The sequence below is a fragment of the Amblyomma mixtum genome, chromosome 2 (assembly GCF_055824585.1).
Source record: "Amblyomma mixtum isolate Tamu chromosome 2, ASM5582458v1, whole genome shotgun sequence".
Lineage (NCBI taxonomy): Eukaryota > Metazoa > Arthropoda > Arachnida > Ixodida > Ixodidae > Amblyomma > Amblyomma mixtum.
In genome coordinates, this window is record NC_143013.1 from 150,175,677 (window position 1) to 150,319,855 (window position 144,179).

The 144,179-nt window shown below is 44.9% G+C and overlaps 6 protein-coding genes across 8 annotated transcripts; 3 read left to right on the top strand and 3 right to left on the bottom strand.

The window, feature by feature from the left end:
* The first annotated feature begins 1,038 nt into the window (after positions 1-1,038).
* Positions 1,039-4,243, top strand: LOC149361252 (uncharacterized). The gene is made up of 2 exons (XM_089569480.1): positions 1,039-1,050; positions 3,821-4,243. Exons 1-2 carry the CDS (start codon positions 1,039-1,041, stop codon positions 4,241-4,243), a joined length of 435 nt encoding a protein of 144 aa, XP_089425606.1.
* A 20,544-nt stretch (positions 4,244-24,787) lies between these two features.
* LOC149361253 (uncharacterized) lies at positions 24,788-26,752 on the top strand. 3 transcript variants are annotated; one of them, XM_089569484.1, is made up of 3 exons: positions 24,788-24,799; positions 26,273-26,354; positions 26,403-26,752. In XM_089569484.1, exons 1-3 carry the CDS (start codon positions 24,788-24,790, stop codon positions 26,750-26,752), a joined length of 444 nt encoding a protein of 147 aa, XP_089425610.1. The 3 variants fall into 3 exon arrangements, with proteins under 3 accessions (XP_089425610.1, XP_089425609.1, XP_089425608.1); XM_089569483.1 differs by having other exon boundaries at positions 26,273-26,327; positions 26,370-26,752; XM_089569482.1 differs by having other exon boundaries at positions 26,273-26,752.
* Positions 26,753-40,176: 13,424 nt separating this feature from the next.
* LOC149361254 (uncharacterized) lies at positions 40,177-57,532 on the top strand. The gene is made up of 5 exons (XM_089568035.1): positions 40,177-40,307; positions 45,004-45,158; positions 46,740-46,816; positions 47,427-47,504; positions 57,372-57,532. Exons 1-5 carry the CDS (start codon positions 40,188-40,190, stop codon positions 57,530-57,532), a joined length of 591 nt encoding a protein of 196 aa, XP_089424161.1. The 5' UTR covers positions 40,177-40,187.
* Positions 57,533-65,200: 7,668 nt separating this feature from the next.
* Positions 65,201-81,013, bottom strand: LOC149361255 (uncharacterized). Its single transcript, XM_089568036.1, has 5 exons — positions 80,939-81,013; positions 76,784-76,938; positions 73,510-73,586; positions 73,071-73,148; positions 65,201-65,343 (listed from the first exon to the last, which is right to left on the bottom strand). The coding sequence occupies exons 1-5, from the start codon at positions 81,011-81,013 to the stop codon at positions 65,201-65,203; spliced, it is 528 nt and encodes a 175-aa protein (XP_089424162.1).
* Positions 81,014-113,367: 32,354 nt separating this feature from the next.
* Positions 113,368-117,359, bottom strand: LOC149361256 (uncharacterized). Its single transcript, XM_089569485.1, has 2 exons — positions 117,342-117,359; positions 113,368-113,862 (listed from the first exon to the last, which is right to left on the bottom strand). The coding sequence occupies exons 1-2, from the start codon at positions 117,351-117,353 to the stop codon at positions 113,368-113,370; spliced, it is 507 nt and encodes a 168-aa protein (XP_089425611.1). The 5' UTR covers positions 117,354-117,359.
* Positions 117,360-127,024: 9,665 nt separating this feature from the next.
* Positions 127,025-129,692, bottom strand: LOC149361257 (uncharacterized). The gene is made up of 2 exons (XM_089569486.1): positions 129,663-129,692; positions 127,025-127,486 (listed from the first exon to the last, which is right to left on the bottom strand). The coding sequence occupies exons 1-2, from the start codon at positions 129,672-129,674 to the stop codon at positions 127,025-127,027; spliced, it is 474 nt and encodes a 157-aa protein (XP_089425612.1). The 5' UTR covers positions 129,675-129,692.
* Positions 129,693-144,179: the final 14,487 nt, after the last annotated feature.

Genomic DNA, 144,179 nt, shown 5'->3' on the forward strand with positions numbered 1-144,179 from the left:
GAAGGTCGGTGGTTTGAATCCCCAAATATGCCGACAATTTTTCATTTCTTTTTGTTTTGCTTTACTTTCTCTTTTTCCTTTTTTTCAGTAGTGATTCCAATATTTTTTTCGGGTTTTGCAAAGGCCGGTAAAACATGAGAGAGCCAAGAGCCAGTCATCAGAAAAGCATTTATTAGGAACACACTAGAACCACGGTGGCCGACTGGTTTTAGAAAGCCATTAGGAATTCATTAGGACAAGACACCAGAAATTCATGAGAAACGTGTAAGATCCTAGTGTCAAAAATCACTAGTGTTTCCGAAAAGATTCATTAGATATAAACTTTCGTATATGCTTTGCACTCGAGAAAAAGTTCTACAACTATAGGTTGATATGTCTGTAAATTGGTTCTGATAACTTTTCAGCGCAAGCAAATAGGATAATGCGAGTGCATCCCAAAGCAATTTTTAATATGATCATTGAATTAGTCCATGTAACAGGTGGTGGCATCTAGAGCTGAAGAAAACTTATTAGGAATAAACTTCACTAAGCCTCTAAACTTAATGTGTTTCTTGGACGACGGAGAACTGAGGGCTTCGAAGTTTTATTTTCTTTTGGGGCATTAGCGACCTCCGCCCTGGGCGCACCCACTTCTATGGCCATGAGTGGGGGCAACAGAAAAAGTGCGATAGCGCGTGCTTCATCTGCTGCGCGTTTCTCACTAGTGGCTTGCAGAAAGGAAGGACCCGGCCTGGAAATCAAGAGATGCCGGGCGATGGGCGCATTAATGCAGTACGCTTTGCGAACTCCTGTCGCTACTTTGTTTCCGCTTTCTTCGTATGCAGATTAGGGCTGGATCACGGAAGTAGCCCCCGTACGCATCTTCAAGCGTTTCTTTTTGCCACTGAGGGCCTAGCTCATCTGATATCGCTACCTACTACGTGACTCCATCGAACTAGAAGCTCTGACGCCTCGGTCAGTTTGCGTATATAAGAGGCATCGGAACTACGCTACCAGCCACACCGCTCTCGGAAAGTAGGAGCAGCAACAGCCGGAACCATGAACGCCTTGGTGAGCACGCCGAACAGCTAGGGACATTCAGGGTGTGGGCCAGAATATGGGCTCGTTTGAAGGGCTCCACAGCCAGTACGGCGACGCATTGGCTTACTGGGTGAGGGCGATCGAAAAGCGTCCATACGAGCAGTTTATGTTGTGGAAACAAGGAAGTGGAAAAGAACCACCTCCTGTAAGATATAGGCACCAGATATTGTTGGGACTCACATACTCTGTCAGAAAATGCTCGATGAAGAAACTCTATCTAAAAAGCATGTTAAAAGTCTTCCGCTCGAGCGCAAGCTTAGGCCATATTCCCGGCTCTCATATAGGAATTCAGAAAGCGGCGGCCAAGCGGCACTGTTCGATTCTCAACGACGCAGTGAAGAAAGGGTGGCAGGGACTGCAAGCATGGAGATGAACCTTTCACTGTGCGGCAGTGAGGTTGTATAAAAAGTTTTTAAAAGGAAAAATATGGAAAAAACTTCCTCGCAAAGCATATATTGCGAAATTTTCTCTCATCATTTGGATGTAAATATCCTCCTAGCCTTCCTGGCGGCTTTTTCTAAATAGTACGTAAATTGCGGGTTTTAACTCTAATGTGTGCAATGACTCGTGCAAAAGAAATATGGTGAGAAACTTTTTGAGTAAATCTGGAGGCTACGAATCGTTTTTACATTCTTTCGAAACTTACTGCCTCTATGGTAATAAACGAGTTTCACAAACGGCGACCAGAACAGAAGAGCACCATAAAGAAGAGATAATGCATGACTATGTTTTGGAGTAATGAGCGTAAAAAAATAATCCTGGTGATGGTAACAGACGACACGTCACAAAAAAAATTATTACTGCGAAAAACTTACGCTTGCTTAATATCGAATCTTACTATATACGGAGGCACAAGGAGCCTGCGGCGCAGCACAGTTTCCCATAGCTCTGCGGTAGTCTATATCTAGAAGTCTAGATAAAAATAAGACATATAGATTATTTGCAGCCCAAAAACAAAGAAAATAATGATTATCTTTATACTCATACCAAGAAATACCTGTTTAAGAAACACGAATCATTTCGTTGAGTACCATCGTAGTACGTATTTAATCCGTATAGAGCAATTTATAAACAACAATGATCATTTCTCGATGAAACCGTTCATTCCTAAACCAGTTGCAAGGTTTTCCATTTCTGTCCCTTTTTATGAACGAGTTTGTAAGCAAATACTATATCTCGTCGTTAGTACCACTGAAGCAAAATCTTAGGATGGAATAGTTACTAATAAACTCATTTTAAACTTTTTTTGCACAGTATAAGGCCAAGATAGCGCTAAGGAGTGCTCATAGGTGTTTTGAGTTATCAAGGAACCATGCAGCATTTCTTTTTTTGAGAGATGGCAGTCCTTGCTATTTGATCGATCGAGATATTCAAATATCTCTTGCATTTTTTCAGAAAGATATGTGGTGCTCAGTGCGAGATTATTTCATGTTTTCGTTTCATTCTGTTTCTAAAGAACGTGAAAGTGTCTGATCTTTTTATGCATGAAAAAATTTGAGCACTCTTCCCGCCGTTAGTACCTGCTCGGCGGCTCAGTGGGATTTGCATCCGCTGCGCTGATTCCGAGATCGTGGGTTCGGTCGGCGTTGTGCCGCCGCATTTCGATATGAGCGAAACACTAAAACTCCCGTATGCTGTGCACATGGTGTAAGTTATATGGAGCCCTGCCCAGCGCTGTCTCACCTTGGTTGTGTCTCGCTTGCAATTGCTAAACTCCAGAATTTATTCTCTCGCCGCCATTATAGCCGCTAATCCTAGTCACCAATAGGGAGCCTTGAATAGGGTGGGCGGCTCTTGTTGGTTTGTTGTTTCCAAATGGTTTTCTCATCGCAGCATAATCTGTGTGCTGGCGTTGATTGAAAAATTCACGACTTTTCATGTACAGCTGCTAAAGAAAGGGCCCTACATGCACTGAAATGCTTTTGTTCGATGATTTTAGGCCTGTTCGCAAAATTTCTTATTCAAGTTGTCGCCTTCCTTCGCTGATTTAGACAATTAGCCTCCATTGTTACGCATTATATTACGCAGAAGCTTATGGCTCCTGAAGTTTTATTAAAAGGCATATTTTGTTTAACAAAACACATTGGAAGTTCAATAACTGTTTATTTATTAGAGTAATCAATACGGTTCTGTACGCCTAAAGAGGGAAGAGCGTTTTTCTTGTCTATATGCAAAAAATACCACATGTAATTGGGAACAAGAGTTGTTGTTCTTTGCAGACTTCACTCAAATAATTCATGTCCAGTATTCCTACACACAGATGCGAAGGGCTCGTCCTGGTAGAAGGGTGTCCTTGAAAGAAATAGACATAGAAGCTGTGTTTTTTTAATTTTATCTTGATTATAAGAACGCGCCGAGATGTTAGAGCCACCTTTTTTGTGAACATGAAGTTTCAGAGGCATCCTTACTCTACAGAAGTATAGGCACTCTGAAAACACAGCCTTTCTTTAGTGCAAACGCCACATAAACGTAGCGGTGGCTCAGTGGTGGTGGTGCTCGGCTAGTGATCCGAAAGACGCGGGTTTGACCCAGGCCGTGGCTGTCGCATTTCAATGGAAGCGAAATGCCAGAGGCTCGTGTACTGTGCGACGTCAGTACACGTTAAACAACCACATGTGAACGAAATTATTCGGTGTCCTCTACCACACCGCGCCCTTCATAGACTGAGCCGCTTTGAGACTTTGAACCCATAAGAGAAACCAATCCAAGAGAAAATTTATGTCGCCATCATTGCACGCAGAACACCGCCGTCGTCCTCTGCGCCGCTCTGGCGACCGCAATGGCTGGTGGTCTCGGATACGGAGGATACGGTCTTGGCTACGGCGGAGGCCTTGGCTACGGCGGTGGCCTGGGCGTTGGCGGCCTGGGCGTTGGCGGCGTGGGCGTTGGTGGCCTCGGCGCTGGCGGCGTTGGCGTCGGTAGCAGCGTTGCCCTTTTGAGTGGAGGCCCGGCATTCTCTAAGGCTGTGGCTGGGCCTGCCTTCCTGGTGAGGTCGGTGCACCACGTAAACAAGGTCAGCAGTGGAGGCGCTCTCCTAGCCCACTCTGGCCTCGGCGGAGGATACGGCCTCGGCTACGGTGGCCTCGGCTACGGTGGTCTTGGTTACGGTGGACTTGGCTATGGTGGTGGCTACGGCTATGGTGGCTACGGCTACAAGGGGTGATTTCTTAACTTGAGTTTGTGCTGGCGCTTGGCGACATGCTGAAGACACAAGAAGAAAGAACTACCAAACGGGGGCTTTTTGGCTATGGCTGTACGAGCGCGTTCCGTAACCCTACAAGAACGACCTGAACCAGCCAGTGCCATTCTGCAGCTTTTGAAGCGAAAGCTCTGAAGGAAGCATTGAGGAAGATTAAAAGTGTGCACCATGGTGTTTCCTTCCTCTTCGTTCGTGCAGAAAAATAAAGCAACATTCTACCCCCCCAACCTCGATTGATCCCTAATAGAGGAAAAAAAAAATTGGTTTCTCTAGCGTCTTTGACTAAGCAGCTTCATTTAAATTATAGGTGTTCCTTGTAGAAGTTATCTTTCATGTGTGTCCTGTTCACGCCATTAGCCACGACACTAACGCTACGGCGAAGATCTCAATTTAAGATTTCTTGCCCCAAAAAGTACACACGGCTTCAAATCTCGGTTAACGTGATCTTTAGACAAACTTCACTTTTACTTCTGCAAGGGCGGGCACAATAATTTTAAAATAACGAGGAACCTCTGGAGGTATTTGGCATATTCATATTCAGTAATCAGTTTTTATTTACTACGAGCAAGAATAATCACGCGCCATTCTTATGTAAATTGTATTAAGTGACAGAAGCCAATCCGAGAACTAAATGCCAAAAAGAGGAAAGAAGTGACAGCAAAATGAGGTGTCATCGAGAAGTACGCATTATAAGTCATAACTCACAGGCTCACACGACACTAACAAGTTCCACAAAAGAATGATCACACACGGTGCAGTAAGTACTAAAACAGTCTATACAGGTATTCAAATTAATCATCTATAATCACATGGAATTAAATTAAAAGATCAGAAAATCACAAGAAAAACACAAAATTAAAGTAAGTCCAACAAGACAACTAAGGGTGATATATTGAAGCGTGGTAGTTAGATGTGATACAAATGAACTGCTCAGAATGAAACGGAGTGAACCGTAGATTTTAACGAAGACAGCGAAAACATCTGGATGTTGAAAATAAGGACTGAGCAATTTTGAAGCATCTGCAGAGACGAGTGCGTCTTGAGAAGGGCAGAAATAGGAAACAATGGGGACATCTTTGAAGTTTCAGTCTACATGCTAGCAGCTGAAGGCGCAGTATACTACTATGAAAGAGTTTCTACAAAAAAAAAAAAAAAAAGATGCTATTAGCCCGCTCCAAACAGCAGTTCAGATAACGCAAACAGAATGAGTTTTTCAGTCTTGAACGACAGGTGGCAGTCATGGAAAGAAAAAAGATGTCACAATATGCACAAAAATGCATTTTTCGAACCTCCTGATTTTGGCTTCAATTTTCAGGCAATATCCCAATTCACATTACCATGTTCAAGAAACGGCAATCTTAAGGACGCATACAACTTCCGGAAAGCAAACAGGGCACAGAGCTCTCTTGGAAGCCTGGAAACAGAACCAAGTATACGCATGGCCTGCGATGTGACGGGATTAGTACGAGAGGAGACGCTGACGCCACGATCGAAAAGTACGCCTAGGCCAGTATTCCGTCAACCCTGCACAAGTGTGCACTTTACATAATGAGTGTAATGAAGGATGTGCTTTCAACGCGTCGACGAGAAAACCTTGATTTTATAATAATACAGAGTAAGCCCATACTTTGAGCACAATGTTGAGAAGGGTCGGATTGCAGTAACAATCATCTCGAATATATTGGGTTATTTGAGAAATAATTTTGCCAGCATGAAAGATAAATGAGAATTGCTGGACCATACAGGAGACGGCGTGTAATGAAACAGAGGAGTCAAGGCGGAGGCCTTAGAAGCTTCTCTGGTTTCCTGTCCACGTGGGAGGTTAGTCCAGTGACGCTGACAAAACAGGAGCGACTAAAGATATTGAGGATTGGGAATGCAGCAATTTCAAATTCAACGTCAGGGCAGAAACTTTTCGAAAAGGAACAAGTGAGTAACACCGTTTTTTGAGATCAGAGTTCACAGCACATAAAATTATTTGTGCTTAAACGGCATACAGGAGATAAAACGTAGTACCCATCGTTGATTAACAAATGAAAGAATTTATTGCAGCAGAAGGAATATATAAAAAATTCTGCTTAACCAAATAATCTCTCCTTCTACAATGACCACTTTGATGCGTCTATAAATTTGTCCGTTGTGTGCCTACCGCCCTGTCTAATTCCCCTCTTAGTACACAGCGTCAACTTGACTTCTTTGAACGAGTGCAGTCTGCGCCATAAACACGATTAAATTAGCGGTAAAACAACGTGACACGAACGCCAAGCAAATCAAGTAGAATAACATGTTTAAGATGATAGAAAAACACTGCACGCAAAGCTTATTCTTAAAGCTTAAACGCTGCACACCGAGTGAAAATAAGACGCTGGTATGAAACTTTCCACTTACTGCCCGATGTAAAGACAGGAAAATAACATGTAATTATTTTACATGCGGGGAAATGCGTAACTCTTAGGAGCTTTTAAATATTGTCGTTGAAACAGGTAAGAAGATATTGCTGAAAACCATTATTATGGCAACACAAAAATCATCAGACCCAGGGAAAAATGCTGCTTTCCGCTCTTCAAACCATTATTTACCGCGTTGTCAATAAACACGACGGAGTTCGACGCATCATCTGAAAGCTATCCGTGACCACAGCGTGAATATTTGCAAGCAGTGGGAGGCAGGTATAGAAAACTGCCAGCAGTAAAGCAGATTTCCTCCTCGTGGGATTGACGTGACACTATTCGATTAATCCCTACATGTCAGAAAGGCCTTACAATTACTCGTTTTGAAATTACTAAATTAATACTTTATGAAGGCTGTGAACGTTTCCTCTACTTTTGCTTTAGTACCCAAGCTGGCAACTTTATTGGAGCTATATCATGTCCATGTTAGAAATGTGCAGTGTTGAATAATTTATTCTAAATTAAAGTTTAATTTTGGTTACACTCAAAGGCGAAGTTTTTTTGCTAGCCCGGTGCTATTAGAAGTTTACTTTGAGTTCTGATTACTATATGATCTGCTCTCAGTGAATGCGCCTTCTGATTCCGCGCATTTCTTTGCTTTATTGCTGGTGATTTTGCCTGATGTGCTTATGCTTTGCTTGTTTAGCTTGATTATAAATGTGTCCTTTCTTTACATATTCATCAAACCGTTCAGCTGGAAGACTTGCTCCCGCGGTCAATGCAGCCATATAGAGGGTAGCTGCCCGTCAAGCTGGTCAGAGAGGAACCTTTACCGCGGCGGCTCTTTTGGATAAACGAGAAAGAACTCACTATTACTGTATTAAAGATGAAGGGTTACATGATTTTTTCATGTTCTTTCTTTTTGTCTTCAAAAGAGGCCTACAGTGTGAGTAATCATGAAAATGAGATGAAAACAATAGTGCGCATCGTTAATTTATTACAAACGAATTTGTACACGCAGTTTCGGCCTCGGTCGGCGCCAGCGCGGAGGTGCCCTTGGCGCCACGGTCGACTGGCCGGCCTACCCTGCCAGACTCCTGCTGACATCGGCGTTTATTAAGCACAATGAGTACTGATTATTCTTCGAAAACATAGCGCAAAAAGGACACGAACGACACAGGACGGGACAGGACAGGCGCTAACTTGCAACTTTATTTTAGAAAAGCCACCTCGTGTAACATATAGGAGCCGACCACCACCATGAAGCGATGAGCATGCGCCAAGAAGAGCACAATCAAAATTACAGCGTGTAGAAAACAAGCGACTAAAAAAAATTACGATAAATTAAGAAAAAGGAAAAACACGGTGCAGGGGGAACAAACGAACAGAAAAGAGACATCGCGTACTGAAACTTAATTACTGCAAAAGTGCGCTTTTGAAGCTTGTCAAGATTTAGAGCCAAACAAATTACGCGGCAAAAATGAGGAGATAAAAATAGATCGAGTGAAAGATGAAGGGAGTGTACAAGTCTCCACACTAAGACAAACATGCGGTGAAGAAAGGCAGAGTGACAATGGGGAAATTACAAATTCATGAGCATGAGAAGTATAAAACACTAGTGTAGAGGGCTCCACGCTAAAACAACGATGGGGGAGGCGAAGTGACCATTGGTGAATGGGATATGCAAATATTAGAGATGTAAATAACAAATGACGTAAAAACTAATAAAACACCAAGGAATAGAAGCAAGAAAGCGCAAAAGAAAACGGAACCATTCCAATTTACGACAACAAGAAAGGGTGCTTACGGAAAGCAGTCTTGAGGGCATGGTTCATACCTACAGGTAGCCATCCAGGAATTCAACCTCACTTTCAAGTGAATGAATAGAAGGTGCGCCGACGCACTCTTTCCAAGCTTATCTTATGAAACACGGCTCCATGACTTCACGCTCTTTTTTTTCTTTAGGTGATGTTGAGAATTTTGTGTTATCTATTTTTGGATAGCATCCGTTCTCTTGCTCTGTTTCACATGGTTTGCAATGGTTGGCTAGGCTACTTCCTGATTTGTTACGTAAACATAATCTATGTTCTCTCGCCCTCTCATTGAAGCATCTTCCTGGCTGCCCAATGTAATGACAGCCACAGCTGATGAATCGGAAAAAGTGCTTCAATGAGAGGGCGAGAGAACATAGATTATGCTTACGTAACAAATCAGGAAGTAACCTTGCCGACCATTGCAAAGCTAGCGAAACAGAGCAAGAGAACGGATGCTGTCCACAAATAGATAACATCAGAATTCTTAACATCAGCTAAGTAAAAACAGAGCGTGAAGTCATCGTGGCGTATTATATAAGAAAAGCTGGGAAAAAGTGCGTCAGCTCACCTTCTATTCATTAATTTGACATTGAGGTTGAATTCCTGGAAGTATAAACCACGTACTCAAGACTGCTTTCCGTAAGCACCCTTTCTTCTTGTCGTGAACTGGAAAGGTTCCGTTTTCTTTTGCGTTTTGTTGCTTCTATTTCTTGGCGTTTTATTAGCTTTTACTTCATTTGTTATTTCCATCTCTCATATTCTCAAGACCCATTCACAAATGGTAATTTCGCCTCCCCCTATCGCTGTTTCAGCGTCGAGCCCTCTACACTCGTGTTTTATACTTCTTGTTTCATCATTTTCTGTTTCGTTCTTTATGTCTCTTTTGTCTTATACATATATTTTGTAGTTTCCTAGCTTTTAATTTTTTCATTTCACTATATATAGTTTCACAGCCTTTGCTTGTTTTCGGCCTAATTTTCTGTTACCTTTTACTTCCCGTGCCAAGCTCATTAAATGTAATTTCCCCCTTGTGACTGTGACTTTCTTCACCATATGTTTGTATTAGTGTGGAGCCTTTTACACTTCCTTCATCTTTCACTCCATCTATTTTTATCTCCTCATTTTTGCCGCGTTATTTCTTTGGCTCTAAATCTTGACAAGCTTGAAAAGCGCACTTTTGCAGTAATTAAGTTTCAGTAGCGATGTCTCTTTTCTGTTCGTTTGTTCCCCCAGCACCGTGTTTTTACTTTATTTTTATTTTGTCGTAATTTTTCTTATTTGTTTGTTTTCAGCACGCTGTAATCTTGATTGTGCTCTTCTTTGCTCATGCTCATCGCCTAATGGCGGTGATCGGCTCCTATATATTAACGTGGTGGCTTTCTGAAAATAAAATTGCAAGTTAGCGCCTGTCCCGTCCAATTCTGTGTCGTCCTTGTCCTTTTGAGCTATGTTTTCGAAGAACTGTTAACAACTAACCCAAACCAAGCTACTTATTATTCTTGTAAGCACCCACTAGGTACGCTAGAGGCTTAATAATTGGGGAAAGTGCACCTTGACATCACACGATGCGAGTGGAAAAGCACTGCGGCTCCTCGGGCAACATTCAAAGTCGTAATAAATAATCTTCCGCTCAGCGCCTGTGATTAAAACTTGCTAGAGCCCCGCCGCGGTGGCTCAGTGGTTACGGCGCTCTGCTGCTGGCCCGAAAGACGCGGGTTCGATCCCGGCCGCGGATACTGAATTTCGATGGAGGCGAAATTCTAGAGGCCCGTGTACTGTGCGATATCAGTGCACGTTAAAGAACCCCAGGTGGCCGAAATTTCCGGAGTCCTTCACTACGGCGTCCCCATAGGCTTAGTCGATTTGGGACATTAGACCCAAAAAAACAAACCAAAACTTGGTAGAAGATAAGAAAAACTTTATTTTCCATCCCAAAAGATGGAGGGAGACGGGGCTAAAAGCTGCAACCGCAGCTTGACTGGTCCCCGCCCCCTACATGGAAACGACAGGTAGCACTTGACAGCCAAACAGTAAAAAAGAAAAGTATATCAGAAGAACAGTAGTTTTGACACAGTAAAAAGTACAAATGCCTATGGTAACAATACATGGCAACAAAACATGATACTAAACAAATCTAAGGAAAGTAAATTTACGTCATCCCAAACAACGATGACTCACCATTCGATATAGCAGTGCACTTGAACATGGTTACCGAAAAAGGAATACATCAGATTTCAGGATTGACAACAACACATCTGTTAATGAACTATACAATATTAACTGCCGTTACATACAGTTTGCGTTTTATTGAAGAAAAATATTCTTAAACTGCCTAGAATTCAGCTCTAAAATGTCTACATCTTTAGACAAATAGGTGTTTAACACCGAAGGAATGCGGTGTTTTAGGGTTTGTCCAGCGTAATTTGTTCTGCAGGAATCAACTTTCCAGTATTCGGGTTTTCTTGTGAAGTGACGTGACGAACTTCTAACTGCTAGTTGTGCTAATTTTTTTAGGATACTGTTATTTTGCCTCCTTTCTCGAATTAATGCGAGGCAAGGGTTGTAATTATAAATTTCTTTAATGTGTAATAGGCCAAGCTTGTGGAATAATGGTTGTACATTAGAATCATGGGCGGAGTCTGTAATGATTCTAACTGCCTTACTCTGTAGTCTGCTAAGTTTCTGCATACCGATCAACCGGTCATTGTGGTCCTTTTCCACACGACTATGCTGTAATTTAAGTAAGACAGGAAAAGAGAGTTGTATAGAAGCATCATAACATTTTTCGGTAGGGAATATTGGTTTCTGTGGAGAATCCCAAATACACTCGCGATTTTTGAAGCTATATATTCTGTGTGCCTGTTCCAGGACATCGTTTCTGTAAAAATAACTCCTAGCGTTATAAATTCGTCGACGACATCTATCTCCAAACCATTTAATTTAAGTCTTAACTCAGACGGAACTAGTCTTGATTTCGCGCGGAAGTCTATCGCTTCTGATTTGGAGTTATTAATTATAAGTCCATTGTGTTTTGCCCAATCACTTACTTTAGCTAACACCGAGTTTGCGCAGCTAAACAATTCTCTACATTTACCAGAAGTACCAAAATTGCTAGTGTCATCGGCATAGATGACGAACTTATTCTTCTTATCCACGTTCATAATGTCACTTATGTATATATTAAATAAAAATGGCCCCAAGATACTTCCTTGCGGGACTCCTGATTTAGTACAAGTCACGACTGAAGAATAATCATTTAGCTCAACATATTGCACTCGATTTGAGAGGCATGATTTAATTAGCTTTAATGGTAGCCCGCGAACGCCGTAATTTTTTAATTTTCTGAAAAGGAGATTTCGGTTGAGATCGCCAAGTGCCTTTGTAAAATCCAGAAATACGCCTACTGCATACCTTTTACTATCTATGTTGCGGTCAAGCAAGGCAAGTTGTGTAGATCGAAAATTTCCGAACACCGTACTGGGAATCAGTTATAGTGTTCATTTTTTTTCAGAAAAGGTTTCAAAGCACCTTAGAATAAGCTTTTATAACCCTTTAGAAAACATGGGAATAATAGAAACTGGGCGATAGTTATTAACATTCTTATGATCACCATTCTTATGTATAGCCCTTACTTTTGTTATTTGCATGTCATTAGGAAACACTCCAGAGCTTATGCACAAATTAAAAATATATGACAGGATAGGTGATATAACATCGAGGACATACTGTACGGGCTTGATTTTTACATCATGGACATCAAAACTGGTTGAATTTTTTAGTTGCATCGTCGTTAAGTACACTTCGTTGGGGGTAACAGGATTCAGGAAAATACTGCTAGGATTTTCTTCATTGAGTGACTTTGCATGATCATGATTAGGTAATGCTGGTGCAGGTAAATTAGCGAAGTGGTCGCTGAATGCATCCGCTAAGGCATGGCCAGATATCATCGCACCATTGATCTTCAGCTCACTAACCGAGCCCGAGATAGGTGAACGGCCAAGAACATCGTTGAGTTTTCTCCAAGTATACTTGCAGTCATGCTTGACTGCGTTAAAAGAGTTTTCAAAATAAGCACATTTCGCTTTCTTGATTTCCTTATTAGGACAATTTCTGTATTGTTTAACTTCTTTCAGCTTAGCCGTATCTCGGGTCTGTATAAACCTATGGAACAAGTCATTATTAACTCGAATTTTACACAATAGGTTAACATTTATCGAAGGTTTCCTGATCTTCTTAGACACATTAATAGATCGGAAAGGAAAATGTTTTCTGTAAAGCTCACTGAACCTATCAATTCAACCTATCATTGAACCTCACGCACAGGAAACAAATCATACCACCTGTTTGCCTTTGAAATTTAGGGCACGTATTTCTTTAATACTGTATAAACAAATACGCTCGCCAGATTTATTCCAACGCTGAAGAAGGTATCGCCAGATTTCCGTAGGACGAATCGAGGAGGCCTTTTTGAAAGACTGAATGCGGAGGCAGTTGCAGAAGCCTTTTAGACGGTAATGTAAGCAGTGAAATTCCTGCACCCGTTACTAAGGTCAAAATATTTAACCTTGGAGTATTTCCCTTTAGAGTAAGTACCGGACACAGTACAAGAAAATGTGTTGCTTTTAAAGTAGCGAACACAGGGAGAGTATTGCTTTGACAATGTGTTTTAGGGCAAGCGGCTATCTATTGCGGCGTTATATGAAAATATTAAGATAAATTTGGCAGTTTTCTTCATTATTCGAAATATTTTACCTTCGCAGGTATGGCAAATGGCCTGAGAAGCCAATTTGGAGGCCTATTTCTGGAATACAAGGTGACAGCGAAAACATGACTAACGCCTTTGCTCCTATCATTTGACGGACAGCCTCAACTCGGACCCGATTAATAGCAAGCTGCTTATGCTGGTAGCGTCCAATTTAAAAGTAACAAAACGCATGTATCTACATATAGCTCATATACACATGTATCATCAATGTGTACTCTGTGAAACTTTTTCTGCGCATTTGCGCATTACTGATGAGAGGATACATAGGGGGCTCTTATGCGCGTTAATAAAAACCTGAAATAAACCAATTGATTCGTGGAAGTTCACTGCAATGCTTATAATGCACTTTGGAAGCCTTCATATTGCTGAGTCTTCCCCTCTACTGACGCAAATAATAACGCGCGGCGGAATTTTTGCCTAATGCCTGCGCGTATTTTGTTTTTCATTATACACATTTCCATGGCAGTCAACCAAATAGCACATGTGTTGGATTTAAGTTGGTTCACAAGAAAACACAGTCTTTAGAGAGATTTTGTCGAAAGCTGCAAAGATTGAATTCACAGTAGATCGTGCAGCAACTTTAGTTTGAGAGAAAAAATGGTCAGCCATCGAAGCTCAATTTGAGATATCAAACAATGTTACTCGAACGCGCACCGCTCTCTACTGCCACCCTCACCGTATATAGGCAGGGGCATTGCCCTTGATTCCTCAAAGGAACCTTTGCCATGACGGTAATACGACGATCCAGTTGGATTTCATCCGGCCGCTACTTCTGTATTTATTTATTTACTGAACCCTCAGTACGGAGGATATTAAAAAGTGGAGTGATCAGAAGACATAGTACAAATCACCAAATGCAATGAATGCTATCACAGAAAGGAGTTTGGATCATCTTGCTGCACACTGTTAACTTAGTGCGTTTCTAAAAGAAAGCAAAAAGGCAATAAAGACTGCAATATAAATATGCTGTTGCATGTATCCTTTACAACTTTGTGACTGTGATGAATGTGGTGTGGCACGTATCAGGGGGAAGTAATGAGGGCATCTTGTACCGTGAAAGTATGGTAGAGCTTACTAAATATGCTGAGACGAGTTATCTTCCGGCGGGACGCTGAGAGTGGTAAAGAAACATTCGCTTTCATAATTGTTACCCTCGCAGTACGGTTAAAGTGGAGAAGGTAAAACGAGCAGCTTTATTGTGAAGCAGCTCTGACGAGGTAATTAATTTTTCGTGGTGGGGATCCCATATGGCGGCAGTGTATGCAAATTTAGAAAGTATTACTGTTTTTAAAAGTAACGACTTCAGTGGAGATGTGGCTTTAGAAATGTTACGGAACACATATTCCAATTTGTGGTAAGCGCTGTTAGTAATATAATTTATATACAGCGTGCCAGGGAGATCGGAAGAGATGTGGACATTCTGGTATTTACATGTAGTGAGCGCTTCTAAGAGAATGTTGTTTAGGGAGTACACATGCGGGCTGTTAGCGCTTCTCTATACTCGCATAATGTTACACATTAGCGTTGACTTCCGTAAGCCTTCATTAGACAAAAGATAAATGTTAGAGAGGTGATGTTGACGAAAGCCAGCGCAGTCGAGTGATTTATTTTCACTGTAAAGAAAGCAGTGAAGAGCAAGCAGGTGAATCATACATTTAAAGGAAGGTGACTGACGTAAGGACAAAAGATGTTTATGAACTGACCCTGAGATGAAACTGAGTAAATTTCGCTAAAAGGTGAGGTATACTTGTAAGTGGAAATTAACTGCGGTCGGTTTAGAAGAAAGTATCCAATTACTTCAGCACGTTCTAGTGATTTTTGAGTTCAGTTAGCCTAAAAAATAATAAACGATGGCATACCTAGTCGAATGCTTTGGAGTAATTATGGAAAATGGAGTCAGCTTCAGATGCTTGATCTAACATATGACGAAGTTTATTGTGAAGCAGATATGTTGAGTGACGCAGGAAAACGATTTTCTAAAACCATGGTGCGTTGGTGTAATAAACTAATTAGATTCGAGAAACTTAACAACGCTTGTAATAGTTACGGGTTCAATTACTTTATAGCAAATGCTTTTAAATAAGGTGGGCTGCTAATTCAAAGGAGAGATTATAGTGTCTGACTTAAATCTGGAATCACCCTCCTGATTTTCCACGCTCTTGGGTGGATGGAACTGCCGAGTGTTTTCTGATGAATCTTGGCTGTTAATAAAAAGGCTCAGATAATTGTTTTTTTTAAAGCATGGCATTGATGCAGTGAAAACCAGGGCATGAATAGTATTTCTAAGGATCAATTGGAAGCAAAATTAGGTAAATATACTGGTGCGCCGCAGGTATGTTTGTGTTTCATGAGAATGAAACAGGCACGCAGGTACGTTTGTGCTTTATGAGAGAGGAGTTGGCATGACGTCCACAACGGATGGACAGCGGTGTGTATACGAAGTTTTCTACTGTGACTCCGTGGAGGCGTCGGGGCGAAATACGCACCATCGAGAAACACGCAATCTGGGGAGGGCTGCACATGATGTGTTTTACCAGTCAGGAAACAGATGCGAGCCCCTGAGGTTTGCATGCCTGGCAGCTTCTGGCAGGACATAGATCGACTTGCTCATGACGAGCTGCGCGAGTGCGCCGTGTAAACTTTTAATGCGAGTGCATTACCAGTACCATTACGATAAAAGCCGACGGCGTGTGTGTATGTACAGAGGGCAGAATAGGTGCCTAGAACTGGGCGTATTCCGAGCTGAACACGCGACTTCTAGCCAAACTTCTGGTTAAAGATGGTCTGAATGTGAGCATGTGCAGTTAAACTCATGGCATATCATCGTCATTTCTTGCCTTTCTGCTCGCAGCGGCTTTGGGTGCTGCTTAACACACAGTTAGGGCGTTCTAGACATGTGTTTTGCCCTCTGTACTGGCAGATGGCACGAAAAGCCCATCGCTTACAAGAAAAACAGGGTGACGTCATCAAACGGCCGTATCATTTACAAGACGTTCGCGTATAAATTCTGGCCACAGCACGACCTACATCTGGCGCCAATTTTCCCGACAGTTGTGCAAAAATTGTGGCGCTGCCATTCGTCGCACTGACTTCCGGGTGGTGTCATACGATTTCTAAGTGCATGTAGTTTACATGTGCTAGACAATTTGGTGGCTAGCTTGTGACATGGATTCGAACCGACCAGATATCAACTGCAATTCTAAGCCTTCGCCGACTTATCAAAATCGCGACTCAACCGTTCGTTGTACAGCTCTCCGGGTCGTATCATACGTCCCTGTTGTTGCGTGTGGGTGGTGTTGTACTTCGGAAAAAATTAGCCTCATCGCTTGAAATAAACTCAGCTCACAAACCGCAACCAAACGTCTCCGTCTTTGCGTCCAAGACCTTTTCGCATTCACGCCCGTAGATAGATCCGAGGGTATCAGCAGAATTTTTTATTAAGTTGTTTCTCAGTTCACTTTACCTACACTGCCGCTATACCGACGCTGCAGCGCTCCCTTACGCCACCATGTTGCGACTTGGTAACCTCCCATTGCACCTGTTCCCGCCAGTGTTTAGTTAATTGTGGGCACGTTCTTCAAGTGTCTTAGTGCCTAGGGCAGCGGCCACCTCGCTCCAAACTCGTAAAGTATCTTTCAATATTCTTGAAATAGTTGCGTTGAAAGCGATATTTTGTGGCTGAGGTCCGCTCTACAAGCCGGCCGCTGGGAGAATAATGCGAACTTTATTTTTTTTTCATCAACTTCCTCTGTCTGCTGTGCCCAACCGGCGGCTTAATATGATATATGAGAAGCACATACTAAGCCAATAACAGAAAGAGCCAGAGGCACGAGGTTCGTGCGACGGTCGCCCACAGTGGCGGGATTTGAAGGCGCTGGCTCTTTTTCTAAGCCATGCACCCAGAAAAGCCAAGCACTAGGTCGAGCCATGCCGAATACTCATTTCAAGAGACTTGTGGATTCCGGGTCATTAGAACACCGAAACAGTGGCCTAGTGGTCAGAGTATCCGCATACGGGAGGCGCTGTGTTCAGCCGCCACTGCCTCCGGCTAGCCATCGTTTCTAAGGAGTACAATGTTCCCATGGCCCAGTTCTCAGCTCTTCTGCGGCGAAGTATTAAGGGAAATGGTGTTGGATGAAAACACACACTCAGTGAAAAAAATCTAATACTGTTACCTCTCCACATAGAACAGAGGCTAGTCAGTTTTAAAACGTGTTTTAGAATAACTGCTTTGATATTCCTTCCGCATAGCAGTGGGTACTAGGGACAAGAAAAGTTCGCAGCTGAAAAAGATTTAAACTCTTGTTCCTTCCCAGTTGATATCGCAGACCAAGATCACTTTGTCGGTAGAGAACCCCAGGTGGTCGAAATTTCCGGAGCCCTTCACTACGGCGTCTCTCAAAGCCTGAGTCGCTTTGGGACGTTAAACCCCATAAACCTAACCAAACCATATGCTTTTTGGCGGATGGCCTTTCTGTGATCCTGATTTTGCTGTTCCAAAGTTGCACGCTTCTACAATAGAACTCCAAAAGCACCGAGTGTCCAACTTCAATCTAGTAACTTTGACTATGTAGAAAAAAAATATAAGTGGAAGAGAGGCAAGAATGAAAACACACACGCAGTAACGTGGCCAACATATATTTCCTTCTGATACTACACAACACTAAGGGACTCAATTCATTTTCTTGTCTATGCGTCCTGTTTGTCCTGGTTTCTTTCCCCAGAGCTGTTAGGGGTAGTGGTGGCTCTCGACAGAATTCTTCCTTCACGTGCCTTCTTGAGCTGTGTCACCGCCTTCGCACCTTGTGTTGGCGCCGAATGGTTGGGTGCCGTTGAAAGTAAGTTACTGCACTGTCTGAAAAAAACGGGGGGGGGGGGGGGGGGGGGGCGTGAGGTCCCTGTAGAGTGATCGTGTGATACTTCTCAGGACGAGAACTGCCGCAAGAGGCCGCGGGGACTCGGTTGTGGTAGGGACATGATCGCGCGCGATGCTTACTGCCGATGGTCTATTGTCGCACTGCCACGCAGGAAACTCTCCCGCTAATGCCATTGATTGCCATCAAGTTGAGGTTATAATGCGACAGCATCACTCACCTTACTTGGCTCACTGGGGGAATATCCCGACGTCATCAGAAACAGGTGGAAAGAACGCGGGCAGAAACGCGGCACGTGGACGACCTCATTATCGCTCCTAGAGCCGGCGTTCATCGGGTTGGTTCATTGGCATTGGCCTCCTTAGGTAATAGGCCGTGGGCGTTGATTGGGTTCATTGGCGTTGACGTTGACAACACTACCACAGGCCTACGCCTTATACGCCTAGTCAAGACTTCAACTACGACCCGTCGAGCTCGGAGACTGCTTCGGTGCCGAAGGAGAGATGTGCGCTGAGAATTCAGCGACATAACTCAGTGACAAGCAATGCTTTCCCATTTACGCATCATAAGGGTTGCTTAGCTTCCCCATAATTTTTTAAAGCTCTACCGTTGGTTACCAATTTTTTTTAAAATTAACTGATCACCAGTAAGCGACTGCAGGAAAATATAATTTAAATAACCGGAATGTTACCGTTTCAAAAAAATAAGCGGTTAATCAGAAAATTTCAAGATTTCAAGGTGACCAGATTTTACTTAATTATAACCTACAGAATGTTAGTTAATGGTGCGTTAAATGGGGGATGGAACTAAACGCTGACAAGACAGTATTCATGCGGGTTACTAATAAAAGAAACAGTCATTCCTTTTCATATATTCTTCCCACACGGCACCTTTCAGAAGTAAAAAATACGAGTACCTAGGAGTAACCCTAACGAATAATCTTAGTTGGAATAAACGTATTGAAACCATATGGTCTTCTTCGTTTCGCAATCTCTGTGTTCTTAGGCACAAGTTAAAACAAGCTCCCCCTAACGTTAAGCAATTGGCATATTACACCATGATTAGACCAAAACATGAGTATGCATGCACTGTTTAGGATCCTCACACAAAGACTAACATTAATGCCCTTGAAAGAATTCAGCGCCGAGCTGTTCGGTTTATATTTTCTAAATATCGCACCGCTGACTCACCATCTCCTCTGTTGCTTCAAAATAATATACGGTCCCTTGAAACTCGGCGTAGAATACTAAGTGTAAGACTTCTCTTTCTATTGAAAAATAACAAACTGTCAATGGCTCCCGATTTGTATCTCCACCCGATAACGTCCACGTCAACAAGAAATAGGCACACTGAATCGTTAAAACCTTACTTTGCCAGAACTAACATATTCAAATTTTCTTTTTTTCCCCGCACCATTACCGAGTGGAATCAGTTACCTCCATCATCAACAGTTGACATTGATGCCATTGAACAGGCCGTTCATTTAATTGTTTTTGTTTCATGACTTGCCTTGTACTTTTGTTTGTAGTTTTTGTATTGTGCTTATTGTGCCCCTCCTGCCAGTGCCCTTCACTGGGCCTAGAGTATGCTCTAAAAAAAATAAATTAATACAAGTAATCAGTCCCAACTGTAAGGCGTTATTTACAACTCCGCCTTGAACGGGGATCATTGGTGCGCAATGCTAACGGTGGCTCACAAAAAAGTCCTCAACAATAGCGAGGAATTTAGGATTAGATCAAAACAATACAAACGCTCTCCAATCCCTTGCGACCTCTCTCTCGCCTTCTAGTAGGCAAGCTTCTCCACGACCTTGCCTTTATTGTGATTCATTCATTTGAGCACTGTCGGCTGCCAGCGGCTGCCGATCGGCTTCAGATGCCACCTGGAGGGGCGCACTCGTAAACTGCGAGTGAGCCAGAATGCAAAGACTTACGTCATCGATACTCTTGTCGAACGCATCAAATCCAGACAAAGTGTAGCCTAAGTGTGCTGTCTGGAGCTTCTTCTTATCACGATAAGCCTGGTGCATAGGTTTTTGTATTGCTGAAGTCCGTCTGAAGAACCAACGTAACCAAGCTATGAAGAGGATCAGGAGGTGTCACATCTTGCTTGAACTTACGCCCAGCTGTTTTCGAAGCGTGTATAAAACGGGAATGTAGTCATGGCGCAGTTTAGAACAAAATTACAGCCGCTGTACCATGTACGGCGTTCGTCCTTCCGCGGGCGAAGCTTTCCCAGTTTTCAAAAAGCACTGTGTGTGTTCGCTTCTTGGAAAGCATACTTGCCAATTAGAAGAAACCAGGTGCTTGACTTTTTTTTTTTTATAATCTCTAAGGAAGCCTTTTTTTTTACGTGCCAAACGAGCACTGGAAGGCAGAGCTGTCCCGCTCAGATACGAAAAACCAGATTCGGAAGTAGAACCGGCAAGAGCGGCGGCAGAAGCCAATGAGCTCTTTGAATGTCTGCACATCGAACCAACCCCAGGCCGATTTCTAGCAATAAATGTCTTCAACAACACCAAGACGCAAAACCCGCCTCTTCTGCTGGCCGTTGAGTCAAGCTAGGCGGTGGTGGACTCGGGGCGCCGTTGTAATTGACTACGAACACCGCATAGAAGAACGGATCAGTATAATGGAAAAGGAGTCACCAGCTGGGCTGAAAGCTCTTCGAATAACTTGGAAATAGAGCTGGAAAGATGAAATGTCAGGAATCAAAATTTTTGTAAATTCTAACGCTAGCCTCGGTGGGTCGTTTGAAAGCGTTGAATTTTTCTATTGTTGCTTAAAATGTAGTCCCTAATGCCCACATATGCACAACTGATCTTTCTCCACTTTAAACTCATAGATCGCTGGGAATCCTCATACCACTCCCGGTGCAGTGCTGCAGCCATTAAATAAGTGCAACTCACTGAGCAGATAGGTCATTCGAATACAGCCACTGATGGTGCATGTAAGGCCCAGGTTTCTCTCCGCGAGCAACCCTTCACGACTACTCTTTGGTCTATGGTCTGTGGGTGTTTAACGTCAAAAGCAACTCGAGCTATGAGGGATGCCATAGAAGGGGTCCGGGAATTTCGACCGCCTGGGGTTCTCTGACGTTCATTGACATCACACAGTACACGGGCCCCCAGTACTTCGCCTCTATCGAAATTCAACCGCCGCGGCCGGGATCTAACCCGCGTCTCTCCGGTCAGCAACCGAGCACCATAACCACTAAGCCACCGCGGCGGCTTCCTCACGATTAGTCATTAATTTAAGTGCTACCATTCAAGATGGACAGTTTGCTCACAATCCGGTGGCCAGGGTACCGCCGGCCACGTCGGATAGGCTGCGATGATGTCACAAGGTTCCCACGCGTGACGGCGGTTGCCATTTCCGCTTGCACAAATGCCTGTAATACTAACGCAGTGAAAGTAACTGTAGAGTTATCACTTCGTAACGCGAGATTTAGCGACAGGTGTTAAGATATTTATATTTTACAATACGTTCAGGCGGATAACATGAGAGCGACTCTATATCTGCATATCTCTAAGGCGGTTTTACTTTCTCATGCACAGTCATTTTTCGAGTAATTCTCTTCTACATCCCACTGCTCTCGGCCCGCGGCACCAACAGTGAGCCACTCCTCGGGCGGCGCATTTTCCACCGTATGCCTCAGATGGACTGTGCGACATTCCTCCGCTCTATCCGTTCTCTCCCTCCGTTTTCCACAGTAAGCACCCTTCGGATAGTTTCAGCGGTAAACACCCTCTCGTTACCCATTCTTACGTTCTCAACGTACCGTCCTCCGTCCACGGTAACCCTACTCGGCCTCCTTCCAGGGAACAACCCGGCTGTAGCGCCTTACGCTCTCGCCATGCCCTCGTCTTTTCAGTGTAACCATCCTCCGCATGGGGGTAGCTTCTCTGTCGCCACAGTCTCCACCTTCAATAGGACACCCTCCGAGTGGTTCCCATGGCAACGATCTCATCGGCTACATCAACTTCTGTGACTTCTACGACTACAACGCAAAACACAGGAAGGGGCACGTAACAGCAGTCACCGCGATATTAACGTGAATCTACTCCGGCCCGACCAAATCTTGATTCAACGTCGGGTCGCACCATAGTGCTGGCCAAGTGGTTTGAATATCGCATGCCGGAAGAGCGGGGTTCGATCCCCCAATTTTTTTTTCGTTGCTCCTATAAAAGTATGAAATACAACACAACAGAAAGACCAGCAACGCTTTGCCATGCTTAAAGCCAGTTCAAGATAATTGCGACGGAGATAAAAGTCTGGTACCCGCCAGGGACACAATAGGCAAAAGCTTTCCCCTCTGCTGTTGCTCGGCTTTTCTGGGTCGAAACGTTTAGTAAAGTGGGTGCTTGACCCCACTTTGTGTCGACGGCAAAAAATTTGCACAACGGCGGCCTATGGCGGGTGTTTTCCTTGCTCAATAATAATAAAACATCATCATCATCTAACCGTGGTTGACCCTACTTCGGGCGAGACCGTAACAAGAACGACATCTTTGAGGCATATTGCGGCGACTATCCCAGTTAATAGATGTTCGTCAGGTACTAGCCTGACGTCCTCGGTACTACGTAATTTGCAGCGACATGCAACCCATGCGAATATCGGGTGTTAACCCGTACCAACATACTCGCGCCTTCACACATCGTGAAATTTGAAAACCATCGCCCTTCTCAAAGTGCTAGTTTTTATAGAGTTAAAAAAAAAAACGTGCCGATGTCGAGCGCATTTTAACACGTTGAACAATGGGCCCCTTTCACGACTTTTGTTTGCAGAAATTTTTCTGCACCTGGTAAATGTGTGCTGAATAAACGATAGTTATCCTTTGTCAAAATCAAAAGTTCTGTTGAGTATGTACAGTCTTTGTCAAAAGCTTACAGCCCAGATGTTCGCTTCTAAGCCTCGCAGTGGGAGTCCTGTATTATTTGTGGCAGTCCTACCCATTGGAGGAGGCAGGCCCAGAAATCTTCTTACCCTCAGAAAATTTGGAGCGCTGGAGATCCATTACGAATCATACAGTGCGCTTCAGAAGCAAACCCTTTGGGCTCCAAACTTTTTACAAAGGCTGTACCTAGTAAAGTGAAAATCTAATCATCTTTCTTTGTAAACTAGTTCATCGAACTTCCGCTAATTCTGATTTAAACTGATCAGCCCCGTAAGAGCAACTGTCAATACCTTTGAAGTCAACAGTGAAGAAATTGTAGTGCGAAAATGCAAAGAAGCAAAATTTTCTGGTGCCTTATTTAGAGCAACAGCTGCTTAGAATTACCAGGGGACTCCAGGTCCATAGATCTATGACATCATCAACTGTTCTCTCATGTCACCAACGGTTGTCTGATGTCACTGCCAGCCAACGCCACATGATTCCACCTCTCCGGCGACGCACGTCGTCACAACGCGGAGGAGCGGAGCTGCAACCGGCGGCAGCTGTTGCGGAGGCGCAAACCTACCACTCTAGAATTTTGACCTCTCCGCCGCTGATGCACACCGGCCTGCCGTCAAGTGCAAACAGACGCAGCTCACGCTCGATAGAATGCAAAACAACGAGGACTTGGCAAACCCCAGCGGGAGGAGGCAGAAGCCGCAGTAGCAGCGACCAATCAGCCAAAACCTCCTAAAGAAGGATTGCCACTTCACGTACATTCATTAACAAGTGTGACCAGGAGCTGCGAGAAAATTAGTTTGGCAACTGTACCGAAACTATAAAGATCTACTAAAGCGGTGCCATAGGGTACATCTCTTGCTGGAATAAAAACGTACGCAAAACAGGCCTTACCTTAGCCTGTCCTTTTGTTTTTATTATTACGCTCTGGAAATTAGCAGTAAGCGCGCTACATTCACCTTTGAGTTCAGACTAGAACCTTAGAGCAGTTAAATATGAGTAAATCCCAGCTGCTCTGCCACCGAGAGTTTGTTCGATTTATTGAAAAAAGCTTGCTAGCTGTTAAAAATGAGAGCCGTATATGGCCTGTAAGTGTATACCTCTCCTCAAAACTCCTTCTAGCACTGACGGCCTATCAAACTATAGCTTCCTTCTCCTGGTGCAGTCTGAGCATTCTAACGCTCCCCGTGTTTTCCTCGAGTCGTCTCCCAGCCTCCGCAAGACGGCAAGCTGTGTATTTCTCTTCAATGCTCAACGATAGTTTATTCTTGGAGGAAGTTTGAATGACCGATAATGACTAGACTATAAGGTTCCCGCATTTAAGTTTGCTAACTTGCATGCACACTTCCCTGTTTGACCCAGTAAGCGGTTCGCGATAGTGGCCGTGTCTGCCGCAGTGTAGGCATGGCCTTAACCAAGGAAGTCCCGCGGAAGCAGAGTCCGAAGATAACTGGGCCATAGACCCAGTGCTGCAGTTAGAAACGCGAGCTCGCTCGGATGCTTTGTTTCCGCCCTTTTGCGTATGCAGAGTGCAGAGATCGCGGAAGCGCCCAGGGTAACACGGTACTGTGACAGGCTTTTGGGTTTCCCGCTTAAATCGGTTCTGCCGTCCCGTTGGGCCGGCTGCATGTGATATCGCGCCGAATACGTGACCTCCGTCGTACTGGAAGCGCGGGTTCCTCTTGCAGTTCAAGGTATAAAAGCAGGCCCGGACGGAGCAGTCAGCCATCCGCCTTCGACACGCCACCGAGAAAGCAGGAGCAGCGAAAGCCATGAACGCCTTGGTAAGCACGGTCGTAAACTTGCCGCTGAAGGAGCTGAGCTGAAAGGCTGAACGACGACATCAAGCAGCGTAATGATAATTGCATAGGGGCAACTTGTTAGGGGATGGAAGGTTTGGCTTAGCATTTAGGCGTGCTCGTGCTTAGAATACCTGTGCAATAGCAAAGAAGAAATTAAAGTTAGAATTTAAAAGAATGGTAATTTCCGGCGCTATTAGTTTGGAAACAAACAAGCAGATGGTGTAATGTAACTGCTTCGAAATGGTTGACACAGTTGAGTTGTTCTACCTTAGTGCTTTAATCAGGAATACAAAATACATTTAGCTAGCCAACATAACATGCTCGATGTTTCAAACTTGAGCTTATGCCCGGTGCAGCTGCAGCACTTTTCAGCACCGGTGGAAGCATCAACTCGTATCTGAAGCGTGTGATCTAAGTTTGTTGCAAAACTTACACTCATCCTAGTTGATGCTGCGCTTATTACTGGTGATGTAGCCATAAGTAAAAAAGACATCACTTTAGGTAGCTCAAACTTCATTCGGAAAGCCGATTATGAATCATCGCAGAGAAAGCTGTTTTCAAGTGCAACTTCATGCCAATATAATATTAGTACACACGGTGTATAATATCCGGCTCAAAAGATGCATTTTTTATCACAGCTTTTTATCCCATCGAAAACTAGTTAGGTCCTGGCACTGTTTCTGTACAATAAAAAATTCATTGCTATTCATTAATTCAGGGTACCTCATTCCCAAATCACCCTCTAGTAAAATGTCATGCAGTAGCACGTTTGAGTTTAATTGGAAAGCCGAGTCAAGCATCCTGCCTATCATTGCTCACGGCTCCCGATGACATCTGTTGAAGAGTGTTAAACATATTGTTATTTGGCGCACTACAAAAAAACTACAACTCCTTTCTCAATTGTCAAGTGGCTGCTGCTAGATTTCGAAGCTTTAGGAAAAAACTGGTTCCTTGTCTGTGCTATTCTGTTGGTATCCGAAAGCTTAGTTTTGGAGGCGACAGGTAGCGTTGAATACAATACTATATCGATGCAGAAAAAAATACTGACCTGAGACTTACCCAGATGGCTGCGCATATCCGAGTGGCGCCGCATGTATCCATTTTCAAGCAGCAGTCTTGCAACCGCAAAGCCTTGAATCCTTCTAAAAGTTACTTTTTAGATGACAAAACCATAAACAGTTCCCTGAACAACCACAGCACGTTGGTAAAAGTTGCAATTTTAACGAATTCAACCCTCGAGCTCAAGCTTTATCATTTAGAGATACAGTTTCCATAACTCAGCAGCTGTGAAGAGACAAGGAAATGGAAATGAGGCTGGCAGTTGCCGCTCACAGACGCATAAAGTGCTCTCACGAAATAAAGTAGAAATGCAGAGTGTACCGCGAACATTCACTGTGGGCCATGTTTTATCACTCATGTAGAAAGGATGACACAACTTTGAAATTGCACCCGCAGGGCACCATCGTCGTCCTTTGCGCCACCCTGGCCACTGTCATTGCCGGTGGACTTGGTGGCGGCTATGGTCTTGGATACGGCGGTCTTGGCTATGGAGGTTATGGTGGTTATGGTTTGGGCTACGGCCTAGGCTATGGCGGCGGCTACGGCGGCGGCTTTGGCTACGGCGGCGGCTACGGCGGCGGCGTGGGCCTGGGCGTCGGTGGCGTGGGCATCGGCAGCAGCGTGGCCCTCCTAAGCGGAGGCCCCGGATTCGCTAAGGCTGTGGCTGGGCCTGCCTTCCTGGTGAAGACAGTGCACCATGTCAACAAGGTCAGCCCCGGAGGAGCCCTCCTCGCTCATTCTGGCCTCGGCGGAGGATATGGTTTGGGTTACGGCGGTGGTTTTGGATATGGTGGCTACGGGGGTGGCTTTGGATATGGTGGCTACGGCGGTGGCTTTGGATACGGCGGCTACGGCGGCTACGGCTACAAAGGCTGAATGACTTGTGTGAGTGATTGCTAGTTTGCTATTAGGCCTGCCTTTGAAAGAGACACTACGGAGGCCGTGCAAGGCGCTGTTAGCCGAGGTGCTATCAGTGGTTCCTTCCCAAAGGAAGACTCAAGGTGGACGACACAGTGTAGTGCCACGACCATAAAAGCTCCCCAGTTTGGAACCTGCTCCTCGAGTGCTTCAAGGAATCCTGACATCAGCCGCTTTACTGTGGAGTTCCTATGCTTCTGTGAAAAAAAAATAAAACTGCCTTGGAGTATGAGTACGGTTTCGCACAGCTCGTTATGTTTACAATTAAGGTAGCGTACCCCTACCCCACCTACCCCATAAAATGCGCATGTGCCTCAATATGGTTTCTTGAAAATTTGAATTATCAACATAAGTGCTTGTCACTGAAATATTTCCGCGATGCAGGTTAACTGTCTTTCACCATAGCTCTGAGTAGGGTTTATATTTCCTTCTCTTATAATATTTAATTCTCGGCGCTTTCTACTGATATGATATTATTGTTCGCTTAAAGCCATTAAAGCGCCACGAGAACTGAACCTAATCATAAGAATTCGGAGTACATAAAATGAATGGAAGCTAGGAAAAGGACTTGTGCTAGGGTTAAGTGCCTTGGCTGTAGAGAATGCCGAAGTTTGAAAGCAGCAGCAAGAGAATGAAATGATGCACTGCCGATTCGGAGACGAGGAAAATTTCAACTGGTTATATTGTTCTTCCCGAGTACAAATAGGCTAGACAGCCGATACAGCACTCACTGGTTAGTTTTTTGACCCTGTGTGACATTATTTTTGGTCCATTAATGAATGTCCGTAAATAATATGTGCACGAAATCACACGTTCAACGCTCTCGAAAGTGACTTGTCAGATCTTAACAAAGCCATTTATCCGTAGATTACATGAGCGTTGCACGAACATCAGAACTCACTCTTGAGGAAGAAGGCTTAAACTTATCGTACACTGGAACAGTGTACCACTTAGAATTCCTGCCTGCTTTGAAACTGTGGCTTGCAAGTTCGCTTATTTCTTACGGCGGCCTTAGTATAACTATCATATTGAGGTAGGAAAGGGGGACATCCCGCGGGCATGACTCTAGGCATGGGCATGTGACGCGCATGTGGCTGAGGGTGAACAATAAGGTGCGATATTGCTGACTACGCCGACACATCCTTTTAACGAGATAGCATTTAGGCTGTCGTCTCAGAAAAGAATTTCCGACTTCTGTGTAAGGCAGTTCTCTAATTCGTTCATTCCCTGATTACGTCATCATAGTCACTGACTCAATTAACCAATCAGAAACCACCGCGAGATATGAAAATCCGCACAAAATTTCTAGATTGGCCACTGTATGTAACACTAAGTTATGACTTCGTCACAACCTGCCCGCCGTGCAAGATAGCAACATTACGACCGAAATGTGAGCCGAACTACCTAAAATTTCAAACGCGACTGCCACGTGCACGCCGTGGCGCCCATGAGCCCTACGGGTGCCATGGGGGAGAGCAACTTTGGTCTCGCAAACTTCACCCATCGCTGTGTTTGAAAGAGCCAGCTGCAAGGGCAGTGCCGTATCCCTTGACCCCTGCAACACTGCACCAGTAAGGGAATGAGGAGTCCCTTCGATCTATGAGTGCAACTGAGAGAGTCGTGGCGTCATCAACGCCGTGTCATCACCGATGGACCAATCGAAAAGCAGCACCAAATTTAAAAGTGTGATGTTCCTAAATCCTCATAATTTTGGAAGTAGGCTCACCAGAGAAAATGAATGAGCTCATTAGTGTATAATGCCTTAGAAAAATCTATTGGACGTTGCTCGAACATTCTACTGGGTGATAACTGATGCATGCCATTTAAGGGCCATGGAGGTTGTTCCTAGCGGGGCTTTGCGGGAAAATCACAAGAAGCGGCTAATTGTTGACATAGAGCAGGCATCCTAAAAGCTGCGCATTTTCTTCTTTGGGAATGTTGTAAAGAAGGCTTTAAAGCTTTTTTCTTCAAACCAGGGTCAATACCTCATCTTCCGCACCGACCAATTGAACATTAATGTAAAGAACACTAATCAGCATCACGCGTAAAATGCACATTCACTGGCACAGCACAGGCGCTCGGAGGGTGGTATATAAACGCGCGCCTTTAAACTTGACCTTCTTTTTTTTTTAATTAGAAATATTATAGCGCAAACAAAGACACGGGCAAGAGAGACGAAACACACACACAAGCGCTAACTGTCAACTGAATTTATTCGTCGAAAGCCACAACTTTTATAGGCCGAAGGATCGTGAGAGAAAAAATGACAAAAAAACAAAAACAAGGGTTGTGTCAGAGCCATCAAATCGCGAGCGCATGCGCGGGTAGACAAGGGCATCACACGCGCATGCGCTCGCGATTTGATGGCTCTGACACAACCCTTGTTTTTGTTTTTTTGTCATTTTTTCTCACGCGATGCCACCCCACCTATGAATGCTGAAATTTACCGCTATCTATTTGATCCTGGAATTTGTGCCATCAGTACGTGATTCGTGTTGGTGCGTAGCATCCAGCGACTGCCGGTCGCAAAAAAAAAATCCATTGGAAGTGGTCACTCAACGGGACACAAGGCTAAATCGGTGTCCGAAATAATTAACAATTTCCCAAGACTACCAGAAACATCCTATGGATACCCATGTAGTGACCTGTTTTTGGAACCAGCGAGGTGTGTGTTCACATGGGTGCAGGCGCAATCGCCCACGTCGTCACAAAACCCTTGCGCGGTCGTGTACGACCGGAGTAGGGCTGCTAAGAATAAGACGCGCGAATCTTTCGTTCGAATGCTGCTTCAGCCTTATGTGTTCGGTGCAGTAGGGGTTTGTGCCTCACTCTTCGCCAAACTGTGGACTTTGTTCTTCAAAATGAACCATGAAAGTCTGGCCACCTGCGATCTCACATGAGGGAGAGCTACTCACAACGTATCGTAAATTTTAGAACCACTTGGTTTTTCTTATTCTAATTCCTTAACTAAAGAGCATAAACGAATTATTTCGCACAATTCTTGCATTCGACACGGTACATATGAAGCGCCATACTGAGACCAAACACAGAGAAACTGTTAAGAATTGAATATGCTCGAAATGTCGCACTTTGCGCCCACCGTTGGGACAATATGCGACAGTGCACAGTGCAAAATGAGACCCTTTTCGAAATTAGGTTGTTACGTAATCTTGCAGTGAAGTTGGTTCTGTCGACATCAACGCAATCTTTTGGAGCCTATCTACATGAAAAACATTGTGTTCTGAGAAAACCCGGAAGGCACTGTCTTTTTCAATGATCTGTCATCGACTAGGCAGTTCTCCAGCCAGGCTTTCCGTGTAGCCTGGTTCTGCAATTCTTCTGGTTATCCAGCATTCTTCGCCACTTTCGTCAGTTTTAGTTTTACGGTTATTACTCTCTCACCCATTCCATGTGGAATGGACACGCGATCTGTTTCGATTCGCAGCACATAAACACAACCTTCTGGAGATGGATTACATTTAGCGGGGTTTAAAGTCCCAAAGATACTCACGCTGTAAGGCGCCATAGTGGACGGCTCCGGGAATTTCGAGCGCCTAGTGTTCTTCAACGTGCATTGACATCGCATAGTACGCCGGCCTCTGGTATTTCGCCTCCACTGAAATGCGACCACCACGGCCGGGATCGAACCCGCGTGTTTCCGGTCAGCAGTCGGGCAATATAACCACTGAGCTGCCACGGCGGTGCTTCACAGATGTATGTGGAGCATACCGAACCCAGCTTATCCCATTGTCACTGTGCTGTACAAGTAGCAGTCCTCGCTTTCTCTAAAATGTACATGCTTAGGTTGGCAAATTGCTTGGGAAATTCCTTTTCCGACATATTCCTCGAAAATCTGCTATACAGGGTGTTTGACCTAACATGAACCAAGGATTTTAAGAAAGCGGCAAACCGCAGCCCGCTGAAACTACCGATACATTGTTAGCCGTCATGTGGCGCTCGTCAGAATATTTTTTATTGCGCTTAATTAGTTAATTAACTAAGACAAATTATACAAATCTTGAATTATTTATTTTAGTGCTAAGACCATTACGTTACATTGCAGAGGAGGTTTATAAACAACCGATTCAGTTTATTGTAACATCGTATCTCCTACGGGGTCCTTTTTTCCGGCATCTAAAGAAAGCCCGCGAAACATGCAAAAATACCACGTAACTACGCTCGTGCGCAACCGAATTGCAGCGCTCTCAACGGCGTTTCGAGCAAACGGAGTGTGCCCGCTGACCATGGCGAAGTGAACGGCCGCCGCTCTTAGCAGCGGCTTGACAGTGCGTCAGCACTTTCCGCAGCGGTGCGGGACGGACGGCGGTACGGACTCTTTACTTACTGGCGACCAACAATCCTGTGGCAGTCATGACTGAGGGCGGAGCTTTACTACAGACTTAAGTTGTATCGGAGAATAGGAGTACAATGCGTAATCTGGCGCCTTTAGACCACTTGATATTAAAGAAGGGGAAAGAAAAAGTGTGGCTGCCAAATTGAGTAAATCAGCAGAAAGACAACAGAACACAGCTACCGTCTCACTGTATAGTGATATATAGAACAGGATGTTTCTTATCGTTCTTTCCAGCATTCCAGGTAGGGAGAGCATCTCAAGGTGGCATTCAGTGATTTGCACAATTAATTTGAATGAGTTATTAAGTGAGGCGCGGTAAAAAACACGTACACTTATTTTGTTTCCTGGACTTCGTCAAGCTGCGTTAGCAGCTTTTATGCAGGACACCTTCCAGAAACGTCTGGTGAATAAATCGAATTGATTGAATTGAAATACGGCTGCTAACAATTATTCACTCTGTTTAACTTGTGTTGGGGTTGTGGCTTTGCTTTCAAGTTCAAAAGTTTTCGTCATGTTTGCTCAAGATTCTTTTGGGTGCTATCGCCCAAACACTCACAAATACGCGTGTGCGTGCGTGCGTGTGTGTGTGTGTGTGTGTGTGTGTGTGTGTGTGTGTGTGTGTGTGTGTGTGTGTGTGTGTGTGTGTGTGTGCCTGTGCTTGCAGGCGTTCGTGCACCCCAAAAAAAAGGGTTCAGCAAAACAAGCTTGTACACAACTTGTAATCGTCAGCAAAACCCTCCTCGGAAATCACACTTGGTGGTCGAGTTATATTCTTGTAAGAAAGGCACTTGTTTTTCAATTCAAATTTAACTATGATTTCAAGCTGAGAAAACTTGACAACAGCGGTCAGCGATAAAGGCGACGCTAAGCGCTGGTCAATGCACTGTTGACACGGAAGGTCGTGGCTGCGTTTATTTATTCCACAGCACCTGCATTACAAGGTGTCCAAGAATCCTGCATTTGTGCACGAAGGAAACTCAGTGGTTTCACAGGGCCGTCCGAGCTGCATTCTGCGCTTGGGCAAGAGCGTATTTAGAAGCCTGCTACTGGGACCAGCAAAAAAGAAGCGAGGGCCCCCGTGGCACCATCATGCTTTTGGTGAGCCTTCGGAACAATGCACCGACTCGGCTGAGACAGAAAAAGAAAGCATAGCAGCCGCCTAAAGAAGCAAACACCCAATGAAAGACGCAGAGCATGTTCGACCACGCTGCTCTTACGACGAGTCGAGGATCCTTCAACAGCGCAAAAAAGCCGCGCAACGCTGAGAGCATCGCCCGCCGCAGCTACGGGGAGCACCAATTATAGCGGCAATAAGAAAGTGCAGGCTGTTTCCGTCGCCGGAGAGCGGCACGTGACTGGACTGGCAAGCGCCCGGAGCATCTGGTGTCGAGCCGTCCCGCACACGGCAACTATGTCGCATCGCTACGCGGTGGCTTGCGCCGCATATCAATTTGCCTTTACCGATACTCATCTCTTCCCTCCAGGCCCCCCTTACCAGTGGTGGCGCGCTGACGATTTTTTTTTTGTTCGTGCGCGCCGGGAATGCCGCCGGAAGATGATCCCGCAGCTCTGTAAGGGAAAGCTCGATGTCGTTCGCTAAAAGAGTATCCGCACCTGGTAGGACGGCGTTATCGGTTGAAAACGTGATCTTCCGTGCAGTGTTCTGGGCAGCAGGTGCGCTTCATACGTGGGCGCTAAATCTAGCTGAGAGGCACGGAAAATGAAACGGTGCCGGGTCAGAGAGAGCCATTTCTCTCTTGCATATTCCTTTCTCTTGCATTGATTCTTCCTTTCCCTCTTCCTTCTCTACAAACACTTAGTTTTTTGGCTGTCGGTACCAGCTGAAAGTTATCTCCAACAAAAATTTGCAGGCGTTATCCAGGAACACGTGTTTCTTCCGTTTCCCAATTCCTTAATGGAGCGCTTTTTTGTGTACATGCTTTATGTGAGAATGCACCGCAGAGAGACTTCTTTCACAACATAAGGCTTCTTAGCAGCATAATATCGGTATACTGAAACAGGTTCTTGGGTCGCTGTGGTAACCTACTGTGACCTAAAATATTTAGTCACTAACGAGCCGAACGAATTAGGTTGCAGATAGTAAGCTGGTTCTCTACCCTTTTTGCAGCTATCGGTTGAGAGTGTGTACTTACGTAGTCTCTGCAGCGCTTTTGCTAACTGCCTCGGTGTAGCCTCAATCAAGGAGAGCCAGTTGCTACTATCATCATATTAATCGTCATCAGCTTGACTACGCCCACTGCAGGGCAAGGGCCTCTCCATGTGTCTCCAATTAACCCTGTCCTTTGCCAGCTGAGGCCACCCTATCCCCGTGAACTTCTTAACCTCATCCACCCACCTGCTACGTTTTCCTTCTGTTGGATTCTTGTCCGTTACCCTAAAGCATCTTCCCTTCGCACTACATGCCCAGCAAAGACTCCTCCTCTCTTCCCATTGATTTCGACCAGGATGTCATTAACCCGCGCTTAATCCCTGACCCACTTCGCCCGATTCCGGACTCTTAACGTTACACGTATCACTTTTCTTTCCATACCTCGCTGCGTTGTCTTTAACTTAAGCTTAACGCTTTTCGTTGGCCTCCCCGTTTCTGCCCCATACGTGAGCACCGGTAAGATAGAGTTGCTATGGCGATCCGTAACTGAGCGCTAGGAGACTTGACCGAACGCTACCGCGGCGCCGCATTTGGATGCAAACGTCGCCATAAATTTCAGAAATGTTGATGATCAAGAAATTAATGGTAGATATTTAGAAGCTATATAACCAAAAATATCGGAGCGCGTGGCCTCCGCGATTCGTCAAGCGCTCTTGGCGAGAGCCGATGAGAGCTGGCGGCCCCAGGGGCTTTTGCGCAAAGAGCAGCCGGCAGGGCGCACTGGGCACGCGTAATTTCCGCCGAATCTCGCTCACTATCAGTGACAGCACTCCGCAAAGTGCGGCAGCCACGAGCACACCTGTTCACTCTCCAACTGTTTCTTCATGTGCATTGAAAACGCGAGAGCAAAAGGAAATTGAGGCATGCCAACTGAACGAGTTTCAATATGCAGTACTAATTTACCTTTATGCAGTTGCAATAACGCTATTACAAGCTGCAGACAATATATTGTTTTGGAGCATGTTGTCTTCACTGTTTCAGTGTTTTTCTTACTTTTGTGTAATTTGGCTGTTAAGGTGTTATCGCACAAATCTCCAGTTTTACTGAAATATGTATGTGAAGTACATCGTTGTGGATTTTCTGCGATGCAAGCAGACGAAGGTTTTCTTTATTTGTGAGGAACGAAAACAGGACAAAACAGGCAGGTAGACAACATGACGAAGCACCACTTCCAACTAGTTTTTTTAAGCGCACGAAGAATACACAATAACTTTTACCGGCAAATGCTCAGAGAATAAAGAATGAGTGAACAGAAGAACAAGCATGAACAGCAACTTCTGTTAAGGCGGAGGTTAGCTGTGTTTGAAAAACTGCGGAAAGTTATCACACTACTGCGTCAGATTATATGTATATTTGCATTATATTAAATTTTTGTACAAATTTATGCCAACACTGCCTTGTCACAGTTTTCTGGCTCATGCCAATCTGTAATTTACAATTTTTCGGCGAAACCCTTCCCAATTACAGGTAAAATGAACTGAATTGAATTGGACGGGCGCACTTGCACCATTGTGGTTCTTATATCCCCGATGTAGAAGTGACGCCTCTCTCTCTCTCTGTGTGTGTGTGTGTGTGCGCGCGCGTGTGTGTGCGTGTGTGTGCGTGTGTGCGTGCGTGCGTGCGTGCGTGTGTGTGTGTGTGTGTGTGTGTGTGTGTGTGTGTGTGTGTGTGTGCAGAATGAAACGGTCACAATTGCTACGAATATCTCGGTTTATTTAACAGCGGTTTCGGTCGACGGGCTGTCCTTCGTCAGGGTCAAAGTTTAATGGTAAAGTAAAAATATATATATTATTTAACCGTAACAATGACAGCGACGACATTCATCGAGTGCCCTACCAAAGCCAACATCATAGAATAATAAAACGGACAAGCGAGAGCAAAAAAGTGGCTGCGGCTCAACTCAGCTCAGGTTTCATATACAGAGCGAAAGCTCTGTCAGGAAGCACTACAATTATATTAGCTAGAACAAATCGCGTGATGAATCCTCTGCCAGAAGTGCAAAAGCTAGCGTCCAGAGCGCCGGTCGGCGCAGAGGCGGACGTGAGCAGAAGAGTGAATTAGGTGACACGTCACACGCCCCAAATGGCGAGGAGGAGCGGCGGAGGAGTGGCCAAAACAGCGGCGGACGTGGCCACCACGCGCGCAGCTGTGGCGTCGGTGAGTCATATGACATGACGTCATAGCCGCATGTGGCGCTCCTGTCTTTAGTGGCCAAATCTATGAGCCGGTTGACCTTTCGACTCAGCATGGGATCAGTAAGCTTTTTGTTCTAAAAATGAACTCCCGCTCACCAAACAGCTCGCGCTCTCATAAAAATGGGAACAGGAAGCGAATAATCATTCGTATGTAAGGTAAGGTAAGGTAAGGTAAGGTAAGGAAACCTGTTTTTTTGTGCGTGTATCCACTCGCAGTCAGCTGGAATATAGTTTATATGTCTTTTGCTGTGGACCTATCGCTACCGGTGCAAGGCAAAAGGAACACTCATATTGCAACGCTTAAGAATAAATGAATAAAGGAGGAATATTGCTCCAAGATCAGTTTAAGGAATTCGCTGCATTGACATTTCCTTTTAGCTCTGATCTCCTCCACACTACTTGAAAGCTCGTCGCTATATTTTTCTTCTGTATCCGAAGTGCATAAACTAAAATAAATGAAAGCTGCCCACTCCACTGTGGTTATAAACTGGTGCGTTATATGTGGGATGTCGCCTGTGGGATGACGCTTGGCGAATTATTTCGAACTGTCACTTTTGGAAAGGTAACTTTGGCAATTCACTCCTCTTTGGAAGCCCAAAGCGAGAAACTAACTTGAAAGGGAGCGCTAGACACAACAAATACAAATAATTCGAGCAATCAAATATGCTCCAGCCTTTTATTACTGGTGACTGGCCGATAGCAGAGTATGCACATGGTTGGCAGTGTGACCACGCTGTGCCAAGTGTGATGGCGCATCGAACCCGGAAGCCAACCTTTATGCTCTCTGTACAAGCTGCATTAATATAATTTATGCATGAAAACACCTGTCTGAAGCTGCTCGATACCTGTGGCAAAAGGCATCCGCATTCACAAAGCACTGCCGTTTTCACAGAGCAGCCCTTGTCTCTGTGTCGTATTGAGCGGAAAATCGCGCTCCACAGAGCAGTCTCTCTCAAGGGTTGGAAGCACGAAGCGTGCACGGCTTGTCCCGAGGTGCGTACTGATGACCGTGGCGCAGGGCTTATTTCCCTGATTTTGAATGTCTCACGTCAATATTGTGAGCATTACTTTTGGTGCGGAAATGTTGCTTTTGCATGTCGTAGAGTGAATATTTAACAAGGATATTCTGTCGCGCTCAGTAGATGACTTGCGCAATGCAATGAGCGCTCGTTCGACGGCACTAAGGTGCGCATTGACAGATACCAAGTTGTGAAAATGATTTCCTAGAATGGTAAAATGGCGTCCGTCAAACGCTCGAGGCAGTTGGACGACATAGTTTGATTTATTTCCGTTACTACCTCCATTTCGCGAGCACATTGAGTATAAAAGTGACTGCCTATGGCGACGCAGTGGAGTCTGTTCACCTGTCATGCGTAAAAATAACACCTGAGAGGCTTGAAATACAAGTCAGGCAACTCCTTGAGAGAAAAAAACGCTTTCTTGCTCGTACAGAAACGCGAACAAGACCTCTCTATACGCGTACTTATAGCCGAGATCTGCTATGTAGTCTGCTTTCTTGGGATTCATTAATGTTCTAAAACCCTAATAAAATCCATGTGTTTTTTCTACCGTGCCTAATAGTACGGGCTTTAGTTATTTACTTGCTTCAACTCGCCTCTTCCCCCGCTACCCAAGCATACATATCGAGATTGATGGAATATGTATCAATTCTGCCCGTCCGATATAATCTTCGATAGATGCAGATAAGTGCTATTACTTAAGGAGAGAATTTTACAAGCTCTTACTGAAAATTCACGAGGAGGGCAGTATCTGTAATACTTGGGGCGCAATTCTTTGTATCAGGCGACTCACAAGCTAACTACGTGCATTGTCCGGATTAATCTTTGTAGCCTTGTTTTTTTTCATTTCATTTATTTACCTTAAAGGCCCCTTTCGGGGTATTACATAAGGGGTGGGTTAATCAAAAATTGGTACATTTTTCACGATGACATATGAAGTTCAATGTTGGCGTTGAAGAGTGACGGGCAGGTGATAGCAGCAGCGGAGTGGGAGAGGCCGTTCCAGTCTGACGCGGCTCGTGGAAAGAAGGAGGTGGAAAAGGTTACGGTACGGGCACGTGGACGAGTAACTTGAAGGGGGTGACCAGTGCGATGTGATATGCGCGGCGGAGGTGCGCAAATGTATGGTTCATGGCCGAGTGAGCTGTAATAAAATTTATGAAAAAGAGATAGGGTTGCGACGCGACGACGGCAAGAAAGACTTCGTAAGTTGGACAGTGATTTCAGGGATGACACACTGACTTCGTATGAATATTGGGAGTGAATGAGACGGGCGGCGCGATTTTGCACGGCTTCAAGTGCATCGATTAGATATGCTTGATGGGGGCTCCAAATGGGGGATGCGTATTCTAGTTTTGGTCTTACCAATGATGTGTAAGCGAGTAATTTTACCTCTTTTGTTGCGTGACGTAAATGGCGCTTCAGATATCCAAGGGTTCTGTTTGCAGATGAAATAACATTAGTAACATGTTCCCGCCAAGTTAGATCATGACAAACAGTGATACCTAAGTATTTATATGAATGAATGTGCTCTATTGGATTGTTAGAAATTCTATAGGAAAAGGACAACGGATTAAGCCTGCGGTGAAACGAAATAAGCTTGCATTTGTTAGGGTTAAGTGTCATTAGCCAATCATCGCACCATTTTTCAATGCGGTTAAGATCATCCTGAAGGGCTTTTTGGTCGGAAGTGTTAGTTATTGAGTGGTAGATAACGCAGTCGTCGGCGAATAAACGGATATTGTATGATAGATGTTCTGGCAAGTCATTTATGTATATTAAGAAGAAAAGAGGACCTAGGACCGAGCCCTGAGGTACGCCTGAGGTTACGGGGGCAGAAGGAGATGACTGGTTGTTAATAGCAACTGACTGAAAGCGACACGTTAGAAATGCTTCAATCCATTTTAAGATGTTAGGATGCAAGTTCAGCTGCGAAAGTTTTAGCATCAAACGTCGGTGGGAAACTTTGTCGAATGCTTTAGCAAAGTCTAAAAAAATTGCGTCAGTCTGGATATTCAAGTCGAGGTTCGCATGCAGATCGTGAAGAAAGAGTGCTAATTGTGTGTTACAGGAATAGTTTTTACGAAATCCATGTTGTGCAGGGTGAAAGAATTTGTTACCATCCTTATTACTTTTAATAACATATTTTGAATCATTGTGCTGTAATTACCTTCGATTCCTAATATAATTGTCCGCATTAATCTTTGTAGCCTTGTTTTTATTTCTTTTAATAAGATATTTTGAATCATTGTGCTGTAATTACCTTCGATTCCTAATATTAGGCTTTCTTCTTTCATGAGAGGCTCAGGCAATGAACTTAAAATATTTCGTAATTTCTATTGCCTCGTATCAAAAAATTGCCATAAATCGACTGCTTGTCACTAAGAAACAACGAATGGAAGATTGTGCCAAGCTGTGTTACCATGTTGCCAAAAGGGTGAATTTCTTTTGAATTTCAGACAACGTTGTATGGAAGTATGCGTATTAGCTCTTCAGCGAAAAACCCATCGTTGCGGGCGACGTCATCTTAGCGGGAGAAAGTTTCCCTCACAACACCTGATTTTTAGGTCTAACAAAAAAGTATAAGGTTGAAGGTTGATTTCCGCAACTAGGTGTTGCGAGGACAGCTAGTGAAAAAGCTGCATAGACAGCTTGAGAGGTCCTGGATTCATCTATATAGTTGAGGAGGTTACAAAATTCAGAGTAGCGGAGAAATGAACTAGGTGAAAACTTTGTCGAAAATTTATATACTTTACACAGTTTAGCAGCTTCAGTGTCTTAAACGTTTTCAGTTTTCTTGGTGAAGAAACATCATTTTCAGTGTCAGCCTGGGGTCATTTTCTTTGCACTGTTTTTAGAAACGGTCGCATACAATATGATGGTCTTATTTACCCCTTAGAAAATGCTTGAAATGTATTTTTGTCAGTGTGATAACCGGCAATAAGGATGATTCTAATTAGACAACTCGCAGAATTCTTGAAACCTTAGAGAATCTTTTTATTCCATAAACATTCTCGTACACAGGCTGCTTTTGCACTCTCCTCTCCATACGAAAAGGGAAAGCTGGACGAGTCAGTCACTTTCCATCACTATAGGACCTTTAAGGTATCGTCAGAATGATAGCCTTCACTATCTTTTTATTTATTGGTGTCAAGCAAGCTAGGAGTGCAGATGAGGAGAAGGCGCCATTGTATACTTTCGACCTACGCGCTATTTCAGAACAAGGTGGCCAACATCAGGGGTTCAAGCAGATTATGGGGCGCCTCTCCTTTTCGAGAGTAAGTTTGCTTTGGTTTGGATTACGTAGGTTTAATGTACCGAAGAGAATGAAGCTATGAGAGACGCCGTACTGAAGGGCTTCGGAAATTTCGACCTTCTGGGGCTCTTTAACGTGCAATGAATGGGAGGCAAGTACTTTCTCTCTGTTTGCAGATGAGGGGTTGCAAAAGAAGCCTGTGGGCGAGACTTTTTTACGCAGAAAAAATCTTTCTGGAGGCCAGGTTACTCACAATTCTGCAAGTTGTCATTCAACATCGGTGCCTGTACCGTTCTTCTCAAAACGCAATGTGCTTCAGACGGCCTTGTCGAAGAAAAAAATCAACGCAGCTGATATATATTGCAACTTGACGCTTTCAGGTGAGACCAGAGCAGAACAATGAGTCGCTGCTCATTCATCTCCATCCTCATTTTGGGATTCATTACGGCATCCTGCTACAGTGAAAGACGCTTGGAATCTCTGCCTCCTGATTTCAGTGTGTATCAGGACGCCGCAAAGGTGTGTCCTGTCTTGAAATATATGAACACATTTGTATGTATAGAAAGATCAACAATTGACGCTAACGTAGGTTGGTTAAAGAGCTGGTAGTCTTCTAGCTAAAAGCGAAGGCAAAAGATGTCACAAAATTTCTCTTCGAGCCAAATGCTGCATGAAGACTCTATATTTAAGTTGGAACATCTCTTATGCTTAACAGTTGATTGCTTGGCTTCTTTTTATTTTTGACGGTCGCTCTTCGAAGTGTGAACTGGACTTCTGTTGTGTCAGGTATATTTGGTTCCCATTATTTTAAGCCCAGCGTTGCCCGCGTCCCGCTGAAACATGCGCAATTTATTTCTATGTAAGGGGCCCAGGTAACTTTATCCATGGTTTAAAATATAAAAGAACTCAACACTAACAAGTAAACAGAACTTCTGGCTGTTCACTAATGTGTTTTGTGGGTCAGGAAATTTTTTATTGAATTTAATAAGCAAATAAATTGAACCAAATTTTACTGTTATCACGTTTCTAGAGAAAATTTCTGGGTTCTATGGCAAGGCACGTAAAAAACGTGTAATACATGAGTATTTCGATGTTTTCCACAAATTAGTCCTGTTCTGCATTAAAAAAAAGGTCTAGAAATAATAAAAAAATCCGGCATAACCATGAGCCCGCGCACCGCGACAGCACTGCTTTCGAAAGGGGGATTAGTGGGCATAGCCGCCCCGCTGGTGCATGGACATAAATCTGTGGCGGGGTCAAAACTAGGTTGGCTGGATAAGTATGCTCGCTGACGGGCAAATTAGAAAGCGTAATTCCGAACGCCTCCGCTTCATGATGACAAAAAAGGTCCAGCTGTTATGAGCCCGGCGCTCAAACGCGGGTCTTCCGCTCCCATCCGCGATTAAGTATTACATTTCGCTGACCTCAATTTTGACTACCAAAGTTACTCATTAAGGAAGCTTACAACGATCGAGACCAAGGAAAGCGGAATGGTTTTTTTTTAAATGTAGTGTATATGATATTCACGAATAATTTATATCAACTGAATTAACATTTTATCAACTGTAATAAATTTAAGCCCAAAAAAACGAAAACTGCTCTTCTTTTCAAACCAGAATCCATAAAGAAACCACGCAAATGCAAAAAAAGAGATGGAAACGAAACAAAAAGTACAGATCGTAGAATTTAAACTGAGGTTTACATCACACACGTTATATTTATACAAGCGCCGTAACCATGCCTGAAAGAATGACAGTCACGTTAATATGGCATGCTGGTGTGTGTGGTGAAGTCTACACCAAAATAGACGACTTGTTTTTTCGTTAGCAAGGCTCAGGCTTTGCTGACGCAGTCGCGAATTGCTTGCTATACAGAGTATGTTTCGTAAATTTCTGCATTGTGTCAAGACACAAAGCTTTTCGAGACCCGCGTGCACCGAAACCAAGGCGTGCATTACTGCAGCCAAAGTAGAGGGTTCCAGAGCCGCTGCCAAACTCAGTTCTCACTAGCGGCATATCGTTTTTTCTTTTATAATTTGTGATCAATTATCTTTCAGGCTTGTCATGGAAAGCAATCACTGTCATGTTTAATTTGCTTCAGTAATGTTTGCTTCATTGATAAGCATGTGATAAGGAGCCTCGCATACATGTGTTTCATGTAAGAATAAGGCTGCAATTCCTCGAGCATGGAAGTGCGGGGCGTGCGTCCATCTGCAAATGTATTGCGCCGTTGAAGTTGTTTTTCTGAAATAATTGGCTCTAAACGTACACAAACCAATTTTATTAATGTCCTCGAGAGCTGAGTTTGATGCGTGCCTGAAAGCGATAATGATTATTCAGCTTATTACATACAGTAGTCAAAAACATATGGTGCAAGTTGCTTTCACCTATAGCGCTTCACGCAAGACCTTAATCAGGGCTGTTCCCGTGTCCTTCCGGTTGTACGGAACTGCGCCATGCTCATGCGAGATTCTTATTTTACCATGCTTCTATTGGAGCCAATGGAAACAACACGCCGTATCACGCAGTACATGTAACCTTTTCTCTGAATTTATATTCAAGTTTGAACATCCACAGTGACCCAGTGCCTACGGTGTTCTCAAGCCTTGCAGCGGGTGTTGTGTTTGCTTGGGAATGTAGCGCTAAAATCTGATGATTAGAGCTGAAACCCTTGTGAAATGTTGTTTTACTGCATGCTAAATAACGCTAGATGAGGAAATTATTAGCAGGCCTTCAAATACAATGCCTGAGAGCGGATACTTCTGATTTAGTAAAAGGTCTACTTGCGTTTCAGCAGAGTAATTAATTAACCAACTTAGCTTCGCTCGTATAATAATCCTGCTGAATTAGATTATTCTTGTTTGGACTTGCGGGACCTTCCTGAGGTTACGAGAAGATAAAACAACTTGATGCAGTGCCCATTTCTGAAAAACATTAGAGGGCACTGCGGAAACTACATTGGAGTAATGAGAAAGCCCTGACGCCTCCTCTTTGCTTCTAGTAGCTCCCCTTTGCCTCCTCTGTGCCGATTGTGACGTCGCGTCTGACAATCGGATCACATAAATCCCCTTAAAACACAGTTAATGCACCTTACTCGATCATTTTTTTCGCATTTAATTCACGAAGAATTCATATCATTCACACTTAATTCACTATTTTGACACAATCATTCCACAATTAATCATTTCATTTACACTTATTCATTTATTTGGAATTAATTTATTTATTTCACATTGATTTCGCAGTTTGGAATTGATTTTCTTTAATTCTGCTTTAATTCCTTCTAATGTATCATTAAGTCACATTAAGTCACATCAATCCACCTTAATTTATAGTTAATTCTCCTTAATTCACTCTAATGCACCTTAATTCTTATTTACTAGTGGCGTTTCTATAATTAGTTATTACTGATTAGATATCGACTAGCTCCAAAGCCCTTATCGTTTCACCTCGAAATTCATTTCGGAATTTCAAATTCTGCTGCCCGCGTTGACTCCGCCCACCTTTCCGCTCACGTGGCCCAACCACGTGGTACGCCACGTGGGGGCGCACGTGCTACGACACTTCCGGCGATTCAAATTTCGTACCACTTCGACCCAACCACACCCACTTTTTCACGCTCTTCTGGCTCTAATAAATTATTAAAGATCCGATCGACACCAAATTTTTTGCCCTCCATCCTCACATGATCCCCCTTTGATTACCACCACTATTTAAACACTATCTTTTTATGCGAAGCATATTACTAGAGGTACACTACAGCCCTTCGCCGTGGTTACACGCCGTGCACACCACGTGGTACAGTGACGTCACACCACGTGACATACCACGTGTCACATGACGTCACGACAGAGGAAGACGGGGGTCCACCTCGCGCCGTCGCTGTGGTTGCACGCCGTGCAGACCACGTGGTACAGTGACGTCACACCACGTGACATACCACGTGACACATGACGTCACGATAGAGGAAGACGGGGGTCCACCTCGCGCCGTCGCTGTGGTTGCACGCCGTGCAGACCACGTGGTACAGTGACGTCACACCACGTGACATACCACGTGACACATGACGTCACGACAGATCGCCGTCACGCGCTGGGAGAGGGAGAACGATGCCATCGCACAGACGCCGGAATGTCCTCGAGCGGTATTCCCGCGCATTTCGAACGCGCGTTCACACTCGGTGTAGGTGAAACGCTCGCTCCACCGGGCAGGCAGACGCGGCTTCCGTGGCAATCCAGGCGCTCACCGAACGCGCGTCTCGGGGTTAGTCGGCGTCCCGCTGTAGCCATGCCGTTGTCTTCCTCCACGACGAAGGCTTCTAGTGGTTGTATTAAAATGACCAAGTATTCAACCAAGGAAAGCCATGTATTACCAAGCCTAGCCACCAATATGCTTCGCATCTGACTAGGCTTAACCTTAGCTAAGCCTCAGCCATTTTTTATAGTTCTCCACAAGTGCTGCCGACACGTTTTGAGGGCACCAACCCGCCGACGTAGCCTAGTAATGCTTTCGCATTAGTAAGCAGAAGGGAGTTTAGGATCTCTGGACAAAGCCAACCGTTCATTGTGCACTTCTTGATGCATTATCATCGCAAATATATGGCTGAAAATAAGCCTGTTGATAGTCATAGCGCACACAACCTCAACTGTAGTGCAACCTGCAATGTTGCCGCAACCGTGACGTGCTAATTCTGGACCTTATGCGTTGTACTAAACCCATGAATTTGGTTCGGATCCATTACGCTAAACTGGCCCACAGACAGGTCTGTTAAAAATGTGAATACAGTCAAACTAACATTTTAACTACTAGCAGGCAGTGAGAAGTGCTTTTTTTCTCTGCTGGCGCTTCACAGCGAGATAAACAAATCGCCTAGGCATTATGGTTTTACGTGTATAACGTTTTGCTGCGGTGCCGTGCCGAAGACATATTCGCTTCAGAGCCCCCTAGTACACAACAAATGGATTTTTATGTGAGTACACTCCGTGATCATGGATTACTCTAATTGCGCTGTGAATAATTATCAAGTTTTTGTGCTTTAATGGTGACATTGCGCAGCTCTTGAAAGAAATATCTTCCTCAAAAGCTCACCTGTATACACTTCCAGTGGTTCTGTAACCACTTTTAAATCAACGCGCATGTTTAACGGCATTTCGATGGCTTTGAAAAGTCGGTCAACCATGATTTTACTTTGTATTTACTGCTCTTGTCTTCTGCAGTGCGTCGAGCTCAACAAAGTGTGGTACCTGACCTATTCCTCGGTGCCCTTGATGGAGCTTCCAAGTGATGTGTCATGCATACGCTTTGCGCCCGTCACTCCGTTCAAGAACGGCGAGTCCATGTCCCAACTTCGGTTTGACCCTAACGGCACTGTGTAAGTTGATCCCACCTTGCGCAGCCCGTTTCCTAAGACGAAGAGTTATCGAAAGAAAAACTCAAGCAACGAAAAGTTGCGCGCGCATAAAAGGCAGCACTCTACGATCCTCATCATCAGCAGCAGCAGCGGCAGTAACGGCCTCATTTCGTCTACTGAGGACAAAGCATCGCCCGTTGACCTTGAGTTAACCGGATCCTGTGCCAGCTGCGATCACCTTATCAGCGCATTCATGCTAACGCCATTCTTACACCCTCTTCAGGACTATGGTAACACTATTCCGTGCGTATTTCAAAACCTCTGTTTAAAAACATCAGCTGAGGTTTACCTCTGGTTAGACCGGGCAAGTTGCGTAAGCATCGTGGAGCCTGGTGGAGCGCAGCTGAAACAGTTGCTATGGCAACGGCGCTTCATCTGTTTGACCTCGCTGCGGCTAAAGGTCAACCGTGGCCACCACCGGGAGCTACGCGACGGCTAGAAACCTGGCGCAGTATCGTTGTTTTTCTTCTTTTCTATTTTTCATATTGTGTTTTGTTTTAATTTTATTTTTACTCTGTTTCTTTTCTCATTTTTTATTTGTTTTTTGTTACTTTTCTTTTTATTTTTTGTTATTGCCATTTTCTTATTTCATTTATTCTATTTATGAGACCCTTGCATTCACTAGATGAGCCTTTATTCATGCTCAAGCCGTGAGCCTTCGTGGCCGACTGGTAGCGTCTCCGCCTCAAATGGCAAAGGCTCGGGTTCGATTCCCAGCCTCGACACAGTTTTTAAAGATGTAGCGGTCCTGCCGCCTGGTGGAGCGCGGCTGAAACGGTTGCTATGGCAACGGCGCTCCATATGGTTGACATCAGCCACCGCCGGGAGCTACACGACGGCTTGAAAGGTGGCGCAGGATTTCTTACGCAAAAAAAATAACAAGTGCGGGAAACGGGTCTATCAAAGGAACGACATCAGGATCATAACCCTTTCTCTCTGTCATATGCATTGAGGACGCTATGACAATCTCAAAACTACGGGTTTAACATATCTTCTTTGATTAAAGTTATGTGCTCCTGGCAGCAGAGACATAGTGCTACTATCTGCATGTCCAGGAAAGCCACCTAACACAAGGCGGTTATTCTGCTATCGTAAAACGCCTAAGCCCGAAACGCGATACAGTGCTATCTGATGACCGTGCTTTTAATTGAAAGTATCGAGCACACAGGAAGCTTTCGTGCATGAATGTAAGCGCATGACTACCGTTCTCAATCGCAGTTTACACAGCGAGAACGTGAATGAAGCTTACATATATCTTTTTACGCTTGCCTGCAGAATTCTGGTAACTGAACTTGCTTCGACACCATTCCGAAACGTGACTAATTTGGAAAGGTCCCATTCATTTTTGCATGAGCATTACTTCAACTCTTGACTTTTTCGTTTTTCTTCCACTGCTTTAAACGGACAGTGTGTTTGATTTAGATAACTTTAGATAGGTTTAGATAATTTTCCACATTAGGGCGGAAATGTACCTTTCTATATGTTTTATTTTCTCTGCTCACTGCCACGTTTTCTCACTACACGTTAAAACTGCTTTTTCAGGTACGTCAGAAGCATATACCATTCTGCACAAGGACAGGACTCAAAAAATGTTATTTACACATATCACCTGCCTGATGGTAAGCATACGTTACCAGTGACGTATGTTAAACTCATTCCGTAACCGACGTAGTTGTGAGTATTCAAGGCCGCCGCCTGGGCTCAGTGGTTAAGGCGCTAGGCTGCTTACCCGAAAGACGCGGGTTCGATCCCTGCAGCGGCGGTCGAATTTCGATGGAGGCGAATTCCTGGAGGCCACGTACCGTGTGATGTCAGTGCACTTTATAGAGCTCAATGTGGTAGAAATTTTCGGAGCCGTTCACTACGGCGCGTCTCATAGCCTGAGCCACTTTAAGACGTTAAACCTCCATAAACCAGAAGCAGCGTAAATGGTTGAGAAATGTGTTAAAGGAACAGAGAAAAAAAAACAAAAATTGTTCACGCGAGTTAGCAATCTTTAGCTACACTTCGCTTGATATCAACGGAAGGCAGTGCGGTCTTGAGGCTGAAGGCGCTAAACTACCACTCTGTGTTGCAGCTTATTTCACCGTAGGCATTTATACAGTAGTCAAATACTACCGCAATTCAAGTAATATCGCGTTTGTTAGCATTCCCCGGGACTGAGCCATGCAGAACATTTATGACATGTTCCTATTTTTGTTTTTACTCGTCCTTGGCTATGTGTTTCAGGAGGTTCCCACAAATTCTACGTCTTCTATAGTGACTGTGACGCCTGTAAAATATATGGCTTCGAGAACCTTAACAAAGGTAAGCGCTTTACTGCATATATATATATATATATATATATATATATATATATATATATATATATATATATATATATATATATATAACATGTTCCTACTGTGGGGTTTTCATTGGGGAGATAAACACGTTCTCCCCGTTTAACCGCGGCTGACCCAGTTCAAGACCGCGTGGACCCCACCCCGTGGTCGCGAGCGGTCGCCGACCACGGCGAGCGCCCGGTCCCAAGGAGAAGAGACCCGTCACCCCCCCGCACGCGCGCAGCAAAACGACATCCGGGGCGGTGTTGCTGCGACGCGAGCGCCCTCCCCTGTTAGCTAAAGTAACACAACTGAGGCGGGTGCCTTGCGGGGGAGCTAACCGCAGTTGAGGTGCATTGCGGGAAAGTGAACCACAGTGGGCGAGAGTGGCATATCAGTGTGCCAATGGAAAGTCAGTATGTTTCCTTTAACGAAGCGTATACTTCTATATATCCGCCCGCACGCACACACACACACGCGCGCGCGCGCACGCGTACACACGCACGCACACACACGCACACACACACACACACACATGCCACAACACTTAGCTGGCGTATTTATATTAATAATGGCGACGGCAGTTTGCCGTATGCGAAGGTTGAGGCAGTGTACGCGAAAGTGGTGCGGGAAACGAGAAGAAAATCACAGTGCAAGCACTCCTGCAAGAGCATGTTTTTCAAAAGCAGCGGCAACGTATTTTGGCCGAAGTTTTTAGGGCGGTCTTATGAGGAGCATGGAAAGGTGTGAACCATACTGGCTAGTATTTGATGCTTAGAGCGGCGTGAATGATAATTTATCGTGCACAAAAGGACTAGCCATTCTCACAATGAAGCTACTGACGCGCATGAGGTAACAAGCGGGAAAAAAAATAACCGACGATTTTGTTCGTAATACTAAAGGCGACGTAGGCGCGCTAGCACGATATGTACGTACTCTTCACATAAGTTAGTTATGATGCATATGCGGACAATGTAAGCGGCAATAGGGGTGACGAAGTCTCTTCCTCTCCACTTGGTAGCAGCGCTGCCGCGTAACCGGTTTTCCTCCAGCAGGCCGGAGGCGCGATACGCTGCGTTCCACGTGGCTGCAGCTGCTGGTGCGTACCGATGTCGTCCTTCCCACATGGCTGCAGCTGCCACGACTCTGGTTGTCCTCCTTCAACAGTTCACTGTGAGATTTCACCAGGACATGTGACAAATTTTTTGCTACACACCCACCCAGTATTTACGCACAGAAAGGAAAGCGGCATTTCCCTCTCCCCACTTTTCCATCCACTACCTGTCACACTCGGTTCATCTTCGCTCTCACACTAACATTTCCCCCTTTTATGAAAACTTGGGAAACAGATTGTTCACTCTTCTCCACTTTGCACCTGCCAACCATGGCAGCTGCCAGGTGCAGGCTAGCACTTTAAAGGCTCGCCAATGTTCATCGCACAAAGCAAATTATTTTTCGGTAACTTTCACCGGTGCAGATTGCCGTTTAGGCCGCAGTTATTGACCACGAAAAGAAAATTTTAGTTATCATTCATATGTTCAAAGCTTCTCGGGCCGTTTTTGATTAAACAGGGCAGTACATCGATTCTCAGACTCAAGGTGTTGATTGCATGTTGATTACTACACATCGCGGAACAACTGGACACAATATGAGCAGATTTAGTGCAGCGTCTAACCTATAATTGGTTTTTTAAAAGTTCGCCTTAACCGTGTGGTAGTTAGGCAACACTGGCACGCTCGGGATCCGTGACGAGATAAGCCGACAGTAACATGCCTGCTCGCGAATGAACTACCTGAAGTGAGCAAAGAGGAATGGATTGCTCGTTGTATAGGCTAGGAGTGCGGGTGGTTAAAGGAGGAAGTTGGTGGAGGCGCAGTTTAGAAAGGCCAGCGTTTTTCCTTTTAAAGCGAAAGCTTTACTACTTGCACTTTCAACCTTTGCCGTGGCGCGGCAGTGCCACCATTGACCTTTAGGTGACCTCTGTTTGACGTCATGTGTCACATCACGCCGAAGAGAAGGGCGACCGACTCGCGCCGTCGCAAGCCGCGGCGGTGCCTCCACCGGCGCCCAATTCCTGCGCTCTCCGCTAGGAGCGCAACAGGTGCTTTGTGACGTCGCGCCGAAGAGAAGGGCGACCGACTCGCGCCGTCGCAAGCCACTGCGGTGCCACTACCGGCGCCTAACTCCTGCGCTCTCCGCTAGGAGCGCAACAGGTGCTTTGTGACGTCCCGCCGAAGAGAAGGGCGACCGACTCGCGCCGTCGCAAGCCGCGGCGGTGCCACCACCGGCGCCTAACTCCTGCGCTCTCCGCTAGGAGCGCAATTGTGGCGTTACGCTGAAGAGGTTAGGCTCGACTCACGTCCCTACAAAGCAGTAGCTGTGCCAACCACCAGCGGCTTAACATTCCTTCGCGATCTCGCGCCGTCCGTGTGCGACGGCGGTGCACATGAACGGCGGCCTGACTGGACTGGATTGTACTGTACTGGATTGGATTGGATTGGATTGGATTAGATTAGATTACATTAGATTACATTGGATTGGATTACACTGGATTGGATTGTACAAAAGATGCATCGCCACAAGTCTAACCGCAAGCACCACCACCATCTACACTACCAGCTGAACCATGGCGTAGGTACGGATATTGCTTTCGCAATTACCGGGTTTAACCAAGCTAAGCTGCAGCGAATTTTTTCTCCCTAGCTTCTGCCCTGTCTCGGCGACTTCACCATATTGTCGAGCGGCCGGACTCAAGTAGGCGCGCTTTCTGCTCCGCACCGACCGTACGCGACAGCTTTGCAGCAGACGACGGTGCTATCGGGTTATGACATCATTCATCATGCTAAACATGGTCATCGCTTCCAGGGGAAGAAGCTTACAGCCGATAACTTCATATCACAATTTGTACCTCAGGCCGACCCGTTACACCCTGCTTCTTTTTAAAGTAGACATAGTAACGTCGTGGCTAGTACCCGCAACGTAAGAGCACACTTTATTGGTACACCGCATAATGACTCCTCTGAGCATTCCGACGCATACGGCACTGCGAAAGAACTACGTGGTTACAAATTAATGTATCTTCACCACGGTGGAAGATATACAGGTGAAGGCACAGCGGCCCGCGCCGATCTCAGATAAAGTCCCCTAGTGTCCAGAAGTGCCACGAGATGGCTGTTCGCTCAGCGGCCCGGGCCGTTGTGGTAGGCAATGCTTTTGATAGATAGATAGATAGATAGATAGATAGAACTTTTATTCACGTCAATTGCCAGACAACATAAATCAGGCCTACCAAAGCCTCAAAGGGCTTGAGTGGCAGCGCCTGGCAGACAGCTAACATTGGCAAAACAAAGGAAAATAGAGACGTTGCAATGAACTTTGCAAAAAAAGAAAATGGTCACCAAACAGAATGAAACAAATATATAACTATTACAACATCAAGAAAGATAACAGTGATTTGAAATTAATACAGTAAATAGCTGAAATAACTACGGGGCAGGAAGCAACACGGAGACATACCGCAAAGTTTTTTTCAGGGTGTATTTAGTTTTCATGCGGAGTACAGTAGGAGGCAAGCTATTGAAACAGGCAGGTACATAGTAATGACGTGTGCGCTTACCGTACCGGGTTGAGGAGCGAGGAATGCAGTAGCGGTATTTTGGTCTTAAATCCCGAGCAGGGACATATGGAACGGTGAACTGACTGTACCAGAAGTGTTTTAGCACAATAGTTTCTGTTAATAAAGAGTTAAAACTTGGAAGCTTTAGTCTTCTAAAAATATCAATGTCATTACCAATGGACAGGTCGTAAGCAATATTCTTTAGAAGCAAACGCAAAAGCGAATTCACCCTATGTTGCCAGCGAACCGTGCAGTGACCATAAACAGTAATTCCGTACCTAAGTACACTATAGGCTAGAGCATGTACAACACATTTACGGACAGAAAAAGGCATAAAATATCTAATGTTATACAGGACACACGATACAGCACGAAGCCTTTGGCAAACAAAAGAAAGGTGCGATTTCCAAGAGAGATCACTGTCGAAGGTCAGGCCAAGATATTTGACCGAATGCGCATATTCAACTGGTACACAGTTGCAATTAAGACAAGAGGAAGTATGCAAATAAACAAGGTCAGTTAATTCAACTTGTTTTAATGGGTTATGAAAACAGATCAGTTTTGTTTTAGAAGTATTAACATTAATAAGATTAAACTTAAACCAGTCCATGGCTTTAATAGCAGCTATCTGTAATGCTGTAACAGCATCAGTGTATTTCTTTGCACATGCAACAATAACAGTGTCATCAGCATACTGAAACAGCAAAGATGGCACACTGTTAGCAAGGTCGTTAACGTATAGATTGAATAATAAAGGACTTAATATAGAACCTTGCGGGACTCCAGAGGTAATTGCCGTGAAATCGCTATGGAATCTTGAAATCGACACATATTGGCGCCTATCTTGTAAAAAGTTAGTAAGCAGTTCCAAAAACGAACCTCGAAATCCCAGCGCAGAAAGTTTATCAAGCAAAAGAACGTGGCAGATGCTATCAAAAGCCTTGCTAACGTCCAGAAAAAGAGAACATGCGACTTGATTCTTATCAAAAGCTGAATTTAGCACGTCAGAGAATTCTTCAAGAAGAGCCGTTGTTCCTTTTCCTGCTATAAAGCCGTACTGACAAGGTGATAGAACACTGTGCGTATTCAAAAAATTCGTCATGGTGAGTAATAGATGCTTCTCAAAAATTTGGCCAATGCATGGTAGAATAGAGATAGGTCGGTAATTACTCATAATGTTTCTGGAGCCACCCTTGTACAAAGGTATAACTTTAGCAGTTTTCATTGAAGCAGGTATTATACCAGTAGAAATGATAGTGTTAAGGATAACTAGTAGAACACCTTTAATTACTTCAAAATTTCTGCACAATTCAGAAATCGTGAGGCCGTCATGACCAGGAGATTTGCTACGTTTAAGACTGAAAAGTATACACCTTAAATCACTTTCAGTAATATCAGGAAGGAAAGCAGATTCCATCACACTGAGAGGCATAGGACAGTCGGTAGGAGGGGTTCGAGATGCACCAGAGACCAGAGAAAAAAAATTGTTGAAGTCATTCGCAATGCTCTGTCCATCTTGATGAAAATGCGAGATGAAATATGTATCATTGTAGATAGCAGCGCTCCCTCCTTTCAGACTATTCACCAATGACCATGTTTTCTTGCTGTTAAAACGTGCGTCATTAAACTGAGACCTAAAGTGGTTGCGCTTGGCCAGACGGATCATGGCGTTGACACGGTTTCGTTCATGTTTAAACTGCAGTCGTAACTGAGAACAGTTTGGGGAACGTCTTGATCGAGCCCAGAGCAGATCCTTCTCTTTAATGGCTGCCAATATTGCGGGAGACATCCACTTATTGTCTAAATTTCGTTGTTTAACATTCACCATGCGGGAAGATTCTGCTTTGTGTGAACGAAAAACATCGACGAACCGATCATATAGGTCCGCAGGGGACACACTGTGTATAAAAGAATCCCAATCATGCTTTGCTATTCTTTCGTCAAGACGCTTATAATCAAGTACTGAGACCTTTTGCTGGCTGTGCATAGATGCAGGATGGCTGGAACTATCTGTTAACGAGCAACAAATGAAATAGTGGTCTGCAAGCTTGACCTCAACCACAGCAGACCGCACCGACAGGTTTTGAGAACGCACGTTGATGTGGTCGATGCAAGACGCGACCAGCTGCCCAGCTAAGTATTCCTCACGTGTAGGGCTGTGGATTGTAGTCGCTAGCCCCCACTTTGATAAAGTGTCCAGATAATCTGCGACCGTTGACACAGTGGGACGTAAAATATCGATATTCATATCACCGATAATGCACACGTGTTCTTCGCGGGAGAACGATGATAATGCAAAATCTAGCTCAGCTAAAAAGATTCGACCGTTATAACACGTAGGGCGGTAAATTGTGAGAAGAACCAGCGACAACCAAGGTGTACTGAGGCGGAGCGCAACTACTTCTGCTTGAGTGAAAGGAACACTAATTTCAGAAACGGACCAAGAATCCTTAACAAAAACTGCGATTCCTCCTCCCATTCTTTGTAAACGAGTGTAAGAATATAACTGGTAGCCTGGCAGCGAGAACTGTAGTAACACGTCTGACGAAGCGTTCACTTCCGTGAGAGCAATGACGTCAAAACTTAAGTGAAAAGGGGGAATTAACGCACAAAAATGGTCCCAGTGTTTCCGTATACTGCGAATATTAACATGAGTAAACTGAAATGAATTGCCTGTTTGATACTGAAAGAACTTCCGGACTTCAGAAAAATCGGAACACTTCACGAAACCTGTATCAGACATGGTTATGTTAGTTTCTCAAGATCCGAAAACTTGTTGATGCGAATGAGAGGTGCGCCTTCGGACCGCTTTGCAAGGACCTTCCCATTTTTGGTCCAGACGAACTCAAAACCCTTTTGTTTGCCCCGAGACCTTGCTAGTCGGAACAGCTCGCGATTAACCCGAGACAGGTTATCGTTAAAAAACAGCCGAGGAGACTGGTCGTCTTGCACCAAATCAGGAAGGCCCTTCCGAGCTCCGAGCCATCTCTGCTTAACAGAAACCGACTGAGTCTGTACTAGGATCGGTGGGATATAGTCGCCTCTGGACGGTAGCCGATGGACTGCTGAGATATCTGCTGGTTGAAAATCGGTAATGTTTAGTTTGCCTGCTAAGGTACTTAAGAAAGTGTGCAAGTTTTCATCAGATTTGACCGGAAGGCCGTGAATCTCGAAGTTACATCGTCTGCTGTATTGTTCGAGATCATTTATCTCTCCACTCATCCTGTCAATCACTTCTTTCTGGGAAACTACTGTTGAAGACATTGATTGAACTTGTGACCGAAGATCTGCAAGCTCAGCCTGATTAGTGGTCACTCCAGCAAGCACAGAGTCATACCGTGACGAAAGGAAGTCAATAGCTGACTGTATGTCCTCGACTGCTGAAGCAACCTTTTCACTAGCTTCCTTGACCAACAACAGTTCTTCCATTTTCCCCATCAGTGCTGATACAGTGGTAGTCAAAGTATCCAGCTTCACATTCAGAGCAGACAGTTGCTGCGAGAACGAACCACCATCGGGGTTGGATGCTACGTCAGGTTGCGCCACCGAATCATCCTTGCATGAAGGACACTTCCATGTTTCACGTGTTACCGTACTCATCTTCTTGTAGGCGTTATCAGTAACTGACGAGCAGTTTTTCCCCAAGTGAAATTCGCCCTCACAGGCACAGCAAGTCATAAATTTCCCATCTTTCGGTATGGCTTTTGAGCAAGAAGTACACAAAGAAGACATGGTGCAGTCAGCGGCAAAACACGAAAAGTGATGAATTACAACAGGTGTAACCAACACTCACCTGCCAAAAGCGAAGCAAACGTTTAGACCGGGACAAAGGTTTGCCGCTGACTGCAACGGTCCACGAAGTTGACGGTCTTTAAATAGTCGGTGATCGGCGCCAGGGGGACATCTTTGGCAGGTCCAGAGCGAATGAAGGCAAGGATGGCTTGCGATGTCGAAACAACAGCTTTCTTGAGCCGCATGCGCAGATCAGTCACCCGAAGCAGTTGCGAAGGTGATAGCCGTTGAAGATACGAGCCGCTTTCCGGCTGATACTGTCCCCTGGCTTGCAGAGCTCACCTGCCAAAAGCGAAGCAAACGTTTAGACCGGGACAAAGGTTTGCCGCTGACTGCAACGGTCCACGAAGTTGACGGTCTTTAAATAGTCGGTGATCGGCGCCAGGGGGACATCTTTGGCAGGTCCAGAGCGAATGAAGGCAAGGATGGCTTGCGATGTCGAAACAACAGCTTTCTTGAGCCGCATGCGCAGATCAGTCACCCGAAGCAGTTGCGAAGGTGATAGCCGTTGAAGATACGAGCCGCTTTCCGGCTGATACTGTCCCCTGGCTTGCAGAGCTCACCTGCCAAAAGCGAAGCAAACGTTTAGACCGGGACAAAGGTTTGCCGCTGACTGCCCAATGGGGAATGCGCGTTTTTTGAATGCCTTTTTCCTGAAACCTGTTGCCCATAATAAGAAGAAAACACTTTTGCCGCTTTGTTTCCGTACCACTTCGTTGCCAACTGCATTTTTATGAAGCAGCGGCTTCGCGTTGGTTTAGTTGAAGGCGAAGAAGGCGATGAGTTCTGGCGGGTTTTTTGAACCTGCTACAAGAATAATTGCCGGCGCCCTGATAACCGAGCATGTACCCATCGGTCGTCTTTTTTGTTCTCTTAAATTTGGCTCGTTGGTTTGTGCGTTGGTTGGCCCGTTCATTCCTTCGCCTGCTGCGCGCCCTGCTCGTTGTTTCACTAGTTAGCTCGTTGGTTCGTTCTTTAAATAATTGTAGCATTTGCTTTCGTGCGCGCCGCTCATTCGTACTTCCATGCATTTGCTTATTATATCATTCGTTTACTCAGTCGTTTGCTTCCTCTTGATTTATCCGCTCGTCTGGATGTGTTTTTTTCGACTTTCTCCCGATAGCTCATTCAAGCACGCACATGTTTTACGCTATGTTTTCAGCAGTCCACTTGCTTTAATTTGCGTGAACTAAAAGTACAACTATGTTTCCAGAGCACCTACTGTAAAATAACTATAACTCACTTGTGGGGTGACATGCTGCCCACTCCACCACATTGCAATATCAAGCGCACCATTAAACTTCTACTCGCTGCTCTGTAAGGCATAAGGAATGATTAACCTTAATAGTATTAACACGCTAATAACATATTATTTTGGTCTTCGCTTCTGCCACTAATGCAAGGGTGCTGTCAAACTTTTACTGTACCACAGTGTGCAGTAGAACGATGAATGTAATGAATTTTATTTACTTTTTGCTACACATTTCATTCGTACCATACTTTATTGCGCGCCACTGTTTCGTTACTGAATTTTGCTGGTCTTGCCTTTCCGACCCATGCCAGTAACTCGTCTCACTGCGCATAAATATTTTTTCTTATAATTACAAAGGCAATATTATCGCTCACATTTTACTGGGCGATGCTTGGGAACGGCAACCCCGAAATACTTTTTTTCGTAATCAGGAGGTATTGCTAACAATGTATGCGATCAGAACTGTTACATTGTGCAGTTTACCAAGGCGTTTGCTCATTAACGCTCGGTAGGTAACGGTTTCAGTGAATTTAAGCAAAACAATGAAAATAAAACACCGTGATTGCACTGAAAGCCACTTGCGGTTTTCAGCAAAGCACTTGCGGCCCATTGCTGCAGTTTACCGACTATTACCGTGCCGCTGCGGACGCACAGGCGTAAAACCGCACCGCCGTGGACCGCACTCAGGTTGCTTAAAGTGCCACGACGATGCTGCTGATGACAGCGCAGGGAACAGTTCATGCCATGCGAACGGCTTTTGTGACGTAAACGAGCCGTGCGATATCAGCATGGTTGCTATCGGAACAAGGTGTTTCATTTATGTTTTCTTTCTTGGGGCGATGTTTGCCCGCTTCATCGACACTGGCGCTGCGATCAGCGGCCCGGTTCGGATGACGCGGCTGGTACTTTATCTGGCCGCTTGCGGCCAGTGCGCCGCCCGCGCAGTGTCCTCACCTACATATCAATTACACCGTGATCTTGACTGATGTGTTATTTCATTGCTTATTATTACCATGTTCAATGATGCACACTATACTACCATTTTGCTAGTTATAATCCAAACCTTGATTTCGCTTTCGCAAGGATGGTTAGTCATCGTAAACCTAAGCCCTTAGAAAACTTCGCAATGTTTCTTTCCATTACCTAACTGTAGTCATCGCATTATGTCTGTCTCGCCCTTTCTTTTTCAGAAAAAGGCTGCCTTATGTATGTTACCGAAAGCGCCTTGGAAGAAGAAAACTCTTACTGCCATTACATTTTTGACCTCATCTGCGGCCCTTCGCCGAAGTACATAAGGTCAGATGCCAGCTGCCTCGCTCTACACAGACGGGAAACAGCAGGCGTGAAATAAAATGTGTTGCTGAGTGCCTTCAAGTTCTGAATGTATTTCACGTTATGATTTGCAGTGGCCCGAATAAGGTAATCGTTTCTTCTAATAGTTCGCAGCTAGGAAGCTTCCACTAAACTAATGACCTCATACTAGAGGGAACAAATTCGCCATCGCTTTTTAGATTTTAGCTTTTTTATCTCCGGTTCGTTCAGCTGATTGTTTGCGGCATCATATCATGCGATTCAAAAATAATTAACACCGAATGTTATGATGCAACTCCAGCCAAATCTCCTCAACGAAGCACCTGCAGATGTCTTTACCATGCGAAAAATGTTTTACCGTTAGGTGATTACATTAAAATTTTGCAACCTCTAATGTAGCGGTCGCGTTAACGCCTACTGAGATTAAAAGGGTATTTCATGTGATGTAGAAAAGGCTTTCTTTTAGAGCACAATGCAACTCAGTCAACAAGGCAGTGTTTGTTGAATAATTATTATTTAATTATCCGACCAAACCACGTCTGTCTTGTACAAAGCCAAAATGAGGAGATTTCCTACAAAGGCACGTCCCAATTTTCTGCATTTAATGATGAATAAAAGTAAATCTCACATTATTTGAAACAATTCCATAACCTGAATGTGAAATGTGATGTTCTAGCGTATGTATCTCGAATTAGCGCTCAAATATATTTATAGCCCACATTGGAACCGGCGTGCGCCTCTTCATGACATAGGTCTCTTTATGTACTGAGATGGCAAAAGGCTGAGAAAGCATTAACATAAAACTACTTGTTTTATGTTAATGGGACACTGAGAACAAATTGAAGGGCGCCTGGATCACAGGGTACCGCGTTTCAATGAAGAAAAGAGCACGTGCATCGCACACGGAGCTTTTATAAGCTAGAAACGATAAACAGCGAAAATATAGACGGTTTATTCTACGCTAAGGAAGACGCTCCAAATCCTTGGCATTTTGCATTTTGGTGAAAAAAATTGTATCAGTTAAGACATGTCCGCACATATGTGTAGCGGGCTTCTTTCAAGAAACAAAAATCTGTTCTCCAAAGTGTAAGAGATTTCATTAATATAGGCACTTTTAGAAAATTGTTATTCAGGAACCATTCCTTGCCGCAAAACGTTCTTCTCCGCATGGAGTCAGGTATTGAGATGCCTTGTCGTAGACCGAAAGGTACACAGTGGATTGCGCCAATTTGGTTCAGAATAGAAGCGCTTGACATGAGAAAAAATTCGACATTTTCACATTTGTTAATATCATACTAGAGTCCCAATTTTGTAAGAGAACATTTTTGGACTGTTGCTTTAAACCTTGTTAGAACATTGTACGGGTTAAAGTTGCAACTGCACTTGCATCGTTCTTTCTTTTAATTGCAAATATCTCGATTTCTGCACAAACATATGGATTGAGGGCAAGAAAACTGTCTGTGGGCAACTGCGCAGGACAAAATATAAACAGCCGTATGGTCAAGCCATTTACTTAGATTCGCATATCAAAAACTTGAAAGGTGCTTGACGGTGTTGGCGAAAAATTACTTTTGAAAATGAAGTCGCCTGTATGTGGTGACAGGCGTCTACCCTACGGTAACGCGCGGTGGCGCGCACTACTGGCGAATTAAACACGGTAATTTTATAGCATTCGGCCAACAGACGTTGTTTACAAGTTCATTGGTAATCAGAGGAAGTGTGATCATCGACCCGAATTTAAAAAGGAAAAGCTGCTCTAGCAGCCTGGGTCGTATAAACATTTTGAAGGTAAGCAAAATATTCTTCTTAACCAGTCGGCATTTTATTCTTCCCTTAATTTGGAACGCTGTTCAGCTCATGAATGAAAATTCGTCTGCAGGAATGCTGTTAAGTGTTTGTGGACTATATGTTCGTGAAAAGAAAAATGACACTATCGTACACGTATTCCGGCCTCACTTCAATATGTCTGTAGAAAGACTAACGGTGTGCATATACAGGATCTTCAATTTAACTCAATACAAATGATTTTTTGAAGATTACATTCGCTATGCACGACGGCTATGTACGTTGAATAGTTTTTTCATTCGGATGCCTCAATAAAGTGAAATGTAAATAATGAGTTCTTATCTATTAAAAACTTTCCGACTGCCTCTTTAAATTTCAGTAAAAACTAAATTGAATACACTGGCACGCCTTATATACTATTACCACTCCGTCCTAACATATTCTTTACGAATAGCTGAAATGATGAAATCGCTCCATTAGGCCGCCTTATCACAATACTGTAACGGAAGATAGGGCGGCAGGTCGCTAACGAGCAGAATACGGCAGCCAGCCAGCTCGAGACACTTCAACGTCTACCTTTTCCAAGCGCCGCCTGAGAACACCTGGGGGCAATATGTTATACGCTGGTGGCACCTACTAATGCTAAGAGTGAGTCTGGAAAGACCGGAAACGAAAAGCCGTGTTTCACCATACTGTAGCAGAATGGTGGCGCCACGTCGGTACGACCGAATTTTAAAACTTCATTTTTCTGCAACAACAATACCCACTTTTCCAATTTCTTGTCAGTCGTCATCACCCTTAGCCAGACCACACCCACTGCAGCCCTGTCAGCGCAATCTTTTACCAGATTTGAAAAAAAACTGCGTGTTGATGAAATTGCATAACTAGGCCTGGGGTGCGGCCTGACCTCGGCGACCAGAACCGACAAAGCACTCCCTCAACAGAGCAGGATTTGCAGCCTGGTGTAGTACTTGGCCACAACCTTCAATGACCAATACAATTAACTTTTTGATACGTTAAGTTTACACATATCAAGAAAGTACAAGCAATGTTTGGCAAAATAAATTGGAAAATAACTTTTTTCTAGTAAGAAAGACAGCGCAAACATGGAGAGACAGAAAAGGAACACAGGATGACGCTAGGCTGTCAACTGCTTTTATTTCAGGAACCGACACACACACACACACACATATATATATATATATATATATATATATATATATATATATATATATATATATATATATATATATATATATATATATATATATATATATATATTGTATTCAGTAGGGGTTCCAATGGCCCAGTTTACTAGTTTAGGTACAGTATTACGACAAACGCGACAGTTCTTTTAACGTTTATTTTGCCAACAGTTTCGAGAATGGTATTCCCTTCGTCCAGGAATACCAGGGAATACCATTCCCGAAACTGTTGGCAAAATAATCGTTAAAAGAACAGTCGCGTTTGTCGTAATACTGTACCTATATATATATATATATATATATATATATATATATATATATATAAGGAATAAGAAAATCTTCAAGGCAACTGACTAAATATATAATAAGTTGGGGAAGTCACATTGAAAAACTTGACAGATTTATTCAACGTTTCGACCAGGGACTGGTCTTTTTTAATATATATATATATATATATATATGACAATTTGCGCACACATGACAATTTGCAAGAAAAGATTTATTGGAGTATCGCAGATGACAATCCTTAAGAAAAAGAAAGTGTGAAGCAATGCCTTACTTGCACACACTTTCAGACAACATAATGAAGGTCGGGGGTAGGCACGGTGTTGATGCAGTTTCCTCAGCCCAGCGAAAATTGGCCAGATTCATCTCCGCATCCCCGCATTCATTCGGCATCTCCAGTTGCAGCTCCTTCAACGCAAACATGGTACGAAACTATGGAGAGGGAAAACGCGGTCACAGTTGTTTTCTATCTTCCCGTAGTGCAATAACTTAGGAACCTGGGGAAACAGTGTTGGGTTTTAACGAGGTTACACCGAGTAGACGTGCAAATGCATGTGTCTGGCATCTGCATGTGCACGCAAACGCGGTTTCTGCTCTTCATCTTCTCACCCTCTCTCCGCACGGCGGCAGCGGGCCCGGCGTCCTCTTTCCATTGGATACAGCCACGAATTTCCTCCGAACCAACCTGAGCTTACTGGAGTTACTTCTATGCTTCACACAACATTCTTGGCTCAATGATTATGGGGTTCGGCTGCTGACCCGTAAGACGCGGGCTCGATCCTGGCCGCGGCAGGTCGAATTTTCGAAGACACGGACAAGAGAACACGGACACGGTCGAAGACACGGACAAGAGAAACGAAACACGCACACAAGCGCTTTTCTCTTGTCCGTGTCTTTCTTTGCGCTATAACATATCTACTTCAAGATGAACTACCAACTCGCCCAACAGGAAGTTTTAACGAATTTTGATGGAGGCGAAATACTAGCGGCCCGTGTACTGTGCGATGTCAGTGCACATTAGTGAACCCCAGGTGGTCAAAATTTCCTTGGCCCTTCACTACAGCGTCTCTCATAGCCTGACTGCCTTTGGTACGTTAAATGCCATAAACGATAAAAAAACAGTGAACCGCACAGCACTCAGAGCGAGTGCAGCTCTGGTTCGAACACGGTTTGGGCATAAATTCTTTTAGGTGTGCAATCATTGTATTGAAATGGCCTTTAGCAGGAACAAATAACTCACAATGTAGGTCCACCATTCATGTTTTCCAAAAGCTGTGCGATCAAATGACAAATAACATCTATAAGGGCTCATCAACCAATGGCAGTGCAGTGAGATATTGTGCACGGTGCGGCGTCAACTTGCCTTCTTTTCAAAGTCTCTGCATGATGTCCCAGAACATTATTGCACTTTACAGTTCATGAAAAAACGCTCATTCTCTTCAGGAGCGTCATATATATGACATTTAACAGTGGAGACAAAAATGTCCGTTTTCTCCAGCCATTTTTTAATGGGCAATGTCTCAGTGCGGAACTTAAAAAAAATGTGTTTTTGAACATGGAGAGAGGGGAATTGTACCTGCTCCCTTCAGTACATGATATCCCAGTATACCAAAATACACAGAGCGATACAACAGCGCAGGGAAGTGGATACAAATTAAGTTGTTGTAAAACCGTTTCCTCGACACCCCCCCCCCCCCCCCAAAAAAAAAAGGAACCCAGGGGAAGTACGAGCAAGTATGAAACGAACAGCCAAATACACCTCATGCATGAATGCCCACAAACACTGACGATGAGAAACATTAGAGGACACAACCAGGCTCGGTGAAGCATAAACTAAATTTACTTGGAAGAACGCCTGCACTACTGGGTGCGTAGTGCCCCGGAAAACATGAAACGTGAAACCACCTGTCGGACACATAGGTGGACTAAACCAAGGCCGCCAGCGCTTACAGGCGGGAAACGGTTATCACGCCTCATTGATTAAAAACACGAATCCCACACAACAGTTGGGAAAACTCTTTAGAAACGCTGGATATAAAGTATTGTGCAGTGAATACTTTGCAGTGCGTAGTAAATTATAGTGGTGAGAAACAGATTGCATGTGGTCGCCCTGCCAAAAATCGAGATATCATGGGGCACATAAATCATAGCAGAGCACTGAAGGGCTGGCACGCGGTCTTTCCAGTGATGTGCACTGTGCTTATAGGCATCCAGAGGAACGCCACGATAATTTGATAGCGTACCTCTCCATTGCACACCAGCATACTCGGCAGGTGTCGTTCCCCACATACCAAACCAGGGACACTGAACCCATGTCTTCCGTTAAACTAATAACCTCATCGATGCCTGGCTTATAAGCGCAGAAAGACGTGAGGTAATCTGCAGAGGCCAATACCTAAAGTTCGTGACCTATCATACGAAAACTAGTAACGGTGGCACTTTTTACAAAACTTAGACAATGTGGCTCCAAGTATAATGCGAACAGGAGAGGAGACAGCGGGCAACCCTGTTTCACAGAGGACTGACTGCGTTCTGGTTGTGAAAGACAGCCATTAACAATCAAGCGCGTGTAGCAGTTTTTCTAACAAAGGCGTATCGCAACGGAGAGAATGGAACCAAGAGTGACGTGGTTTGGAAAAGAAAAAAGAAATGAACGGGACAGCCGATCCAACGCTTTTACCAGGTCAATTTGCAGAAGTGCTAATTGTTCCCTAGCGTCGCTGCAATACTGCAACGCCGCGCGTGCTACATGTACTTATACTGTACTAACCGACCCCTCAAGCCGAATCTTTAATGAGGTACAATCAAAGTAGACATTGCAAGTTGTAGCCGATTTGACAGGACTTAGCGAAGATCTTATAATCAACGTTAGCAAGCGTGATAAGTTTGTAGGCATCTAAAAATTGTAGCTTTCCCTTATATTCAGTTTTCGGTATTTAGAAAATTTGACTTTTGGTAAAGAGCTGTACAAAAATCCAACATCAATACTGGTCTAAAAAATTTGGAGTAGGACAGGGGATGACACTGATTTAAATATCTTGCAAAATTTCCCTGAGAGGCCATCAGGTGCGAGGGTTTTCGAAAGCTGTAATCCATCAACAACACTTTCCATTTCCCCCAGGTTATAGGACCACTTATTATCGCGCAGTCATCTCTAGAAAGCGGCGAATCATTAGACATCCAGCGCGCTACATGAACATAATCGTCAATGCTTGATGCGGAAGCAAAAAGAGAGGTGTAGTGTTTTGAAAACTCCGTTACTATTTTTTCTGTACTTGTGATCAGGGCGCCAGCGAAGTGGATCTACGACACGCGCGTGGCACTGACGTGGCGACACTCATCAAGCAAAGCCTGTCTAGTTGGCTCCTCTCAGTGCAAAGCACGATCGCAGCGGGATCACACACGGGCCGCCCGAAAGCGTTTTGCATCGAACCTTTGAAGGTGACACTTTACAGTTGCAATTTCCTGTGTGTGGAATCCTGCAGCCTTGCATTCACCTTCGCGCCAATTTTAAAGGATCTGAGCAGGCTTTAGAGCGTTAGGTCAAGCGTGTTACAGGTGCACGAATTGAACGAGTTTTGGTGTACATGATGGTAAAGTGTGTGGGGGATATGTACTGATGTTAGGCAACAACGACTTGAGAAAGGGAAGTAGCTGACGTCCTCCAGGATCACGTGAGAAGCGTCAGGTTACAACGATTACTTCCAGAAGAGTTGTTGACGTTAAAACGCAAATTCTTCCGCATTTCTCCAATGAAGCAGACTGTACTGCTCTCCACTTTGTTTACATTTTGCTTGATTAAAGCATCCGCCTCAAATTATCATTCAAAATCCTAAGCCGCGGTGCATAGCGAATGCAATGTTTTATAAATGATTAAATTGTGGGATGTCTGTGGGAGACACCTCTCATTTTTGGTTCGTATACATGGCGCATTGTTTGGTTTGAGAATTCAGATAATAGTTATACAAAAAGCACTGGCTTGGTACTCAATTTTTATTGTGCTTTATTAGAAACGCTTCTTGTTAAAACAGCATCACGAAAGTATTTAATTTCAGTAGGCCCTAACTCAACTGCAAAACTTTAGGTTGCAAATTTTTTAACGTAATGATCTGATTGTCTGCCAATTTCATACGGTAAATATTTCTGCACATGCCTGGCTGAGAGGATTTAGCTGCTGATCCTTGTTTCATAGTCCACATTAATTACTTTTTAAGCGCATTAGCTGATGGAAGCAAACAATGCGCACAACGAAGAGCAGATAAAAAGTAAAAACAAAGATGCATTGGGAAACACGTTCCCTCCAATACAAGATTGTTAATAAAGCTGTAGCTTCCTGCTAACTAAAACGTGATTCGGGCCACTACAAAACATCAGGTGAAAGAGAGCCAGAACTTTAAGGCACTGAACATCAAAGTTTATTTCAAGCCTGATATTTACTGCCTGTGTAGAGCCAGGCAGCTGGCATCAGATCTTATGTACTTCGGCGAAGGTCCGCAGATGAGGTCAAAAATAAAATGGCAGTAAGAGTTTTCTTCTTCCATGGCGCTTTCGGCAACATACATAAAGCAGCCTTTTTCTGAAAAGAAAGTGTTAATCTCAAATTTTGCTATAACCGCAGTTCAGAGATAGAAAAAAATTGCCGAGGATTACATTACTTCCTAATGCGAAATTTGAGCGCAGCTCATCAGCTGTTTCAGCTTTTCGACAGATTGAGGCAAAGAATTCTAGCAAGACATGTATGTACAGTTACAGACAACTTGTTATTTTTCACACATATTCCTTCTTCAAGAAACCCTCCACAGTTCTTGAATGTCATAAAGGAAGCTTTGAGGACGGAGAAATGGATATATGCTCGACTTGCTGCACCTATGCCTGGTTCTCAAAGGTGAGGTCTGCGCAAGTATTTCGCGAGGTTTTCACAGCTGTGGGAGCCGTTACGAGCGAGTGGAACGGGATTTTCTCCCGCATAAGTGGTAAGAAATTCCCACTTGTTTTTATATTTATATTAAAGCCCCTACCCACCATGCCACCCTGGCAGGTAGCAGAGTTTCTGGCACAATGTTGTAAACGTCAAAGCACGCCGCGCACATCTGACACTACCAACCCGTAGATTAAGGCACGATTGAGGTGTCCACTGTTCCAAGAGGGCAGTTATGCACCTTCCCTCTCGTTCAGGTGTCCAGCGCGATGTTAGACAGATACTGCGGAATTCCTTTCCTAAAAAAATACCGAATAAACTTTGGACATTAGATCTAAAGTGTTCTTGGCGAAAACCTCGTCAACCCACTGCTGCTTCCCCGAACCGCTTGTCGCGGAATTACTGCGCCGCTTCGGAGCCATGCGTCTCACTAACTTGACTGCAACGAGATGTCTGGCGAAGGCGCGGCGGTGTAGCTGCCACAGCCGACGCTCGCGCGCTCGTTCTGCCTCTACTGTGTGTCGTCACGGTTGGTGTGCACAGCTGTGCACCCACTGGCGCGTCGGTTGCTAAGGAGGGGAGGAGGTTGCGCTTTTACTTTCTCATTTGCAAGCTCCTGCTCCTCTGCTTTCGCAACTTAAAGGTGTCAACAGCTGGTTGCAACGGACAACGGCGACGGCGACGTCGCGAAACACAGAAACGGGCGCCTGAGAGCTGCGCTCTAAAGAAATGGCTAAACGTTCTACGTGCTTAGGTTTACGATGACGAACCCTCCTTGCGAAAGCAAAAGCAAGGTTTTAAAGGTCAATAGCAGAATGGAGGTATAGCCTGCATTAGTGAACATAGTAATAATAAGCAGTAAAGTAACGCATCAGTCAAGATACATTTATTTGTAAGCACGTACTTCTCTCGCACTGCACCCTGCGATGGAATTCCCAATTAAAATAACGTAAGGTCCTATCAATCTTGAGTACATGGATGGTAACTAAAATGTTCCTTTCGTGGTAAGTAACAATGCTCCAAACGGGATTCTGCCGTGGTGAAAATTACTAAACAAGATTTTATTTTCTACGAAGCGCAATGGCAAGCCTTTACAGTGCTCTATGGGTTGCGAGGACACTATATCTATCGTCGGACGATCTTCTCCGCAGCCTGCAATTTCGCAGATAACTTGCTTTATAGATGTTATTTTTGTTTAGTTTTGTTTTTCTTTTTCCTATATTAGAGAAAACAAAACTGTCTGCTAGTAAGCAATATTTCTTAACTTTTCTTGGCGTCTTTCACCTGCGATTACGTCAGAGGCACAAGTTGAATCACCTGAACTAATAAAACTATATTGGTTCTCAGTTAACAATCGCCTTGAATAAAGTTTGCTGGTATCCTAGGAAAGCTCTTGTTCTAACCATCCAAGAGCTTTGAAGCCTCCTGAAGTTATTGTGAAACTTCTAATCGATGAAGGTTTCCTGATTAGCAGTACTGTGTTTCAGATAGAATAATATGTTGGAACTTTGGAAATCGTGCTTTCAAGTCAAGATTTTCTTTTTTCAAGCCGTGCTCCCCACCATTACGAAACACGCACTTTCGTGAAGTGCCTCTCCGTTTGGCGTCACAAGGTGCCGATACTGCTAATATAAAACAAGCTCGTGAGTTTGGCGGCAGCTCTCTCATATCGTGCGCCGGAAGCTGGAACGCTTTGAATATAGCCGTATTTCTCAGGAGTTCGAAAGTAACGAGAGTTGCACAAGATAATTAAATGAATGACGTGCTTAGCGTCAGGCAACACAAATGTGAAATTGCGATACGAGAGTGGGCTCGCCGCACATGCTCTGGAGCTCTTTGCTGGAGCGAGGGCCCATACGAAAGAGGTAGCTGTCGCTTGCATAAGGATGCATACGGACTTTGTATTTCTTTCCATGCCCATAAGTATATGGAGATTAATAGACATATGGGCAATTTGGTATATGCTGTCATTTTCAATTTGCTATATGACCACATGGTCAATCAGAATGTTTCATCACAGCCCTTATTTATTACTGCCCAATAGCTCAGATAAGCAGCACAGATTGTTCCGGCATGAGTGCAGACAACGAATTTTTGTTCGTAATAAAAACACCCGCACTAGACGTGCTTCCGTGAACTGTTTCATGGGAAATATGCTGCTTGCAACTCCACTCAGCATTTTATATGCGCTGTAGAGTATTTCCTGTTGTGTCGATGCTGTGACGCAACACGATCAGGGGAGCGAATCCGCCATGCTTTTTCATCACGCTATACTGTATTTGATCAGCGGAAAACAGCGTGCGTAGAACTAGTCTCTACCTTCTTCACCCGCAACTACGTGTCAGTTTTGTATGCGCACTCTAAACAGAAATTAGCCGAATAGGGGTGTGTATGGCTACATTCCGTTTCTATATAAACTATCGCAAAATAATGCCACCGGCAGTAAGTGGTGAAAATAAGAAAATGCCCATTTTTTACTGCTCACACGCAATGAAAGACTAAAATAAAGCAGTTAAGTGATTTTACTACATTTCTAAACAGTAGTATGTAGACTAGAATACTCCTTCACCCTTTAAAAACTCCTTAGCGTATGCCCGCCACATAGTGGCAACTGCCGGTTCGCCGCTCTTGATGGTGACAACGCCGGCTCCCTCGTCGCTACTTACTCGCTTCTTGCCTGTGCTCTTGCTGCTTCACGCACGTTTGTGATGATATGAGACGCCGAACTTCAGCTGTCTTGCGCAGCAGTGTGCTGCACAGACTGCCTCTAAAGCCGGCAGCGTGTTTGTGGAACGCTTGGTGTTGCTTCGCCTGCGATTCTAGTCTGCGAGTCCGCCTTCCCTAATGGCTTTCTACCTTTATTGTGTTTTAAGAGCGCCTAGTGGTGCAAGCAAAGGAACCGATCTTATTCTTTTTAGTCATAGGCATAGGTCATGACGATTCCCTAGCACCCAAGGAGATTGCCTAAATTGTTACATTTTCCGGGGTGGTGGCGTCGAAACAGAGCAGCAATTTTAAGGCTGTGGATACGAGGTGGCAACCATACTGAGCGCTGCCTCTCTGTTTCATTAGGTGTTTAGTTCCAAAATGTGGTATCATGTAAGCTATTCGCACCTGAAAAATGTGAGGAATAGCAGTTTTCTCTTTGGTTCCAGTTTCTGAACACCTTATTGGTATTGGGGCTTCTCATTCAGAGCAATTGGAAAAAACCACGACACTATGGCTAAATTCACAGTCTATGTCCAGAAAACCATTCGTCTAATCAGTCGCATTGCTAATAAACATTGAGGCATGCGAGAGGCTGACCTCCGACGTCTTGTTCAGCCGTTTGTTATCAGTCACCTCACATATACCCTCCCTATTTGAAACTAAGTATTTGAAACTACAGTTTCAAATACTCTAATACACTCGAAAAAGGCTGGTCCTCGAGCCGAAACGTCGTGAATTAAAGCCTGTTATGTTTTTCAATTTCTGGTGACAGTATATTATCTTGATCAATCAGCTGCCATGAAATCATTTTGATATATATATATATATATATATATATATATATATATAAACTATTAGCCTATAATACTCTTGTAAGGCCAATACTTGAATACTCTAATACTGTCTGGTTTCCCTCTACTAAACAACATGTAAGTAAACTAGAACAAGTACAAAGGAAGGCAATCAGATTCATTTTTAATAAATATAGCCAAACTGACTCACCAACTGACCTACTCCATAAAGCTGGTAGGCTTACCTTGCAGAAGAGAGCCAAACTAGCACGTCTTAGATTCATGCACCAGTTGCTCAATAATCAGCTGCATATTGACACTTCCAAATATTTATCCTTTACAGATACCAGGCCCACACGCCATAAGCACTCTCATACTTTAAACGAGTACACTTTCCGGACCGACTGCTTTAAACACTCATTCTTCCCACTAACCATACGCGAATGGAATACCCTTGACCAAACCATCACAAGCTGCTCATCATTAAATACCTTTGTAGCCCTCGTCGAACACCAACTGGGTTCGGAATAAATGCTTGACGTACTTTTCATATGTACCCGCCTTCCAGTCAGGCACAAATCGTGTTCATTGTGTTTGCTTTCCTATATGTTCTTCCGTTGCATTACCTTCCATTTTGCCTATTATTTTTAAAATATTGATTCATTGGCTTCCAGTGTCTGTTCTGTTCCATGATTACTGTTTTCTGTTCCGTCCATTTGAAAGTATATACCCCTTTACTTCTATTCTTGAGTTTCTTGTTAAACATCTTACCCCCACAACGCTGTGTTTACCTTTGTATTATGCTTGCTTGCCTTATTGTGCTTTAGACTGTTCAACTTATGCCCTTCCTGTTATAATCCCATATGGGATTGACAGTATGTACCAATAAATAAATAAATAAATAAATAATATATATATATATATATATATATATATATATATATATATATATATATATATATATATATATATATAAGGGATAACAAAATCTTCAAGGCAACTGATTAAAAATATAATAAGTTGGGGAAGTCACATTGAAAAACTTAACAGATTTATTCAACGTTTCGACCAGGGACTGGTCTTTTTCAAGAATGATCATACAGTGCATGGAAGGGTCTTCTTATAGCAGTGAACATGGCACACACAGGGCTTGAAAAAGAAAAATGAGAAAAAATGAGAAAAAAATCAAAGGGGAAAGAGGAAGACAGCCAAGACACGAAACCCAAACGCCAAGGTGCGCCAGCAAAGGCGCCGCGGTGAAAGAGGTGAAAGAGGGTGGTGGGCCTGGGCGGGCACGCGACTAGTTAAGGAAAAAAAAAAAAAAGAGCATAGGGGTGGTTAACAAAAGAAGGCAAGTGCCTGCCAATTGTGTGCGTAAGTATCGCCTCTAGCCACCTCTGTGTGGCCCCGCGCTACTCCAGAAAAAAGCACGAGAACGCACAGGTTGCGGTTGAGCTAAGTGTCTCCACGGGTGGCACGCGGACACCCCAAAACCAGATGAGGTTGCATATGAAGACCATATGGAAAGCTCCTTCTTTACAGGAGTAGAAAAAAAGAATAAGTAAAGACAAAAATGGCACTGCGATGGCCGAAGGAAACAAAACCACATGAGGGTCGCACGTGAGAACCACATGGATAGGCTCCTTCTTTACAGGAGTGGGGAAAAAAAAAGTATAAAGACAGAAAATGGCACTGCGATGGTCGAAAGGAACAAAAACACACACACGCAGAGGCGACATGAATACACAGAATATACACAAAATTGTGTCACTTTTGTAGCATTCTTTAGCAGAGGATATGTGGGGAAATGCGTAAAAGCCCACAAATTAAGTTAAAGGCAGCGCCAGAGTGTTAGAAAGTGTACCAAAAAGGCAAATTTCATTACAGGAAACACCGCTTAGGAATAACACAACAACAATATTAGAATAAATACAAATGGCACGCGAGATAATACAGGCGCCCAAAATAATAGAGTTCAAGAGTGTGAAAAATTGTCCCAAGAAACAAAGTTTACCCAAACGCCGTGATGAGCACCAACAAAATGATAATAATGCGGTGAATACACATGAGAGAGAGCGTCACAGAATTCGTGCTTAACCACAACAAAGATAATGTCAGTACCTCGACTAGAAATGAAAGTGTTAAATACATAACAAATCGTTATGCAACTGTCATCATAGTAGATTTAAGAAACAATATTCTCGATGCAAAAGAGTTCACAAGGAAAAGAAAAACAAACAAACAAAACATTGCAGGAAGATTTAGCCAGAAAGGCAGGAGAGTTTGCCAGGGCTTTCATTAATTCCAGCCGACAAGGTGTTAAATTTAAATATTAGATATGATTCACAGGCTTCCCTGTCGTAATGTGTCTGGAAGCCAGATTGGAGTATGGTGGCCTTGAAGTTTCCAAATGAATGGCCTTTTGTCGTTACGTGTCTTGAAAGAGGCAGATCTGGCAGTGATCTTATGTGTGCTCTGTGGTTATTTACTCTCAATCGGAAAGGAGTTTCAGTTTGCCCGATATACTGAGCACGGCACATACCGCACTCGAGGAGGTAGACTACGTTGCTGGTGTCACAGTTGAAATCTCCTCGAATTTTGAATGAGAAAGACGACGCTGTGCTGCGAGCTTCTGTGACCTTATTCATCATTGGACAAAGTTTACAGCGCGGTTTATTGCAAGGTGCGTGTCAGAATCCTCTGCTTGCGCAACTGCTCAAAGCTTTGACACAGCGTGACGACTTCAGCAACGGTACGCAAGTCGCGCGCTAGAAGCATCTGAAAAGCGTCGTCATCGATGCCTTTCAAGATGTGTTGGATCTTGTCGGCTTCCGACATACGAGCGTTGACCCGCTTGCACAAGTCGACAACATCTTCAATGTAGCTAGTGAAGCTTTCACTAGCCTGCTGAGATCGTTCACGCAATCGCTGTTCGGCTCGGAGTTGCCTGACAGCCGGTCGACCAAATACGTCTGCAAATTTAGTCTTAAAGGTGGACCAGGTTTGAATATCTGCCTCATGGTTGCGATACCAGAGGTTAGCCACACCGGCGAGATAAAAGATGACGTTGTTTAGCTTCGTCACATCGTCCCATTTGTTGTATACGCTCACCCGCTCGTACGATGTGAGCCAATCTTCAACATCGTTCTCGTCAGTCCCGCTGAAAATGGTCGGGTCCCGTTGACGAAGGGAGCCGGCACAGATGACAGCCTGGCCCACTTGTACGGCCTGGTGTTGGACGTCCTCAGGCATCTTGCGCGTCGGGAGAGCACGACTACGGAGCTCCAGGGCCGATGGTTTTACCCCGCACCTCCACCAAATGTAACGGGGGGTTTGTTACGAGGTACTGGGGCGACGGGAACGGCAACGGCAGCAGTCTCGGATCAGGTCGGCAAAAGACGCACAAGCGTTGCGCTGGCAAAAACTCTCGAGAACACTGTCACCTCGTCTTCGTCTTTTCAAATCATCCGACGCATCTTCTTCTTTATCCTTACAATATATATATATATATATATATGTGTGTGTGTGTGTGTGTGTGTGTGTGTGTGTGTGTGTGTGTGTGTGTGTGTGTGTGTGTGTGTGTGTGTGTGTGTGTGTGTGTGTGTGTGTGTGTGTGTGTGTGTGCGCACTCCCCGTCAGAAGTATACAGCCCAAGGGGTTTGCTTGCGAGATCTGCAGCATGCCTCGTTATATACCCTCAGCGACCGTAATCTCACGGAAGATGAATGGCTTGCAGTCCTCAATTCTCCTAAGCTTTGGACTGCCTAATATGCTAGGGAGCCCCGTTAAACATCTCAGAAGCAAACCCCTTGGGCTCTATACTTTTGACGGGGGCTGTACATATATACATAAAGGCAGCCCGTGTCTCATGCTGTAAGCTCTTACCTTTCTTAGGGGTATCGAAGCCGTAGACCTTACAGGCGTAGCAGTCACTATAAAATACGTCGAATCTGTGTAGACGTCCTGAAACATGCAGCCAACGGAGAGTGAAACACACATAGGAACATCGCATAAATATTCTCCATGGCTAAGTCCTGAGGAGCTTTAATCAGCATGATATTGGTGGAATTGCAGGTAATGCTTTGTTTCTTTAAACATGTTCATGGAAATTTAACTACAACACTGAGTAGTATTTGATTGCCTTCAGCTTGAGGGACACACAGCATTTTTTTTATATACTGTGAACAAAAGCTCTAGTTTGCCAAGTGAAATGAATAAAATGTTTTTTTTTCTCTCTCTGAATCTGTAACATATTTCTTATTCATTCTAAACAACGCCGTTTATCCAATGAGTGAAATGTACGTAACTCGTAACTTATGCTCACCATCAGGCAGGTGAAGTGTGTAAATAACATTTTTTGCGTCTTGTCCTTCCGCAGAATGGTATCTGCTTCTGACGTATCTGCAAAAGGAGTTTGAACGGATAGTGAGAGCACGTGGCTATGTGCCGAGCAAATAAAAGAGCTGGAAAGGTACATCTGCATTTGAAAGACAAACATTCTCGACAAACGAACTAAAGTCAAAAGGAAACTATCCTGCGAATTTCTCAGTGAATGCGTTCTGTAAAAAAATATCTATGTCTCGAGACTCAGTACAATGGGTTGCACTGTTAAGGAGGAAATAAAAGAGACGTGTGACGATTTTATCAAACCGAATATGTTCTCCGTGAGATATCATTCGCTTTTGCATCACCTCGGTAAAGTTGGTTACAATGTTGTTGTAGGCTCAGCATTCACCCGTGTGATTATCCAAGAAGACATGGAAAGCTAATGAACCGCTGCGCTGCTGAAATTGTATTAGCATTCAAAAGTCTTCAATACCTTCCATCTTGATCACAGTCAGTTACACTGGCCGCTTTAGGCAGCGAAATAATAAGTCAAGAGTCAAAGTTTCAGTCATGAAAAAATTACTGGTACCTGCACAATTTAATCAGGGTTCTAGATGGCGTCCTAGGAGAGTCAGCACAATTATGCAGTCATGCGTAAGATAGTATAGTGGACGCTTCATTGAAAGTTTCCAACTCTAGACTGCCAGAGAGAACGGTTGTCATGCGGTTACTTTCATACATAGAAGCTGCTAGTGTGCTTGTTTTCTTTTAATAATATCGTTTCGAGTTTTAGGGTTTAGGTGTTTTACAATAACAGAACAAGCGCCCTGTCATGGACGGCTTTCCTGCACATTCAACGTGTAGCGTCGTCTCTTTCCCCACAGTAGCGAACAACACTCTACTCAAAGGCGATATTTTAAGGCGAAAGCTATTAATGGGTCATACTCGCGGTGATGACTCTGTCCGTCCGTCCGTTCATTACACCTGAAGTGAAAGTCGTTAACCTCTCATTACCAGTGATAAGTCATCACTGACTAGTCACTAACCAGGAAAAGAATCCTAAAAGCTTTAGCACAGCGACAATCGAACCACCATCCTTCTGTTCCAAAGCCGAGAATGGTAACCGCAATGCAACGCCGACTTCTTGCCAACGCATATGCAGTTCTCCTTGTCTAGCGTAAGGACGCCGCAGAGCGTTGCCGGGAAGGCCTTCGCCTCATAGCACTTTGGTTTACCAATGCGCACCCTCGAAATTTTTCAGCTTGTAATTATGAGATACCCAGACTGTGCTGAGAGAATCTGCGCCAAGGTCGTTAATATTGCGGCCGACACCTGCTATTCGCAGCAAAATCTGGCGCGTAGAACGGTTCCGGAGGTCACACATACTATTTCTGATGTCCTCAGAAAATCAATTTCATGTACAGAAAATTCGAATTTTGAGCGGTTATTTTGAGATGCTCAGCTCCACGCGGCTGATGGTGGCAGCAATGCAAACACTTGAAGCCTTTGTCCTGATTTCATAGGTTTCAGCCTACTTTGCGAAGTAGTACCTGAGCAATAAGCATGATAAAAAAAGCAACGCGCTATACCTAAATCACAATATACCTGTGGCGTCTAATTTGAAAGTACCCACGATAAATTACGTACGTTGCTGTCACGGTTAGCGCAAAATATTCAGTGCAGGCATTCAAGACTGTATGAGTAAATGTTTGTTTTCTCATTTAATTGTGTTTACATAGAGGATGTTTCCCCTAAACTATTAAACAAATTTTTAAAAATAGGTTTCTTGAGTTTGAGAAGTGCTTTTTACGCCATAGGTTATTAGCGGAGTCGTGCATAAGAATACAGCTAAGACGAGCTAGCGAGCTGGCTGGTTAACTAATACTTAATAGTTAATTTTTAACTACCGCTGTTAGGCTTCTTAATTTTTGAGATGCTTGAACCGCCGTAAGGAATATCTATAACAGTTGTTAGAATTTCGAAAACGCGGTTACGGTCGGCGCTGTGGCCCAAAAAATTTTGGGTATTTTCACCCGCTGCATGGACTGGAGAGGTTGCTTTGCCTGCGAGCTTTTTGAGAGTGCATGTATTTCGGTGCGATATAGAGAACATTTGTTAGGTCACAGAGCCGAGAGTAATCAAGTTTTTTTTTTCATAATTACAAAAACTGATGTGGATATTACTTACGGGGAGCTACATTCCTCTCACTAATTTTGGAGCCTAACAGTATTAGTTAAAAAGTTAACTTTTTAATAGTATTGAACTACTCTGCTAGTTAGCACATTTCAGCAGCATTCTGAGGTATTACACCGCTTACAATGTTATGCCAGAAAAGCGCTCGCCTATCTTAAAAAGACTAGTTTTAAATATTGTGTAAAGTCGCAGGTGAAACACCCAATATATAGAGCGTCCCAACCGTTTCTACCGGAACTCCGCATGAGAGACGAATGATGGAATTCAAAGGCGCACATGAAACAGAGAAAGGTGGGCTACTAGAAAACTTCAGTGAGTAATGGAACCGCGCAAGCGAAAACGAGCAACCAGGAAGGAAACAAACAGGACCGAGAGCGGAGGACCATCGGGATTGCCTTGGTGCTGTTTGGTCGCATCTATTCAAACTTTTGTTGGAGTGTCCTCTGTACGGGCAGCCTCACGGCAGGAAATAAAGAGAGAACCAGTCGCAAAAACTCCTAGGCTGAATGTTGCCCAGATGCTGAGACAGAACAAGAGCTTGTCGGATATAGACACAAGGTCACGGTCGAGTCAACAAATTGTCACTATAGTTCAGCTGCATGATATCTTGTTTGCGGATGGACTGCTGTATACCGCAAGCGGCTTCGTCAAATGCATGTGAAGTGCACAAAATATATGAGATTCGTTGTGACGTATATAAAACCAAATTTCCAGCACACTGATGTCGTTATTTTAAAGCAGATTTTTGTTATCGTTTTTAAAAATCGGCATTGAAACGACCGATAGAATTTGTTACCATAGTCCTGAAGAGGACGGCAGAGAGTGAGGTGTGCGGATGACGTTGCCTGACTGCGCGGATAAGGTGTTCGCTGCTTCCTCAACACCTGGTTACCGTTGTCAATGGTAGGTGCTTTGTCCTCAGTAGACTTAATCAGGCTGGTACTACTGCTCCTGGTGATGATGAGGATCGTAGAGTGCTGCCTTTTATCCGCGCGCAACTTTCTGTTGCTTGATTTTTCCTTTCGATAACTCTTCGCCTTAGTTAGGGTACGGGCTGCGAAAGGTGGGATAAAACTTACACAGTGCCGTTAGGGTCAAACCGAAGTTGGGATATTGACTCGCTGTTCTTGATTGGAGTGACGAGAGCAAAGCGTATGCATGTCGCGTCGCTCGGAAGCTCCATCAAGGGCACCGAGGAATAGGTCAGGTACCACACTTTGTTGAGCTCGACGCACTGCAAAAGACAAGAGCAGTAAATACGAAGTAAAATCATGGTTGACCGACTTTTCAAAACCATCGAAATGCCGTTAAACATGCACCTTTCGTTGAAAAGTGGTTCAAAAAAAACCACTGGATATATATATATACAGGTAAGATTTTCAGGAAGATACTCCTTCTAAGGGCTTTGAAAAGGCCAAATAATTCTTCACAGTACAATAAGTTATCATCTTTCATGGTGTGGACCTAAACTAAAAATGGCTGAGGCTTAACTTGGTTAAGCCTGGAGAATGCGAAGCATCATCGTGTCGCGTAATTTGGAGGCGCACAACCACAGCGACGGCGCGAGGTGGGCCCCCGTTTCTCTACTGTCGTGACGTCATCGTGTCACGTGGTGTGACGTCATGTATCACGTCATTTGGAGGCGCATAACCACGGTGAAGGGCTGAAGTGGCAGCTAAAGTAGTATGCTTCGCATAAAATCATTTCGCCTGGTCCGCCTGGGCACCGCCACCAGCACGCCACTGGACACCCACCGTGGAGTTTCCCACGGGAGTGTCATGGACCAGGGCAGTGTCATGGACCTCCTGCCCAGACTCCTCCCACAGGATCTCTGGCTGCTCGACCGCATAGCCATATATGAGGACGATATTGCCATCTGGTGCCGGGGCCCCCGAAGACAGAGGGTCCAAACCATTCGGAACGTCCAGCGGGCAATCAACATTCTTGCCACCTTCCTTGGAACAGCTGGCCTGAGCCTTTCCCCAAAAAAAGACGGAGGCCACGCTCCTTAACAAGAGGGTGGGCGCCCGCCCTGGCACCACCTTCCTCTCCTTGTGTGAGAAGGGGGGGGAGGGCGCACCCACTTCTAAGAAGGTCGGAGGTGAAGTACCCCGGCCTCAAAATCAGCAGCCGGCTCACTTGGCACCCTGCCGTCAAGCACTACGTCAGGCTGGCCTCCAGGGTTCACGGAGCCATTGGGTCACTCCTGTGCAGAGGCAGCGGCTTCACCACCATGCTGGCTCTCTGGCTCTTCTACTGCATGGCGGTGTCCCAGTTTCTGTATGCCCTACCACTGGACCAGCTCACTGAGGCCCAGCACCTGGCCATTGAGATGAAGCAGCGGGCCACCATCAGCCTCTGCCTCGGACTCCCCCACACCTCACCTTTGGCTGCCACCCTGGCGAAGGTCGGCTCCTGGACCATCGAACTCCTCTCATGTCGAGCTCCTCCATCATGTCGAGCTCCTCCATCACACTACAGATGGCCGTCCCCTCCTTGACCGCTTCCTCAGCAAGCCGCATTCCCGCATGGGCAGGTTCCCAGGAACTTCGAACAACTCGTAGGGGGACAGCCCGAGGCAGTACCCGTTACCCCCCCCCCCCCCACACACACACACCCTTGTCCTGACCAGGGCCACCTTTATAAGGTACCGGTCTCTCTCCCTGGGTCCCGTTTCAGTAACAACACCCAGCAGCCGGCCTTCGTCGAGAAGTGGCCGCCCTCCAGCACGACCATCCTGCCGGAGCAGTCCCTCTCTACACAGACGGATCTGTCACGCCTGGGACCTGCCCATCTGCCGCAGCAGCCTGCACTGCACCCTATCTCTGCAGCAATAGACAGTCCAGGCTGCCTTTCGTGGCTTCTTCCATAATAGCTGAACTGGCAGCCATTCACCTGGGTGCCGATATCCTGGAGGGCAGACATGACGTCCGTGTGGCAGCAGTCTGGTCGGACTTCAGAACAGCCCTGCAACTCTTCCAGAGATCATCCAGGGGATCACCCATCACGAAGAGGCTCGCAGCCAGGCTGGAAGCCATCGTCCGTACAGGGACCACCATCCACCTCTGCTGGGTCCGAGGCCACGCCGGAATTCCAGGCAACGAGGCAGCAGATACCCTTCGAAAGGAAGGGCACAGCCCCTCCACCCCTCTCAACGGCACTGTGTCCCCTGGACCTGGACAGATCCATCACCCACCACCACCCGGTCATTGACCACCCGGACACTATTGTTGCTCGGGGGCACCCACCGCAACCACTCCCTTCTTCTGGTTTCAGCTGCCAGGAGAGGAGCACCCTCCTGAAACTACGAGTGGGCAGTGCCAACACGGGATCCCGTCTTCACCGCCTGGGCCTCACCCCTTCTCCGGCCTGCAGCTACTGGTACAGTCCTGAGGAGACCCTGGAGCACCTTCTCTGTGCGTGCCCGGCCTTCTCTGCACACAGAAACCAATTAACGGCAGGCCTCCGCCTCCTGGGCCTACCCTGCTCCTCGCGGCAAGATATACTTTTTCCCAGTGGATACCATTCCACCAGAACTCTCTAGCTCCTCCTAACCTACATGGAGGTGACTGATCTCCACGGCCGTTTCCAGGTCTGAGGGGGTAGGAGTGTGTCAAACTACACTCTCTATGCGGCGAAGCGCTCCTCTTCTATCGTCTCCATACTTCCCCTCCCCTCACTACTCCTATAGGCATGCCGGTAGTGGGCGTGGTGGTTAGGCACCAGTAGACAAGCTCGTGCCTTCCCTTTGTCCTTTTCAGATCACTCACTCACTCGCACTCACACTTTTGTGGTTCAAAACATAATGCATAATGAAACTAGTGTCGCCACTGCTGTAATTACCGGCCACGGTTTCGCGACACATGAGTCTTGAAAGTGTGCGTCCTAACTCAGCACAGCAATTGACGAAAGGTGATGCGTAACAAAAGAAATTGGCAGTTGCGTCAGGAAAACATCAGCGTTGCTAACTAAAAATAAGTCGTTCATCTAGATGGAAACTTGCGCCACACACGCCAGCACGTCAGAGTAACGTGATGTATCCTTTGCCATTATTTCAGGTGTGACTACGACGAACGTGTAAATATGACGTTTCTTTGAAATAATACTCAGATGAAGTTCCGCGCTCCGTCCTGTTTGTTTTTTTCCCACGTCACTCTTTTTCATTTCAGCAGCTTCATTATGCATCACTGTTCGAAAGCATAGATAAACTGTTTTTGTCTTCTTTCAGGCATAAGTTTGTTGCACTACTACGTTTGATTTTATGTACACCAAATAACAAAAAAATTCCCTATCGTTTTCTGGTGTGGACCCCTGTCACCTTCTTTAATATGCAACAACGGCAGTCAAAATTGAAATTAGAGATAGGTAATACTCAAACGCTGTTGGGAGCTTCAGCTGCCATCCACAGCTTCCCTCTTCTTGTCCTCATGAAGCGGAGGTGCTCGGTGCTGCACATTGTCATTTGCCCGTCAGCGTACGTACTCATCCATCCAACCTAGTTTTGACCCCCCCAAAAATTTTATGCACAAGCCGGGTGGCTACGTTCACTCATCCCACTTTAGAGAGAACTGGTGTCGCGGTGCGCGAGCGTATGGCCACGCAAGATTTTTTTTTGTATTTCGCAGCCTCTGTTTTTATTGCGGAAGAGACTGATGTGTTGCAAACGTAATACTCCGGTATTGGGCGTTTTTTTCGGTGCTCTGCGTTTTGCGTTTCGAACGCGATAGCAAAAAATATTTTTTCTCAATTTATTTACTTCTTAAATTGAAAAAATGCAAAAATTCTCTGAATAAATAAATAAATAAATAAATCAGAGTAAGTTTAATTTGGCTTTGCTTGCCAGTAATATGTTGTTGGGCATTTTAAAACCATGGCTTAAGTGGCCTGTGGCACCTAGCTTAGGAATTAATGGTGCATGTTTCAGAGTGGCGTCGGCACGCTGGGCTTAAATACTGGTAACAAAATATCTATGACACTGCGAAAGTCCGGTTACTACTTCAAAAAGTAACCGCCAAAAACAAAAAATATAGCATGCAATAAGCTATTAAATACAAAAAAAATTTAATTTTGAATTATAATCTTACATCTCTTTGACGCGAAGGTAAAATATGAGACATCTTTCACCTTCACTTTTTGCTGCAAGACTACAAGCCATTGAATGAACCCGTGCTACTACCAATTGTTGATCATATTATATATAAAAATGTGCTCACATTTTCCAAAGCTGATCATACCTTTGCGGCGTCCTGATATACACTTAATTCGGGCGGCAGTGCTCCCAAGCGTCCTTCAATGTAGCAGGATACCATTATGAACGCCGAAATGATGAAGGAGATGACGGAGGAGTGACCCATTCTTCTGCTCTGGTTTCCACCTGAAGAACTCAAGTTTCCGTAAATATAAGCTGCGTAGATTTACTCGTTCCTAAGGGCTCCCGAAGGACATTGTTTTACAAGAGCGATACAGGCACCGCTGTTGCATGACAATTTGCAAAATTGCGGGGAACTTGGCTTCCAAAAAAAGCTTTTATGCGCAAGTCTCGCCCACAGGCTGGGTTTGCAGCCTCTCTGTAAACAGAGCGAATACACTTACCCTCCATTGCATTGTTCTTCGAGAAGGAAAAGCGCCCCACAATCTGCGTGAACCCCTGATGGTGGCAACCTTGTTCTCAAATAGCCCATAGATCTAAGCTCTCTGGAGGGTAGTTGTCGAAAGTATGCAAGGGTGCCTTCTCCTCACCAGTCCTCGTTTCTAGCTTGAAATCAATAAGTAAGAAGAAAGAAAGTGGAGGCTGTTCTTTTCGTGCGGCTTTCGAAGTCATATATGAATGGAAGACGACTGACTCGTCGCGGTATCCTTTTTGCGTGCAGCGGAGGCGGCTGAGAAGCAACCTGTGGTCGAGAGTTTACGTGGTGCGGGGAAAAAGTTTTCTGTAAGTCAGGTTTCCCAGAATTTGGTGGTTCTCCAATACGAATGATCCTGATTGCCTGTTTTCAGATTGGCAGAAATCTCTCGCTAGCTTATTCCAAGGGGTAAATAATTTTTCTTCAAGGAACCAGAGATATTAGGGACCGCAGTTAATCACGCTCTGGTACCACGATTGACATTAATAATGTAAAACAAAAACACTGCCATAAAGATTCATGCGAACCATGCACGTCATTAGCTAGTGAGCCTTCCGATAAACAGCAGAATCACACATGCTGCCCTTCGTCCGAATGTTCAGTAAAGCTGGCATAGCATTCCCCTGCGTCTTTCAAAGATGAGAGAATATGAGACAGGCGTTATTAGCAGAGGTGCCGCTGAGCTTGACATTTATCCTTCGCTGGCAGGCCTGTAGTGGAATGGAAGTAGGTTAGTAAAGCCAATATTCTTAGGCACAGCAGAAAGGTAAGGTATATTCTCCTGGGAGCATATTTCGAAGTAGAACAAAAATTAATTGCAAGAACGCAAAACCTACCTAGACGACCTTGATTGTAACGGATATGAAGCCCCTAGGGGGGGATCGTATTTGCTCTTTATGCTAACAAGGGAACTTTTTGCCTTCCCCCGTAGGTATTTACCTCGACTTTATTTTTCCAACCTTTCTCAGGGTATGTTTACTAAAGGTGAAGACACTCTATGGCGACGCCACAGCCCGATACCCACATTATTAATGCGCTCGCAGAATGGCAAATATGACGGAAAGAGACCAAACTGTGTCTGTCATCTAACTGTCTGTATCGTTTGACAGACGCCATTTTGCAATGCTAGGGAATAATTTTCAAAACTTGGCACTGTCAATGCCCACCTGAATAATCAAACGAGTGGCCTTTGCATTTCGCAGCGCACCGACATGTTATTCTTGTTGAGTATTTAGTGACATGCAAAAACAATGTTTCTTCACCACGAAGCAGTGCTCACGATATTGCCCTCAGACGTTGAGTATCTAGGGAAATAATACCTAAGCCATGTTGATGAGTACGTACCTCGGAGACAAGCCGTGCACGCTTCACCTTGTCAGCGCGTGACTGGGGCTTCCTTACAGAGCGCGAGTTTGCGTGCTAGACGAAGCCGGCAAATGGCGCTTCAGAAAAAGGTAATGTTCGAAGCTTCGGATGCCTTTCTACGCAGGCGTCGAGCAATTTTCCGACAGCTGTTTTCGTGTTTAGCAGTGCGCCGTCTGGGGAAACCAGAAACATTGGCTTCCGGGTTCGATGCGCCATCGCAGTTGTCACAGTGTGGCTACACCGCCAGCCATCTGCGTCCTCGGGATTCGCCAATCACCTGAACTAAATGTGTGGAACGTACTTGACTGCTCATTTGATTTGCATTCGTTGCGTCTCTGACCGCACCTCTGTATCGTGGTTTCAACGGTGGGTGGCTTCTGAGAAACCGACGCACCTGTGAATACTGGCGTCATTGAAGCGAATTTTACATGCTGGACTCGAAAGTGTGTGTCCTTAATTCCGTGCCAGCCTGCTTCACCTTCTGGCTGATGCACCCGGAGGTCTTCACTTCGCATAGAGACCCGCATATGAGATAGCAAACATGGAGAACGCACTCTCCATTTCGGGCTCTAGCCTCTGCTACAGTGCTTCGCAAGGGAGCCAAGGTTACAAACATGAAACACACCCTCCGTTCCTACGAGCGAATTGAGTCAGCATTTGCATTGACGTAACTCCTCTTAAAACTTGCTCCGTAGGTAGAACCCGCTGCAGAACAAATTTTGACGGAGAAACCATCTCTTTGATCAGAACGCGTTTAGATGCGTCTTGTTCTAAGGAACTTGGGTAGACGGTGTGAGTTGTTCTAATAGTAGAGAAAACAACAAAACAAAACATGACTGCTACCACTCCCGCGAGGTTGCACCACAGTGGGAGGCTCACGGGAGAGACCACTCGCTCATACCAGCCGTGAGGGCCAGCAATGGCTGATTGCGCGGATGGACGCAGCCTAGTGCACCGGACCACTGGACTGAGGGCCAATCCCTCAGGAGGAGTGTATACCTTGACGATGCAGCACCTGCGTCGATCAATAAACTATTCAAGCAAGAAAAAAAGCGCAGCGAGAAGCGTCCTAGCTGGTCGCCTTGGCGCCTAACTATTGGCGAAGAGACACTGCCTTTTACCTATTATTTTCATTGCCAAGAAAAGCTCTTAGTGTATAATGGTGCCCTGATTATAACATTAAACCTTAAACGTGCGTATATTATTAATAATCATGGTGTATATTCTAGCGCGAAGAACATGCAACTTGAACTTCACACTCTGCTTCTTTCATCCTTTAGATCATGGGGAGCGGCGGCAGCAGGACCCATAGAGCACAGCTCAACTAACGTGCGCAGAGTGGCACGCTGGTACTCCCGATTTGTCAACTCTTCCCGCTTTAGCTAATTCATACATGCGCAGAAGAATTCACATAACAGCCTATAGGGCCTCCATCCCGGCTTTGATGCCGGCGGCCACATTATATCACACAAAATAAAACACAGGTGCAGCGTGACAAGGCTTTGTCCAGTGATGGATGGATGGATGGATGGATGGATAGGAGCGCCCCCTTTGAAACGGGGTGGTGGCAATTGCCACCATGCTCAGCTTTTCTTTATTTATTATTTTTTTTTTGTTTACTGTGTTGGCAATTCTCATTAATATTCTCCATCAACTTTGCCTACGGTTTCCTACTATTCTAACCTTATGCCACATCTCTGCTTTTCAGCCACCAATCCTCCAATCGCTTTTTGCTGACTTCCACTGCAGACTTATTTACATGACCATTGTTATCTTTAAACCCTAGGGCCTCAGAAAGAGTGACTGTGCCTGCATCGACATCCGGATGGATACCATCACATTTGATTATGAGGTGTTCAATTGTTTCCACAGATCTACCACACACTGCACATGTGTCATCTTCTTCGTTAAATTTCTTTTTGTAGCTGCGCGTTCTAAGACACCCTGATCTAGCTTCAAAAAGTAGGGCACTGCCTCTTGAGTTATCATAGAAAAATTCTTTCCTGATCTGCCTTTTCCAGAATCGATATAGTTCTACACTATGTTTCTTTTCCATTGAATTCATCCAATTTTTAACTTCCGCGTTTTTAACCTGTCGTTTAATGCTTTTTCTTTCTCCGTCCTCATGACCGGCATACTTACTGGTTAGTTTTCTAGTTCTTTTCCGCCACTGTGAGTCAACGTTCTTTCTGTATAAATATTTAAATACCTTAGCTGCCCATCTGTTATCGTCCAATTTCCTCAGGCGTTCTTCATATAGTATTTTACTCTTAGCTTCCCGTGCCTCGAACGATGCCCAGCCCATATCCCCTTGTACTGCCTCGTTTGTGGTTTTGCCGTGGGCACCTAGTGCTAATCTTCCAACAGCTCTCTGATTTACGTCTAATCTCGACTGAACTTCTGCCCTTAAGCACAGAACCGCATTGCCGAAAGTAAGTCCCGGCACCATTATTCCTTTCTGGAAGTGAAATCTGGAATACCAGAGCCGCCTGGTGGATACATTGATCAAAGAAAGGCGTTGCGCCGATTGTAGGCAATGTGACAACAGAGAAATTATTAAAATATGGAGTTCTTTTGCTCTACCTCAGCAATAATGTCCCGCACTCATGGTCGGAATATTTTAGATCTTGCTTTTTACCAGTTGATAGCCGACTGTACTATCCGCGCTTGGATTACTTGGCATAGCCGGTCAGAGCGCTAACTTCTGTGACAAGAATTTAAGACATGCGAAAATTGCAAACAGCGGATGCCGACGCATTTATATTTACAAAAAGCCCGCGTAAACAAGGCAGCATCAGTATTAGATGCATGCTTTCACGTAATCTTGACAATTTAAGAATCGGAAGTTGCCAACGAATTGTGGGGCGTATGTAGCGCAAGCAATGCTTCAGTTGCGTGAAAAGTTCGTGCCGTCATGGCTTTTGATATCAAGGCGTAGTAAAAGGGAACCGTTGTTCGCACAGGAAGCGCGCAGTATTGTTCAGTGAAGGCAGCAAACATAAAGGTTATAAAAAGAACCAATCAGCCTCCAAGAAAGTTGAACTAAGTAGAGCATGTAGCTATGAAACAACCGAAACATGCATATTCGTATTCTTTAAATTCCCGATTGAAATATCGGCTGACGAATTTTGGAATATTGTCAAAATAAATCGTACAGGTGACATTTAGGTACACACTCTTGATCATGACGGCACAGTTATTCATGACAACGCGGTTAAAACTAAATACTTTTTACGCCATGCCGCCGCGGTGGCTCAGTAATGGTGCTCGGCTGCTGACCCGAAAGACGCGGGTTCGATCCCGGCCGCGGCGGTTGAATTTCTTTGGAGGAGAAATTCTAGAGGCCCGTGTGCTGTGCGATGTCAGTGCACGTTAAAGAACCCCAGTTGGTCGAAATTACCGGAGCCCTCCACTAGGGCGTCTCTCATAGCCTTAGTCGCTTTGGGACGTTAAACCCCATAAACTAAACCAAACCACTTTTTACGTCGCTTTTTTACAGATATGCTGATGCCAGAGCCGCATCTTTGAACATCGGTTAAATGGCCGCTGAAGGAATGAACGATATAGTCATTGATTCTAAGGGAATGGAACTTTTACTAAAATGCCTTGATGACTGAAAACAGCGGAACCTTCTGATTTAACTCTTGTTTTACTATCTTCATGTGCTAATTCCACCTCTCGATATCTATTCATTAATTTTTTTCATAGTCGTTAGAACAAAGCAGCGTGCCTGATGGCCTGAAACTGGCCAACGTTGTACCTGCTCGCATATCAGCACCTTAGATTATTGTTTCCAATTAGCCACATATATATCCTAGATGTAAAAAAAAACATTCGATGTTGTGCCACACCACTTACTGATTGACAAGCTTTTATGGTATAATATTAACCATCTGGTGATTTGCTGGACAAAATAATGCTGATGTTCAAGATGTGAGTGCGTAGTCATTAGGAATAAAAACTCCGACGAGGTTGAAGTAACATCATGAGTGCCGCAAGAGTCCGTTCTGAATCCACTGTTGTAATTTTAGATTCTCTGAGTTCTGAGTCCTCTGTTTTTAACTATATAGGTACTGTACTCTCCTCGCAAGTACGCCTCTTCGCAGAGATTTGAGCGCTTTAATGTGATGTTATTATTTATTTATTTATTTATTTATTTATTTATTTATTTATTTATTACCTGCATCGCCTTTCGGCATTACAGCAAGGGGGGGGGGGGGCACTTTCACATTCAAAAAGCAAGAAATCATGCACTTAGTGCATGAAAAAAGGCTTAATTATGTAAATCATTAACAATATGTGGCGGCAAAGATTTCCGTTCGCGAACTTTTCGCAGAAAAAACGAATAACGTCACCTTTAAAAATAAGTTCATAAGGCTTTAAATTATGGTTCCTTCACCTCGAGACATAGAAAAGCAACTTCAAATATTTTGTTCCGCCTATACTAGTCTTGGAATAGAAAATGCTATGTAAAAATTTTAACCTCAGATTTCTTCTTCGAGTCTTAAGTTCTGGCCACTGAAGATTCTTTTTGCTTTCTGAGATACTGAGTGTCCTGGAATAAATTCCAAGTACAAAGCGGACTGCCCTATTTTGAATTTTTTCCACTTTATCAATAAGTTCTTTAGTGTGTTAGTGACCAAGTTGATTGAACTACCTTAAAACATGATTTGAATAATATTTTTTTACTTGTGCGGTGCTTCAACTATGCATATAATTTTGTAAAAAACAGCTCACATGTCCTTCACTAGAAACCGAATATTTAACGGAAAAAAATGTCTGCCAGTTCAGCATTGCTAAGCCTGAACTATTGGGCGATAGCACTTTTTGCGGGTGGACACTGCCACAGCGCACCTGCAGGTACATTTTGAAGTCCACTGACCCAGGGAGCAAGTAATGCATGTCTCAAATTTTTCATCGTCATCGCCAATTTACCCCAAGTACGCCGGCAGCCTATGCTCCAATGCGACGTTTCTGCAGGAGTGTTGTCAACGCCAACGCGTACTGCTCTGGTGCCCTGTTTCTGCCACAACGCGTTGTCCTCACCAGCGCATGCAGCGCAAATCTCTCTGTCACTAGTGGCACATAGCTAAAATCGCGAATATTAGTTTTAGAGGAGTATTAGTTCATGAAGAAGACCATGAGCAGTGCACAACGCGGGATTGTGCTGCAATATAACACGAGGCGTGTGAAGCTGCGGCGATACCCTAGTGCTCTAGCGCACTGACCAGCGAAGCTGACCTATTCGAGGCGAATCTGAGGCGTGGATTTTTATTTGATTTGTATTTATTTACTCTTTTCACTTGGCGGAAATACACAATAATGCAAACCATAATCACTTCACTTGGAACAAACCTACAAAAGCCGCCAACACTGCCTCGGCGCTTACCCATCGCAATAGTTCTTTCGTATTCATAAATACTTCATAAAAACCACCGAGCAACCTCCCGCATGTGAGTATAAATAACTAGGCGGGATTTTTAGGTCTCGTTTTTCATGGCACCGTGATATTAATGCTTCAGAGACGAAGCATGTCGCACACTAAGCTTGCTGCGTCGTAATACTGAATGTTTTCCATTTGAAATAAAACAACTCCAGCACACAAAGCTAAAAGCTAAAAGTTTATATCCAAAGAGTAAAAAAAGTTTAAAATTTAGGAGTACGATATAGTTTTGCTAATTATGCAATCCTGCTCAGTTTATCAGGGGCTAAGCAAAGCCTTGGCCGGAATTCGCTAAAAAAGCGCAGGAAGGCAGTAAAGTTGAAGTTCTTTTCGCAATATTTTTCATTAGCGAACAGGAAGACAATGGGGAAACTATTTCCTCCCTCCCAATTGTGTGCCCCACGACATGGCCATGTCATTAGCTTCCGAGAAATTTCGAACAACTGAGAGGTATACGGTGTCGTTCTCCTCCAGGCAAATTTCGGAATGAAACAGTTTACTGCGCCTTATCGCCACCACTATAGATAATGACATTTTGCATTATTACTGTCGTGTATGTGATTCTGCTATTCATCTATGCGAAATTAACCTGTGGTAACCAGGCCTTGTGATGTATGCTTAATTCTTCTTTGAGACTTGTTTCTAATATTATGCAATAGCATATATAGAGCTCGTTCGGTCGAGAAACCGTCGGCGTAGCAGTAGTCGCACCGCGTGTCGGAAAAAATCGGGTGCCGCGTAAACAAAAGTTGTATCATGGTAATTCGTAGTTCTGGGGATTGATTGGTGTCTGATAGGAGATGAAGAACTGTGAAAATCATTTAATAGATTATTTAACAAAACAAAGAAATTAATAAATTGCAAATAAGAGGGTCCAAAGGTGTCAAAACGCTCAGAATTCAAAGCCAATGTTTGATGATGGTAATTAAGAGAATTAAGACTGTGTAATTGCTCAGTTAATTAATTCAAGCAATTGAAAAAATGGAAGAGTCCCATCAGCATCAGATTACGCACCAGACGGCGTACGCTATCACGTGAACTCACAAGCGCAGCATAGGAATCCTTAAAGAAAAGAAAAATATACGGTCACTCATCAAACCAAACTTTAATTAAAAGTACTGATGTTTCGCCTCATTTATGCCTCCACATGACCAGACGATGTTTCGTCGAACTCTTTACTACATAGGAGTCCTTCAACGTTTTTATTGCTTTTTTGAGATGCGTTGTTGAAAAGTATTTTAATGCCTTCACAATGAAAAGTGCCACGCCGCGGTGGCTCAGTGGTTACGGCACTCGGCTGCTGACACGAAAGACATTGGTTCGATCCCGGCTGCAGCATCTGAATTTCGATGAAGGCGAAATTCTAGAGGCCCGTGTGCAGTGCGATGTCAGTACACGTTAAAGAACCACAGGTGGTCGAACTTTCCGGAGCCCTTCACAGCGGCGTCCCTCATAGCCTGAGTCGCTTTGGGACGGCAAACTTCAATAAACCAATAAACCAACCAAGCAAAGAAAAGTGACCTATTGTTTTCAATGTTCATATATGCACATTGAAATCTTCACCTGAAATGCTCTTTTTAATTAATACCCCCCTCGGTAATGTCGTATAAAATTTGGCGCGGTGAATGCTGTGAGAAATAAATTAATAAGCAAATCAAATACAAACATCATGTCGAAATTGCCGCAAGGGCCTCGTGTCATCGTATGCCGCCGTAATGCACAGATATCAGAGAGCACCATGGATTTTCGTCTCTGTCCGGAGGAGGCGCCTCCGATCTCTTATCTTCTAAGACACCAGTTCTGTCGGAGAACTCGAAGCTTTTCACGTTTCAATTCTTTAGTAACGACACCAATTGTTTGGTGAGAAAATGGTTAGAATTTTTTGTTCCCACCGCCCTCTTCACTTCTTAAATATAGAACAAGAAAATAGCTTGTATAAATTATATTAAGAAAGAAATAGCCGCTATATTACATATCGCTACGGCTTAAATCACATTATTATCGCATTGGCCACTAATGAAGAGCCCGTATGGACAGTTACCACAGGCCTTTCAACATGAGGGGTGCATAAACAAAAAAAAAGGGAGTTAGGCCCTGCCTGTAATTATGGCATATCATTGGGCTAGTGACAACGAATGGTAGTTATAGGATGAGCCTTTGAATGCACAGGAGGTTCTTGTTCCAAACGAACAACCAGTTACCGAGGTTGCAGATGGTTAATTGTCGACTACTGTGAGGCACCTGCGATAGCGCATCGAACCCGGAAGCAGGCATTGTCTGTGCTGCACTCTCAGCGCTGAAATCATTTAAATACGCTTACGCATTCTGAAAACACTCCCCCATTTCCAAGCCAAAATTTGCCTTTTTAACATCTGCAGCGCAGACTTGGCTCACTAAGCGAATGTGACTCATCCACCCGCACATTGAAGTGAGCACGCCTAGTTCTGTGGGTACGTATATATTAGCGGTACGTGCCAAATGTACCTTTTCCGAGATTATTAACAGCTAACATTGCAATTGGGCGCCTGAATCTTGATGACGAAAGATTGCTGTTTCATGGCAGAGATAAAGCTATCACGGGTTTCATGCTGCGTCCAATCGGTCGCGGGCGGAGCTGTACTTTCTTAGACGTGAATGCGGGCAGGCTTGCTTAATGGTATTCCGGTACTTATTAAGAAATTGCTGAGTAATTATACCGTTCAGGAGTAGAGTTGTAAAATTGCAAGAAATCTTGAATGCTCGAAGAAAAACTTTTTGGGCGGGAAACAAAAAAAAATTTGACAAAACGAATACTAAATTTTTAACTCAGAAATAAGTAAAAAATTATATTTCTGAGCCAAAACAAAGATACTGCAAATCCTTTTCAGGAAAGGATGGTGACATATAGCGTAGAATTCAATTTACGTGAAGCATTGCGTGAGTTTTCGAATTCATTTCTGGGTGCTTGTTTCTGTGCCTTTTCCCCCGTGGAGATACGAGATTAAATATTCAAATTTTGCACCCACTTTCGCGCAAGCTTCTTTCCCAGCTTCTCCTACACATCAGAAAACTGCGACCAGTTCCGTTCGCACGACACAGAAGACAAACAATTCGAATTTTCTGACACGCTGCTGGTGTGAACGGCTCGTTCTTAAAATTTCAATTTTCAATATCAATTCAATTTATTTTTTTGAAAGATTCTGGCGGGTTTATATGAAAAAAAAAAGCTGTTCCTGACAGCTTGACGAAGGCCTACAAAACCACCAATGAGGCAGTAGGTGATGACTCGATGATGCAGATTTTTAAAGGAAAATAAAATATGTTTTATAAAATATGTAAACTATGGAAAAGACCTAAAGACCTTCCCTTCATATGAACAGCTCCAGATGCATGGCACAGTCCGAAACAACTCATTTAGATTTCCCAGGTTTAATCTCTCTTTTGGGCCTTGAAAAAAGACAAAAAAAACGCTCTTTTCTACCCATTCCTCAAGATTTTTTTCAGGCGCTCACATCTCTATTTAGTAGCCGTCGTAGCCGGCCTCCATAACACGTCTTAAACGGCTGGACTCCAGCAGTTTGATTTTTGCATAATAATCCTCAAATTTTGTCGAAACCTTCCAAACGACGGCAACTGCCTGCGACGACACTGAAGAGGATTGTTACCTGCAGCTTGTAAAAGTATAAACAGGAGCAAATACGATATCTTCATATGTGGACGTCACAGCAAATCATGCAATGATGCTCCCGCGAGTCGAATATGTTTGATATTTTCTGCCGTGTCAATGATCATCAGCTTTAGCTATATGCATATTGAGGAACTTCTCTTTCCAAAGGATCAATCTCATTCGTAATTTGATTGATGCCCTATATGTGTACAGTATGGTCATGTCTTCCGCAGACGCAACGCTGCGCTGGTCATAACTACGACTGCCGTCCGACTTCATACAAATTATTTAGGGGCGAGAGGTCTTATGACTGTACTAGGGACATTACACTGTAGAAGGGACCCCAAAAATGTAACTACACCAATTTTTCTCATAATTAGCGAAGGTGAAAACTTTTTCGAAGGACATTAATCAATTTGGAAACTGCAAGGCGCTAATTTTGCAACAATGTGCTCCCTAGGTGAAGAAACATGTTTTGAAAGATGAGCTCGGGCCGTTTTCTTCAGACAGTTTTGAAAGTTATCAAATAAGATGCTTTGCTGTTAATACTTTGCCCCTTGAATTAATCCTTTTCTCTTCCAGGTACAAGACAATGAACATGATTCCTAGATCAACAGGGATAACTTCATCCTACTCGAACAATAATGTCCCGTCTGTTAACTTCAGTCAATGAACTTCGCCACAACTGACATTTGTAATCCCTGACATTTACAGGTGAAAGCTACAGAGGAAAAATGATTGGCAGTGAAGTCATTTGCTCGGCAATTTGGGCATTCACAGTTGTATCCTGCTACAGTGAAGGCCGTTACCTCGCACTGCCTCCAGAACTGAGTGTATATCAGGATGCTACAAAGGTATGAGCAACTTTGAAATATATATACACATCAGTATAAAGACGAGTTTGATTGCTTGTTTTTTAGATGGTACGAATTAGAAAAGACAGAAGACATCATATATCTTCTTTTTCCAAAACAAAAGTGTGTGCATTCATCCGAAAATTGGACCCCTTTTTTTTTTACTTCACGTCGTTAGTAGTCGGAGCCTTACTTTCTCACTTAAATTCCTTGTTGTTATTAAATTGCTTTTTAAAATTAATTATTCAAATTTCTTTATTTACATCCCTGTCTTTGCGTGTTAAAAGACCGCAAATTATTATCCAGCCCCTGCTTTTTGGGCTTCTGTATAATAATTAATAGACCACAGCTAACTGAGATAATCATCGTGCTGCATAATTATTATCGCTGTTGATTGCCGTAGCCTTAAAACTGCCAAAGAGCAGTTCACCTATCTTAATGCCCTGAAGAATTTCTCTAGAAGAAAAGCGGAGTTGCCGATGTCTGAAATGCACCGAATACTAGTTGGTCTCTTCATGATCAATTTGCTGCGCAAGAAACCGCCCGCAACATTCCCAGAGTACTTGAAGGTGAAGAAATCTTTGCGTGCAATGTGAAAAATGCTCATCTAGTTGAATGCGGTTGACAAAAGACAGTCTGGTTCCTGAAATTATTCTCGTTTCCTGAAAATATTGTGAACTCAGAATACCGCTTTATAATAAGCCGTGGATAACTTTCGCAGGATTTCAGTTGTGCTTGAATGATGATGAGCGACGCTGTCGCTTTAGCCTTTACTATTCCCATCTTCTGCAGTGCATCGAGCTCAACAAGGTGTGGTACCTGATATATACCTCGGTTCCATTGGCAGAGCTGCCCAGTAATGCGACCTGCATGCGCTTTGCTCACGTAGCTCTGACGAAGAATGGCGAGTCCTTGTCGCAAGTTCGGTTTGACCCAAACGGAGCCGTGTGAGTTGATCCCGCCGTTCACACAACGCATCAGAGGCTGCCCTCCCAGAGGTACACTCCGTATCAGAAGTGCACTGCGGAAGTACAGAGGTCTCTGCCAGTTTCGAGCACTTGGTCCTGGCCTCAGATACCAGCGGCCCCCTTTACTTCACAAGGTTTTTAATTTTATCTCCCCAGTGTGGCTGACTGCTGCCCGCTGCCAGCTGCGAAGTCAACAGTTCAGTGCCCTCTGACATGGACAAGGAAAAGTTATAGATGATCCATGAGACTAATGCTGCAGTATGCATTATCATTGGTATTATCCACAGCCGGACCATCAGCTGCCGCTGACCTCACAGAGCGGGTGGAGTGATTCAGTAACCCCTGCTGTGTACCCCCTCTTCACTCTCCCGAACCAATCCACCAATCAAAGTGCCACATGCCCTAACACCTCTGCACTCTACACCTTCCCTGTTCCACTTTCTCTTTCACCTTCAACTCCCCTCCAAGTGGAAATGGGAATTTCGTCTTCTCCCCTCTGTCACCTGATAACCGAGGCTTTAGAGCTAAGGACAGACGGAGAGACTGTTCCAACTCTGGGTTTAATGCTCATGAATTATAAGACATGCCTTTCAAGAAATAGGTCTCGCGATGTTGTCGCGATTACTTTAATAATATGTGACGGAGCTGAATGCTGTTTGTGAACATCTTTACAAAACGCCGGTGATGTCATTCACATATAGCCCTCATGGGGAAGCCATATTGAACAGCTTAACTCTGGCGCGGTTAGGTTCCGTCGAAATTGCCCGTGTTTTGTGTGCCTAGAAAATGTGGCCCTGACGACATCATACGCGCAGCGATCAGCCTAGGAATTTTTGGGGCTTGATACTCCCATTAATGCTCACACTGTAATGGCCACTGTAGGCAGGTCTACAACAAGCAAAAGAATTCCAAAAGAGATTAAGGGACACCGAGGCGTTCCTGTAGACCCTCCGTTTGTCTCTGTCTCCTATTTGGATTCTTAGTTGCTCATGTCAAGCGCTTGCAGCACATTTTCACCTACTGAATTAGAGTAGGTAACGGAAAAGAACAACCGAAATGATCGCTTTTCATCAAATGCTACAAAATGAACACAAAATTGATTAGGCTAATTTTGTCGTAGACACTTAGCCAATTTATCTCCGGTATTTCGAACTAGGTGCTCAGACATACATTCCAATCTCGTCAAACGGCGACTGTAAATAATCATGGAGTTGATGGATCTTCATGCAGCGGTTTTTTTTTTGCATACTCTGTTCCTAACTGGCTAGAGTACGCGCTTATATACCATAATAGTCAGCACCAAAGCATTTTCCTGTCATAATATGCCCATATCATAGTGCCTTGCATGTACGCGACTCGTCGTTCTCTCACGGCTGTATGTTTAAATGAAATCTCAAGCAGTGTAGAACCTGTTGTCAACAGAAACAGTATACTTTAACGCTATTATACTCTGTTTTACGCACATATGCGCAATACCGCTCGTGCTAACAGCTAATCCTCTCCGCCGCTGCTTTGAAAACATCTTCGCTTTAGCGTGATCGAGATAACATCTACCGTGCAGAAAAACTGGCTTTCGATTTATGTTTGACTTCATAAAAATGGCAACTTGAATTATTTCAACATTCAGAGGAACGGGCGCAAAATCCCCGCGGAAAACATACCGCTAAACTCTATGCTCGCGAAAGGTATGGGGATGCAACATAAAACCTGTACAATAAAGTCAGGCACCTTTTTAAAATATTCAAACCTCTACACTTTTGTTGAATGAGATTATACTTTCATTTCTTTACCTTAAAGCCCTCTTTCCGGGTGTTACATAAGGGGAGGGGGGGATAATCAAAAATTTTGTTACACGCAGTAATGGCGATTTAATAATTTTAATGGTGACGTTGAAGGATGACGGGCAGGTGATGGCAGCAACGGCGTGAAAGGTTCCGTTGCAGTCTGACGTGGCTCGTGGAAAGAAGGAGGTGGAAAAGGTTACGGTACGGGAGCGTGGACGAGTTACTTGAAGGGGGTGACTAGCGCGAGGTGCGCAGATGTATGGTTGACGGTAGAGTTTGCTCGAAAAAGAATTGTATAAAAAAGAAGCAGGGCTGCAATGCGGCGATAGCATCAATAACTTCTTGAGTTGGACCGTGATTTCAAGGGTGACGCACTGACTTCGTATGAATATTGGGAGCGAATGAAACGAGCGGCGCGGTATTGGACGGCTTAAAATGCGTCGATTAGATATGCTTGGAGGGGGCTCCAGGTAGGGGATGCGTATTCTAAGTTTCGCCTAGCCAATAATTTATAAGCGAATAATTTGACCTCTTTTTCTGCGTGACGTAAATTGTGATTTAGAAATCCTAGCGTTTTATTTGAAGATCAAATAACGTTAGTAATATGTTCACGCCAAGTAAATTTATCCCTTACAATCCTCCCTTACAATATCCCTTAAAGGTATCCCTTAAGTACTTGTATGATGAATGTGCTCAATTGAATTGTTAGTTATTCTGTAAGGAAATGAGAATGGGCTATGTCTGCCGTGAAACGAAATGACCTTGCGTTTGTTAGGGTTTGTTAAGCGTCATTAGCCAATCATCGCTCCATTTTTCAACCCAGTTAAATTCATCCTGAACGGATTATTGGACAGAAATATTTGTTCTTGAGCGGTAGATAACGCAATGGCCGGCAAATAGACGGATATTGCACGACAGAGGTTCTGGCAAGTCATATATGTATATTTGCAAGAGGAGAGGACCTCAGAGTACAATTCACAAAGTGACGGTTTGCCTCCTCAAATAACACTTTCGAGGATTTCGAGATTAATAACGTCCATGTAATGGGCTTGTGCGCGGATTTCTCAAGCGGCGAAACTTGGTTAACGCCGCCGCGGTGGCTCAGTGGCTATGGTGCTCGGCTGCTGACCCGAAAGACGCGGGTTCGATCCCGGCCGCGGCGGCTAGAATTTCTTTGGAGGAGAAATTCTAGAGGTCCGTGTACTGTGCGATGTCAGTGCACGTTAAAGAACCCCAGGTGGTCGAAATTTCCGGAGCCCTTCATTACGGCGTCTCTCATAGCCTTAGTCGCTTTGGGACGTTAAACCCCACAAGACCAGACCGAAACTTGGTTAACGAAGATGGACCCGCATTTAATGGTTTCGCATGTTATGTGACGTCTTTTTGGGGCTTTAATTTGCATGAACTGTGCTAGGGAAATTTTGAATTCTAGTCACTGCAATACAAACCATCCGGCAAGCGCACATATGCATTCTTATTTTATAATAGCTTGGACCAGGACTGAGGTTCGCATAACATTGAAGCCTCCTTGACCTAAACAATAGCCAAGGCAACGGCATCAGTAACCCTCCATAGTTGCCCAGGAACCCGGTATTGTAGTTTTGTAGTTTTTGGCTTTCATCGAAGAAGTCTAAGTACTGAGGCATGGGAAAAAGTTCTTAATTTCTTATTATGATTGTTCAGTTACATATAGGATAATTACAAATTCAACACAGTTTTTCTACATACACAATATCGCTTATTAGGATCTTAATATCACTTTTGCCTTTTTTCACATGTCGCCGCGGGCAATTACAAGATTTATCAGATCCCACTTTGATGACTTTTGCAGGTATGTAAGAAGTACCTATGATTCTGTTAGAGGACAAGACGCAAAGAATGTTATTTACTCAACTCACTTGCCTGATGGTAAGTACAGGTAACCTTAGACCTGCGTTTCGCTCATTAAATAAACGATATCTAACGCTATTCCTGAACATAAAATAACAAAAAGTATGTATAAATGAAGAACAATAACGCCACAACAGTAACTGGCATCAGCTTTTAATCAGTTTCTCGGTTCAGTATTCACAAACGATGATGGTAAGAAACCATATTCCGACCTAGTGTTACATTGTCAGCCAATTAACGATGTTATTGTTTCTGAATAGGGCCTTCTGCCGTTACGTCTGAATATCGACAGCAAAAAGTCACCAGGTGCTGATGGTATACCCAATGCTTTCTTTGTTAGGTATGCCGAGTGGTGTAGTAAATATTTGTGTATTATATTCAATCTTTCTTTGACTAAAGCAGAACTTCCTTTTGATTGGAAATGCAGTAAAATCGTGCCCATATCCGAAGCAGATAAATCATCATTACTTTCTTCATATAGGCCGATATAATTATTGTGTGCATGTTCCAAGGTTCTTGAGCACATTATTTTCAATCATATCTCGACATTTGTTGAACATAATAACCTAATCGACAACAGACAACATGGGTTCCGAAAAGGACTCTCCACACTAACAGCACTCCTGGAACTAACTCACGATTTCGTAGCAGCCATTGACGTTCAAAGCCAAATCAACATTCTATTTCTTGATTTTGAAAAGGCCTTTGATCGCATCTCGCACCCTCAACTTCTATCAAAACTAGAACCACTGTTGGAAAACAATTCGCTTATTGCATGGATCGAACCATACCTATGTGGCCGATTCCAGTGCGTCAGAATGGATCGCGTCTGTTCTGCTCCTGCACCTGTTAAGTCAGATATACCAGAGGGATCTGTGCTGGGGCCTTTATTCTTTTTTAATATTCATTAACGACCTTGTTCTACCCGTAAAAATGAAGCTATATGAGGATGACTGCAATACCTGTCATGAAATTCAGAATTCCAGCGATCAGGTTCTGCATAAAAGTGCCTTAGCAAGGATTGAACCTGGTACTGATATTGGCAGATGTCAATAAGCCCAAAAAAATCTGTTGCCATGACCGTAACACGCAAGAAGCAACAGTTCAATTTTCTCATATTCCATAGGCAGCAGCGCTCTCGCAATAGTAAACAACTGTAGATACCTAGGCATAACAATGACAGCGGACCTAAGGTGGCATGAAAATATATCGGATATTGTGAAGAGGGCCATGCGGAAATCAGGTTACTAAAGAAGAACTCTACGACAATGTAGAAACGAAGTTAAACTAATAGCGTACAAAACTTTAGTTCGGCCAGTAATAGAATATGGATCATATGTTTGGGACCCGCACACTCGTGGCAACATATACAAGCTCTAATCTGTGCAAAAGAAAGCATCTAGGTTTGTATACTGATCATATAGTTGGCGTACTTATGTTAGTGCTCTAGTAAAAGAAAGGCAGGTTTAGACAGTTTACAAAAACGGCGTCAGTATGACCGATTAAAATACATACACTTGCTGTTTCATGATAAACTAAGTATACGTAAACACGTGTACACAGAGCTTGTGCACCGAACCACCTGATCGCATCATAGCAAAAAAAATAGGCAGTGGCTTAGCTCTGGTTAAGCCTGGATATACAAGCGAAAAGCTTGAGTTATGCTTGGTTCAACGTCTTGGTTTTGCTTCGTAGCTTAGCTGGTATTGTGGCTTAGCCATAATACCAGCCACTGGTACTGGCGCTGGTCTGGTATTGGTCGCAGTTTGCGCACAATGCACTGGGAGCACCACGATAATGGTGGAGTCGTTCGCACGTCCACACACTGCCTGTACGGAGGCGGAGGAGGAGACGGAAATCGGCGCGGTTAAAATTTCCCGCAGGAATGCGGAGAGGAGGGTTGCCGGCTGCGACGCAGGCAACACATGATTGCAACGAAAGGTCAAACGGTGGGCGAGGAGGCGAAGCGCGCAGTTGCAGCGACAGCGAGGAGGCGACGTACATGCACAGTAGCGCGCGGCTGCGCCGAAAGGGCAGGCTATGGAGACGGAGGCGGCAATGGCTGCGGCAGCGGCGAGCAGCGACCATCTGCGCGGCACGTGACGTCACTCGGTTTCGCGCATGCGCATAAATCACCAGTTCGGCTCACGCGAAGCTCGGCTCTGACCCACGCAGTGAAGCTTTCCGCTTCAAAACTTGGAGATTATTCCTGTCACACTGAAACATTTGCAAACTCCTTCTTTCCGGTAACTGTCCGTGAGTGGAACCTTTTTCCAGCTAGCATTGTATAATGTCCTTCTACTGAAGTATTAAGCATGAAATGCTTTTAGCTCCCATTGTCGGCAGTGTGGTGACGTCACGCCGAGACCCATCATCCGGGCACTGAATTCCACTCATCCGGGCTCTGAAACGAGAACATCCGGGCACCGTACGAGACTTAACGATATTCAACGAGACTCTCTAAGCCCTCCTACAGGACCGGCATACAAGCGCCGGTTGCTCTCCAAACGAGTCACAAAAAATAACTGCTGCCAGTTTCCTCTCAATGTTTATCAAGATATCAGTCGAGCTGTGCATTTGATAATGCACGGAATTATAATTTCCGATTTCTAATAACGCGTGCAAAAAGCACATACATGCCACAATACACTTCGTTGTCATACGTGATCTGTTAGGGGCTTTGAGAGAAGGCCGCTTAGAGAAAGAGGGGAGCTCCAGGGCGAGAAGGTTTCGCGCGCTCCCCAAGGATGGCGCTGCGGTCCTACACTCACGCAGTGCGGTTCGGCACTTTCGGCAATGCGGTTCTGTGCTTAAGGGCAGAAGTTCAGTCGAGATTAGACGTAAATCAGAGAGCTGTTGGAAGATTAGCACTAGGTGCCCACGGCAAAACCACAAACGAGGCAATACAAGGGGATATGGGCTGGGCATCGTTCGAGGCACGGGAAGCTAAGAGTAAAATACTATATGAAGAACGCCTGAGGAAATTGGACGATAACAGATGGGCAGCTAAGGTATTTAAATATTTATACAGAAAGAACGTTGACTCACAGTGGCGGAAAAGAACTAGAAAACTAACCAGTAAGTATGCCGGTCATGAGGACGGAGAAAGAAAGAGCATTAAACGACAGGTTAAAAACGCGGAAGTTAAAAATTGGATGAATTCAATGGAAAAGAACCATAGTGTAGAACTATATCGATTCTGGAAAAGGCAGATCAGGAAAGAATTTTTCTATGATAACTCAAGAGGCAGTGCCCTACTTTTTGAAGCTAGATCAGGGTGTCCTAGAACGCGCAGCTACAAAAATAAATTTAACGAAGAAGATGACACATGTGCAGTGTGTGGCAGATCTGTGGAAACAATTGAACACCTCATAATCAAATGTGATGGTATCCATCCGGATGTCGATGCAGGCACAGTCACTCTTTCTGAGGCCCTAGGGTTTAAAGATAACAATGGTCGTGTAAATATATCTGCAGTGGAAGTCAGCAAAAAGCGATTGGAGGATTGGTGGCTGAAAAGCAGAGATGTGGCATAAGGTTAGAATAGTAGGAAACCGTAGGCAAAGGTGATGGAGAATCTTAATGAGAATTGCCAACACAGTAAACAAAAAAAATAATAAATAAAGAAAACCTGAGAATGGTGGCAATTGCCAGCACCCCGTTTCAAAGGGAGCGCTCCTATCCATCCATCCATCCATCCATCCATCCATCCATCCATCCATCCATCCATCCATCCATCCATCCATCCATCCATCCATCCATCCATCCATCCATCCATCCATCCATCCATCCATCCACCCATCCACCCATCCACCCATCCACCCACCCGCCCACTCGCCCCCGTCCGTCCGTCCGTCCGTCCGTCCGTCCGTCCGTCCGTCCGTCCGTCCGTCCGTCCGTCCGTCCGTCCGTCCGTCCGTCCGTCCGTCCGTCCGTCCGTCCGTCCGTCCGTCCGTCCGTCCGTCCGTCCGTCCGTCCGTCCGTCCGTCCGTCCGTCCGTCCGTCCATCCATCCATCCATCCATCCATCCATCCATCCATCCATCCATCCATCCATCCATCCATCCATCCATCCATCCATCCATCCATCCATCCATCCATCCATCCATCCATCCATCCATCCATCCATCCATCCATCCATCCATCCATCCATCCATCCATCCATCCATCCATCCATCCATCCATCCATCCATCCATCCATCCATCCATCCATCCATCCATCCATCCATCCATCCATCCATCCATCCATCCATCCATCCATCCATCCATCCATCCATCCATCCATCCATCCATCCATCCATCCATCCATCCATCCATCCATCCATCCATCCATCCATCCATCCATCCATCCATCCATCCATCCATCCATCCATCCATCCATCCATCCATCCATCCATCCATCCATCCATCCATCCATCCATCCATCCATCCATCCATCCATCCATCCATCCATCCATCCATCCATCCATCCATCCATCCATCCATCCATCCATCCATCCATCCATCCATCCATCCATCCATCCATCCATCCATCCATCCATCCATCCATCCATCCATCCATCCATCCATCCATCCATCCATCCATCCATCCATCCATCCATCCATCCATCCATCCATCCATCCATCCATCCATCCATCCATCCATCCATCCATCCATCCATCCATCCATCCATCCATCCATCCATCCATCCATCCATCCATCCATCCATCCATCCATCCATCCATCCATCCATCCATCCATCCATCCATCCATCCATCCATCCATCCATCCATCCATCCATCCATCCATCCATCCATCCATCCATCCATCCATCCATCCATCCATCCATCCATCCATCCATCCATCCATCCATCCATCCATCCATCCATCCATCCATCCATCCATCCATCCATCCATCCATCCATCCATCCATCCATCCATCCATCCATCCATCCATCCATCCATCCATCCATCCATCCATCCATCCATCCATCCATCCATCCATCCATCCATCCATCCATCCATCCATCCATCCATCCATCCATCCATCCATCCATCCATCCATCCATCCATCCATCCATCCATCCATCCATCCATCCATCCATCCATCCATCCATCCATCCATCCATCCATCCATCCATCCATCCATCCATCCATCCATCCATCCATCCATCCATCCATCCATCCATCCATCCATCCATCCATCCATCCATCCATCCATCCATCCATCCATCCATCCATCCATCCATCCATCCATCCATCCATCCATCCATCCATCCATCCATCCATCCATCCATCCATCCATCCATCCATCCATCCATCCATCCATCCATCCATCCATCCACGCATGTTAAAGACCGGCCGCAGGGCCCTCATGCCCTTTCCCCCTCTGGCAGGCAGATGTATACACGCTCGCGGAGTATTCGAACGCGCTGCATATACATTCTTGTCAGGCCTGCGTCTCGTCGTGTCCGCGTACGCTTCTGCATCCATCTCCTGGATTTCAATGCCGCCACCGTCACAGCTGCTTAAGCCGAGCAATGAAGCCTGTGTTAGGCCCGTAAACATTTAATGCTTACTCTACTCTCGGTTACGGGAGAGGCGCAATTATTTATGGAAGCTCTCCAGTTGTAACTGTCAATTACGGAGTGTTTTTGCGGTTGCTTTATGTGTTTTTGCTTATGTGTTTTGCTTTGCTTTATATGCGATTGCTTTATGTGTATTTCCACCATTTGATCTTGCTCGTGAGTGCATCCCGTTGGTTGTGAAGGCAGCTTGTTGTGCCTTGATTTGTTTTACCTATGTCACATTACGTTTTTTTTCTCTCACTCCTAGTTACAGCCTCATCTAGAGGCTAGAAGTACTAATAAATAAAAATAAATAAATATGGGATTCGAAGCCGATTAATGAGCAATAAAATGGCAGAGCTAAAATTGAAGACATACCTGTTAGGAAACGCGATGCACTTACCGAAATTTAGGGTAACCCAGTGCTGCGCTAATGCTCAGTGCCCTGAAATACCACTCGGCGATGTAGCTTATTTATCCAGAAATTGATCTCCAAGCATCGAAAGCAAGCGAGAGCTTTCTAGAGCTCCTTCACTTTTTTGCTTTGGCAGAGGTTTACGAGATGCTTCTATTTGTTTTTCACTTGTGCTTGAATGCGTGTTTCAGGCAGGACGCACAGAGTCGACGTACTTTATAGTGACTGTGACACCTGCAAGGTATATGGCCTTGAGATTAATAAAGGTAAGGGCTTATCGCAATGGAATAATTGCATCGACCATATCGTATGATCTATTTTGAAGAGCAATTTACATTGTATAGCAATGCAGTTTACAGTTTAAAGATCAGTTTACAATGTACATTGTATAGCACAGCGTATAGTGTAGAATACATATTGAACAATAGTTTACAGAGGTACGCAGTTTGGATATCGCGGTGTTAGCTTGAGGAATACTGTTTTGCCGTCTAGGTACGCAAATGAGCTATGAGGAAACGAAAGAAAAATGAGAACAAAAGTGCGACAGAAAAAAAGTACTTTGATTTAAAATATCAGGAGCTACACAGACCGATGTTCTCAGAATGTTCTTGCGAGCAACACCGAAAACTGCAAAGAATACTGGCTAGCATTCAGTTCTTTCAACAGTGTACAAGTCTCTTTTATTATACACAAATCAACTAGACATCCTCTCAACGAACTAATCATGCACGCGGGCTGTCCAGCGAAGGAAGAGTGAAACATTTGTGGCTCCGGGTGATTAAGCTAAAAGCAAAAAGTTTGAATGCTGCGTTCCATTCACTGGTTACAGAGAAGCAGTATGGACAACCCGAGTACGTCGCATGGCGTTACATTGTCGCGTCGGCGCTTCAATACATTAGATATGGCAAGATTACATGTGGAAGCACTTCGGCCGGATTTAAATCCGGAAAATTTACGTCAACCACGCCGGGCAGCAGGCTTCCTTCCTGCACATGCTTTGTGCTTGAAGAAAACGCGCTGCCAGAACTGCTGTTTTAATTATCACGCAGCAACGTAGGTAGGCACGAAACGTCATTTACAGTCCCAGTGTGCGTATATACGTTTGCGCGCAGAAAGAAAACCACAAAATATTTATTGAACAGACGGAAGATTATAAGCCCTGCACTGAAAACCCATTCGACGGTTTCCTCCATCCAAACTTTGGTTGCAGCAACGAGCTCCACGGCGTATGTTGCTAGATCGCCTCACGTCTCTTTATTTCGACCTAATGTGGCCGGGCGCCAAGCCTGTGCATTTGGTTGATTCTGTTTGATTTGTTAATTTTCCCGCTTTCCGATTCATTGAAATGTTTCATCAAAGGCACTTAAAAAGTTAGGTTACCTCCGTCGCACAATAGAAACTGCTCCTAGAGATAAGAAAGTACTTATGTATAAATCACTACTCCATCCACTAATTGAATACGCCTCCCCTGTCTGGAACCCGCACAGACAACGCTAAATTAACCGAATCTAGGCCGTGCAGAAGAATGCCGTTCGCTTCATATGCCACAGGTTTGGCAGAAATTTTTCGCCTTCCACAGCACTTTCATCACTGGGCCTGCAACCACTCTCATCTCAACGAAGGACTGAGTCTAAAATTTCTGTATGGCATTATTAACTCTACCTGCCGGACCTCTGCAAATGATTACGTAATCCCTGCTATACCATCTAAAGCAAGAAGTCACCACAGCCTATACATCACGCCTTATTTTGCCCGCACGGACACTTTTAAATACAGTTTCTTTCCGCGTGTAATCGAATGGTGGAATTCTTTAGCTCGTTCTACTCGCTCTCTTCCTTTACAGCTGTTTTCAGCGGCTGTTGAGTAGTTTTGCCGTTTTCCTTGCATTTCGCTCATATTGTTTCGGATGTTTGCCATTGTTGTGCTCCATGTTTCTCTTCATTGTTTTCTTCACACCCACCCCTGCAAATAGCCCAATAGGGCTGCAGTATGTATGAATAAATACAATAAATACTTTGACCGAACTGTCTGACGCACAAGGCGCGGAGCTCTCCAGCTACGTGTGAAACTAGCGATAAAGGAAATGCTTTTAATCCATCGTAATGGGATTTCAAAAATTGCATGTTTTGTAATTGTGGTCATAAGGGCGTGGTTATAACTGCCGCTCGTCCTGGCAAGGCTATATTTGCATGGTTTCTTCCTTTTTTTACACCTGCAACAACTGTGAGGATAAAGAAAAAAAGCTCCTTCTTTTAAAGCGTTACTTGATGTTCCGGATGCCTCACACTATTTAAGGAATAGAACTTTATTTCTCCTAGCTCGACCAGAAAATTTTATTCAGGGGCTCTTTCCACTGAGCCACAATATACTTTCATTAACCGCGGTAGATTTTAAACTTTACCCTCCTACGTATCGCTAATGAATAACATCATTAAAATTGGAGAGGAATAGGGCAGCAACCGAACGGCAGTATTGTGTTAAATGATGAGAAAAGAAGAACTCATGCAAATATTAGCTCAACCAGTTGGAGCCAGGGCGTCAACCAGGCGACTGCTGACGATGTACCCGTGTATAAAGAGACGCAGTAAGAGAACCGTGAAGCCTCCGCGAAGCGTTTCGCATCCAATGCACTCTTGTTTTCAAATTGACGCTCAGGTAAAAGCGACGCTTATATTAACAGCTCTTCCCCAAATTATGAATGTTTATCTTATTTCTCTGCTTTGATAGTTGTTTAGACTTTAGGCAACTATATCAAGCGTTCCATCAGCAGGTTGCGCAGGGAAAGAAAGATTTCCCTCAATAAAACTGCATTGAACTACACGCCGGATGACAACAGTGAGCGAATCACAGGAGCATAGGCGGTGTTTTTTTTTATATTTGTTGTTGAGTTCATGGGATCGGAACTAACGGGCAGCTTGTGGTGTTTTTTTTTTCTGCTTTCTGATCAATTATCTTTGGCCGATGAAATAAGTACACTGTTCAATTGATCAACATCACAAATTTAAAAAAAAGTAAACAGAAAAGGCAACCTCTATGCTCCTTGTTTAGGTGACTGTGGGCTTCCCTAGTGTATATCATAACGAGCACTTCTTGTCTCTTCCTTCGTCCGCACAACACATTGAACTGCGTGTTTTCTATTGAAGATATATGTCTATGTTCATTTCGATTGCCTTGGCTCGTGTTCGCATGATAAAGGGACGACCGCCTGGAGCTACTGCGCAGACGATTATTCGAGCGGACAGATCTGCTCCTTAACCGAATAGCGTTGCTTTTTTTTCTTTTCTTTCGGCAAGCGAAGAAATACGGCCAGCCTCAGAGATATGTCGTCACGCGTCTCTCTGCCACCAGAGCGTTTCCGTTCTGTTCATGTCTCAGTCGACTTAACGACTAGCCCTCAGCTCGAAAAAACATGTTCGCTGTCTACCAGTGCGTCGCTCAGTTTATCACGCACACGAGCCAAAGTCACACAAAACAATGTTTACTCATGAACACCATACCTTTATTTCAGCAACATCTTATACCTAGCTCATGTCTTCGAAAAGATAGTTGTTCATGATAAAGCTAAGTATAAATGATATAAAGGTTGCCAATGATTTTCGTGCACAAAAAAAAAACTGTAGTCGCAAAACTTAAGCCTCACCCTTATTTTTTTTTTTCAGAAAAAGGCTGCGTTATGTATATTGCCGAAAGTGCTATGGAACAAGAAAACGCTTACTGCCACTTTATTTTTGATCTCATCTGCGGTCCTTCACAAAAGATAATTCGGTCAACTGTCAGCTGCCTGGATTTGCACAGACCAGAAATATCAGGGGTGAAATAAACTTTTTGGCCGAGTGCGTCAAATTCTGCCTTGAGTAACCCTTGCTGTATGATCTCAGTTAAACCAACGCAAATAATTGGCAGTGGATTAGCTCAGCTATGCCGGAATATACGTAGCAAGTGGCCGCATCCCGTTCCAGCGAGGCCAAGGGCACGCCGCTCCGCGTCTCGAGGTCGTCTCTCCGCCAGGCGCTGCTCTCTCTGTTCCGGCGTCTCAGCCTCTGGCTTGGCCTTGCGCCGTTCCTTATTCCTGCTCTCGGCGTCCAGCCGCCAGGCCTCAACCTGGAGGATCGGACGAGTTCAGATTCTCCACACTCCAGCTCCGCTCGGCAGCGGCCCGACTTCTGTTCTTCTGCATGGCAAGCGGCTATACCCCGCGGCTGTATCACCCTGCATTCATACAGCGACGCAGCCTCCGTGCACATGCGCAGTAGCGCGCGCCGTGCATGCGCACAGCTGGAGAGGCGGCTGTGCGCGTAGTGACGTCACTCGGCTCATCGCGCATGTGCAGAGCTGCACCTGTTGAAGGCACGCGAAACGGCGAAACTGTGGCCAATGTGGCTCTCGCTACAAAATGAAAACGGAGAGGACTGCAGCTCTTCTGTCCACGTCGTTCCTCTGCTTGTCCGTTATCTTTTAGCGCTGGTTTATCAAAGATCAAAGAAATTCTGATTGTTATTCGTAGTGATACCTTGCATCCGCTTGAATCACGCAATGATTTCTTCGAAATATTCGGCGAGAAGCTTCTGGCACAATAAAAGTTTTTTAAAACAGCAAACTCGCTCCACATCGCCTCATTGATCTCAAATTTTTATGCCGCGCTGTTTCTGCGCATTCTTTGATTCCATCGTCTCATTGGCTTAAACATACTTAATGTGAGAGCTTGGAGAATGAAATTGCAAGAATATTCTCCGAGGAAAGTACCTGCCGCGTCTCTTTGAACGACAAAAATACTATAACATTACTAGATTTTGGTAAAAGTTTTTGGAAAATCATATTTTAGCTCAGTATTAAAGGATGCTCACAGTGAAAATCTATATTAGGTTCTGAAAAAATGGGCTTGTATTTAAGCATAATGCGGCTCCATCAAACAAGCCGTAATATTGTCATGTGTGTTATTTGTTATTTTCCACTTAACGTCATCTTCAACCAGCGGGGAGCCGATCGCCGGCAAAGAGGAAGAGGCTCGGTGGGAAATCGCTCGTGAGCCCGGCCGCGACCGCTTGGACTGTCTCTCTGGCGCCTGCTCTTCTGTGGTCCTGGTCCTCTAGTGTCCCCACGACCCGCGTCGTTTGAACGACCCGTGACAATATATAAGAATATTTAGGAGCGAAAAAGTGAATTGATGGTGAGGAAATTTGATAGCGAGCTTATTTCACTCCCCATTCTGTTCCAGTTCTGATTCTATACCAATTCTGGGTCTATGTCTCTCGCGCCCAATCAATACAATTTCTTACTCTATTTCCAATTCTGACTAGGCAACAACGCAAAATATGTCGCATTCGTAGATCGCGGCGAATCCTGACATATAACTACCGGCACTTTGTCGCACCGGTCAAGCGATGCACCACTGAACTGGTGAGTGGTTGTTTCAAACACAGCCACCGGTGGCCCTCGCGCGACCCACGATGCTTCTCTAGAATAATGCGGGAGGGAACAGCTCCCGCACGTTCTATATTTGCGCAGATATTTTTTTCGGGGCGCTGCATATATTGCACGTAGGCCTACTGTTGTCTCTGTCAATTTCTTCTGAGTAATTTTCAATTTTTCTAAGTCATTCATCGTCCGGAGTCTTACTCCTCTCCCCTAGAACAGAAGAAGAGTAGAGGCGAAGTTTGGCAAGATAAATGAAAACCGTTGACACGTGGCTGGTGAAGAGAGGCAACACCCTCGAAACACCAACCAATACGCGGAGGCTTCACACAGACAGCGAAGCCGGCGACGCATTCGGACAGTTTCTACCTTCATAGCACTCCTAATGCATCCACATTAAAATAATTATTACAATGACAGGACTGCGCGAAGTGTAAAATCCCCACATTGACAGGTGCAACAAAGTCGCAGCATTACTGCCTGCGTACGTGCAAATACCGTAAGTCTGACAACATTTACGACCATACAGCGGTACCCACATCGAAAATATGGCGCACTAAAAAAACCGAAAATAAATATTAAAAGTGTATGCCTGTCCCGTCAGCTTTTCATTTAAGAAAGCCAAAAGCCGATAGGTTTCTTATATCAATGTGCGTAAAAGACATTTAGTATTACCTTAATCTTGAAATATATCCGCGAAGTAATATCAATGATGAGAGTTGCTAAATGAGGCTATTGCGTAAAGGGGGTACAATTGCATAATAGTGACTGAAATAGCGTGCGGAAGTTGGAAAGGATCTTACTCCTAAGACAATACGGAGGAAGAAGCCGCCGCGGTGGCTCAGTGGCTATGGCGCTCGGCTGCTGGCCGGAAAGACGAGGGTTCGATCCCGGCCGCGGCGGTCAGATTTCGATGGAGGTCAAATTCTAGAGGCCCGGTACTGTGCGATGTCAGTGCACGTTAAAGAACCCCAGTTGGTGGAAATTTCCGGAGCATTTCTCTACGGCGTCCACCATAGCTTGAGTCGCTTATGGACTTTAAACCACACATATACTAAAGCTAATACGGACGAAGATAACAATAAAAGGAGTAGAGGGAGGGGCAGAAGGCACGCCTCTCGTCGTATTTAATGTTAGTTCATTTCACTAAGCCGTTTCCTACCGCGTGAGTACAGTACAGAACGACAGCAGTTGAGCCACCTCCTGATGCATGAGGTCTTTGATCTCGATCAGGCGCTAGCTACCATCTGGCAACACGGCCAGGCTCAAGGCAGTTTGTGCTTCGCGGGTGTGGACCGACCATAGATGACCGGCGTCAGGGACACGCTGTAGCTCTGGCGTAATATCACTATGTCGGCGATAATGGTACTCGATGCCTTTTGGGACATGCTTGATCCGATCATTGTCAATCGTAGGCGAGTCATCCTGTGTTTAGAGGCCGATGGCATTCTCTATATATGTTCTGAAGAATGGACCCAGCTGTTTGTCGGGCAGGCGCAGGCTCTGTTAAGCACGCAGCTTTAGCAACACAGGACGCCCGCTCAGCCGCTAGAAACAGGCTAGACAGTCTTCAATTTTGAAGCACTACGCCGCGAAAAAAGCCAGGATGGCGAAGAAATACAGACACGGTCTCTGTTTTTACTCGTCCTCGTTGTTTGCTGTGTTTAATGATTCAAGGATGATAATTGCCTTGCTCTCATAAGGATAATGTAAAGTCATCCACGTGGTTGTGATCGGAACTGCTAAATATGCCTTGGTCCTGTTTTGAAGCACACCAGATAAAAGCACCGAAGTTTGGGCCAGTTGGTATTGATCCAGCTTGAAAACGTAGCAGCACGAAAAAACGAGGACAAAACAGACACAGGCACGACAGAACACGTTCACACCAGAGTGAACGACTGGCATAGGTGAACGGGCTGGTCGCGGGATTTTATAGGTGGGTATAGTTGCAACGATTTTTCGGTTCTGAATTACAACGGAATTACAACGGAATTACTCAACGGAATTACAACACGGTTTATTCGCTGGGACAGGTTATTAGGGGAAGCGCATGTAAACTGGCAGTGCGAGCCCTTACATTCTCCGCATGGGTAACGCCCAGCCCGCTGGCGATGCGGCTGACGCCGCTTCAGGTCATCTTTATTTCAACTTATTTATTGATCGCTGCCATATCAATTACAAAAAAACATTTCTGAAGGGAGTGCTGAACAAGGCGTGATGATGAAGTACGTGCCGAGAAAAAATGCAAATAAAACATCAAATGCAAGGAAATTTCAATGAGCACCGATGAAAGAAAAAGGCATGAGAACTGAAAAAAAAAAAACTTTAGGAAAGGAACGGTAACCAGGAGAGTCTACATTATCATCACCCACTGAGTCTCGGGTATTATGCCCCCGCTCCGTCTAAATTCAGTGCGGTTGCTTTGGGTACCGGGGCACATGGGCGTTCAATTAATCGAGATTGTCGATTCCCTAGCAAGGGCCTTTCTCTGCGGCCCAGTAACTGCTGTCCTGCCAACCTGCGCATATACAGCTGCGGTGAGGTTTGGGAGTTAAACATTATTTCAGGAATTTTCAGCCTCGGCGCTTAATTCATCTCCTGAATGTCAGCATCTTCTGCATCCTTGGAGTAGCAAAGACTGGCGCTCGCGCAGACTGGAGGTCTCTTTCACACGTTTGCGATGCCGAGTTCCTCTGCTAAATTTCCACGTCCATAGATCGGGTCTGGTGGATGTCTCCACTGTGCCCATTTTGTGCCGAGCCCGAGACAGTGGATCGCTACCTGCTGTTCTGCCACCGCTTCTCTTCTTTGAGGAGGCGCCTATTAGAAATTCCGTTTCACGAGCAGGGTCTGCCTGTGTCGGCTGCGGTTGTTCTTTCCTTCGGTGCTTCTTCGCTTGGACGAAGCAACAGGAGTGCGCGCTGTGCGGTTGAAAATTTTCTTGTAGGAACACAGCGACTCCCACGGTAATTTAATTTTTTTCTATTTATTTTTATTTTTCTGAATTTCAAAATTTTGCTTATTATTTTCTGTTTTTGTAGATCAGTCAGTGAAAAATTGAACCATTACATGCATTGCATTTTAATTTTCACTTAAAGCCACTGTCCAGTCTTCGATCTCCCAGCTGACACGTCCCCTGTCATTGCGTCATCCAATCTGCCAGCCTTATTACAACTTCTTTTCCTCTATAAATTCTCCTCTTTTTAGCAGTTCACCGCCTGTCTTGGCAACTCCCCGTAGTGGGTAAGTGGCACTTTATTTGAGCCCAACCAATCAACCAACATGGTCCCAGTGCATGGCAGATGTTTTATTGTCCGGAACAGACGATTGTAAATGCATTGATGAAACGATCGGTGTTTTTTGTCTAGATTAACGTGTTATTAACAATTACGAGTTCATTGTGATGCCCTTGGGAAACACAACATACACTTGGAATAAATGGCGAAGTTATGAAAAGAAGCGTCCAGAAAGAGGGAAGCACTGACAATTTCCTCCTGGAGGAGAGGTGGGGCATATCGCGCTAGCATTGCGATGCTGATTAGGCGTTTGTGATCACCTGTGCGGATTTAGCCAAGGGACCACAACCAGGGCTCCACATAGAGCACGCGTGCACGAGGCATGGTATCCCATAAGCGCGTCTCTAATGTCGGGGCACAGTCCCCCTTGTTATGTTTTCGCAAAATGTACGACACACTTAGGCAAAGCCACTAACTATTAAAATGTGTATAGGCGCATGCGGAACTGCGTGAGAGGTTTGTAAGCAAATTCACATTTTGCTGCCAGGATTTGGTAGTGAAATAATTTATCGGAGGGTTCTTATATAGTCATATACGAAATAGCGGGTCTATGCTGGAGAGACGGTCCGTCTTTACTTTGGGATTACGAAGTAAGGAGACAGAAGAACTCCTATGTATAGTTGCGTGGTTGTTTGGTACTGCTCACGCAATGAATGGCAGCAACAGGAAGTTTCCACGCTTAAGTTGAATGCTTGCAAAATTTTCACCGAGACAACGCGTAATATTAAAGACTACCTCAAAGAAGATTGTTTTGCCCGAAGAGAAATTGCCGGTTACTAACCATGATCTCCAGCTCAGCTTGTTTTGTATAAGTGCATATGCATGCTGATATATACATTGTTTTTCAATGTATCATAGTGTGTCCTTTCCTGCAAGCCATCAGAAACATCACACCATATTCCCCCTAAAAACACCAACATACTTTCAACGTCCGATCATGTTTTGAAGCATTCATTAAAGGTAATGTACCTTTGTAAAGCCAAGCGCTACTACTGCGCCATGGAGTGCGAGTTTTGAACTGTACGGCTTTAACATAAAGTAGAGTACAATGAAGATAAGCGTGATAAAACAACTTTATTTCATTTAGCACTGGCAGGCGTGGAATAATGTGCGAGACGAAGCGGGCCCGACGCCTGAGCTCTTGCCATCGCTGTCCCGCGAGAACTGTGGCAACCCGGTTTTTTTTTCGCTCCTAGTGACGGCAGACAAATAGTATACCAATGCTGTAATGGCCATGACCTCTCATGATCTTGAGAACTTCCAGGAACGTCGGCTTCGTGGACTACATCAAGCAGTCGCTACAGTTTCATGACGAAATCCAACATGGGTTTTCTAATACTTCGCTGGTATGATATCGCATACTTCAGATGTTGTGAGTTACAAGGCTTGCCTGCCGTTGGTGCAGCTGCCTTTTCAGCGATCAACCTTTGTAGCCATAACCGCCGTACCCACCGTAGCCGCCCCCGTAGCCTAGACCGCCGCCGTAACCCAGACCGCCGCCATAGCCCAGTCCGCCCCCGTATCCGGCGCCGAGCCCTAGTCCTCCGCCGAGGCCGGAGTGGGCAAGGAGTGCTCCTCCACCGCTGACCTTGTTCACGTGATGCACCGTCCTCACTACGAAGGCAGGTCCAGCCACAGCCTTCGCAAATCCAGGTCCGCCTGAGAGAAGTGCGACACTACTGCCGATACCAGCGCCGCCCAAGCCGCCAGCGCCGCCAGCGCCGCCCAAGCCACCAACGCCGCCGAAGCCGCCAAGCCCTCCGTATCCTAGGCCTCCGTATCCAAGGCCTCCATATCCCAGGCCTCCATAGCCAAGACCTCCGTACCCGAGGCCTCCATAACCGAGTCCACCGTAGCCAACCTTCCCACCAGCGAAGGCAGTGGTCAGGACCAGAAGGAAGACGAGGGGTGCAACCTGTGCGACATTTATCAGAAACAGATTAATGCGTTTACTCAGCGTCAATTTCTTAAGTAGGAAGCACTGCCAGTTCGAGAACTCAGGATCACCCGTAATCTACGAAACACCGAGACAATTCTCTGCTCATAGCTAAGGAGAGAATGCAGCAATGATGGTTTAATTATTAGTTGCAATTTCTTGTAAGCAAAAAAAGAAGCTAATAAAACTGAAGTAAAAGAAAATCTCAAACTCTTTCGCAGCCTAGTTTTCAGCTTTGCGGTGTAACTTAGTTTTGAGGTGTGAGTTCTGGAGGTATCGTGCATAATTATTGGAATCATTTTGGAAGAAATTTCTTCAGCAATTAAAAGGTATATTGAGGATTGTAGGTGACTGCGTGCATATCGCAGAGATATCTGTCATGCACATTTATTGTGCATAACTCTCTTTCAAAGTAAACGAGTATTTTGATCTAAATGCTCACTGTTTGTAATGTCTCAATATCCGGACAAATGGATGCTTTCGGTTTATTTTTCTTGCTTGCCTTTGTTTTTTCTCTTGCGTTGTTGTTACGATACGCGGGGATTTGTTTCTCTCAATTAATGAACGAAAGCCAACTAGTTTAAAACTGATCAAAGTCATTGCATCACGCAATGCCAGGAACACGCACACCAAACAAGAAACCATGTTTCTGCCACATTTTATCTGGCTTAGCGGCATCAAATTTACCTCATAATATTCTAAGAGATCAGATGTGCAATGAGATATATTTACAGGTACTGGAGTCACGCCCAGATTAAGAAGGGGCACTCTTTGGTGTTAAACCGATTCTCACGCATTATGCACACCATATAGGAAGGTTTGCTTAATGGGCCGACGCTGCAGTAGGTTGCTCAGCGCGCATATTAAGACCCATGGAAATATTTTCCCCAGCCACCCGTCTTAGGAGATTCACCACCGATGCCCGCTCCTCACCATTATGGCCGCGTCTTTACCTGCACAACTCTCGCTTCAGAGCCACTATTGAAAGCTTTTGTGCTTGCTAATTAGTAGACGCCCTGGTGTTTCTTGCGGAAATATTTTGATGCAGGAAATTTACGCTTTCGATGAATATTGCCTCAAAGGAGGCCATTTTCGGATGTCTAGTGAAAACTGAAGGAAAGGTTGTTGTATGTCAACGTCGTAAGCTCCACGTATATAATGAACAAAGACCTTCTCACTGAATGGCACTTAGTCTTGTGCGCTCTCAGCTATGACCACCCAATGTCCGAATATTTATCCGCTAGTTCCAAAGGTGAAATTTGCCACCCGCTCCACGCTTTATACAAATCTTAGAATGAACTCCATTACACAAAAGAACTATCCGTAACCTTCGATTGAGGACACTTTGTGGATTCTTCTTACTTTCAGGCAGGGTGTTATTTGGTGATGGTTGTTACCTTACCCGCTCTATTTTCTTCCGGCGACTGAACTATCCGTTCCGTTTGAATACGTAACTTATTTGTCCTTAGTTTTTTTTCTTTAATACAGTTTGCTTTCCTCCCCGTTTGCGCCCCATAATATGTTATTGGCGAGGTACAACTGTTTTATAATTTACTGCTTTAAATTTTTTACAGCAGAGCTTTAAAATGCCCTAGATTTAGCTGTTATTCAGCTCGTAATTTTACTTCCAATATCTGGCACTGGCGGTTACTCCTCATTCCTTGCCCTAGATTGCGCGGGCTTCGCTTACCACTTTGAGTGCCTCGATTTCTATTATAAACTATTATATCTGACAAGGGGTGTCCACGACGGCTTCATTCCTTAACACTGATTTTTCGCCGCACAGTTTTGCTTTTTATGTATATGATTGACTCTGATTGCTGCCCACGGCTACATAGCTGGGCGATTTGATAGGCCAGTCGGAGTACAAAAATTGTTTGGTGTGTTTCGTGTACCTACTGCTGGTTTCCGTATCTGCCTGGGACAGATACGGAAACACTGATACACGGCCAAGGCTGGCGTTTTCATCATCATCATCATCATCGTCATCAGTCTGACTACATCCACTGCAGGGCAAAGGCCTCTCCCATGTCTCTCGAATTAATCCTGTCCTTTGTCAGTTGCCACCACTGTATCCCCGCAAACTTCTTTAGCTCATCCGCCCACCTAACTTTCTGCCGTCCCCTGCTACGTTTGCTTTCTCTTGGAATTCACTCCGTTACCCTTAAGGACCAGCGGTTATCTTGTCTTCGAATTACATGCCCCGCCCAAGCCCATTTCTTCCTCTTGATTTCAACTACGATGACATTAACCCGCCGTTTGTTCCCTCACCCACTCCGCCCTCTTCCGATCTCTTAAAGGGACACTGAGGAGAAATTGAAGTTGGCTTGTATAGACAGAATACCAGCTCCTGATTACAAAAACGCCACTCATACTGACAAAAAAGCTCTTGTAACGTAGAAACGAGCAAGAACCAAAATACAGGTATCGCCGCCACAGGCCAAACTCGCAAGTACAAGCGTGATGACGTCATAGGAAAAAGCAGTGTTGCTAGAACCAATGGTTCTAGCAACTCTAGGACCCGATACGCCACAAATCCCCGAGGCGCAGCCAATGCATGCGCAAATGTCCTTGACGTCGCCAGATGGCGCCACGTGCCCGGCAGTTACGCGCGCTCCTGAAGCATCGCGACCAATCAGCGCCTGTTTTCCTACCGTAGGCGGGCTCCCGGTATTCCGCTAGCGGTAACAAGGTACACGGTATTCTAAAGTTGTCAATTTGCGAGAACATCGTTGACGACTGCAAGAACGAGATCCATCGTAACGCTGGCAAAACGCCAGTGCAAACGTAATCGAAGCGACTGTAGCTACGGCCGCAATAGCCGATAGATGCCTTTTACGTGCGGCCGGCGGTAGCTTTCTTTTCGGCTGCTGCTAGGCCGCGCTGCTGGCCACCAGAAATCACGGAGTCTGCGGTACGTCATGCGCACGTCATGTTTCACGTCACTTAGTCCTGTGTCGTCATAGGAGAATCCCAAGTTTGAATCAGAGCGGCGGGAAAAACTTTTTCAACTTCGAATCCAAATTTCTTAGAAATAAAAGCATCTTTCGCTGCCGACCAAGTGGCAACAAAGCCATGACATGCCGAACTATCGAATTTTGCTATAAAAAAATTATTAATAGTGCTCACCTCAGTGTGCCTTTAACGTTACACCTGTCATTTTCCTTTCCATTTTCCTCGCTGCGTTGTTCTTAACTTAAGCTGGCGTTTTAGGGTTGACGAAAATGGCATCAGTCATTCCCATCACAAAACGCCACATTAAGGCGAACACGTACCAGGACAGTGCGAACAAAAATACACTCAAGCGGCTCTAACAGTTATTTTGCCCCAAGAAAAATTATTGCCGCAGTTGACGCGTTTTTTGGAGCGTAGTTAGACATCTTCAACTACGAATTTTTAAACTCCAACCAAATTCAATGCAAAATTAAAGTGACACTTTCGAAAGCCAGTTCTCTTACCAGAGCGTGCATCTTTGGTGTTCCTCCACAGAGTAATGCGCGAGAGAATGCTAAAGGCATGGTGGCACCCAGTATATATACGCAGCAGGGCCAGCCTTTTCTGCAGGAGAAAAACCCAGATAAGGTTAGGTTCGCCGAACTACAGTGTGTAAAATCAAAACAAAGAGGTACCCATGGAGAAGAAATTCGCGCATTATCGCTACGTGGTGGCACGTGTTAGAGTAGCCTCCTTTGGCTTCGCTGGGTTCACAAGGAGGCCACTTTCCCGAGCATTTGTCTAGCGTAGATCTAACCGGAACCACGAAGCACTTAAGAGGCTTTCCGTCCGCTTTATCGGCAGCATTTTAAATAGAAAGCTTTTGACACAAAATAGATGCTGGTTTTGAAAAAAGAACAATTCGCCTCGCTTTTTTGCTGTCAACTGTATTTTTAAGAACGCCTATCGTCGATCTAGGAAGCGACACTGTCGCGTTGACTGAATTCTGTGGAAAAGTGGAACTAGTTTCACTGTGCGAGATAAAGAACCCTTCAGCGTAAGGTTAGGCTGTAAGCATCGAATCATGCTCTGCTCGTGGAGACACTGGATCGTAAATGTTAGAGGCATTTGCAGGATCATAAGTTTATGCAGTTCAATATAAAGTAGCATGATATCTTCTATTAACTACCTACCTCACTGGGACTATTGTGGAGGTTTCGTAGTCTCAGAATTTCCGTAGCCTGGTCATCATATTGTGTACGAGTCTGTGGTCTAAATTGCAAATAGCCACGTTGAGGCTCTTGGTGTAATATCTGGGATATGAGTAACGCAGTAGTTGAGGGCTTCAAAGTAATTTCCAGTACGTACGTTTCATACGTGAGCTGCAATCGCACGGCACACTGTTGTTTTTTCGGATTCTGTCTCGATCGAAATACTGCCGCTGCTGCCCTGATCGAACCGTTGACCTTTGGACCAGCATGCGAGCATCAAAACCACTGAGCCACCACACCGGCTCCTGAGTGTGCTCTTCTAGGCCAGGAAAAGTATAGCAAGAAAATTCACGTGAGGGTTCAGATTTCTAGAGGCGCAGAAGCATATAAAATATATAAGGATTTTGAATATAGGCTGGCTATTTTAAATTGAAAGGAATAGTGAAGAAACTACTCAAAAACAAAGAAATATACACGCTTTAGCAGTCAGCTTAATATCATCGTCGCTTTTAATGCTGGTACCTCACTGCTATGATGAAGTTAACGTGAATAAAACACGGCTTGCATTTTTTGCGGACATCTTTAAATTTGCTCGCACTTTTGTCGAGATTAGTCAGTTTCGCTCCTCTGCTCCTAAGGCTGCATGGGATCAGTAGCGAATTATTAGTTATGCCATTGTGAAGCTCAGATCAGGACACGTGAGAACATTGAAATTCAAAGCCACTATTTAATTTATGAACAGAAATTTGATTCTGTCAGCGCATCATGCCAACTTTCGAGGGACATCAGCGAAATAGAGCAGCCGTTTTTTTCTTTTGTAGTGATAAGCAGGTGACTTTCCAAGCCCTGAAAAGTTCTTATTTCGCTGGTCAGAAATGGATGCCCCAGTTCATTTTTGTTTACCATGCATGAAATACTTTTATATTAACCTCCTACGCAATTCGAATGTGCGGAAGACAGTTTTAGGCGCAATGTCTAACGTCACATCTGACTTCGAGAAATAATCTTGCTATAAAAACAAATTGAATCAGTGCGAAAGAACGAGGACATGAAAGAGAGAAACGAAGAACGCACGAACAGGTAGGTTGAAGTGGAGCGGAAGGAGAGAAAGAAGGAACAGAAAGGAATGGGATATAACATTTTTACGTGTCTGTAGGACATTACTAATAGGGTAAAGATGGCCTACACTGAAAGTTTATAACATTGAACTCAACCTTGAGCCTTTTAAGGCTCGTTCCCCAGACATCCAAAGACTGCAGCCACCTCCCCGGATCGATTGCCAGCATTGAAGACATTTATTATTTTTGAACCGCATTAGCTAACATTGTAAATGTAAATCATTGACTTGTCTGCTTCGAGTCCTCTTTTTTGTTTCGTATTTGTTACAATCATTCACTTCCCTCTGCAATGCCGCAGACCTTGTGAGAAAATTAAATAAATAAACATTAAAAGCGCCTTCCCAGATGTCATCTGCAATGAAGACTTAGTCCAAGGACCCAGAATCTTGGCTTCTTTAAGAAGATGAGCATCCATGTGGCGGAGCATTGCAGCGAGGAGCACACGCTCAGCCTCATACCGAGGGCACTCGCAAAGAAGGTGCAGAGTTCTCTAAATGTACCTCCTGTTCTCACACGCCGGTAAGTCTGCCATTGCGATTAAGTGGGAGCAGGTATTTTTAAGCGCCACTCCCAGCCACAGGCGATACAACGAAACAGCATCGCAGCAGGAGGTTCCGGACGGTGGATACATTTGAAGTCAGGGATCGAGGCGGTGCAACGGGTATGCCGAGTTTCGAAGGCAGTGGCTCCAATGTCACGTTTCAGTCAAGCGCTAGCAGATGTCCTGCTGCGTCTACTCTTCTCAGTGGCATTCCGTGAGCCGATCGAGCTGCGAAATGCCACTGTGCTCTGGTAGCCACTGGAAGATAATGTCATCGTGCTCTTCTAATGTCCGGTGTTGTAGGAGAGCACACACAACACGGATGGACATGACAACCAACGCTTTTAATGCGAACGCACTATTATCATGGGTCAAGCCTGAGCAACATCTCCCGATGTTTGTGCCATCATTGCTGACGGCGCCGCCATCCCGCAGCATAGTTTGCTCTCCTAGCGCCCCCGCTTGGCCGATACTCTTGCCCACAATGCGCGCCGACCTCGCTGCCGGCGCGCAAGAGCCATCGAAGTCGGAGCTACGTGAGCAACCGCGCGGCAGCGGTGGACGCGCGCTGCTCGTGCCGTGCTTTGAAGCGAAAAGCTTCATTAAGCTCGTCAACACCGCACTTTGCGTGAGCCACACTAGAGTGACGTCACGCGGAGCACAGGTGCCCACTGCTGCCGCAGCCGTCGTCGCCGCCGCGCGCTTACTCCGTCGTATGACCGCTCCTCCTCGCCAACGTTTTACCTTTCGCCGCTACCGCGCGGTCGCCGTCGCCGTCCAAAGAGGAGAAGGTTCTTTCGAACGCGTGAGCGGCGGCGGCGGCCATAGAAGAGGCGGCCATACTCGTCACCGTTTGACCTTTCTCCGCAGCCGTGCGTAGTGCGCATTCGAAAGGAGGAATATATAAGGCGCGCTTGCCCATAGACAGGCGCACACACTTGCCATGCAAGGAGAAGAAGCAACAGTCGGACGGCGCAGAAACAGCGATCCAGAAGTGGTAGCTTGGGAGTTGGCTGAAAAGCAGCGAGAGCTTTCCGCTTCGAGATATCCAGGCTTAACCTTAGCTAAGCCAAAGACAATTTTTTTCATGCGGTTTCGGGCGGCAATGTCCATAAAATTTTGCTTTTGCGCTTTTATGGAATTTAGGCAAGACTTCCCTGTCATTTTATTGTTTCGTAAACTAGCACGAATGTACCAGTGAGTACAACGACATGATATATATAGGTGAGTGGCCAGCCGAGTGATGGCGTTGAACCGTCATTCCATCATGCTACACACTTTTTATGATCTCAAGCTGGTGCGAAGCCTTATTCCAGAAAGTAAAAGAGAGCAAAATAAGAAACAAACCAAAGGAAAAGAAACGGGTGGGGGCCGTTCTGTAGTTGCACGAACTGTCACAAAACATCATAAAGGTAGCAGCCAGGTATGATGTAATCTTGTTTCCTGCCCCATGCAAGTTCGCTAAAATATTCTCCATGAGAAAACCGAAAGAAACAGAGGGCAAGCACAATAAAACATGCTAGCCAGTCTACCGGATGCCAGTCAGGAGTGATGTATCAGTTCCCCGCCAGGTGTGGACCAGTATACATTTTCTACACCAGACTTTGTTTCACACAAAAGACAATGACCGCCTTCTAAACATAAAAAAACAATTACCGGCGACATGTCCCTCCATTCCTATTAACCCCGCCACGAATGAAGGACTTTGATCTTGGACACAAAATCTTTGGCGACAGCGTAGAGCTAACCAGAACGAGAAGTACAAAAGGGGTACTCAATGCAGTAGCACTCAAACCCATATTCACGAAAAAGCAGTTGGTCCTCCTCGCCTTCCCAGGAGGTTGCAACCTGCCAACTGGGTTTTCGGCAACCTGTCAAGGTGTAAAGTATATGGGTATAGGCCGACATATGTGATTTGTGTCTGGTTACAATCGAGAATAAGGTTACTACGCAGTTAACAGGTCTTCCTTGCCTACCACGGTGGGAAGGTTGGGATGACGTCACAAGGACACGAGATCTAGGTGACAGGTGTGCCCCCTGCTTTTCTACGCACAACGCCACTGACGGCAACACGCCTACAGCTCTGGATATTCGCCAGAACGGGATCCGTGCAGGATATGATTGCATAGAATGACTGTAATAAGCATTGCGTCATGTATCCGCTGTGCTTCATCCGTGCCATGGTGCCATGGCACAATATACACTTGATATGTCGCATTAATCAGATCGACATACAACGAATAACAAAGCACAACCACGTTAAGCAATGCAATGTGAAGATAAGTGGTGCGACTGCACGTAATGCGCACTTGCCCTACCTCCGCAAATTTACTGTCACTTTTTCATTCTAAAGGCTGGGCACGCCTGCTTAAGCATCCCTTCAAGGTTCCGACGTAAGAAAGAAACGTTTTTCTTCGAACGCAATCGATTCATGTTTTTCAACCACCAGTAGGAGTCTTGACGAATTGTTTGCTTGCAATCAATACGTTTCATTCTTCATTTTTTGGCTGAGGCGAATTCAGCAGCTAGCTCTTTGTCTATTAATGAATTTTAATTGTTTCTGCCATGTCATCTGTGAGAGATCTGCGGATTCTTCCATTTTCCTCGCACTTTTTAGTTTTCAGATATCTTTCTCGCTCGTCTCCACCCACCTTTGGCGCCTTTCGTTGTTGGAGCTTTTAGGCTTCTGATTAGACATCGCCTTTGTAGCATTTTGGTTTATTGGTTTGGTTTATGGGAGTTTTACATCCCAAAGCGACTCACGATATGAGGGGCGCCCTATTGCAGGCCTCTAGAAATTTCAACACCATGCACTGGCATCGCACAGTACACGGGCCTCTAGAATTTTGCCTCCATCGAACTTCGAACACTGTGGTCAGGAAGCTGTTGATGTTAATGGTAGATTCACATCTTGACAACAACAGCGCGGTCGGCACACGGACAAGAAAGACTGTACAAACACAGCCACTATTTATTAGATTCACATACGTGTGTTCCGACTCTCGCGAAGTTTCGCATTTCTGAGTAGTTTGTACCTAGCTCTAAAGCTATGTTGTTGTTTTTTTCGCCTGTAGCAATTTAGATCTTTTTTATTTGCCGTCATTTACATCCTGTCGTCATTTACTGTCGTCATCTAGTCTGATTTTGTCATTTGCTTCCATCATTTACAAGTTTTTTTGCAGGCGTCATTTCGGGACGAGGCCCTCACGAGCTTTTGCATTTCTTACTTTCTCTTAGCTGCACAACCAATGTTGAGTGCTCGGGTCAGAAAGTTTTTTTCCCTTGTTCTTTGGCTCCTCGCTTTAAATTGATCGTCGAAAACTTTGAGCCGCTCTAACTCACTCTCAGTTCGCAGATGGTATCGCGTGGTTCAGTGTCACCGGTATGCAGTACTCGTATATTGTGCCGGTTTATGAAACAATAAAGATCTGGTAGTCAACTGTCCACCCTTTGTCATGCGTTCCCGTTCGTGTGCACGTTCCTTCACGCTGACTTAATCTGCTCACAGCAATGAATCAACAAGTCCTGACCAAACTCCTAATTCAACGATATTCTTGTGTCAGAATAATTTGCGCCTATAATTGTTTCACCAATTCCAGCGAAATATGCGCAAAAAATGGGCGAAAAGACTTTAAGTACTTGTAATTGGGCGTGTTGGTTCATAACTTTTCAGGAGGACACACGGGCGCAATAAAAGACGCGGACATAGAAGTAGACAGGGACGAGCGCTTACTATCAACAGGCTTTATTCGACGTAGACCGTTAATATACCTTCGCTTACCCAATCGCCACTGTGGGAATCACAAGCACGTGGGTACCAGAAAACACCAAAAGAAATCCAAAGGTAGGCGATTACAGAAATCTATCTAAGAAAACCATTTCAGATCGGCGAAGTATCACAGATGAATCACTGATGCAGTTATCTCCTTTTTTTCTGATGTAATAGGCTTCCACCAGTTCCCGTTCAATCTGATCGCGGCTTCTCAACAGTACTCTACAGTCCGATAAGCGGGGAAAACAGGCGACCTTAGTCTTCTTAGTGCGTTCTTGGCAATGGTCCGGGAGATGGGAGCCTGTCTTCTTTAAAGAATTCTTGTGCTCCAGAAGGCGCTGGTTGAGGCAACGTCCAGTTTGCCCAACGTAAACCTTCCCGCAAGTGAGCGGGAACTCCTACACAACTGCTTTTTTGCAGGTTACGTGGGTCTTACGGTGTTTTACGCCACACTCTTGCCGTTTTTCTTTTCTTCTTATGCGGGCGCACAGACCGGACAACTTTCGCGGAGCAGAAAAAACAACTTCTACTCCGTACTTCTTGGCCACCTTCTTGATGTTGTGGGAAGTTCTGTGTACGTATGGGGCCACTTCCGGCCTTGAACACTTCGTTGGGTCTTTCGCATTGCTCTGCTTGCTGCCCTTCAATTTTTCGACCAAGGACTGCGTCACAGCAAGAATGAGGGAATCAGGGAAGCCTGCCTTTTCCAGACCTGTGACAAGAAGCCAGCGTGCACAGCGTGGTGACAGGACTTCGTTAATGCAGACGAAAGACATTGTAAAGCGATAGCCCTTTTGCCCGTCTTAGAATGATTGGAATGAAATGGTAGCAAATCTTTCTTTGCGCGCGGACAATACCGCCAGCAAACATGTGAAGGGTGAAATGTTAAGGTGATATCTAAAAACTGCAGTTGGTTATCACTGCTTGGCTTTTCATGGGTAAAGGTGAGTCTCATGCCTTTCCTTCCAAACGTATCTAAAACAACAGCTACGACCTCGTCAAAACTAAAATCACCTTCCTTTAACAGAACCAGGTAGTCATCTACATATCTGAAGACGTGAGCTATACGGTCTGTGTCAAAGGTTTCACTCAAAGAGCGGTCAACTTGCGATAAAAAAATAGTAGATAGAACCGGGGCTACGCAAGAGCCTATGCAAATACCTTGCTTTTGAAGATAGGTACGATCATTAAATTCAATAAAAGTGGCATTCAGGTAAAGCTCTAGTAATGACACGAAGTTGTCCACGTTCAAACCAGTGGCATTTTGAAACGCGGTGATACCATTTCTATCTATATAATCCCGCACCGCGGTGAACAGGGGCTGGTGTGGAATAGAATAGAAAAGATCCTTAACATCGATTGAGAAACCGGTCTTAATATTCCTCGCAGACTGAACAAAGGCTATCACTTCATCAGAGTTCTTAGTGGCATAAGGGTCCGCATCTTGCAGTGTCCTGAGGTGCGCGCGCTCTCGTTCTGTGTTCTTGGCTTGTGTTGCGCTACAGCGACGGTTGTAGATCTGATGCAACAAGCTCAAGTTTCTACCTTATTACCATCAAGAATTACAGAAAACACTCCCGAGCGCAGGGCTGAACAATAGGAGGGCATAAAGTAAGCGCAGAGCATGACCGTACGTTAAAGAGAAAACACAAGGAAATATCATCGACCACCGAAGTATGGAAACAAATGAAGATAAAAAAACGGCAAACAAGCAAATGTAACCAGGTAAGAACATCATGCGAATGCATGGACGAACTTCTGTTGTACGAAGCAGACATTAGCAAATTGTTTGCTGAAGCTATCTTTGTCTGTTGTCTTGACTGATGTTTTATTAATGACGATGAATTCGTGACGGTGCGCTTTAATGGTTTGTAGGTATGGTCACCCGCTGGGCAAATATAATATCCAGTGTAATGTACTTCGGCTGAAGCGCGTCATTATGACTACAGGCCTTATGAAAGAAGGAAGCAGTGGTAATTTTCTCCAGGAAGAATCAAGGAGCGACTCAAATGCGTTTCATGTGCTGGGGCTATCATTGCGACTTATGAAAAATTCTGTTCACCTCTAAGTGTATAATAAAGTTACAATGAGCTCTCATAAGGCCATCTGAAATGTCACCGCAAAGTCCAGCCTAGTAGCAATTTTCACGAAATCTAGACACACATAATCAACGCCGCGAATTCTTCAACCACGGATCGGTGCAAGCGGAACCTCCTCGTGTACCGCATCGCATGAGCGGCTTGTGAGCGCATTCACAAGTTGCTACCAGGATATAGGGGCCAGATATTTTTGCACCACTACTCGCGTAGAAACCTTGATATTCATGTTCCGGAGCAGATATGGCCTTGAAGCTGCCTCAAATAATTAAAAATAAAATTGTGGCGTAGGTGGGAATAAGACTCGAGCCACCGCATGCGAGACGTGGAGACTTCCACACCGCCGCGGCTGATCTTTATTTTTCTTTATTACAGTCTTGGAAGTGAACGAAGATGCGTCTAGTGATTGCACAGATGTGTAAGAAACGGATATTTGAGATATATACTGCGGCGTGCACGAATAATTTAATTATTAGCATATCCCGACTCCAGGAGTCGCGAAGTACATTTCCGGTAAATTTCTCTTGTGCCCGGCGTGTCCTCGGAGCGCAATCATGCGGCACCCACTAAAACACCAACACTCTATGCACACGGATGGTTCAGCAGGTGGCGCGCGTCTAGCGAATGCACATATATGTCTTAGAAACGTTTCTTCGACTTATGTACTGAGGCGTTGTTGAATTACTTAATAACGAGCGTTTAAATTACAGATGTCCCAATTAAGCGAGTAACGAAGCTGTTCAGAATGCACTCAACGTTTTCAGACGCCAAGCCGCGTATAGTTGCCCGATACACCACAACTTTCGCTCTCTAACCAGGTGCAACAGATGTTAAACCACAACATTTTTTTTTCGACGGACTCCCACATACACGACTACGAAGAAACGAGACACAAGAACTTCTATAGGTATAGTTGCATTGGCAGCTTGCTGCTTGTCACACTTGGGATGCTGGGAACAGGACGTTTCCACGCTGTTGTGGTTTGGTTGCAGAATATGTCGTGGCTTGGTTGCAGAACCAGATCGGACTAAAGGCGAAAACTGCCTCCTGAAGCGCGATTTGTTTACTGGGCGGCCTTAACGTACAATAGACTACAATGATCATCATGGTCATAAAATAACTTTATTTTAGTTATCACAGGCAGCCGCAGAATATTTTCGAGACGAAGCGGCAAAAAATCCTGAGCTCTAGCCGTTGCTGCCACACGAGGACTGTGGCAAGCCGTTTTTTGGTCCTATTTAAACAAGACAAACAACATAGTAGTTTTCCAATGCTGCAAAGACGATGACTCTTCATTGTGTTGAGAAATTCCAGGAGCGCGCACATCGTAAATCCCATGAAGGAGTCGCTGGAGTTTGATGGAGAATTTCAACAGTGGTATCTTTGTACATCGCCTGTATGATATTGCATAATTCCGTTGTTAGGGATTACAAATTTGCCTCCCGACGTTTCTGTTGAATTATCAGCGATCAGCCCTTGTAGCCATAACCACCGTATCCACCATAGCCGCCACCGTAGCCTAGACCGCCTCCGTAGCCCAGACCGCCTCCATAGCCCAGTCCGCCCCCGTATCCGGCGCCGAGTCCTAGTCCTCCGCCGAGACCGGAGTGGGCAAGGAGCGCTCCTCCGCCGCTGACCTTGTTGACATGATGCACCGTCCTGACAACGAAAGCAGGACCTGCCACAGCCTTCGCAAATCCAGGTCCGCCTGAGAGAAGTGCGACACTGCTGCCGATGCCAGCGCCGCCAACACCACCCAAGCCGCCAATGCCGCCGAAGCCACCTAGCCCTCCATATCCTAGGCCTCCGTATCCAAGGCCTCCATAGCCGAGACCTCCGTACCCTAGGCCTCCATAGCCCAGTCCACCGTAGCCAACCTTCCCACCAGCGAAGGCAGTGGTCAGCACCAGAAGGAGGACGAGGGGTGTAACCTGTGCAACGTTTATCAGAAAAAGATTAAAGCATTTTCTGAGCATCCACTTTTTTCTGTACGAAGCACTTTCAGTACAAAAAAATGGAAATTGCGCATCAGCCGTTTCGAGGGAATTCGTTGCTTAGACCTAAAGGAAGAGAAGGAATCATGGGGTTAGAATTTATTGGGATTTCTCGTTAGCAAAAACAAAGCAAGGTCGAAATATTGAAGAAAATGAACTTTTCTTAAACGGACTCATCACTCTTCGGCGCTCTAGCTATCCTCATGCGTAATGCAGAGCAGAAAGGAAAGTTTCTTTCCTAAAGCAGAGCCGCAGCAGCCGAATTCTCCATCTTGCGTATTATGCCAGCATGCACACTGTAGCAGTAGAATAGAATACCACGAAAAGCTTTTCCCAAGTCACCCGTGTTATGAATTTCCCCACTGAGGCGCGCTCCTCATCATTATGGCCGCGCTCTGTCTTGAGCGCGTCCGTAGAGCGCGAAGCGTCTCAATGGTATTTTTTTTTCATTTTTGGACTGCCTAATTAGTAGTCGCGCAGGTATTTGTTGTGGAAATATTTAAAGGCACGAAATTTACGGTTGCGCTGATTAAGAAAATTGCCCATGTTTCCGGATGTCTAGCGAGAGATGAAGGAAAGGTAGTTTTTTGTACGTCAACATCGTAAGCTCGCTATGTAAAGTCCACAACAAAGACCTCCCCAGTGAATGTCACTTGGTCTTCACCACTGTTACCTACGGTCACCGAATGTCTGAATATTGATTATCTCAGCTCCAGATGTGACATTCCACCGTCCGCTGGCCCTTTTATGCAAATCTGCGAGTGAAATTCATTACCCTCAAGAACAGTCTGCTATATTCGCTCGCACCCATTTTGTGCATTCTTCTTAATTTCACGCACAATATGGCTTCCTTATGCATGTTCTTTTACACATTTTTTTTTCCGACGCCTGAACTCTCGTTTTCTATTCACTAGAGCATATATCTGCCCTCAATTTTTTAAAGACCTTTTCCTATCGTCTATATCATTACCGGCGTGCAATTCTGTAATTTCATGTTTTTAGGTGCCTCAGAGTACCTCTTCGAAAGGCCTTCGATTTATTTGTTACTGAGCTCATAATTTCACTTCCTATATGTAGACCTGCGGTGACTCCTTCTTCCTTGGTCTAGATTGATGCATTTCGCTGACCACTTCCATGACCTCGCTTTCTATTATAAATCGTTGAATTTTACCACGCGGCGGTGACGATGAACTTATTTTCCTTTTTATTCGCTTCATATTCCTTTATTGTCCTACAGTTCCGCTTTGTGTGTATATCTTCCGAATGATGCATGCTGATTCTTGACCAGGGAAACTAAACTGAGCAATTTCGTAAGCCGGTCAGTGGTTAATGAATTTCGCCATTTTAAGTTCTCAGTCCAGCCCACAAATACATGATGTGGATATGCAGACAATAGTATTGCTTTGCTTCGCTGCGGCGAGCGTAGAGGAAGCAGAGCAGCTTGAGGCGCGCAAGGACTCAGCTGCGTGTAAGCCCGACTCTGATTTCTCTCTGGCTGCCCATCATGGCTGAGGTTTCTGTAGTAGATACTGACATGTAGGAGATACTGACGCCTAAACACCTCCTACAACTCACACGAAGTTCAGGTAAGAGGAACGAGTTTGTTTACCTGGCATGTCAGGGAATCGCGAACGCCTGAGAGGGGTCAGTGTTTTTGGTAGATTAAGCTTAGTCGTCGTTTCGTCTCAAGGTCATGTTCCTCTGGCTTCACATGGTTATAAAAAATTACTCTACCTCCTGTGGTGCAACTGTCCAATTAATTTCCACCTAATAGGCATATAAAAGGCTGATAGCGAAGCCAGCCGGAGGTATGCCAACAACGTGTTAAAATCTACGAACACACTTGTAAAAGGACAAGGCAGGCATTATGGGGATATGTGCAAAATGCCATCAGCCATTCGACCTCAAGAGGATCAAATTAAGAAGAAGAGGCATCAGGAAATGGCAATCACTTGTGTCAACGGTGCAAACTAAAAAAAAACACACGAGCTACTAGAAGAGTTATTTTGCCACACTTAAAATGAATTATTTTCCTAGTTGACTGTTTCCTCGGGATACCAAATCAAATTCAATTAAAAATGAAAGTGACACTTCAGGCCGCCAGTTCTCTTACCACAGCGTGCATCTTCGGTCTTCCTGCACACAGTACTGCGTGAGAGAATGGTAAAGGCTTTGTGGCGCCCAGTTTATATACGTTACAGGACCAGCCTTTTCTGGAGGAGAAAAACCAGTAACAGATTGGGTTCGCCGAACTACAGTCGGTAAAATCAAAAGAAACGGGCACTCACGGAGCAGAAATGCGCGCATTATCGCTACGTGGTGGCACGCGTTACAGTTGTCTCCTTATGCTTTCCCGGGTTCGCAACGAGACCACTTTCCCGAGAAATAGTAGGGTCTAACCGGAATCGCGAAGCACTTTAGAAAGAGGCTTTCCTTCCGATTTATCCGCAGCTATTTAGGAAAGAAGCTTCGGACGCAAAATAGACGCTCGTTCAGTTCCGAAAAAAGAACTATGCGCCACCTCCCTTTTACGCAGGTTAAGCGTACTTTGAAGGAAACCTATCGTTGATCTAAGCAGTAGTCCGGAGGAGTGTACTAAGTTTAACTTAGCGAGATAAAAAATCTTTGAGCGTAGGTTACGGTGAACGTATGAAATGATGCTTTTCTCATAGAGGCACTGTTTCGTGAACATTACAGCCAGTTGAATGACGAACTGTTTATGAAGTTATAATAAAGCAGCATCAAATGTTGTTATAAGTAGCTATCTCCCTGGGAGTAATCTGGAGGTCTTGCCGTCTCAGAATTCGCGCTAACTAAACATCATATTGTGTAAAAGTGTGTTCTAAAGACTGCAAATGCTTAGACTCCCGATGAGACACTTTGGTTATGAGTGAAACATTATTGGAGGGCTCCAATTTACTTTAGACTACCGGTAGTTCCTTACGTGAGCTTGTTTATACCGCACAGCACATAGACACATTTCGCATTGACCAAAAGACGGCCGGCACTGCCCGAATAGATCCATAGACCTTTTGACCAGCAGTCGAATACCAAAATCACTGAGTCATCACTGCGGGTCATACCTGGGTTCATCGAGGCCAGACAATCTATACCAGAAAACTTAATGTAATAATGATAAGCTGTGTAGACGGAGAAGCATTTAAAATATTAAAATCGAATACAGAATATTAAAATCGAATACAGAATATATATATTTTCTACACACACACACACACACACACACACACACACACACACACACACACACACACACACACACACACACACACACACACACGCACGCGCGCGCGCGCGCGCGCGCACGCACACGCACGCACGCACGCACGCGCACACACACATGCACACACATTAAATGGAAAAAAGTAATGAAGTACCCACTCAAAGGCACTGAAAAGTAGAGCCTTTAGGGGTTTTCTGTGATGTCATTCGTCGGATTTGAGTGCTGGGCCCGCCTCTCTATAATGATGAAGCGAACGTGAGTACGCCAAGACCCGGCATATTTTGAGCACATCTTTAAATCTGCTCATACTTTTGTCGTGATTACTCGCTGTCAACACTCTGAACCTATGATTTCATGCGATCAATTGCCAGGGGCATAGCCAGGGGGAGAGGGGTGGGCGCTGTTTCTTTGTAGCACAGCCCCCAAAATTTTCTGAACGCTGCGTCAACCTGCCCCCTTCATTCGGCCTTTTTTCGCGCAAGCTATTTATACACCGCATCAATGTATTAAAAGGTAAAAATGAAAATACGTGGAGTGCAGCCGTATGCAGGTTGACATGCATGGGGTAGAAGTTTCGACAAATGCCATTCGTTCGCAGTTGCTGAATTTGTTGTAGAGCAGGTTTTTTGCTGTATATTATGTGAAAATATTGCAAATAGCAGCGATTTTTCGTACATTTTTTTCATGACCAAATCAATACTTTTGTACGAATAAAGTCCTTGTAGTTCTGCGTGCGCTCGTATTTTTATGTAAATATTTCAGTGAACGAAACAACTAACCCATCGTCTTTACTAAAGCAGAAAAATGACTCTAATACTGTTTGGGAGCGGGCGCTCTTTGTTTTTTTTACAGACTGCTTGAAATACCTTCTCAAAAATATTTATGCGCACGCCATTGCCACTAGTGACTTATCACTTACGTCCTATGCGGCATCATTGTTATGTAAGTTGGAATCCAAAACCACTTTTTAGTTTATATACACCAATTTAATTATATCGCAGCTGCATGTCGAACTTCGAGTTACAACAACTAAAATAGCACAGGTTTCCTTTCTTTTGCAGCGATAAGCAAATGGCTTCCCAAGCTCTCAATCAAATCTGGCTGTGTAGGCCATGCAGCTTACATATATGCCCTATTAGCCGCGATTCATGGCTATGTCCGTGATATGCAAAACAGCGCTTCTCGTCCTGGTCGCTTTCGTGCATCAGAGAATAGAAAAGTTGAGCCGACTAAAATATCTTGCAAGCACGAAGCTGCTTATAGTGATTGGTTCATGAAATCGGAGGTTGCTTAATTCTCCGGGCAAAAATGGCTACCTCAAATAATTTTTCCTTGGCTTGAGAGAAAGACTTTTAAATTAACCTGCTATGCATTTCGAATCTGTGGCAGACAATTTTTGGAACAGTGTCTACTGCCACATCTTCCATCGAGGGTTAATCTTCCTATGAACATTTTAACCCAGTCTGAAAGAACGAGGACACAGAACACGCAACATATGATGGACGCTGACTGCCGACTCTTGAGTGTTTCACATTCCAGTGCGATGTACACCAGTGAATACAGCATGGTATATACATGCATAGGTTAGCTGTGGCGGAGTGCAGGCGTTGAACCAGAACTTCACAGGCAGGTTCATTTCCTATCATTTCCAGCCGGTGCGAAGCCTTATTCCATAAAGTGAAGCAGTGCAACAGAGGAAACAAGCCAGATGAAAAGAAACGGATGGCGGTCATTTCGTACTTTTACAAACTAACAAAATGCATATAATAGGTAGCTGGAACGTATGGTGTAAACATTGTGTTTTCTGCCCCATGTAGGTTCACTTAAATATGCTCGGTGCTAAACCGAAAGAAACAGACGAAGTCGTTAAAGAAGTTAAAGAAGTCGTCGACACATTCCTTTTTCTCACTGTACGAATTTCCTTAGAATCCCTATACAGTCTACCAAGAAGCCATACGACAAAAATTCTGACTGAGGTCTTTTTTTGTGTTGTGATAAAGTGGCAGCCTAAACTCTCCTTTATAGACAACAGTGTATTAAAGCGGGTGCCACAGATGTGTGATAAAGCGACCACAAAGACTTTCTTTTTTAAACCTTACACGTCAACTTTACCTCTCAAAACCTGGCTTCGTGAAAAAGGGGCTTTTGTGCAATGGTGTGTGAACTGTTGCTTGTGTCAGCAGCCGGAAAATATTTATCATTGCTTTGTGTGCTGTCATGATGCCTTGGTTTTTTGGGACATTCAATGAACTTTCAAAAAGGACGTTGAGATTACGCCCTATACTATTTGGTTTTGCCTGCAACGGAAGAGTCTAAGGTTTGATGTGATATTTTAGGGCTCCTAGGACCGTTTAACCTCTGGCAGAGCCGCATGGCAAACAGCCACCGGGAGCCGTCACGTTCATCGAAGTCTCTGTTCAGAGAACAGTGTGCTACGATGCAGGGGGTATATGCTGCCTAAGATCAACCTCCTGCCTGGCCCCCTTTCCTTGATGCAGGCGCGTCTCCCAGAATTTTGATGTGCTGAGAAAGTGAGAGTGGATGCTGGTGCAACTGTGTATGACGGGTTGCTTGACGTGACTAGGTTAAGTCGGACTTGAAGCCTGTCAGTGTGGATGTACAGAGGGCAAAACGCTTCCCTATAACGCGTTCTCTGCGTGTTTCTGGCTGAACACGCGATATCTAGCGATAACATTAGGTTATACCCCTGTCAAGCGCGCAAGTTAAGTGCACTTAAGGGGAGTGCGCTTCGGCATCCTGAGTGACACTTTGGGCTACGCAGTGCTAAACGGGAAAGCAAAGTGCACTCGTAGCAAAAAAAAAGGCGGCAGAAAATGAGCGGAATTTCTGAACAGGACGATGGAAAAGAAATAAAGACTCTTAATATTTGATTGCTTAACGTGATAGCGCAAATAAAACGAGTTTTTAACGATAAAAACAAAATGCAAACAGAAGAAAAGCCAAGACCAGCCAACACTATCCAGAATTTCAACAACAAACAAGATGGCGGCGGGCAGCGATGTTCCATCTGATCACGTTTACTTGTTTTGTTGCTTCGCTTGTAGCTATAACCAACGAACTTTTTTCTGAAAACAGTGTTATAGCACGTAAAATAAAGTTGTAAGTACTTTTTATGCACTATAAATTTTGGTACCATTGGAACCACTGGCGTCGAGGCTACGCACTCGGCCAGCAAAGTGTGGTCGGTGAACGCACTCCTAGCGAAGTGCACTCTTCCGCGAGTGACACTCACTTGCGTCGCTTAGATGCGGCAAAGTGTACTTACAGCGAAGTACACTCTCTGTAAGTGCACTTAACTTGCCCGCTTGACAGGGGTATTAAAAATGGTCTGAATGTAAGCGTGTTCAGTTAAACTCGTAGGATTTCACCGTCATTTTTTGCCTTCCTGGTGGCAGCGCCTTTGGGAGCTGCGGAACACACAGTTCGGCTGTTCTAGACATGCGTTTTGCCCTCTGTACTTCCATGCAATTCAGAAAAAATCCGCGTAGCACAGTTGGTACATCACCGGATGCGTAATTCGGAGGCCGGGGGTTCAGATAGCATCGATGATATGTGGTTGATTTTTTTTATTTTATTAATCCCTCATCGATGAAAATTCAAAAATTAAAAAAGACATCCCCTTGTTCTTCTTGGTTTCCGTCGCTGTTGTCTTCTATCATATTGCCACCAGCGCTAAAGAGGACTTTTCGAGGAAGGGGAAGATGATTTCGGAGGAAGAAGTGTGCAACTCGTGCTCTCTCTCCTCGGCAGTTCTCGCTGACCGCTGCGTTGCTCAAGTCTTCGAGCTTCGTTATTGATCCTTCAGCAAGGCTACTTACCTACGTGATATCTGGTGGAGCTGCTGGGTGCGCCTTCCATCTACCGGACGCCCTCTACAAGCCGGGAGTCATGCCCAGGAGCAGGGTTGCCGTTGGGAATTTTTCAAAAAGAGCCCGAACTGAAGCTAAAGGTAGCCAAAAGTAGCCACGCCACCTGATCTTGGCGCCAAATTTGTAGCCAAGTAGAAAAGAACCGTTATTATAAGCCACTTTTATTAATGAACAATAAATAATATCATTTTGAATCAACACAAAAACACAGAGTAAATAAAGAACACAGAACTTCGGGCCTCTTGCTCAGCATTTTTCCATTCTGCTCGAAACGTGCGCTTTGCTCTTGCGTCTTATCCCATGGTAGACGCCGGTGTCGGCAAGCCGAAGGCACAAAAACAGGAGCTTTATCGCCTTGCGGTACACAAGTGTTATTTCACCGGTACCGTGCTGCTCGTTCCTCTCCTGGTGTCATGCCGTTCACACGGCTGCGCCTAAACGCATGGTTTCGGATGCATGATCCTAACGGAGAAAGTACTCTAGATGAGCGTTATTTTCTCTAGATAGAGCGCAGCGTCCGCGCGGCCTTTTGCTTCGCCGTGCACTTGAATTAGCGTTATTTTCTCCAGATGCCGCGCAACGTCCTTGGAAATAATTGTTTTTCTTTGTTCTTGCTTACTATTGTATATGCAATTGCAAAAAAAAAAATGGCTAGTAATTGCGCCAAAATAGAAGTTCAAAGTAGCCAGAAAGTAGCCAAGGAGCCAACGTGAAATTTTCACCGCCAGACGGGGTCGAAAAGTAGCCAATTTGGCGCAAAGTAGCCACCAACGGCAACCCTGCCCAGGAGGCACACCAACGGTGGACACACCCGTTCACCAGGCCAGTTGACAACTGAAAGGCCTGCCTCCCGAATCAGCACTAATCCCTGACCGCAAGGTACCAAGAAGCGTCGGCGTTGACACAATGAATCCGGCAACATCAACAGCACCAGTTCTGCTCCACCAACCGCGTGCCCCCCCCCCCCTTGTCACGGCTTTCCACACGAAGATGTTGAATGGCTGGAGCAGTTCGACCGAGTGGCCGTTTTCATGCGTGGGACACTTATACTAAGCTCCGCAATGTACTTCGCGCTCAAAGACTCTGCCCGGACATGGTTTGAGATCGCACATGGGAAACATTCAAGGCGGAATTACTGCGGAAATTTATAAGTACATTTCTCAAGGACAAGGCCGAACTACTACTCCACAACTGCATCGAGCATCCAAACGAGAGTGTAATCGTGTAATCGTAAGAGATGAAACGGCTTTTCCGTAACGCGGACGCGAACTTGTCGGAAGATAATAAAGTGCGTTTCTTGATGAAAAAAGTGCGTTTCTTTGTGCGGGGTGTCACGGAACAGCTTTTCGCTGGCCTAGTGAGATGTCCTCCGTCGACCGTAGCAGACTTCGTCAGTGAAACGGCAACAATAGAAAAATACTCTCACATGCGCGCCCGGCAGTACCAGCGCACCACTGTATCAATGATCGCCGCCAATGCTGAGGGAACTCTCATCCCTTCCGCAGAATCCCTGCGCGAGCTGATCCTAGCCATAGTGAGGGAAGAGGTAGCTAAGTACCGGTCGACCACTGCGCAGCCACAAGTCTCCACGTTTTCTGAAGTCGTACCTGAAGACGTGCAGCAGGCACTGGGTGTCTCGCCACTCGTCCCAGCCACTCCGCCTCTTCAGACCTTAAGTTATGCCGCCGTTGCAAGCCGTTACGTGCCACCGCCAACACCTCGCTACGAGCCAACCCCACCAGCCGTTCCTGTTTCGCCTTGCAGGCCGAACGACGTGCAGCGCGCGGCTCCTCGACGGACTGACGTCTGGCGACCCGCAGACCGCCGGCCGTTGGGCTACGATTACGGCGAATCTAGACATATCTGTTGCGCGGCGCGTACAAGGAACTGGGTCTCCGAGGCTACCCTTAAGATGCAAAGAGTCCGCTTCCAGGCCAAAGGCCACGGGAGATGCAGGATTACATTGCGCAAGCCGATCCCGGCCCAAGCCGCTTTTCCCGGTCCCCCTGGCCTCGCCGATGCAGTTCTTATAGGCAGCGGAACCAATCCCCCAGTCCCCATAGGGGAAACTAGACGCAGCGGCCTCTGGAGGTGCGGCTGCTCTACGACGAAAACTGAAAGTTCTCCAAAACCGCAAGACACTTCTCCGTTCCTGCCGCGAAACACAGAGCTCCAGACGCCTCAGCAACCGGTCGACCAGACGCCACGATGACCCGACGATCCCCGCCGTCACCCCGACGCCAATCACAGACGCAATGGCACTCCTTCACCGCAACAAATCGCGACCGAACACTTAGACATGGTCGAAGCACTACGCTACCCACTGCGGACCTACAGATTTTAGTCGACAGAACCGAAGTTACCACCCATATAGATACTGGCGCCGGCTATTCCATGCTTAGTGGCCAGTTTGCCGCGGCGCTTAAGAAGGTGACTACAAGTTGGGACGGCCCGTGGATCTGTACCTCCGAAAGCCATTTGATTCAGCCCATGGAAATATGCACGTCGCGAGTAACAGTGCAAGGGGAAACCTTCCTGGCAACGTTCGCCGTGTTACCCCAGTGCTCCCGTGATGTCATCCTCGGTATGGATTTCCTAATGAAACACGGCGCAATCGTCGACCTGCAGGCGAAGTCTGTCAAGTTTTCGACTGAGAATGCCCTCCGAACGTACAGCACACTACAAGCTGCACTACACCTTATTGACGAGCACGTAAGCGTGCCGACACGTCCTAGTGTCATGGTGACCGTCGGAGCAATGACACTCCAAGCAGCAGAAGATGTCGTCGAGAGCAAGCAGGTTTTCCTTCTGCAAAGAGGCACTGCTGGCTCCAGGGCAGTTGTTCTCTCTGATGGGAAGGTTAATGTCTTGCTTACCAACGTCAGCAATGAACACCAGCACCTGAATAAGGGTCAATTGTGGCGTACCTTGAAGCCATCAAAGAAACTACGTGCGCGCATAGTTTAACCAGCGCGCCGCCTACTGCATTCAACGCCCCTACCGGCCTGAACAACGACGTGAATCCGGACCTGCCTCACCACCGTCGAGAACTACGGACCCTGCTCCATCACCACCGTAGCTCCCTTGCGTCTTGAAAGAATGTCGTGCGCCAAAAATAGGACGAAACAGGAAGGAAAAACACAGAACAGGAAACAGGCGCATCCTTCCTGTTTCGTCCTATTTTTGTCGTACGACACTCTTTCAAGACGATGTACCAACTAACTCGTCAAAAAGTTCTGCTACAGCATCACCCTTGCGTTGTCTCCACGGGTCGGACGACGCATCTTGTAAAGCAGCGCTTTATTACAGATAACGTCGTCCGTTCCCTTCGTCAGTCACATTAACGCGTTTCCCATAAGGAACGCACCGCTATCAGGGCTCAAGTTCAGGAAATGGCCAGCCCCTGTGGTCGTTGTAAAGAAAAAAGATGGGACATTGCGGTTTTGTGTCGACTACCGTCGCCTAAACAACTTCACGCAAAAAACGTGTTTATCTTCTGCCAAGAACTGACGACGCCTTGTATCTCCTCTGCGAAGCGAAATATTTCTCTTCCTTGGACCTGAAGTCGGGGGTACTGGCAAATCGAGGCCGACAAGAGCGACCGCGAGAAGACTGCTTTCATTACGTCAAAAGGACTGTACGATTTCCAGGTGATGTCCTTCGATCTTTTCTCCCCACCCGCCACTTTTCAAAGACTCATGGGCACCATTCTGCCACAGATTGTCTGTGGTAAGCAATCTGTGGCATTTTGAGGAAAATGCCGACACAGAGCTGCACACGGATGCGAGCAATGTTCGTTTGGGAGCTAATCTGGTTCAGTTGCAGAAAGGCCATCAACGTGTGATCGCCTACGCAAGTCGGCGTTTGTCCAAGAGGGAGGCCAACTACTCTGCCACCAAAATCGAGTGCCTCGAGAGCGTTGGGCTGTTTCGAAGTTTCGTTCGTACCTCTACGGAAGACATTTCGAAGTCGTCAACGACCATCACGCGCTTTGTTGGCTAGCCAGCCTCCGGGATCCATCCGCGCGCCTCGCAAGATGGATCCTACGCCTTCAGGAATATATTACTCCGGCCGTAAAAATTTACACGCTGACTGCCCTTGCCGTGCTCACGTGCACTAAGCTCCGGAAGACCCTATTGACAACGATGCCTTTGTGAACAGCCTCAATCACACCGACTTCGCCGACCAACAGTGCACTGGCCCGGATATCCGAGCCGTGCTTGACTTCCTACAAGGTACACAGGCCACGCTCCCTAAGGCCTTCAGCCAGCTTCCCAGCTTGCCCGGATAATAATAATAATAATAATAATAATAATAATAATAATAATAATAATAATAATAATAATAATAATAATAATAATAATAATAATAATAGTTTATTTTTCCTCTTTTACAAAGTAAAGGAGCAGCCGCGAAAAAGCGGCTTCAGAGAGCAGCTTGACGGGGCGACTGCCCCTTTCTGACGGCATTTGGCAGCGCATGAATAATCAACTGATTGAATTTTTACATCAATAAATCAAAATTTAAAGAAATTTGAGTTAAAAAGCACAAAAAGAATAAAAGTACATCATGTACAAAGCACTAAATGGGGACATGGACAAACTGTTCACAAAAACAGTTGACGGAATTGTTTCACGGAAACAACTGTAAAATCTTTCCGACTATTGCGTGAGTGCTGATTCAGTAAAACAGGAAGCCTGTAACGAAGTATCTGCTTGCCATAGTTTGTGCGACAGCCAGTGATATTTCAACGTTCTGGATTTCGAATGTTATGTGTATTGATGTTTTGTTCAAGCACCGCTATAATGTTAGCGTGTCGTCCTTCTTGGTGATGCCTAGTCTATAAAGTAGGGAAAGTCTGTAGTTATACAAAGATGTCATTTTAACAATTTTTAATTGCTCAAATAATGGCCCTGTGTGTTCGGCGAAAGGAGCTTTAGAAATTAGTCTGATTGCTCGTTTTTGCAGCAGTAATAACTTGGTGATATTTACTCCATTTGTGGTAGCCCACACTAGTGAGCAATAGTTTAAAATAGAGGAAAAGAGTCCATTGTATAGGAGAATATTAATCGAGAGAGGAAATACTGAAAGATGTCGACGTATGGAACCTATAGTGCGTGAGAGCTTTGTGGCTAAGTATTCTACATGGGCATCCCATGACATATTGTCTGAAAAATAGACGCCTAACGTTTTGACAGAATTGTTAACTTCTATTTGACTGTCGTTGAGTATGAGGGGGGATAACTCGAATAATCTGTTTTTGGGGTGGAAGAGTACGGCTTTTGTTTTATTTACATTAAGTTTTAAACTGTTCTTAGATGCCCATTGATCAATTTTGCCTGAGGTCGTGTTAGCACGGCTCGATAGATCAATACCTGAATGACCAGAGAAAAACGGACTGGTATCGTCGGCGTGAATAATGTATTTTGCAGATGGATCTATGCTAATAATATCATTAATGTAAAGAATAAAAAGAAGGGGGCCTAAAAGACTTCCTTGTGGAACTCCTGAGATGACGGGCTGCAGTGCAGAGGAAAAACCATTTATTTCGACATATTGTGTTCTACTGGATAAGTAAGAAGATATAAGGGAGTAGGCTGTACCACGTATACCATAGCGGTCTAGTTTATTGAGTAACGTTTTGTGATTAATGCTGTTGAAAGCTTTCGAGAAATCTAAAAAGACGCCTAGCACTAGTTTCTTTTCTTCAACATTCTCTAAAATATACTATTTTTGCATGAGAAGGGCAAGCTCAGTTGATCTGTTTTTCCTGAAACCAAACTGAGCGGGGTTTAAAATATTGTGACGGTCGATGAAGGATGTAAGACGCGTGATAATTAATTTTTCGAAACCTTTTGAGAAGGTAGGCAAGATAGAGATTGGGCGATATTTAGCAAGGTCGTTTTTATCGCCTTTTTTAAACAATACTATCACCTTCGCAGATTGCATGATGCGTGGAAATACCCCTTCTGAGATGCATGTATTAAAAATATGTGTGAAACAGCTTGATATACCATGAATAACAAATTTAACTAGCTTTATCTGAATGCCTGTACTATCTACAGATTTGCTGTTATTAAGGCTGTTGAAAGCCGCAACCACCTCGTCGTCTGAAACAGGATTTAAAAAAAAACAGTAGAGTTATTGCGAGAATAATTGAGCGGCAAGTCTTCGTAAGATGAGGAGGGTTGAGCTATGGAAATGAAAAAGTCATTAAATGCGTTCGCCAGTTCGGGTCCCTCACAATCTACTCCGTGAAAAGTAATTTTGGTGAACGGTTCTGGCGTACGCCCTATGATTGAGCTTAATTTCTTCCAGGTCGCCTGGCAACTATTTCTCGACGAGAGAAACAGGTTCTCATAATACAGTTTTTTCGCGGCTCGAAGCTCCTTTGTCACCTTATTCCTGAATGATTTAAAGGTTTTCAATGCGTCAGGACATTTGGTTTTCAAAAAATTGCTGTACAGTTTGTCACGTTTTTTTATCCGTTTAAGCAATTGATAGCTGACCCACGGTTTACGAGCCTGCCGGGGGGGATTGTGTACTTTGTGAGGAAAGCACGTAGAATATATTTCCTGAAATATCGTAATAAATTTACAATACCCTACCTCGGGATTTCGTTCAGAAAAACATCACTCCAATCCGCGCCGGCTATATGTTCACGAAAGTTAGAAAGTGTAGAAGGATTAATATCCCGTTAAGAATATTGTTTCGGCCTTCTCTTGATCTTAAGTGTATGGTTCACAGATAGGAAAATGGATAGATGATCGCTAATTTGTAAACTGATTACTGCGGATGCTAGATGAGCTGGATTTATATTTGTAACGAAAACATCTAGTAATGTTTCTGATTCACTCGTTACTCTCGTTGGCGCATTCACAGCATTCAGACAACAGTAAGCATTTAACAGTAAATCTAATTCATGCCTCACCGTGCTGTTCGATAAAAGATTAATATTTAGGTCACCACCAAGAACGATATTATACTTATGTTGGTTTACATACTCAAGAAAGGAATCCAGAAAAGAAAGGAAAACACTTGTATCGCCAGATGGAGGACGATAACACGCAGTAAACACATATGAACGGAATTTAAGTGTAAGTACCTCATAATGGGCGTTTACACAACAAAATTCATCCAGCAGTTCACATTCCATATCTTTTAAGATCAACAGCGATACGCCACCCCCTCGTTTACCCTGGCGGTTCAGACAACTCTTATAAGCTGGGATACTAAGTGCCTCGTCCTCAGTACAAAACCATGTTTCCGTGAACAACAGAACGTGAATCGGCAACTTCACTTCAGCAAGAAAACACTCAATGTCGTCTTGCTTCCCTCTTCCTGAACGCAGATTAAAATGAGCAAAGTTCAAACATTGCTGCGAAGTTTTGCAATGGAAAGCCAGGTCCGATTAACAGACTGGACTTTGCAGAAAATGAAGCATTGAAAAATATAACAAAAAATAACTGAACAAACATCAAAGTGGTGGATACAAGGGCGTATACAAGGGCAGCGAGACCGGGATGCACGCCACTACAACCTGCGCCGACGAGATACCGAATTTCTGGCAAGCGACCGCGCCCGGGTTTGGTACCCGATCCGACGCTGCGGACTGAGCAAAAAACTCCTACGGTGTTATTACTGTCCCTATAGAGACCTCCCCCGTGTCGGCGAGCTCGACTAGGAGCTTGTCCCTCACGAGACGCCTCAACCCCAACGACGCAAGCTCTTCGAGGTGATCCAAGCGGTCCGCCTCAAACCTTACCACGCCATGCCGCACTGACCTTGTGTCGTGTCGATTGTGTGTCGTGTGCGGGAAGCATCGGGTCGATGCTTCCCGAACAGGGCCTAATGCCATTAGCGCTAAAGAGGACTTTTCGAGGAAGAGGAGGAGTTCGGAGAAAGAAGTGTGCGGCTGGTGCTCTCTCTCCTCGGCCGTTCTTGCTGACCGCGGCGGTGCTCAAGTCTTCGCGCTTTGTTATTGATCCTCCAGCAAGGCTACTTACCTACGTGACAATATGTATAGTGAGCCCCTCATTACCCTTCTTTTGTCTGCTTTCCCCCTAAGACTGTAGGTTCAGGTTCACGTTAACACCTCCCGACCTCGTCACTTTTACTCTGATTAAACATTACGTCCTTTTTTAGCATCACCTCGAAGCGGCTAGCTTCCCCGAGGAGAGATAAAGCGCGCACGAGGGTTAGACACGAGTAGCACAACAAAAAACAAAGCTGCAGCAAGCCTCAAACTCAAACTGGCCGCTCACAATAGGGATTCATCCGAACTACGTGCCCGTTTGAAATGTTTGTGCTCTGCGATGAGCGCGCTTTAGTGAAGGGAAAAACTTCGTAGGTTTCGTAAACTTTTTATTAACGGTGCCGCAAGTTTTTGGAAAGGCGGCGGTAACGAACGGGTGCCCATGCCCACGCATAGCCACCTGACTCGTAGGTAACCAATCGCCAGCTGCAGCTGCTGTGTAGCTGCTGTTGAAGATTTCGCTGTCGCTTCAGTTTCCGCGCTTCCTCGCCATTGTGAAGAGTGGTCGTCACGTCGAGATCAGATTCTCAGTCACAATCAGGGTCCATAGGCCCCATAGCCTCCAGCATATCAGTAACGTGACGAACGAAGGCAAGCTGGAAGGCAGAGGAACTGTCTCCTGCATGACCGTAATATGAGCGAAATTTGCGTATTGAAAATTCGGTCCCAGGTTTCATGCTCGACGTGAGCACAGATGGAAGTCATGTGCGCCATGGTTATGCGGAGCCGTTCTACCAAACCATTTGTGTGTGGGTGCTAAGCTATTGTAAGTCTAGGGCTGGTTAGGGTTATATTCAGCACAGCCTGATTGAAGCGGGCAGCAAAAGCCCCTGCCGTAAGCAGGGCCGTAGCCGGTGAGGGGGTGTTGTGATATCAGAACACCCCCCAAAATTTTCTGAGCGCTACATTCCCTTCCCGCCCTCTCCTTTTTGCTTTTTTCCCATGCTATTTAGAAGTCGCACGTTACATTGAAATCTAAAACCGAAGCGGTGTGCGCTACCGCTGCTTTTGGCAGCAGCTGTAGCTCACACGGCACATCTGTTGATTGTCGCCTGTCTACGCAGATTCTTCATCGGCCGCTTTCTTCCTGGCTGTAGCCTACGTGACGCCCATCTCCCGGCTATCGTGCTGCATCGCGCCGTGTGTCACCTTCACGTGGTGACTGCTCAACTGTGCTGCTATCTCCAGCTGAGGAAACCAACGATTTTCGCCGCTGGGTGCCACTATCATCACCAGTCTTCGCTATAAAGCCGTCTACCCGAAAGACAGCAACCTTTTGGCAGCAGCGGTAGCGCACACGGCACATCTGTTGATTGTGGCCTGTCTACGAAGGTTAGTCTACGCCCTGTAAAATTTGCTCTCGTTCTTAGTGTGTTTGTCTATTCTTCCGCTGCTGCCACGTAAAATTGAACTTTTTGTTTCTCTGTGCTGCATTTTCTGCTTCTATGCCAGCGCACAATGTAT

What these genes read in the sequence shown, in the direction of transcription:
- LOC149361254 (XM_089568035.1), top strand. Translation starts at nt 40,188, where the DNA reads ATGAGTCGCTGCTCATTCATCTCCATCCTCATTTTGGGATTCATTACG. An exon ending in TGTATCAGGACGCCGCAAAG is followed by an intron (nt 40,308 to 45,003) that starts GTGTGTCCTGTC and finishes TGTCTTCTGCAG; the next exon opens with TGCGTCGAGCTCAACAAAGT. An exon ending in CACATATCACCTGCCTGATG is followed by an intron (nt 46,817 to 47,426) that starts GTAAGCATACGT and finishes TATGTGTTTCAG; the next exon opens with GAGGTTCCCACAAATTCTAC.
- LOC149361255 (XM_089568036.1), bottom strand. Translation starts at nt 81,013, where the DNA reads ATGGTATCCTGCTACATTGAAGGACGCTTGGGAGCACTGCCGCCCGAA. An exon ending in TATATCAGGACGCCGCAAAG is followed by an intron (nt 76,939 to 80,938) that starts GTATGATCAGCT and finishes TGTCTTTTGCAG; the next exon opens with TGCGTCGAGCTCAACAAAGT. An exon ending in TTTGACCCTAACGGCACTGT is followed by an intron (nt 73,587 to 76,783) that starts GTAAGTTTTATC and finishes CTCCTTTTGCAG; the next exon opens with ATACGTCAGAAGCAGATACC.